This window comes from Arvicola amphibius, chromosome 5 (assembly GCF_903992535.2).
Source record: "Arvicola amphibius chromosome 5, mArvAmp1.2, whole genome shotgun sequence".
Lineage (NCBI taxonomy): Eukaryota > Metazoa > Chordata > Mammalia > Rodentia > Cricetidae > Arvicola > Arvicola amphibius.
In genome coordinates, this window is record NC_052051.1 from 14648675 (window position 1) to 14791274 (window position 142600).

The 142600-nt window shown below is 50.0% G+C and overlaps 3 protein-coding genes across 6 annotated transcripts; 1 reads left to right on the forward strand and 2 right to left on the reverse strand.

Moving 5' to 3' along the window:
- Positions 1-12819: 12819 nt before the first annotated feature.
- On the forward strand, positions 12820-69714 carry Rims4 (regulating synaptic membrane exocytosis 4). Of its 3 annotated transcripts, XM_038331535.1 has the most exons (7): positions 12820-12916; positions 45437-45442; positions 52418-52553; positions 66832-66944; positions 67176-67277; positions 67675-67814; positions 69496-69714. In XM_038331535.1, the coding sequence occupies exons 1-7, from the start codon at positions 12820-12822 to the stop codon at positions 69712-69714; spliced, it is 813 nt and encodes a 270-aa protein (XP_038187463.1). The 3 variants fall into 3 exon arrangements, with proteins under 3 accessions (XP_038187463.1, XP_038187464.1, XP_038187465.1); XM_038331536.1 differs by lacking the exon at positions 45437-45442 and having other exon boundaries at positions 52415-52553; XM_038331537.1 differs by lacking the exon at positions 45437-45442.
- Positions 69715-74680: 4966 nt separating this feature from the next.
- Kcnk15 (potassium two pore domain channel subfamily K member 15) lies at positions 74681-79493 on the reverse strand. The gene is made up of 2 exons (XM_038332137.1): positions 79154-79493; positions 74681-75369 (listed from the first exon to the last, which is right to left on the reverse strand). The coding sequence occupies exons 1-2, from the start codon at positions 79491-79493 to the stop codon at positions 74681-74683; spliced, it is 1029 nt and encodes a 342-aa protein (XP_038188065.1).
- A 9566-nt stretch (positions 79494-89059) lies between these two features.
- On the reverse strand, positions 89060-125410 carry Ccn5 (cellular communication network factor 5). 2 transcript variants are annotated; one of them, XM_038331512.1, is made up of 5 exons: positions 125280-125410; positions 99694-99786; positions 95452-95668; positions 92418-92672; positions 89060-90041 (listed from the first exon to the last, which is right to left on the reverse strand). In XM_038331512.1, the coding sequence occupies exons 2-5, from the start codon at positions 99751-99753 to the stop codon at positions 89821-89823; spliced, it is 753 nt and encodes a 250-aa protein (XP_038187440.1). In that variant the 5' UTR covers positions 99754-99786; positions 125280-125410; the 3' UTR covers positions 89060-89820. The 2 variants fall into 2 exon arrangements, with proteins under 2 accessions (XP_038187440.1, XP_038187439.1); XM_038331511.1 differs by lacking the exon at positions 125280-125410 and adding an exon at positions 100043-100293.
- Positions 125411-142600: the final 17190 nt, after the last annotated feature.

The window sequence follows — 142600 nt, forward strand, 5'->3', positions numbered from 1 at the left end:
AGGAATCACCCAGAAAGTAGTAAGCACCAGAGGAAACTTTAAATAAGGCAGAATAGCCAAACAAATGGAAAACTATCATGCCCATAGAAATGAGAAATAGCATTGCGATGTTGCTGAGGTTTGAAATGGACAACTTCACTGTGATGCCTGCGATGTGGAGAGATGAGAATCTTATGTCTTATAGAGTACTGACAAGCTGCCTTAACGTATTCAGTAAAACCAAATTAATTTTCATCCATCCCTCCTCACATTATGACACAGCCTACACCATACTGTGAGATAACTCGTGGTTTCAATTGATGTGAAGTTGTTGAACTCAACAAGATGAGACACATTGCAAGGCTATTCTTGCTATAATGTAGTAAGGGTGATTATTTCATGAAAAAAAATTTACCTGTGTATGTGTGTAGGGAACCTTACCAGATGATAATGTAAACAAATTTCTTACCGAAGGTAACAATATAAATTTTGAATAAAGTAATTAGGAAATGAGTGCTATCCTTGCCCTCCAAACAGTTCAATCTCTATATAGAAACTCTAGCAAAATTAAAGATACAGGTATATACTCAGTGAGTTTCAGGACTGTCAGGGCTGTGTCGAGAGACCCTGTCTGAAATAAAGACACAGGTATGAGGATGTTCAGTGTGCTTTTGCTTGTGATAGCAAGTGCTGGCAACACATCACACCAGTCTGAAAATAACTTTCAATAGTGAAAAAAGTTAAATAACAAAGTGAATATTTTCAACTTATATAAATTAATATAGATCTTTAAAAAATGGTATCGACTGAACAAAAAGCAACAGAATAAAATCTATAGTATAATAGCAATAGCATATGTGACATTAAAAATGTCTTTTCAGGGCATGTATGATGGGTTAGTGAATAAAGTGGTTGCTCTGCAAGTTTGAAGACCTGAGTTGCACACCCATGAAAAAAGCCCCATGTGATGGCATGTGCCTGCAAACCTAGCACTGGGTGTCAGAGACAGGTTGACTCTGGAGTTCCCTAGCCAGCCATTTCTAGCTGCAACAGCTAGCTCCAAATGCTGTGGGAGACCTTGCCTAAAAAATAAGGTGGAGAGCTGGCAAGATAGCTCAGTGGGGAAAAGCATTCAATTCAAGTTTGATTCCTGGGGTCTGCATAGTGGAAAGAAAGAAGAGATTCTCACAGCTTGTCCTCTGGTCCCCACACGTGCCATGGCATGAACATACCCACACTCTCACAAGCACATCATATACAATAAATAAACAAATGTAAATTTTTCAAAAATTAAAAAATAAGGTGGGCAGGGATGGAGGAAGACATTCAACATGGACCTCTGACCTCCACATGCACACATCAGCACTTACATGTACACATGCACGTGCGCACACACACACACACACACACACACACTCACATTTCTTTCAAAGCAATATTATACATTGTTTATGGATACACCTGTGTAAATAAAGGTTTTAGACTGGATTGTCTAAATTCACGAATTTAATAGATCAAGAGTGTGTGGGTGTCTCTTGGTGGGGAATGAAAAGTAGCTAGTCATGGGGTTACTGATGACAGACAAAAGGAAAATCACAAAGCAAAACAGCGAGACTTTGGGAGTGAGCATGAGGAACAATGTCATCTGCTTCCAGAGAGAGGGAAGGTTGGTTCACATTAGCAAAGGAAATGCGTCATCGCTTATGAAAAGCCTTCAATACAGTCATCGAGTTGGCCCCACGGTTGCTCTGCAGGGTAGTCAGCACCCTTGAAGTAAGACTATTTTTTTTAAATGTTATCGGGAGAGCAAAAGACTGGAAATAATCTAAGTATCCAATAGTAACAGGTAAGCTAAATAACAAGGAATTATTCAATAACTTAAAACAGTGACAGGGAGATGTGTTTGCTGTGGGAAAAGGTGGATGGTGGGGGAAAAAAAAACAAAACATGGGTCATGAGACCCTAGTAGGATGCTGTCATTCATTGTCTCCTTGGATGATTGATGGACAGAAGGAAAAGAAAGGGCAGGTGACAGTAGAGGAGAAAATGTGACATTTCCAGCAATGTTCTCTGGGTAATATGACAAAAACGACTTTCTTTTCCCCAACTTCACCATTCTCTCCATCACATCATGGGACAGAGAAGAAAGAAGAAAGGGTACCAGTAGCAGGGTCAAGCCGTTGTTCTTTGCTGTTCATACTCCTGCTCCTCTGGGTTGTCTCCTCCTTCACTCTGTGTGTCCCAGACAAGGCTCCTCTTCTCAGGGGGATTTCTCCTCAGTACTCAGGAGGAAATGTATCAGCCAGATCAGGCAACAGGTACTGCAAAGGGGTCATGGGAATAACGGGACACGGGCTAATTGGGAGGGTGTAGTGGTTTGAAAGAAAATGACCCCCAAAGAGAGTGGCACTTTTAGGAGGTGTGCCCTTGTTGACGTAGGTATGGCCTTGTTGGAGGAAGTGTGTCACTGTTGGGGCGAGTTTTGAGGTCTCTTTTGCTCAAGCGTCCCTCAGTGTGACTGCCAACTTCCTATTGCCTACAGGAATCCGCTATTCCTCCAGCACCATGTCTGCCTGCATGCTATCGTGCTCCACCTCTGAAATTGTAAGTGAGCCACCCTCAATTAAATGTTTTCCTTATAAGAGTTGCTGTGGTCATTGTGTCTCTTCACAACAATAGAAACCTAACTAAGATGGAGGGAGAGAAAGGCTAATACAGAAGAGGAAAGGAGCCGGGCGGTGGTGGCGCACGCCTTTAATCCCAGCACTCGGGAGGCAGAGGCAGACGGATCTCTGTGAGTTCGAGGCCAGCCTGGTCTACAAGAGCTAGTTCCAGGACGGGCTCCAAAGCCACAGAGAAACTCTGTCTCGAAAAACAAAGCAAAAAAAAAAAAAAAAAAAAAAAAAACAGAAGAGGAAAGGAGGATAAGTAAATAACATTAAGGATGTGTGAAAAAGTCACAGGGACGTGCCTTAAAAGTATATAAGTATATAATACATACATTTGTGGGCCTATACACACATACAGTGGGGTTATGCCATATGGAATAGAGTGCAACAACCAAGCACGATCTAACAGAATTCCTCAGCTATTCAGTCATTACTGACACTGACATCTTGCTGTGTGTGCACGCATGTGTGGTTATGAGCTGTCTAAAATAGGTGCTGGGAAGCAAAGCCTGCTCCTCCGGAAGAGCGGTGCCTGCTCTCCATGGCTGGGCCATCTCGCCAGCCCCACAGAAACGTACATGTATGTACTATTTTTGTGAACATGTGCAAGCATATCTGTAGAATGCAGAATAAGCTCCTGGAACTCACTGTGTTCAATGGTGAAATGCTCAGGTGAGTGGCATGTAGATTTAAGTATTTTGATAAATATTAACAAGTTGATCTTTAAAGTTTATTGCGTGACCATTTTGACTTCACTGCTCTTTGTGATACAGTCATTTCTTCTTTCTCAGAATGAAGGATTGGAAATGAGCAGAAGATCCTTCAGTGGTGAGGAAGGAGCACAAGGGAGCTCAGACAAGAGCCAGCAATCGATTAGTGCTGCTCTTGGCCTTGGTCAGAGAAGTTTCTGCTTGTTGAGGGTAGCAGTTAATGCTCATAAAATACCAAGAATAAATGACATTGAGTCCTTAGCCCTAAATGGAAGATCTCTTCCACTCCCTCCAAAGCTCAGGGAAGTCTGTGGAAGACAGGGCAAAAATACGGTAAGGACCAAGGACGGGAGGGATGCTGTAGAATGCTGTTGACTGCGTATGGCATGGCCTTGGCACTCACGAACTCACGGCAGCAGTGGCCAGGGGTACAAGGCCTGAGCAAGACTGGGCACAACGGCCATCCTTTTGGGGAGAGCTGTACCAAGTGGAGCTTTATGCCTCTGAACCACTGAGTCTGCAGTGACGCCTGGCTCCATTCCTTTCATCAAATGGGGAGTGATGACTCCAGCATTGGAGATGAGGAGGAACTGTGTCCTCGCCTGTGGCATCTCACAGATGCTGGAGAAGAGAGGTGGAGAGTGTTAGGGAGGAGGCAGTAGACTGAGTCCTGAGGTAGAATGGGCCTGGCTCTGCCCATACTCTGACTGACCGTCTAAATGACTATATAGTCCTTGCCAGTCTGAGGCTGTGAGTCTTCCTCTGTGCCATCAGCCAGCTCTCAAGTCATGACATGGAAACTTATTATTATTTATGAAAACTTAGGCTTGTTTTAAACTAGTTCTTATAACTTAACCCCTTTGTACTAATTTACTTTCTATCTCCTGGCTTTATTACTTCATCTCTGTAGAGCCCATCCTGCTCGCTCTGCATCTCACGGCATCGCTGCCTTCTTCTTCCCAGTGTCCTCTCTGCCCAGAAATCCTGCCTAGCTATTGGCCAGTCAGCTTTTTTTATTAAACCAATCAGAGTGACACATCTTCACGGTATACAAAAAGATTGTTCCACAACACGAAGGCTTTGGAGCATCCTCGATGTCTGTGTGACCGCATAGCTCTGGGTGCATTGGAAAGTGCAGGTGTGCCTGGAATCTCCTAAGAAGGTAGTTATCCAGGATCACACAGGGAGTGGTGACCTGACCAACTTCTAGCCCAGAGGTGGCATGAGTGAACTGTTGAAGATTTGCTGAAATGTCCTGACCACAACGATGTGGTAACTGTGGTCAGTACAGGGGCCGGGGAGATGGTTTAGCTGGTAAACCACAATCATGAGGACCTGAGTTCCGATCCCGAGCACTCATGTGAAAAGACGGATATAGCAGCGTGGCTGCAACCCCAGCACGGGCTGTGGGGTGGAGATAGGCTCTGATACTTGACGCTCATTTGTCAGCCATCCTCGTCAAATAGATGAGTCCAAGTTCAGAGAGAGACTTTGTCTCAAAGACTAAGGTGGAGAGTGATCCAAGAAAATGCTAGACATCAGCCTCTGGCCTACACATGTGCATACACCCACAGGAACACACACACACACACACACACACACACACACACACACACCCAAAACATAAATACAGTGATCACTTACAGGGAGCAGGCAGCACATGGTTTTATATGTATTGTCGTGTACCCAGCCCTGTCAATAACTATACCCAGCCCTGTCAATAGCTGTACCCAGACCTGTCAATAACTATACCCAGCCCTGTCAATAGCTGTACCCAGACCTGTCAATAACTATACCCAGCCCTGTCAATAGCTGTACCCAGCCCTATCAATAACTATACCCAGCCCTGTCAATAGCTGTACCCAGACCTGTCAATAACTATACCCAGCCCTGTCAATAGCTGTACCCAGACCTGTCAATAACTATACCCAGCCCTGTCAATAGCTGTACCCAGCCCTATCAATAGCTGTACCCAACCCTATCAATAGCAGTATCCAGCTGTATCAATAACTGTACCTGATTCTATCAATAGCTGTACCCAGTTCTACCAGTATCTGTACCCAGCCCTATCAATCAATAGCTGTACCCAGCCGTATCAATAGCTGTACCTAGCTGTATCAATAGCTGTACCCAGCCCTGTCAATAGCTGTACCCAGCCCTATCAATAACTATATCTGGTTCTATCAATAGCTGTACCCAGTTCTATCAATTAGTAGCTGTACACAGCCTATCAATCAATAACTTTACACAGCTCTATCAATCAATAACTGTACCCAGACCTATCAATAGCTGTACCCAGACCTATCAATAGCTCTGCTTTTCATACCCTCATTTTATGTGATTTTGTTTTGTACATATGAATGTTTTTCTCGAACTTAGGTCTGTATACTACACATGTACCTGGTGCCCCTGGAGGTCAGAAGAGGGCATTGGATCCCTTGGAAATGGAGTGAAGGGTGATTGTGAGCCACAATATAGGTTTTGGGAATTGAACTGGGTCCTCTGGAAGAGCAGCAGGGCTCTTAACTGCTAAGCCATCTCTCTAGCTGCATCAACCCCATTTATAGTTGAGAAAACTGAGGCATTGAGTTTAGTAATTTACCTGAGAGAGAACTACAAAGATAACCATCTATGAAGTGGATGGATGGATGGGTGAAAAAATAAATCATTGGGTAAGTAGCTAGAATTTGAGTTTATAAAAGTCCTTAATATCTGCATTCTAAACATCTTTAGGCTATATTTTAGACATTTTGAAGGCAAATTTTAACCAAGAAAATACAAAAGTTCCCTCTCCAGCTATCAGCCTCCATGGTCAAGGCCACACACAACAGCTTTCATACAGAGCTTAGGATGCACTTACATCAACCAGGATGCAGAGAGACAAGAACAGAAATCTTACACTGTACATAAATATAGCCAACCCAGCCAGTTACACCCACACAGACACTGATACACTTAGAGACAGGCAGACGTCGAAAAGGACACGCCATCAGGAGGCACTCAAGGAGACACGGAACCACACAGACCAGGATTCATGACATATGTGCCCTCAGATTCTCTCTCTCTCTTTCTCTCTCTCTCTCTCTCTCTCTCTCACACACACACACACAGACGCACACACAGTACATACAAATGCCAAGGTGTACACTGCATTTAAAACTGAACTAGATGTTCTTAGCACAAGAGCACATACCTTGCAAGGACATACTCAGAGACTCAGAGACAAGGTCATTGCTACACAGATGAGGACATAGGTCTGCATAAGCGGAGCTCTCTCTCTCTCTCTCTCTCTCTCTCTCTCTCTCTCTCTCTCTCTCTCTCACACACACACACACACACACACACACACACACTCATCCTTACCCCAGCAGGCAGAACAGAGACACGGCCAAAATCCATCTTTTTCTTGCTGACCTAGCTGCACACAGGCCCACCTTGGGCTTAGCTGCACTGCAGCCTCTTCTCGGTTTCTCTAAGACAAAGTCACTGGATTTTGTGAGTTGTGTAGAACGTAAGGGCTTATTGCCTCAGCTTAGGGCAAAGGGGCATGAAGAAGAGGGCCTCCACCAACATGTCCTTTTTGTCTCTGAACATTCAGAAAACTGGTCATGTCTTTGTCTCTTACCTAATTTAATACACCACCTGTTCCCATTTATACAGTCTCCTGGCCTGGGCCTTGGTTGTCTCCCGTACTAGTCTTGACCACATCCTTCCATATGGCCTTCCATGTCACATGTTAGAGGGACATTCTATCTCAGCTGTCTGCTTTTGTTGAGATGGCATTTTGTTTCAAACCAAGACTTAGCTGCTAAGAAGGGAGGAAAGTGCTCCCTCTGAATTTGCTCCAATTCACCCTCCCCTCAGAGAAGTCCCGGGATTGTTTTAAGGCAGGGAGGGCTGGAGAGATGCTAAGGGGTTAAGAGCACTGGCTGCTCTACCAGAGGACCTGGGTTCAGTTCCCAGCACCCACGTGGCAGAACATAACCATCTAAAACTCCAGTTGCAGGGTATTAAATGCCCTCTTCCAATCTCCATGGGCAGCAGGAACATACGTGGTGCACAGACAGACGTGCAAGCAAAACATCCATGCACATAAAATAACTGTAAATCAGAGGCCCCTGACTTTGTTTTATTTATTGTTACAACATTGGGGTCAAAAACAGTGCCGGGCTCCTAGTAGGTAACATCTGCAGCTTGAATAACACTTCCCCAGGACAGACTTCATGAACGCTTGGCAGACTTATAGTCTGCCACCCCCTAGCCCCTATAATACTATAAAATAGAGCCATGCTACAAATATTTCCTCACAGTTGTAATTAAATCCATCACAACCAAACTATTACATAATGTAGTAATCATTAGCATAGTATAAACCCCACAAAGGCAGGGGCCAGGCCTGTCTTAGTCACCCTGTATTTTGAGCTCTTGATACAGACTCGTATGCAATAGCCACTCAGAACTTCCATCAGTGAACTTAGCAAATGTCATGCCTACTCTATATAACCGATTTTGCTCTGGTATGTGCATGTGTGTGTGTGTGTGTGTGTGGGTATGTACATGTGTGTGTGTATGCGCACGTGTGTATATGCATGTGCGTGTACCCGTATGTGTGCAGTAGTGCATGCATATGTGGAGGCCAGACCTTAGCTGTCTTGTTCAGTCATTCTCCACCTTAGTTTTCGAGACAGGCTCTCCCATTTGGCTAGCCTGACTGCTTGGTGAGTCCCCTGAAACCTTCCTGTCCTGACCCCATCAGTCCTGAGATTATAGGCCCCTGTCTGGGGATCTAAACCCAAGTCCTCAAGCTTGTGTGATAAGCGCTTTACCAGTCCAGACTCCTTACCTTTACTTCTTAATGGAGAATTCTGAAAGGACTTATCCAAGACTACATATCCAAGATAAAGATGGGTGTTTAAGTTCACCAGGCAATGCCTCTTCGGCTCCGTTCCACCTGCTGGTTTCGTAGCATTCTGCATTTTACTGGCCCCAAAGTGGAAGCTTGTCTGCGGTTTCCCATAGGACTTTTCTTCCGGGTCCAAATCTACTAGTCCCCATCTACAATCTCAAGCCTCCCTGCACTTCAGATTTGTTCCTCAAACCTCACTTACCCTCAGGTCCAAGAGGCCACCTGATGAGGCTTCCCACAAGGGAAGGGGTCAAAGATTTAGGTTTATAAGTCCAAACCCTATTCCTGGAATATTAACCATGAGCTAACCTGGAAAGGAGAAATCACACTGAAGGCTAACTAGACTGTCTTTTCATTTTTTTTTAAATAGAGCCAGGTATAATGATGCATACCTTGAATCCCAATACTTGAGAGGCAGAGGCAGGCAGATCTCTATGAGTTCAAAGCCATCCTGGTCTACAGAGCAAGTCCCAGGACAGCCAGAGAAAAATCAATTTGTGCACATGGTGGGGGAGGGGTGTGCACATCTTGAATGCATTCTTAGAAACCAAGGACAGGGATTCTTTCCTTTTCACCCTGAGCAATCTTGTCAACCCCCAGACTAGGTTCTTGGGAGCCGCCCCTTTCTTCCTCTACACAGTCAGCTTCACCTGTGCTCCTCACTAGGAGCCCCAGACTCATGTCAGTTGACCAGGTGACCTGGATGGTGATGAATCAGCCTCTGTCTTCACACAGCTCTACCCACTTGTGCCATATGACACTATCTGGGCCTCATTTTCCCTCTCCCCAAGAGGAGCCAATTGGTGGTATTCCGGGTCCCCCTTTGCTCGGTGTGGTTGGCTCTGACAGGAGGAGCTGTGCGGACCCATAAACTCACACTCACAGAACACATGCTGTATCTGAAGTGTTTTCAGAGCACCAGGCTGAGGGACTCATTTGATGGCGATACCCACTTTGCGAGTGTTGTATCTGCTTTACAGCAGGTGACACTGAAGCCCGGAGAGGCTAATTCACTTGTCCAAAGTCACTGTTCCGCTATGGCCTAAAATATGATCTCTAGACACAGACATGCGCTCCAGAAGTGCCAAGTGGGGCAGCAAATACTCAGCATCTCTCGTTTGGTTGCCTGCAGGTGTCCGCTGTGGCCCTATCAAGCGTCACCCAGGATGGGCCCCAGGATGGCTTTCTCACATGGCCAGTGGTCCAGGCTGGCTGATAGCTGGTAGCTCCATGGGGCTTTCCTAGGATATCTCCAGCATGGAGTCTTCACACAGCTAGGCATCTTGGGCAGAGGTTGGCTTCTCCCAGGGGGTGGAGCTTGAGCAAGCCAGGAAGAAGCTGCAGGACCTCCTGACCCACCTGCAGAAGTTCTATATGCTGCAGCCCTCGTGTTCTACGGGTTACAGCATCGTCAGTCACTGAATGTCACCTGCATATACGGGGAGGGGCTTGGACAAACATTGCATGCTCGTTTTTAAAAGTGGCACGGAGGTCCCGCTGAGCAGTGGCAGGGCTGGAATTTGACCCCCCCAAGCTTAGCTCAGGGTCTGCAGGCTCTGTTTTCATGCACAGCCTGCTTTCAATATTTAGGCTTGAACATTCCTCTCGGGTCTCTGAGATTTCTTCCCTGATTCCAGGCCAAGTTTGGGGACCTCCCACAGCCCCCTTACATGTCCGTTCCTGAAATAATTTGCCCTGGTGTTGGGAGGCCAATGGAGCAGTGGAAAAGACAGGCTTCGGAGCTGCGCTGCTCCAGGCTCCACTCTCATTCCTTCCCTGTGACCTTGGGAACATCAGGTTCCTGCTATAAATCTCAGTGCTCTGTAAAAATGGAGGAGGGCCCCAGGATGGCTTTCTCACATGGCCAGTGGACACCCCCTTCATAAGCTGGTATTGAGGCTTCATTCATCCACCTTACAATTAAACAAGTATAGCTTTTTTTTTTTCCTTTTTGCCAGGTATCCTACTAGGCTCTGGCTGGGTAGATAGAAAGAATTAATAAACACGAGAAACATCCATTGTCTGCAGGCATGATGGATCAGATGGCTACCAGAGCTACACAGAAAATAAGGATGGGGAGAATTTGTCATCTCAGGGAGGTGGCCATGAGGGGAGCCGTTACTGCAGAAGTGATATTTGAGTGAATATCCATGAGAGAAAGCCCTGTGGCTTTCCCGAGAGTGCTTCTGGCAGAGGGAAGAGAAATCCCAATGGGTTTGAAGCCAAGTGAGCCACAGGGCTGTGTAGGGGGGGATGTGGACAAAGAGGAGCAGAACACAAAGTTAGGGCCTTGTAGATGCTGGACTCGGACTCTGAATGCGATGAGAACCATGAAGGTTTATGGCAGAGAAGTATGCTGGGTATATTTTGGGTACAGAGGATAGGAGTCACCGAGGGGGGCGGGTACGGTGTCTGAAAGCCTGGAAAGAGCGGGGTGGCTGTGTGCAGACCACTCTGGCATCTACGGCTCTCAAGGCCAGAGTATGATTCCTGGGAAGGGGAAGAGGCCTCAGGGGTGCCTTCTTTGTCCCAGGCAATCGGTGAGGTGACAGAACTGCAAGGATGGTTCAGGGATTCCCCACCTTGCATCATCCCCTTTGACCATGTGTGGAACTAGGGAAAGACATCGCCGCCACGATGAGGTTATGTGGCAATATAAAGGATAAAGAAAGGCTGTCCTTTGGGGGATAACCCAGTGGGCAGTTAGAGAGATCAAAGGATGGGAAGGGCTTGGCATTCCTGCAGTGGTTTCTGAGGCCAGAGAGCCCATGTGCAAGAGCACAGAGGACCATATTTGCAGGTGTTGAGCTGCCGGCAGACGTGGCCTTTAGTCCTACAGGCACCAGGAACTGAATCCCACTGGCATCCTGAATGATGGAATCAGATCTTGCTCCAGAGTCTGCAAAAACAGCCTCACCGGGCTAACACTTTGCAATAATCTAGAGAACCCAGATGAATTGCCCAGACTTCCGATCTAGACAGATTGTACACTAATAAGGATCTGTTGCTTTAAGCTATTTGGTTGACTATGAAGCAGCAGAAAAGAAATACTCACACCCATCCAGAATGGCGGGTTCCTGCTGCCATCACAAGGATGAGGAAATAGGTCAGTGAGACAGAGGCTTTGCTCTAGGCCCCTTGGAAAGAAGGGACCAAGCTGTCTTTCTGAGGCCACCTCAGATGGTTGCTTCCTGGAGAGGGATGGGAGCGGCTGGAAAGGGGAAGCCGCTTTAGGAGGGAGGGCAGCAGGGAGTTGCTAGTCAGTCTGTCTGTCTCTACCCAGGCTCTGGTAACTGAGCCTGTGGGTGTGATTCCAGGGACTGTGACCATCAGGGTATGTCACAGGAGTGTGTGCCAGTGTGAGCTGCAGCGACGGCTCAGATCTTGAGTCTGAGGGTGTCTGCATCAGAATGAATCCATCCCCGAGAGTGACTCAGTCTGTACGGCTGTGTCTGTAGGTATGAACGTTCTGAGGGCGACTGTCCCACTTTTTGACACACAGGTCACCGCAGGAGGAGGGGTGCTAAGTGTCTAAGGTGGTCTGGGACTATGTTCTGTGTGTGAGAGAGACTTCCAGGGTGTCTGCAAACTTTAAGTGTGGGTTCATGCGAAGGTGTGTGCCTGTCTAAACGTCTGTGGGGTCAGAGGGTCTCCACTGGGTGGGAGGACACATGTTCTGCCTGTTGCTCCCTGTGACTCTGCAGGTCTCTGTGTACCCTCTGAAGTTACCGGTTAGTGCATCTACACTATGTCTCTAGGAGTCTCTGTGTGCCTATAGAATGTTTGTTCAGGTGTCTACAAGGGTGTGTCTGCTCAGTTGTCCCTCCGACCCCCGAGTGTGAGGGAGCCAAGATCTCTCTTGCCCAGTGAATACATCTTGATTGTGCATCTGAGGATCTCGGTCTGTACTGAAGTCCTAGGGGGATCTGGCAGGTGTTTTTCTTTTGATTTCTTGGACTGTGTCCCTCTGGACACATCTGGGTCTCTGGGTGAGGCCTGCTTGAATGGGGTGACTGGCCACCTGCCTCTGGAGCGGGGTCTGAGGACTCACAGTCATGGGTGAGAGCGGCCACTGGGGGTTCAACCGCAGAAGCAGGGCGCAGACAGCCTTGCGGCGGGCTCATGCACCTGCCGGGTTGGCAGCGGCAGCGCAGCCCGCACCCTCGCGGCTCCCACGCCCCGCCCGCGGCGCCCCCTCCCCCGGGCCGCGGCGATTGGCTGCGGCGCTCGGCTCCGGCCCGCCCCGCGCGGTAAGCAGGCTGGGGGCGCCGCGGTCCAGAGCGCGCTGCGCCGCCACCACCGCCGCCACCACCACCGCCACCGCTGCCGCCGCCGCCGCCGCCACCACCACCGCCGCGAGCACCGCGCGTCTCCAGTTGCACGCGCCGCCAGCGTCCGGCCCTCTGTGCCCTGCCGCCAGCCCAGCCTCCCGCCCGCGGAGCCCCGGGTCGCCGCCACCACGCCGCGCGCCGTACTCCGCGTCAAGAATGGGGCGGCCAAGCTGCCCAAGCCGCCCGCCGCCGCCGCGGCCGAGGCTCCTGGCGCGGGTGCGGGCATGGAGCGCTCACAGAGCCGCCTCAGCCTGTCCGCCTCCTTCGAGGCGCTCGCCATCTACTTCCCGTGCATGAACTCCTTCGATGATGAGGACGCAGGTGAGCGCGCCTCGGTCCACCCACCCCGGGAGGCTGTCCCGGGATACAGATGCCTGGGACCCTCGGGGACCCGGGGCGCCCGGGAGAGGCGACTACTGTCTCCACTGCACTCCCGGTCCCGCCCGGATAGGTATCCAGGGGTCCTTTCCACTCCCTCGGGACCCCAGGGATCTAGGATAAGCTCTGGTCCTGCCCCTCCGCCCCAGGAACCCGTTGATCATCTGCACGCATCCTTCTAGCGCAGGTGGGCCCTTGGGTCGCCTGGACTCAACTCTTCCTATTTATGTGTACCTACAGGACTCCCCGGCGACCCGACTTGCCACCACCTAAGTCTAGTATATGGCCCCTAATCAGATCTTAGGGTTTAGGCCGCCTCACCCCTGGGCTTCCGACGTGCCTCCCTGCCGTCTGTTGGAGGTGGTACGCAGACCTTACCTCTCTGAGGTCTTTGTCTTAGCCGCATCCGGAGGCTCCCCGTTTAAGACCCCTGTTCAGAGGCCAAAGCCTTGAGTGCCCGTTTGTCTCTCATTCCCTTCCCCCACAGGCTGAGGCTCCAGACTCTCTTCAGATTGGGGCGGGCCGCACAGAACTGGCCCGGTGTCTGCTGGCCTTTCCTCTTTCCTCCCCAGGGAGGTGGAAGGCAGCGTAAGTGCTAACTACACCAGCGCACCTTCCAGTGTGTGCCCCTGACTCGGGTGCCCTTGTCCCTAGAGTACCCTTTCTGGATGGGCTGAACCCAGCTACCAACCCGCAACTCAAACCTTCTGCTCCTAGGCCTACAAAAACAAGAAAACCAAACCAAACAAACCAAAACCAACCCCCCCCCCCCCATGGCAGCCACAGCCCAGGGGTGGGGAGGAAACCAGCTCTCCGATCCTGGGACCAGGCAGAGGGTACAGAGAGCTGTGAGTTTGGTTTTGTGGTAAAGCAGGGAATCCAACAACAGGTGGGGTACCTTGAAGATTTGGGTGAGAGGTCCTCCAAAGAGTGCCAAGACTAGGAGTTGGACTCAGATTCCAATCTTTATTCCTTTATTCCATAGCTGTGACCTTGGACAAGTCATGCCATCGGGACCCTCAGTTTCCTCACTTGTGAAATGCAGGTGACGCCGCCTCGGAGATGAGGCTCCGTGTGATGGGAGGGTGGCGTGAAATGGTTCTCGAACTGATAATTTGAGTGTTTGAAGTCAATGAGGGGCGGAGAGGAGGAGTGTGTATCTGTGTTGGAACAAGTGGGTTCGATACTGATTAAAACACGGATTTTCTCTCAAAAGGAAAAAAAAAAAGCATGTATGCATTACCCCAGAATTTTGCTGCACAATTTAAGGAATTCAAGAGCTCAGCTTTCAGCTCCCTGCTGGCTGGAGCTTTCTGTCTGGGTTCTGTTTTGTGGCAGAGTGGTGGGTCATGGGTGCTCACCTGTGGGTGACCAATGGGGAAAGGAAAGCTCCCCAGAGTCTGCGGGTGGGTGAGGTAGTGCGTGAGAGAATTTTCTACTGCCCTGGAGGCAGGAGTTGGGGGTGAAGATGGTTGTGACACATTCAGCCTAGGTACTCACCGTCTAACACATCAAACAACTGAGGCCAAGGAGCTCACCTTCTCCCCTCAAATAGCCGAGGAATGTTGTATTATTATTCTAGACAGGACCAGGTGAGGTGGAATTGGGGAGGGGTCCCCAGTGTGGTGACCTCTACAGCAGCTAACTCAGAGAGGGAGGAAATCAGGCTCCCTACAGCGATGGGGTGGCAGGGGTGGTGGTGTCTTGGAACATCTGTGGAGGGAGCAGGCTTCCATCCCTGAAAAGATGTCAGGTTGCTCTCCTAAAGTTCAGCAGGCCACTTACTTGGGTCTCAAGAGGCAAGCTGGGCAGGAACCCCGGGAGTGTGGGAGCATCCGAGTCAGGCATGGTTTGGTTTTTCTCCAATCATGCTGCAGGTTGTGGGTCAGGGACCTTGACTCCTACTGCAGGACTCTCTCTAGGCTTCACTTGAGTCAAGGACAGCTTCGCTGAGAGTATTAACAGTATTTCTAAATGCCAGTCTAATTCCCCCTTCCCAAGTGAGTTTCTTTAAATCCTGTGTTTCACTCGTAAGAGACCATCTTCAGCCCTCCTAGGCCCCAAATCCACAGGGTGGGGATTGTGTATCCGTGAGAATGTGTGTGAATGACTGAAGCCCGTGTGTGTATGTGTGTGTGTATGTGTGTGTGTGTGTGTGTAAAACCCAAGGTCATCTGGTGTCTCCTGCCCAAAGTTGAGAGCAGAACCAGGTTTCCAGCTTTCCAGCTCTCCTCAGAACACCAGTGGCTTCTCTTTCTGGAGGAGGATTTTTAAAAAGCTAGATCTCACAGTGCAGAAAATGGTTCCCAGGTGAGGAGGCCTTGGGGAGCGGTTGGCAGCCCAGGGCTCTGCTTGGGCATCTCAGGCCACCTGCTCATGCCTAAGGCTGTCTCGAGCTTGGGAAGGAGGAGGAGAAAGTCTGCTTTTATATCTGGAAGAATAATGAGGGGCTGGTAAGAATGGGAAGTAAGAACCATTGTCCTGATGCTTAATTTCGCTTGATCTTCTCATTCATTCGTTTCCTCTTAACTTGGGCCTATTTCCTTTAAAACAGTACTGAGCTGAGCTAACATCTAAAGGCAGTTGGAATAGGTTCTGGGGTCCTGGACTGGGATTGGCTTAGCCAGAGGAGGCCAGCTCAGACTTGACTCCTCCTGACTTCCTCCCCTCTCCCAGTGGCCCCCTTTACTGTCAGTCTGTCCTTGGTGGCTCCATTTTGAAGTGTGTCCCTGACAGGCTTCGTGCTCATCTGGGAGCCTCCTGTTTGTTGCTGTTTGCGATTCTTCTCGAGATATCTTTTCCCATCCCTTAGATTAGGCCAGAGACATCTTCAAGGCTCTCATGCTGTCTCCAGCTAGCTCCCTGAGTCATAGGCTGAGGAGTAGACTTTTCATCTGGGCTTTAAATGGGACAGATCACATCCCTGCTTTGGACTTAGAAGTGTTGGGCAGTGGGGTAAGAAGAAGAAGCTGCCTTCTCTTCCCGTGTCTTTCCAACACCCTTGAGCCCAAGGAAAGAACCACTGCAGGGTTGCTACAATGCCTGTCAAGAGGAGTCTTCCCTCGTGTGTTCCGGGTGCATGTCTTATGTTGCTGCTGCCTTGCCTTGTTCCCAAGGACGCTGGGGCTTTAGCGAGGAGACTTGGGTACTGATGTCCATGTCTTTGTTGCTCAGCCTTACTGGCCATGGGTTTGCAACTAGGGTGGGAAGGAGCTAGACATGTGACCTTCTTCTCACCTACATGAGGAAGAAAATAGTAGTACTCCCAGTTAGATTCCATCAGGTCAATGTTTTTTAAATTATTGCCATATGCTGCATGTCTTTCTAGGCATTTATTTTGATCTTTCCTCATAACACCTCCATAAAATTAATATCCTTTTTAATGCCCCCATTTTCTGATAAGGAAACTGAGGTCTAGGCAGAGTAATTCACTCAAGGTCATTTACCCAGGAAGTGAAGGAGTTAGGGTTTAAATCTGGGAAAATGATCCAAACACACTTGTTTTTAATCATGCTGCTTGCTAATGCAATGGTGCCTGGCATGAAGTGGGCTTCAGTACATTCTAGTGTTGGTCTGTCTCACTAACAAATGAGAGTTGTCTCTGAGCATGGCCATGGAGAAGACTCCTGTGCATTTGGGCAAAGAAAATCCTGATTTTCATAACGTTAGCTGTCATCATTTTAATAGACTAATTTAGTTGCATCATAGTTTACAAAGGTAGAGCTGGGCTCACTTTCTTGGAAGTGCCGCAAGGGTGGGTATTTCAGGGGACTCACAAGCCACAGGAAGGTAGGAAGCAGTCTGGCTTCTCATTTCCCTCCTCTTTCTAATGAGTTTGTGTGTAGCACATTCCCAGGCTGGTTCCCTGGGGGTATAGTTGGGAACAGGGGTATATCCCCCTTTCTAGTCGATACCAAAAGAAGTTGTTTTATCGGGGTCTGGACCTGAGGCTAGTGTCCCTGAGCCTGACCAAGTGATTTGGCGTCTAGCTCTCCCCCGCCCGCCCAGGAGAAGGGCGGAGAAGCTGGAGGAGCCAGCTCTGATTTGCCCATAGGATGGATGCTTCGATCCAGCTCAGGGAGGAAGTTACCATGGCAACACCAGCCGGCTACCAGTCCCTCTTCTAGCAGTTAAGGCCACATCTCTGGGCTGGAATGCCTTTCCTGGCACCTCCCTCTTCCGTTCAGACCAAATCTTTTTGAGGGGAGCATGGTGGGTGGGATCCACAAACTAGTACCACAGCCCGCATCCCCACCCCCGCTTTTGAACAGAGGGGAAATGGAGGTGGTTGTTTGAGTTACTTCGAGGTTGTGAAGCCACCCATTTCCTGCCAGACAGATCTTGGCAGGAGGAATCAGGGTTCCAGTTCCTGCCAGCACCCCCAGGCACCTGGAATGACCACACTGAAATCTCACCCTCCCTCCCAAATTTACAGGATTTGGCGGAGTTTTCTTTCCCAGGCCAAGTGCTAACTTTTGTCCTTGAAATTTGACCCGAGCTTCATCTGGGAAACGAAGTGTCCTACAAAATGCTCCTTCCCCTAAAAATGGTGGGAACAGAGTGAGTCCTTCAGCTCCAGAAGGGGGGTTGGGCTGTGTGCATGATACAGGGAGGCTCCAGTCCCCCCATATTTTCATGGGGGGGGCGGGCGGGTACCTTAAAGCTTGAGTCTCGGCTCTGGAGCCTCCTCTACCTTCCTCACTTCCCTCACCCCAGGGGAGGTTACATCCTGTGCTCCTTTTCTTTTCTACCATCTATTACCCACACCCCCAGCTTACCACCTAGAACTGTAATCTCCTTGTTTGTTTTTGAAAAAGGGTCTCACTAAGTAGCTGGAGCTGGCCAGGCATTCACTGTGTAGCCCAGTCTTTCCTCAAATGTGTGATCCTTCTGCCTCAGCTTCCTGAGCACTTGGATTACAGGTCTGCACTGCCACACCCAGCTTCGTAATCATCTGTAAATCTGGGAGCTGGGCAGAATTCTTCTTGTTGGGGGAAAACTGAAGCCTTTTAGTGTATCAAGCCGAATGCCTTTGTAGTTCAAGTTGAGCAATAAGGTGAGCTTGTAGACCGAGGCACTTGAAGCAAGTTATCCTGAAGGAATCATCTTGGGAAAGCCTGGCGCAAGGACACACACACACACATGCACACGCACACACACACACGTGTACTGCTGCTAGGGTTTTCTCTGACCTCCAGGGCTCTTTTCTTCAGTCCCCTGCTTGGGCTCCAACTTTCTTGGTTTGCAGCTGTCCTCCACTCCTCCCCCTTTCCCACCAGGTGGGGAAGGAAAGATTCATCTAGTTGGTTCCCTTTGGAGCAAGAGACCCTGCCTCCCTCCTTGCCACTCTCCAATGCTCTGGCTGGAGGCTGAGTTGGGGGCACTTGGACTGTGGAGGAAAGTGGAACTGGAAGGCAGCACCCCCACCCAGCTGCTTTTCTACCCCACAGCCATCATTAGCATACCCTTCAAAAGCTATCAGGGCAGAGCCCCTTCGGTTCTCAGGGCCACACCAGTCACTGTCTTCGTGAAAAGATCCTAGAGCTTGAATTTGACTCCATGACCCGTGGCCTCAAGCAAATCCCTTCATCTTCCTGAGTTCAGGGTTTAAGGAGGGATAATGATCTTGGAGTATCTCTCAGGATGGTTTAAAAAAATATCTGAAGGGCTTCTGTTGTGGTGTCCACTGCTTTCCACGATCTCATGGATTTCTGTATCACCTGAGGTGCTGGCTGCTGCTACATTCATGCCCATTTTACAGATGCCAAATCCTAGTCAGCGGGAGCCATCCACGGATGATGATCTCAGCCCAGCCATGCTTGCCTGGAGGCCACCTTCCAGCTCTGGAGATGAATTCCCATGTGGGAAGGGGCTGTCACAAGAGCAAATGACAAAGGCCAGGGTACTGGGGCCTGTTTGGCTTATGTAAGCACTCCAGGGACTGGCAACCTGCTACAGACCACCATTCCTGGATGGTCCCCATCAGTTGGCCAGCGGCAGCTGTGGTTGCGTGACCTCCTTGAAGGATCCAGTTGTCTTCCCTGGCCCTGAGGGCCCAGCCGTCACCTGCCTCTGCAGAACGATGTAGGCCAGGACTAGATTATATTTAACGCTGTGCTATTTCTACTTGACAGCTCTGGAGCACCACTCCCCTCCTCCCTCCTTCTTCCTCCTTCCTCCCCCCTCCCCTTCTGATTCACTTGGAAACTGATGTCAGCGCCTTATTCTTAGCCCCCGTAATTGTAACTGCATTGAGCAGTGCGTACTTCATTAACAGTTTCTGAGGTGGGGGAGTGAGAGGGCTGGGTGGCTGGGCAGGGACACAGGTGGAGGTGGGGACAGGGGAGGCACTGCCGGGACCCTGGCTAGCTGCCTGCTTTGGATGGACCAAACTGGGTGGGTTCCAGGTCTGGCTTTCTAAGACAAGCTGTCCTGAAAGGACCGTTGAAAAGTAGTGGGTGGTTCGTTCGCCTCACTAGGCAAAGAAGGAAACTGAGGCTCAGGCAGGCAGAGTGGCTTGCCAAGGTCACATGTTAATGGTCTAGAGTTTTGTCTGTTGAGCTTTTTGGCCTTTATTCATTAAGTTATTCAGTGCCAAACTTCATTCTAGGTGCTAGAGATGTATTGGGGAATGAGTCAGACATGGTTTCTGCTCTAATATGGGAGCTGTGTCCTGGCCTGAGGCATATAGACAATAACTATGTAATCAATTGAAAATACATATTTTCAGATTATGTTAAGTGATGAGTGAGGAGATAACACCAAGTTGTCAGGGAAAACTGAGGTTCAGTGACAGCAGGGTTGAAGCCTAAATGACAATGGAGTCCGAGTCCAGCTCTTCCAGGTAGGTAGTCCAGGGCAGAGGCCCTGAGGTCAGGGTGACCCAGAGAACAGAAGGCAGACAGAGTGATCAGGGGTATCTGGTGGGGGAACTGAGGTCCAGTGTGGGGAAAGAAGGGCCCCCTGAGTGAAGGACAGACCCATCCTTGGGAGCAGGTGGCTATGACTTGGAGTGCACAGCCTGGCTTCCTTGGGGCTGAAGGTGGGGAGTACTGCGGAGCCAGGCAGGTCTCTTGCTGCTCATCTTGTTTGCCTTCCTCTTCTTCTTCCTCACTGGACCCAGCTCCATAGCTTCTCAGGCTGACAGAACTGAGAGGGACCCTGGGGGCTTCCAGGGTGGGGAAGAGAGAATGAGGCTGTCTGCGGACCCTTGCTTCTGTCATCCCTGCTTCTTTTAACTCACATTGACCTTGGGGACCCTGGGCCAAGCCTCTTCACCTCTCTGCACCTAATTTCTCCTCTGTAAGATGGGCCATGGTCATAGAAGACACCTCAAAGATTGCTGCAAGGGACAAATTATATAACGTACATCTCCAGAGCTGGACATGGAGGGCTGTGGCCTCTGTGATTGTGTGTCTGGTACCCAGTTTACAGCAGGTTTTAGCAGTGGTGACTGCTGTGGTTGTCCCATCAATTTGAGTAATGAGCTCCAGGATTACCTAGGTCTGTTCACAGGCGACTGCCTGTGATCCAGGTTTTGTTTTGTTTTTCGAGATGGGGTTTCTCAGTAGCTTTGGAGCTGTGGAACTCACTCTGTAGACGAGGTAGGTCTCAAACTCACAGAGATCTGCCTGCCTCTGCCTCCCTAGTGCTGGGATTAAAGCTTGCACCACCACTGCCTGGCAGATCCAGGGATTCTTATTCAGTGTGGGACAGTCCTTGAGAGCCTTGCTGCTCACCATCTCCCCACCTCTCTCTTTCTCCCTTCCCCTCTCTGTTTGTCTCTCTGTCTTGGTCTCTGTCTCTGCCTGCCTGTCTGTCCATCCCTCTCTTTCTCTAGGTTTGTGTGTGTGTGTGTGTGTGTGTGTGTGTGTGTGTGTATGTGTACATGCACATGAATGTATAGAGGCCATAGGTCAACCTTAGATGATGTTCCTCAGGCACTATCTATCTTGTTTTTGAGTCAGGGTCTCTCAGTGACTTGGAACTCAACATGGTTGGTCAGCCATTGGACCCCAGGAATCTGCCTGTCTCCACTTTCCCAGCCCAGGGATTACAAACATGTCTACCATATGTGGCTTTTTATGTAGGTCCTGGGGCTCAAACTCAGGTTCTCATGCTTTTGTGGCAAGGACTTTAACTGCCAGAGCCATCTCCCCAGCTCAAATGATGGCCTTTGAATGCATCTCCCCGCATCTTCGGCTTCAGCGCTGGCTGTTGTCTACAGGCCCTCTTGTTTCTTCCTGGTCTCTGAGGGCCAGAAGAACCTCAGCTGTGTGAGACTTACAGCGAGCTCCCTGGAGCTTCTGGGAAGCCCCGTGACCCAGCGATGAATGCAGCAGTGTGACTTAGAAGATGCAGCAAGCTGAGGGCTGGACACAGGCAACCCTGGGATCTTGGAGGGACAGATGGAGCAGGGCACTGCCCTGTGCTGCACTGAAGAAAAGTAGGCAGGGCCATGTGTGCATACACACAGTTCATTCGAGGACAGCCTCGACTCGGAAGAAGTAAGTCAAAGTGATCATAGGCCTAGAAACATACTGCTGCGAAGTGGTGCCAAGGGGCTGGCTGAGTCAGTTTGTTGAGATGCTTCTGAGACAGGACGGCCAGTGTCTAGGGAATGTTTAGCAGGAGGTGGACCTTCCATGGTAATAAATTTCTTATCTGGCCCAAATACAACTCCAAAAAGCAAGTCGAGGTACCTAGAGCTAGTCTGCTGGTGGGGTGTGACCTAAGCAGATGGAGTGCTCTCTTGGAGGGGTGGCTTGGGTAGCAGCGACCTGGGTCTACATCGCTGCCCCATGCCAACTGTGAATCCATTGTAGGTAACTGGCCTGGGCTTCAGTCTTGTGTGTTACAAAATGCTGCACAAAAATCGAGATCCTGTGACAGTCTGAGGCTGTCTGTACCACATGTGGAGAAACAGAAACTGCTGCCCTTCCTGGCTTCCTGGAATGAGGCGATGCACATGCGCGGCTGGCTGAAAGGCGGGAGGGTGGGAGCATGCCACAGACTGGGGTGGCATTGCCTGGGCCTGGCTGGATGATGGTTTACTGTGTGCCCCTGGAGCCTGAGAGGCTGCCTTAGGGGTCTGAACAGTCATGAATCTTGGTGTTTCCTCTGGCCACGTGTGGTTGTGTGTGTGTGTATTCATGTGGGTGCATGTGTGTGCCCATGAGTCCTGGAAGCCAGTGGACAACCTTGGGCGTTGTTCTTCAGGGACATCCATTTTACATTGTTTTGTTTTTAAGTCAGAGTTTCTCATTGGTCTGGAGCTTTCCAGTTAGGCCAGGCTGGCCAAACAGTGAGCCCCAGGCACACTCCTGTCTGCCCCTCCTGTACTGGGAGGTACAAGGTTGCACCACCACCTCATGGTTTTTATGGGTGTTTTGGAGGTTACACTCAAGTCTTTACATAGAGAGCAGTGTACTGAGCCCTCTCCCCAGGGGCCCCCAGGACTCGGTACCCCGTCTTCCAAACGTCTTCCCTGTTAGTCTTCGTTTCCACAAGAGCAGAACCTCCTACAAAGAAAAGATCTCACCCCCCACTTATTTCCCACCCCACGTTCTTTCATTCAGAGTTCCTTTTAAGCTGGTCTTTGGCGGATGGATCATTAAATAATTTTTTAGGAAAGCACACAGGAGGCAGAGGCAGGCAGATCTCTGAGTACGAGGCCAACCTGATCTACAGAGTAAGTTTCAGAACAGCCAGGGCTACAAAGAAAGACTTATCTCAAAAACGAACAAACAAAGAAAAAACCAATTTTTTAAAAAAATAATGGATTTTGGGGGCTGGAGAGATGGCTCAGTGGTTAAGAGCATTGCCTGCTCTTCCAAAGGTCCTGAGTTCAATTCCCAGCAACCACATGGTGGCTCACAACCATCTGTAATGAGGTCTGGCGCCCTCTTCTGGCCTGCAGGCATACACACAGACAGAATGTTGTATACATAATAAATAAATAAATACTTAAAAAATAATGGATTTTGGACATTCGTGTGTGCAGATTCTAAAATTAGATGTATGAAAGATATCCAGTGAGAAGTGTCCTGAGCCCCCCATCACTGGATCTTCCCACCCCCTCCAGACATGTGCACTGGTACCAGGGTTCACAACCAGGTCTGCTACTGTTGTGGATAAAAACATCTGTGTTGGAACGAGCTGAATGGCACCAAAGGCCATCAGAGAAACTCTCCACCCACCTCCCGCTAGTCCACTTCATAGCCACCACGTCAGTCTTTGGTTTTTGTTTTTATTTCTGAGACAGGGTTTCCCAGCGTAGTCCTGGTTGTTCTGTAACTCACTCTGTAGATCGGGCTGGCCTCAAACTCAGAGATCCACCTGCCTCTGCCTCCCTAAGGCATGCACCATCATGCCCAGCATCTTCAAGGCTTCCAGTGTCTCCTTGCTTTCCTGTTACCTGATTGAATCCAATGCCTATGATGGGCTCCGTCTCCGAGCCTGGCACTGTGAAGGCTGCACAGGAGCCAGCTGACCCTGGGTAATGGTAAGAGTCAGATTTCAGGCAGAAGGTGTGGGCTTGAGTCCTGGCCCTGCCATGTGTTACCGATCGACCACGATAGAGTTATGTAACCACTCTGAGCCACCTGTAAAATGGGTTTATCAGAACCCCTTCCCACTGCAAAGGTGCCGTGAGGATTGAATGAGTTAGTATTTGTCAAGTTCTTTATATAGAGCCTCGTGTGCACTAAAAGTGAGGTGTGCTAGTGCTTAGTATTATGGGGCTTTAACCCCTGAGATTGGCCCTGGCTATCTTGGGTAAGGACCAGCGAGGCATGCTCATTTGTCCAAAGTCTCACAGCAGGTAGCTAGGAAAGCCAGAAACAGTGCCAGTGCTCCCATACTCGTGACTCAGCCTTCCCTGACCCCAGATGTGCCATGTGCTATGATGGATGGACCGTGCTGGCACCTTAGGCTTCAAGTCTGTACCATACATTTCCAGCACGCAATGTCCCTGGAAAATGCCACTTGCAGTCACCCGGGGACCGGGTGGGAGGATGTGTCACTGATTGGGACCTGCCATGGAAATTAATTAGTGCCTCAGAGCATGTCTTGAGGAACATATTTCTTATGCCTGAGTCCAACACCATGCTGGACCAGGAGTTTCTAAGGCCTATTGAGCCTGGGCTAGGCCACCCTCAAGTGCCCTGACTCCAGGATACCCTGGATCAGTGGATACCTGGGTGGGTATCAGTGCTGGAGAGGAGGGAACCCTCAAACTGGTCAATGAACTGGGAGTATCTCGCAAGGGAGGATTTAGCACATAGATGATATTTAGGGTCCTCGGGGTTGTCTCAGGTGGAAAGCAATATCGAGACCATGCAAACTCTCCCTCCTACTTCATGACTTGGCCTGAACTTTGGGTTTGGCTGAACATAGGTATGAGGCACGACAGAGAGGCCTATGGGGTAAAGCAAGGAACACAGGAGCCACCATGGGTATCCGACTGCTTGTGCCCAGAGTGGTAGCATCTGAAACCAGCTTTCTGATCCCCTGTGTCAATAGCCTTCCAACTGGGGAGCAGACATAACTTCCAGGGCCAGGCAGTTCCCATCAGCCAAAGGTGGGGCTTTACAGTTAGGACAGCCACTTGGGGGATGAGGGTGAGGCTTGGTAAAAGCCACTGACGGGGCCCAGACATCTGCAGTCAGGGAACCTCTGTCTAGAGTAGGGGAAGCTGATGAGCCAGCTCTGTATTGACCCATACCTAGGCAATGGCACGTCACCTGTTCATAATTCTGTGAGGTAGGCCTGCTTATCTCAAGAGGCCTACTTATGAAATGAGCCTATGGCTTGACTCCTGACTTGGCCAGGGCTGTTCACCCCATGAGAGCTGGAGCCTAAGCCTGGACCCATCCCAGTGGTCTCTTCCGCCTTCTGTACTGCATTTCCAGTTCTTCCAGAACATACACGTGTATCCGATGCTTCCCAAGGCTTCTTTCCCAGTGCCTCCTCGGAGGCCATCTGCCTTGACTTCCTCTTTGCATCTTCCAGGCACAGAGTCCTCCAGGCTGAAAAGGGACTTCAGTCTTCTCAGTCTCGTGGTACCCGGGGAACCGTGGCCTGAACTGGAGAAGTGAGCAGGCTGCCTGAGGGGATGTGACAGTTTGCAGGGAAGCCGACTTGTCTTAGGGTGACCTGGATTTGAGATCTCATTTCTGCCAGTTTGCAGGTTGGATGACCCCGGGGCTTGTCAGTCTTCTCTTGAACCCTGGTTTCCTCATTGGCTGAACAGTGTGTGGCTCTAAAGCAGCAGCTAACCTGAGAGAGCTCAGGATGCTGCGTGAACCCACAACTTGGCCTTGGTTCGTCCATGGCGGAGAAGCTGAGAAAAGAAACAGCGATGGACTCTGCGCTTGTGGAAGAAGCAACATATGCACGGGGTGGGGGGGTAGTCTCAGTTTAGGGGGTCCTCTGCAGAAGGGGCACAACAGCACTTGCCCCGCTGTTTGTGTTTGGGTTTCCTCAGATGCAGACTGAGGTGAGGATTCAAACTCAAGCCGCAGAGGAACCTTGCTCGTGAAGCTGGTTTTTTTTTTTTTTTTCTGAGTTGAAAGTCAAATAGCGATTGTGTGTTATTCATAGAGTTGACAAAAGTGGTCTGTGATGAGCCGGGCGGTGGTGGCGCACGCCTTTAATCCCAGCACTCGGGAGGCAGAGGCAGGCAGATCTCTGAGTTCGAGGCCAGCCTGGTCTACAAGAGCTAGTTCCAGGACAGGCTCTAGAAACTACAGGGAAACCCTGTCTCGAAAAACAAACAAAAAAAACCAAAAAACAAAAACAAACAAACAAAAAAAAGTGGTCTGTGATGCCCAGGAGGGATGTGAGAAAGTGAGGCAGGGGAGAAGCCAGGACACAGCACGTCTCTAGGCTGGTGACCTCTGAGTGAGGGGGACTGGAGGTTAGCCTGGCTGGAGACTCTGGGGAGACTCTCTGGGGCTATTCTGTGAGAGGCCAGACAGCGGCAGATGCGTTGGTCTTTTCGGGTCCTGGATCTCTGTTGCAACTTTTCAGCCCCACAGATTGTATGCAAATGAACAAATACTGGGTCCTAATAAAGCTTTATTGACAGGTGAACTTAATCTAAGGGCTATAGCTTGAGAACCCCTAGAGTAGAAGGCACACTTGAACAAAGGAGCTGGGTTGTTTATGTTTCAGCTTCCTTAGTAATGGGAGCAGGGGTGGGTGCCAAGAGTGGATCATCGTCCTCATTTTCAGCAGAGTGAGGGGGGGGAGGATAACCCTCCAGCAAAGAAATGCAGGTGCTGGTAAGAGAGGTCAGGACGGGGAGTGAACCCAGGGATTGGCAACAGCTCACTATAGCTAGGGGTGTGGCTTGCCTGACCACTAGAAGGCAGTGTTGGAGAGAAGGCTGAGGATGAACAGAACAGCAAGAGCATGAGGGGGGGGGGGGCTTATTACCTCACAGTTCTGCCGTTAGCAAGCACATGACGGGGGGGGGCTTATTACCTCACAGGTCTGTTGTTAACAAGCATTTGATGCTTTCTGACTCAAAATGGCATCTCCATACCTGATGCTGCTTGGCTTCGTTGCTTTCCACACTCTGGATGGAACAGAGGACCGCATGTGCTAAGGAAGCGCTCTTCCTCTTCCAGGGAGCTCTTCCCCAGCCCCAGCGGATGATCTTGTTCTAGCTTTTCTCTTCTGTGCCTCTGCTGGCTGTCCGCTCCTGGGGTGCCTCTCCCTCCTCTGGGAAGCGCTGCCGGGAGTCCTCCGCTTGCCCTGTGCGTTCCCATGGCCCTCTGCTTTTCCCGTTCTCCAGGGACTTCTGTGATCCTGTGCCCCCTCCCCCCCCCCCGGGCCACTGGTTTAGGACAGGCAGTTCTGGCTCCCGAGCCTCTTCTTTCCTTCCCCGTACCTCGTTCCTCCCTTTCTTTCTCTAGTGGCTGCTGTTGCCAGGCCGTGTTCTGGGAACCCAAGTCAAGTTCCCTCTCATTGTCTTCATGGAGTGTTTTTTTGGAGGTGGGTTGATATTGGATGATCCAAAGAAACAACAGGTGAGTGTGTCACTCCTGTGGTAAGAGCCAGGTGAGACAACATACCGGAAAAGGCCATGGCAAGGGAGCTGACCCTGAGAAGGACAGAGGGGACAGCTAAGATGAGACCTGGGGGATGAGTACAGTTGACCTTGTGCAGCAGCAGAGGGTTAGAGTGGACAGGAGGCCACTGTGCCAAGCTCCGACAGACAGGTATGGGGACACAGGTGGAGTCCTGGAGTCTTGCAGTCTGTGTGGATGTTCTGCCCATCCCACTCTGTCCCTGTCCCTATGACTGTCTCCAGCACACACACACACACACACACACACACACACACTAACCCACTAACCTAAGGTCTGGCCATGATAGAACTATGACTAGATTTTGCTCTCCCATTGTGTCTTCCAGAGGTTCTCGAATAAGATGGGGCATGGTAAAAATCGAGGGTTTCAGAGTCAGGAACCTCAGCCCGACCCCCACTGGCAATCGGCGACTTTAACTATGTTATTTGCGACTCCGAGGAGATTGTCTTTCTTGCTATAGAGGGGGACAATGCTGATTAGCCCCCCCCCCAGCCCATCACCTCACTAGCTCAGCGAAGCCCCATGGCATCCTAAGGAGGATTGATGATGTCATGTTACATATGAGAAGATGGAGACCCAGGTTGGTGACAGAGGCCACCCAAGGTCACACAGCAGGGGTCAGAGGTAGGGTTCCTGGAGTCTGACCTTAGCTTCTTGGCTTTGCTGCCATCTTGTAGGTTAGGGGTGTGAGAGAGGAGCCTTCACCCAGTGAGACTTGGGTTGAGGAAACATTAGCTCTTGTCATGGTTGGCAGCTGTCAAGGGCCCTGAAGTTGGAAGAGGGCTGGGTCTTTTGAAAGCCCAGAGGAAGGACTATGTGGCTGGTGGGGTGGCACATTGGGTCGTACGTCATTGCCACCCCTTGCACCTGAACTTTGGGGCAGCTGGAGGCCTTGTTGTCTTGCTTGTTTAGCAGGTATGGGATGTAACACTCAGACATGGGGTTTGCAAATCTTCAGAGACCACTTTAGCTTCACAGGGTGGAGTGGAGACAAAGGGGAGGGTCGGTCCCTTTGTACATAGTGATTCTTCTCACACGGATGGGCCCTGGTCCAGGCCTATGATGGGCCGATGTCCAAGCTGCTGTGTGGGTCAGAGCACCAGAGGGAAGGCAGGAGTGTATCACCAGGCTGGTCTGGTGATGCTCGGAGGCAGGGAAGTGCAGCTGGAAGGCAGAAACAAATTACTCTCCCAGAGCCGAGGCCGGGCCAGTTCCTGCCGGGTTACATTATTAAATTTGTAATCTTCATTCTAATACTTTCCAGCCGTGAATAAGAGCCAAATTTAAAATGCCAGCTTTACATTTCTGGAAGGGGGTTCTTTGTCGAGAGCTTTTGAAACCCATAATTTCTCTCCAGAGGTGACTGTCTAAGTCTTTTTTAAAAAATTAAAATAATAAAAAAAGGAAAACTATTCTTTAGTTAAAGGTTGAAGCTAGAGGTGTTGACCCCAGCTGCACATCTCCAGCCCCGGGAAGGGCTCAGCATCAGGCCAGACCTGCAGAGACTCAGGTCTGTCTTAGATTTTAACCCCCAAATCTGGGCCTTGTGGGGGAAGAGAGTGAGAAAACCTTCAGGCTTACTTCGCCCCTCCTCCCCCGGCAAGGAGGTGTCAAATTTCTAGATTTGTAAGAGAGTTTGGTAAAAACTGAGTCACCTTCTCAAAAGGATCAGCCACTGTCCCCATGACCTGCAGGTGGCTGCAGGTGGTCCTTGTTTTCTCACCACCTCAGTCCCAGTTTTTCAGAGAGTTTCCAGACTCCCTGGTTGCTTCTGTCTGACCCTCTTCCAGCCAAGACCCTATCTCACGGGTATGAGGAGCTTTAGAAAGAGTAGCACCACCCAGCTGGCCTTTTCGTGCTAGGATTGGGGACCCCAGAATTCCCGACTCCTGCAGCCGTGAACCAGTGGGATCTGTTCAGATCCCTTCCCTGTGTTCATCCAACTGAGGGCAGACTCCACCACTGGTGACCTGACCAGTGACCTTGAAGCTGCCCTTTGTGTAGTAGCAAACAGGTGTGCAGTGGGGGCTGGGAGTGGTGAGCAGGGGTGGGCTATGGCTGAAATCCAGCACCCTCGGCTCTTCATTGTCAGCCGCGGGGCTCTGCGGATTCTAAATCTGAACCTGCCCCAGCCTTCAAGGTCATTATGAAGACATATTTCTCAGAATAGAAGGAGGGGACATATTTTATTTAGTAGCCCTGATTTATAACTTTTAAATATTTAGAGTAAGTATGAGAGCCTCGTTTGTATCCCTGCCAGAGCCATACATATTAGGGGCCTTTATATCATCTTTTGAGCTAAGAGTGAGACAACCTGCTTGGCTCGTCCACCCTTGTGACCCACGTCATGGGCTCAGGTGCAGGAGCCTGGCTTAGACGGTATTTCTGTGCCCATCGGAAAACGGTGTCTCTTCTCACATCCCGAGGCACTTCCTCCAGGAGGGCGAGTGGGAGAAAGACCCCTCAGTCCAGTATCTGCAGGATATGCTCCGTGAGCAATGCCTCACCTCTGCCATTGCCACCCTCCCTGAGGCACCTTTGTTCAGGGCACAGCCTGCCTGAGAGTTCCCAGCATCCTCTCAGACCAGAGCCAGGGAGGAGCCGCCGTTAGGACCCAAAGGGAAAGTGCTGACATTCTGGGATCCAGACTGTTCTCAGTGTTGAAGTCATCCTTATCCTAATGGGAATGTGTCTGCCAGATACTCCAAGCACTTCAGCCCCTATCCAGGCGTCAGACTGGGAGGAGAATACAATACCACAGCTGACATTGCAGATGGAGAAACCAAGGCACAGAAAGGGCAGGCTTGAATTTGGCTCAGGATCGTTCAGTAGTAATTTCAAATCCACATCTGCCTGCTCCTTGAATCTGTTAGTCTAGCCTCTGTCCTATACTGCCTTTCATCATTAAAAAAAAGCTTTTTTTTTAAACCTTTATCTGCTGATCTTGTGTATGGGAGCGGGCATGGCACAGTGTGTTCATGGAGGTCAGAGGACAACTTTCAGGGGTTGGTTCTCTCCTACTGTGTAAGTTCCAGGGATCACACTGAGGTTGTCACACCAGGCCACCTTTCATTGACACAGCCAATCGTCACTGGCACTTGTTTCTGTGTGCTGTATCCTTGTTGCTATGGAGCCAGGACCTTCTACTGCCCAGGGCAAAGACAACAGGTCAGGTAACTCAGGGCATGGCCAGGGGGATGTTCCATTGAGCGTAGGATGCTGAGAGCCAATGTGGTTCAGAAGAAGGTACTTACTAGCTGCAGGGTGCCCAGAGTTGGGCACAGGATGGGTTTTCTGAGAACAAAGTAATTATATTATGTATGTCTGTTGGGAGCATAGTAGGTACGGTAGAAAGTGGATACAGGGAAGAGGGGTGGCATGGGTGGGCTAGAGAAGGCCCCAGAGCTTTGCTCAGTAAGGGCCTTCACGGAGACCAGAATTACATCGTTATCTTCAGATCTTGCTGGTCGGATGCGATGGGTGGGACTTAACCTCTACCTCCCTCATCCTTCTAGAATTCAGAGAACGGGACTGGAGAGAGGAAGAGCCAGTCCTTCACACACTTCCGACAGGCTGGGTTGGACCTCAGCCCTGAGCACCTCAGGCTGTGATCTTGTCCCGGCACAGGGCACCTTTCATTCCCAAGAAAGTCAGAGCTGCTATTTATCATCTTAACTTTTGCATGTCTGTGAGTGAGTGAGTGTGTGTGTGTGTGTGTGTGTGCGCGCGTGCACATGTGCATATGTGTATGTAGGGGTGTTGCACCCTGTTTGTGAACGAAGAGTTCAGAGTTGATGTCAGATGTCTGTTCTCCAAAGTTATTTTTTGAGGCAGGGTCTCTGATTGAACGCAGCACTCACTGATTGGACTTGACAGGCTAGCCAGGAAGCTCCATGAATCACCCTGGGCCCACTTCCCCAGGGCTGAGGTTACAAGTGCTCACCACCACATCTGGCTTCTACACGCCTGCACTGGAGGCACTTGGCAGAGTTATCTCCCCAGCTCCACATTTTGTTGTTGTTTTTATTTTGTTTTCTGAGGCAGGGCTTCTCTGTGTGGCCCTGGCTTTCCTGGAACTTGTACTGTAGACCAGGCTGGCCTCAAACTCACAGAGATCCTCCTGCCTCCCAAGTGCTGGGATTAAAGGCGTGCACCACCACCATCTGGCTCCCAGCTCCACATGTTAGCCTTGATTATTAACACGTTATGAATGCATGTACCATTCCCACTGGCATTTCCTGCATACACACTGCACTATTAGGTGCTGTGCTGAGGTTTCATGGGTATTCCTTGTGTGCCCAGGGTCCGGGGCTGCACACATAGAAGATATAGACACCTGTACTGGCTTTCCCGGGTCTCACATGCTCAGGCAACGCAGGGTGTGGTCATAGTGGAAACTTGGGGAGAACACAGAAAAAGCAGATATAAAGAAAATAAAAACTCCAGAGTTGAGTTTAAGCCGAACCATGTATGGGGGGGGGGGGCAAAAAAAGAAGCCAGGTGTGATAGTACATGTGTGTCATCCTGGTACTGAGGAAACAGACTTGACGATTCCTGGGGCTCCGCGGACAGCCTGCCTAACCTGCTTAGTGAGTTCCAGGCCCCTGAGAGACCCTGTCTGAAAACACAAGGTGGGCAGCTCCTGAGGAATGACACCTGAGATTGACCTCAGGCCTCCATGGCTCTCTCTCTCTCTCTCTCTCTCTCTCTCTCTCTCTCTCCCTCCCTCCCTCCCTCCCTCCCTTCCTCCCTCCCCAAAGGGGAAATCCTAATCTTTTAGTCCAAAAGTAGAAGAAAGTATAATGTACTGGGGCTGTTTTCGGGAGAGAGAGAGAGAGAGAGAGAGAGAGAGAGAGAGAGAGAGAGAGAGAGAGAGAGAGAGAGAGAGAGAGAGGATGTATGTACAGGTACAGGAAGACGCGCTTAAACCAAAGCAGGCTTATGACGCTGTTTTGTGAGCTGGAGCCACCACCGTTCACAAATCACCTCAAAAGGCCCTTCACAGGCTGGCCTCCCTCAGATTTCTAGGATCAGATCTAGAACTGAATGCTGTTGGTCACGAGCTTGTCCAGGCTGAACAGGGACAGCACAGCTCATACAACTCAGCCTGATGGGCCATGGCGCGTATCTATCCCTGCTTTTCCAGTCCTTTTCTTGTAAAACCAATCAGCAAATAAAACGGAAAACTGAGAGCCCTCCCCGGGATTTTATTCTATGTCTGGCCCTGCATTTCAATGCAGAAGCAGAAGGCTTGTGAGCTATAAATAGCCCCAGCCTCTTCTACACAGTGGCAGGAAGCATTTGTAGGTTGTCTCCTCCCAACCTGGTGACCTGGATTACTTCCTCCCTGCAGTGGCTGCGTCCCTTACTGCCTCCTGTCTGTCCTGCATGGAGCAGAGCGGGCCCTGTTTGTGAGTGGTTCATGAGCATCTACACAGGGCCACACCCTCTGGGATGGGTACACGGGCTGTGGTAATAACCCCACCTTAGCCTTCCAAGGCAGGAGGCGGGTAGATGTAAACACAATGGTGCACGGAGGAGACCCTTCTGGTGTGGAAGGAGCTGATGGATCAGTGATCATGCTGGATACAGTTCTGTACAGACCAATTCTCTGTTACTAAACAGACTATGCATAGTGAGAGTGGGCACTATGTTTTTTGGGAGTGGTGGTTCCCAAGACTTCTGGAATCCCATAGTCTTAGGTTGGGGGGTGCCCCTCTTTTACTGGTCTTTGATTTCATGTTTTTTTCTGGATTCCCAGCTCAACCTAGACACTTGATCCAATATCTTCATGAAGCCTGGAAACTCATTGTCTTGTACGCCCCCCTCCCCCAGATGCTTGTGTTCAGCCACACTGGGGATTCAGTATGCTGTCCGGTCTCGATCCAGGAACCACGGCTCAGTTCCTGATTTCCCTGATGAACTGGAGCATAGTCTCTCTTGCGTGACTCCAGTGGTAGGAAAGGGAGTTCATAGCCTCTTGGGGCTCCTGCTCCACCAACAGGCAGCTTCTTCTTGTTTCCAAAGTCACCTTAACCATTAGTCCTAACACATGATGGCATGGCTAATCCAGCATGCATAGTGGAGACTTTTGCTATCCACAAAATAACTACTTTTGGAAGCAAAAACAAAACAAAACAAAACATGGATTTCAAACACAGTCAGACCTGAGTTCAAACATCTCCCTTCTTTATTATTGTCCTACCCTATAGGCTGCGTCCTTGTCCTCTTTGTATCTCAGTGTCTACGTGAGTAACCTAAGGGACGTATGGTTCTTAATGGTCAGGTCACTGGAAAGCTTAAGCAGGTGTGTGTGAGCAAGGCCCAGCACTGTCATTACCATTATGGAGGACATTTGGATGGTGAAATCAATATCCAAAAAGTTTTTATTGAGTGCTTAGTGTGTGACCAGCCCAACCCTGGGTGATGGGAACATTGCGAGAAAGTAGACAAATGGCTGCGGAAAGCGTCAGCATGGTTAGTCCCACTTTGTCATCGTCAGGATGGTGGGGTGGGTAGTACAGTGTTATTGATGAGAAGACACAGACCCGGTAGTGGTGCACACATGCAGCTCCAGCACTTGGGAAGTGGAGGACCAAGAGTTCAAGGCCAACCTGTGATACATGAGACCCCGTCTCAACAAAACGAAATAAACGAGTGAGCTGGGAAAAGAGAACAGTTAGAAAGTTGGGGTAAGGGGTGGGTTCTAAAATCCACTCAGCTGGCAAGCTGGGAAATTTTGGCTCACGTCTTCCATGTCTTTCCTTTTCTTTAGCCTCATCAGATTTTTCCCGACAGTCCTTATGGGAAGGGAGGAAGGAAAGGGCTGGCAGATCATTTTGCACTGGATACAGGGCCTTCTTCATCCCCCATCGCTTCAGCCCCGTCCTTCAGTTCCCTTTCTCTGCCACGATCCCAGCTTCCCTGCTCCTGGCTCACTTCCCTTGACAATCTAAGTCTTGACACCTGGAAGCCCCAGTGTTTATGAAATACTTATTTTCAGTTCATAACCTTGAACCTCACAGAGTATTATACAAGTGGTGTCATAGGTGTGTCTTTTGTCCTTTGGGGGAAATCAGGACTATTCTCTGGAGGGAAACAACTCTCAGTAGACTTTCACGGGAGTCCACAGAACACAGAAACTTATGCCCCTGGTTTATACGGAATGGGACTGGGTGTGCTAGAGGAAGACACAGTGCTTGGGTCCCGGCTGCTGGTGTCCCTACCCCAACTCTGCCGAAGGCGGGCAATGAAAGCCTTGGTGAGCCTCAGTCACGCATCTATGAAGTAAGCGTAAGACCCAGAGAATGTAGGGTTGCTTTCCCCTCACACACTGTCATCGCTGTCAAGGTCATCACCACTGTCAGTCAGGCCTCCAGACTGGAGGTTCTGCCTGCCACACTGTGCCTTCTCTCACCTTTCCTGCAGCTTTACACGTTTATTTTATTGTTTAATTATGTGTATGCATGTGTGTCTGTGTGGGGGTATGTACACATGTGTGCAGGCGCCTGTGTAGACCAGATGAGGGTGTCCCATCCCCCGGAGTTACTAGCAGTTGTGAGCTGCTTAATGTGGGTATTGGGGACCAAACTTAGAACTTCTGCAAGAACAGGAAATTCTCTTAACTGCTGAGACATCTCTCCAGCCCCTTTCCCGCATCTTGATCTCATCTAATACTGTTTACCCTAGATCACTGTGTCCTAGCTACTCTTGCTGACGTGTGTGTGTGTGTGTGTGTGTGTGTGTGCACGAGCATGCATGTGCACGCGTGCAGGAATATGCTTGCATGCTCATGCATACAGAGGTCAGAGACAATCTTAGCTGTCATTCCTCAGGTGCCATCCACTCTGTTTTTGTTTTCTGTTTAAAATAGGGCCTCTCATTGACTTGGAGCTGTCCAGTAACCCCAGGGATATCCCTGTCATCCCTTCCCCAGAGTTACAAGTGTAAGCCACCATGCTTAGCTTTTTATGTAGGTTCTGGGGATTGAACTCAGATCCTTGTGTTTGCTGGGCAAGCACTTTACCAAATGAGCCATCTCCAACTTGTTGGTTGAGCACACCATCCATAAAGCTTCTACGGACGTTTTATGTTCCTTTCCCCGGATAGGTATTTACAAGTTTATTCCCTTACTCCCTTAGGTCCTTTTGGTTTTTGGAGATGGAATTTTGGTTATGTAGTTCAAGCTACTCTTGAACTCCACTGTGTCATCCAGTTTGGCCTTGAACATGTAACAACCCTCCTGTCTCAGCCTCTTGAGTGCCTGGATTACAAGTATGTGATGCCCCACCCTGCTTCCGTCTTCAGTTCTTTTCCAGCTTTTCCCGGTGAGGCTGCCTGACCCCCTGTGAAGGAACCTCCCACCTTTCACCACCGTCAGAGATGAGTTCTCTGGCTGATAGCTGCACGTCTAATGTTTGCTGACTTTTGTTGCCCGGGTGAGTTCCAGGACCTAGAATAGCACTTGCCATGTAAAACCTGTTTAAAAATATATGAGTGGGTGGACAAATGAATGGATCTTGTCTGGTCTGAGGTGGGATCTTCAGTCTCTCACACTCCAGACATCTGCAATGTAGTATTTGACAAACTGATACTTCCCAGGAGGCTCCCCGTGCTACAGTGAGCCTCAGGTTCCCAGGATAGAATTCTGAATGTGACTACCTCTGAGGCTCCAGGGACCTCAGGTGCCATGGCAGGGCTCTCTTCTAAGCACTTCCTGCACTTGTAGCTGACCCTTCTGCCCCATTGGCTGTTTCTCTGACCTAGATGGGAAGGGCCCGAGGACAAGGATGTCACCTGCTGTGTGCCCAGTACTCTGTCTCCCACCTCAGTGCTCTGCCCCCCCCCACCTGCCATGCTCAGTGCTCTGCCCCCCACTAGTACATGAGCACATGTGTGTACATCTGGTGTTTGAAGAAGCAGGGCAAGGGTGGGACCAGCTGACAGAACTTAGATATAGCCAGGAGGGGTGACTGGCCCTTCCTGGGAAAGCCCAGGATGGAGATATGGGGAGTCTGATGGGAGGTGAGACCCCTCCTGTCCCTTGGCAGATTGCCTGATGCCTCACTTGGCTACACGTGTGGCAACTTGGCAACCATGGGAGGCAGTGGTACCCCCTTGCTTGGGAACTGGGGAGCCCTTCTATATTTCACCTTTTACCTGAACCTGTGTCCTCACAGCTAAAAATAGCCAAGGATGGGAGTACAAGGACACCTTGTCCTCTGCCACCAACAGGGATTCTGCTCCCTCTTTTCTACATGACTACAGACCAGGGAAGGCAGCACCTTTAAAAAGCCGTCCCTCCCTTAGAGGTGAACCCAAACCTCTCTCCCAACTCCCCACTCTCCCCAGTCCAGTGTGACTCAAGATGAGCTATGGTTGTCACCACTGGAAGGCTTTTCGGGTTAGGCAGACATCTGGAAAGAAGTCCCAGAGGCCCTCTAGGCTTCGGACCTTGGCAGACATCACTAGTTAATCAAGGCCCTCTTCCCCAGGACCATGGTAGGCATCACCAATCAATCATGGCACTTTTTATATTTTCTCAATCCAGACGCAGTGTAAGAATTCTTAGCATGGGCTATTTTAGGCAACAGCCACCAGGGAGAGAGAGAGAGAGAGAGAGAGAGAGAGAGAGAGAGAGAGAGAGAGAGAGAGAGAGAGAGAGAGAGAGAGAGAGAGAGAATATGTTGATCATCATCACCAATCTGCCAGATGGGTCAGAAATTTTTATGATGTCACATGGGAAGTCCACGGTACAGCTGGGACCAGATCCACATTGCCTGAGTCCTCACTAGGGCTTGCCATTCCCTGCTCCTATTGCTTCCTTTTTTTCCATCAGAACTAAGGTTTCTAGGTGCTGAAGAATAGCTTTTAACCCACGAATTACAAGCCCTAAAGATTTCTGCAGTGCATTGTCTGTCTGGAAGGTTCTTTTCTAAGGGAGGAGTGAATAGCATTCATTAGCTCCCCAAGAGGCTCCTTCAAGACCAAGAAAAGTGATGAAATCAAAAAAGAGAGTCGCCTCGCTACTCAATATGTGGGCCACGGATCAATAGCATTGGCCTCATCTAGGGGGTGTCAGAGAGGCAGCCTTTCAAGTCCCACCCCAAACCTGCAGGGACAGAATCTGCATTTGACAAGATCCCCAGAGGACCCTTTGCACGTTACCGCTGAGAGGTGCCAGGTTGAAATTCACCGGGCACAGCGTCTGCCTGGAGCACCTGCTGCTTGCCAGCTCTAAGGCAGGCGTGGTTCCTGCCCTCATTCGAGAGAATGGAAAGAAACAGGTGCCACAGCTGAGCTGGGCCGAGTAGCTCTGTGGGTCTGCTAAGGCCACTTCAAGAGATGTCTTTGTTTAAACTGAAGAGAAGAAAGGATCCCAGCCAGCATTAAACTGGGCGTTTCTTATGGGGAGGAATTAGTTGGCACAGGGAGCTGCTGTCCTGCAGAGCAGTTCAAAGAGGGACTGGTCTTGGGACCCAAGGAGTCGGATCTACAGCAGACATATCACTCCCGGCTCCCGGCGCTGAAGGCAGCTCACCCAAGGGTGGAATTGCTTTCAAGGGCGCTGCTGCTAGGTGCTCTCAGCTGGTTCCAATTGGTTGCTCTCTGGTAAGCTCTAAGGAAGTTGGTAGTGTGTTAGTTGAGGAGGGTGGAGGTGGCGAGCCTGAAGCACAGAAGACAGCTTGCCTTGGTGGGTTGGGAGGAAGGAATTTGTCCCCCTTGTCCCACCCTCTGCCCCACATCCTTTTTCTCCATTGTTAAGGGCTAGGCTGTTCTGGGACTTTCCATGAGACCCTGATGTATGGAGAAGGAACTATCAAAAATCAGGTACATGCTTGGCAAGGCCAGTAATGGCCTGGGGCCTGGGCCTTGGGGGAGCTGTGGCTTTGGATCCTGAGAAGCCAACTCTTCCCCACAAGGGGCTGTGGTTACCAGTCCCAAGGCCACCATATGGTCAGTCTACTTGAGATATCCTGTGTTCCCTTGTGCAGCATCGCTTGGTTAGCTGGCTTTCTGCCAACTTCATCCTATTGGATGACAGTTTTGCTGCTGATTTTCTTTCATGAAAACTATATATAAGATGTGGCACTTTTTTTTGGTTTTTTGAGACAGGGTTTCCCTGTAGTTTCTAGAGCCTGTCCTGGAACTAGCTCTTGTAGACCAGGCTGGCCTCGAACTCAGAGATCTGCCTGCCTCTGCCTCCCGAGTGCTGGGATTAAAGGCGTGCGCCACCACCGCCCAGCGATGTGGCATACTTCTTAATAAACATACTTGGCATAAGAAGTAGCTTGTTCAAAACCTCCTGGTCCCAAACTTTCTTGTCCTCTTTATCTTCTGATCCCCTCGTCCTTGCTCTCAGGGACCTGCCACTGAAGAACAACCTGTGGATACAGACCACCCATCAGGGTGTTTTCATCCCTGGGTCCCTGTTGGTGTTCAAGTGCATTCTGGGATGAAGGCTTACCTGGCCTTCCAGCAGGGTTCACAAGCTAGCCTCATATTCAGCTAAAGTGCTTCCTATCCCTGACAGAGGCCTTCCTTGTCCCCATGTACCATCTCCTTGACTCTGAGGGGTCTGTGTAGAATGGAATTAAAGTTAGGCCTGGGATATGAGATGATATAGATGGAGAGGTATATGTTACACACACACACACACACACACACATCTCTTACTGGACTATAATCCACAAACCATATAGGTCACCTGTATAGTTTCTATAGTTTACAGTTCTGTGGGTTTTAGTATACCCACAGATAATTAACTGTCATCTCAGTCAGTTGTACAACATTGTTGCTACCCACCAGAGATAATTTGTACTCACGAGTCAATTCCCACATCTCCTCACTCTTGCCTGTCAAACTCTAGTCATTTTATCTCAATAGATTTGCTTCTGCAATGGTGTAAATCAAGTTACTGATTGTGTGTGTGTGTGAGAGAGAGAGAGAGAGAGAGAGAGAGAGAGAGAGAGAGAGAGACTAGCTTTTTTCACTTAGCATAATGTTGTCAAGGTTCATCTATGATGTGACATACACCACTACTTCATTCCTTCTTAAAGCTGAATAACAGTTTATTGTGTGTCTATACCCCAGTTTGCATAGCTGTTCATGTCTTCATGGACCTTTGGACTCCCTGGATCTTGTAAAGGAAGCTGCTGTCAGCACTTATACTCCGTGCAGACTAATTTTGCCTCTACCACTTTCTGGGTGTGGAGCTTTTGGCAGATTGCTTCAATTCTCAGAGCTCGTCTCCCGAGTTTCTGAGAACTGGGAAGACTTTGTCCAACTCAGTGTCATTGGTAATCATGGCAATAATTTCCTCTATGCCCTCCTCTTGCTGTGACAGGAACTGCGCATGTCATGCCGTTGGATTCAGCCCCACAAGGGACAGGAAAGACTCTGTCTCCCAGTTAGCATGGCTCTCTGCTGTGACAAGCTCGCATGCTACCCTGTCACCGTGAATCATTCAGCGACTAGATGAGTTCTCTCTCCAGTATGTGTGCCCAGGCTTCCCCATCCTCTGTTCTTTTGGCCTTTTCACATTATCAGGGCTATCATATTTATTTTCCTTTTCTTGAGGTGTCTTTTAAACCTTTGAAATAAAGGAAGAGAAAAGTATAGTGACTGAAAACCATTCTCCGTGGCCCTGTCTCTCTTTCTTGCCACTGAAGTGTCATTTCTCACACAGGACTTGCTCCTTCTCTCCAGGTCCCAGAGTTAATCCTGGGACAGGACTCCTACTGACTCATAAATAATGTTGAATATTGGGCTGGAGAGATGGCTCAGCCGTTAAGAGCATTGCCTGCTCTTCCAAAGGTCCTGAGTTCAATTCCCAGCAACCACATGGTGGCTCACAACCATCTGTAGTGAGGTCTGGTGCCCTCTTCTGGCCTTCAGGCATACACACAGACAGAATATTGTATACATAATAAATAAAAATATTTTTAAAAAACAAAAAAATAATGTTGAATATGGGGAAAAAACTAAACCTTTGTTCTATAAGTTAATGAAATTTGGAGCCCTTTGTTACTGCAGCATAACCTAGTAAGAGCCGACTGATAACACCGACTCTTTACAAAAGTGTGTGGTGGATTCTACCATACGAGGGAATCGAGGCCCATACATTCAGTAACTTCGTTTAGTTTTCTCAGGAAGTGACAGATGCTAGGCTGGGGATATTTTCAGTACAGAGCACTTGCCCAGCATGGACAAGCCCTGGATTGCCCCGGCACCTCAGAAGGGAGGTCAGGAGAAGGCTGCTTCCACCCTAAACCCAGCTATACGGCTCCGGAGCCTGTGCTGCTGAGACGGAAGTGAGTGGGCTGCTGGGTGAGGGATGAGTAAGCGGGTGTAGATGGAGCACCTGGTAAGCGCGTGATGTCTGGCTTCGTAGTACAGGTCTGGGGCAAACCCCGGAAGACTTGGATGCTGTGTGTCCTGTGATGCTTCCCAGTGCCAGACGGAGACATAGACCATCCCTTTGTCCATAGTCCACTTCTTTCAGTGTGTTTGTTCAGTTGGTCCTGTGTGATGGTAGGAATGGCTTCCTGAGGAAAGGTAGCCATCGGTGGGGACATCATTTCGGTGTCTGCTGTCTCCTGGTGACTGTTGCAAATCACCTTCTCTATAAGATCCTTTCATGTTGGCTGCAGCAGAATGGCTGCCTTCCTTCCTGTGCTGAATGGAGAACCCTCTCCCCTATGGTATTAACTCTGAATCCAGAACCTTCCAGCCTACACTGACCTTTTGAGTCATTTTTTTCCACCCTCTTCCCACGTGTTCCCCACATGTTGACAGACTCTTCAGCTGTACCCGAGCGTAGCACTTTTTGCGTGGTCAGTGAGATACTATTTTGTTTGCGTGGTCAATGAGATACTATATTTTATTTGCAATTAAATATAATTCAGCATTGAAACGATTCTGCTTTCAACCCAGACTCCACCTCTGCCTCTGGGGTAAGATTAATTATCTCTCTCCCCTGGTCTCATAATGTTCTGCATATATCTCTGCCCTTGTTCTATACTACACTATAATTATAACACCTTGTGTTATAATTGCCCCTTGGCTCGTCTGCCTCTTCAGGTACACAGAGTTTCAGCAAAGTCTAGGTTTTCATTCATCTGCATTGGGAGTCTCCAGCACAGGCTGGGATGTTGAATAGGTAATTAGTAAGGAGACTTCTGGTGAACGGAAACTACCTGCGACATCTTCCCCCACCCCCACCCCGCACCACCTGATGGCCCCTCAGGATGGAGATTGTTTTCCAGACCCCCTCCCACCCCCCGTACCAAGAAAAACATAGCATAAGAAGTGAACCCAATAAATATTTAGTTTATTGAATAAGTGCAAGTAGATTTCTTTCTAGGGCAGGAGCAGGTGGGGTTGCAAAGCACAGTATAAATGTTGCAAACATCAGTCTGGAGCACCCTCTCGCAATCCCCCGTTTCCTCTCTAGTGCTTGCGGATCCTCACCACCCACCTTTGCCTCACCGCTTCATCCTTGTGTCTTCACGGTCTCTCCTTCAGACCCTGTGTGATTAGGCCAGATGCTCCTCTCCCCATGCCTGAGGGCAGGAATGATGGGGTCTGCTGTGACAAGAGCCTGCTCTGGCTTCAGCATCCTGTCCACCTTGGGCGGGCACATCAGGTCCAACTCTTCTGTGAAAGTGGTCCATACTCAGCATCAGTGGAAGGGGTGGGGTTAATCGTGAGCCCAACTTGGTGATGTGATCGCCTATGAAAGTAGGGGATTTTATTATTACTGTTAATGTTTGCACATGTGTGTGTGTGTACAAGTGCTCATACCAGTACCTCATGGATAATGTCGGGCATCCTGCTCTTTGTCACTCAGTCATGCCGGGATCTCTCACTGAACCTGGAGCCAGGCTGGTGGCCAGCAAGCTACAGCGATCCTCTTGTTTCTGCCTTCCACATCCCTGTGGTTACAGATGCATATGGCCATACCTGTAGTTTTACATGAGTGCTTGGGATCTGAACTCGGGTCTTCATGCTGGCTCCCTTCACTCTGAGTCTTTCCTCCAGCTCCTGATACGTGATTCTTTGGGGGCAGCTGGTGATGAGATGGGCATGTCTCTCAGTCTTAGAATCATCGCCCCTGGGAGAGAGACCTCCACCCCCACCCCAGCCAGGCCGGGATGAGGAGCACCATGACCTCTGCACCTGGTTATTAGCACCATGGACAGTTCCCATGGCTGTTGGCTGCTGCTGCTTGGCCTCCTAGGCACAGTAGTGTCTGAGGCCTTTAGGAACTACTCATGACTTTGTTCCACTTGCGGAATTTAGCTTCCACAGGCCGTTAGTCATCTAACACCTCGATTCTGGAGATGCCGAGGATGTGAGTCGTAAGATCGGCGAGACAATTACTATTGGGCCTGGCACTGGAGAACAGTTGACAGAGGTTAATGATAATATACAGAGTTTACTTACTGCCAGATGGTTCCAGACTAGTGTCTACTCCTCCCTCTCCCACCCTGAGTGTTGTCCACTCTCTGTACACTTAACGCACCTTCTGTCTGGAGAATGCAGCTGCAGTCTTTCCACCGTCATTTCCCTGCACTGAACGCCATTTCTTCAGGATGTTGCTTCCCACTGAAGGAGAATCTGTGTGTTAACCTACCCAGCCCTGAGCATGCTATAGGGAGCCTTCTAGATCCGCATCTATGGCCCAGCATTTCCAGCCTTAGGTTTGTGCCTTGCAGAACTGTACACAAATGGTCACCAAAAGACACGTACAAGAATAGTGTTGGCAGAGCCATTTGTAATATCTCCATATGGAGATTACCCAAGGGCTCACCAATAATAGAATGGATGAGAATTATTTTGATACATTCACACATTGTGCTACAATAGAAAGTGAATGGAGCTGTTAGAGTGACAAACCTCGGAAGTGTAATTTGAGTGAAAGAAGCCAGACAGGGAAGAAAATAGATTAGGTGGGTCTAGATATTACAGACTAGGCTGGGGAGACAGTTCCCTCCATAAAGTGCTCGTTGTGCACGGCACCTGAGGATGATCCCAACAGATGTGTAAAGAGCAGAGGAGCTCATCTGTAAGCCAGCACTGGGTAGGCAGAGGCATGCAGATCTCTGGAGCCCATTGGCCAGCCATTCTAGCCAATCAGGGAGCTCTAGGTACACTGGGTAGGCAGAGACATGCAGATCTCTGGAAACCATTGGCCAGACATTCTAACCAATCAGTGAGCTCTAGCTTTAGTGAGAGACTGTGTCTCAAAAGAGGAGATGGAGAGTGTTTGAGGAAGACACACAGCACTGACCTCTGGTCTCCACAGACCCGCACAAACTTAAACCACACACACACACACACACACACACACACACACACGGGATGGAGGGTTGACAACACTATAGTGGATAATACAGTCTGTGCTTTTAGGGTCAGAACAGTTATACTGTTCCTGTGGGGAGGTAGCTAGATGTGGGCAGAGGGAGCTTCTGGGCATTAGAAATGCTCTGTCTCCACATCTGACAGCTGACACTGTAGACCAGTAAGTAGATTCATTAGGCTCTGAGCTCTTAAAAACTGTATGCTACATACTTGTATACTTTTCTTTGTGTATATTATAATTCAATAAAACAATTGCTTTTAAAACATCTTCTCCCAGGCTGGGTGTGATGGGTCATGGCACACCTTTAGTTCCAGCTATGGAGAAGCTAAGGCAGGTGAATCTCTGTGAGTTCAAGGCAGCCTGGTGTCTGTTTCAAGTTCCAGACCAGCCAAAGCTACATAGTGAGACGTTGTCTCAAAAGCAAATCAAAACTCTATCCAAGGGAGAAGAGGAGAGGGCCTAAGACGTTTCCGTGCAGGGTGATATGAGAAGTTTGGGAGGTGGCTGACCGCATTTGGAAGTATTCCATCTACCAGAATGTTGAGCTCACTGGGGGAAAGGGAAGTGGATCAACAGCATAAAGCTGGGGTTGTAAATTAGGACCAGGTTGGAAAAGCGGTGTGTTATAGCCTTTGATGTATTCTGCAAGCGATGGGGTACCTCAAAGGTTTGTAATCAAAGAAACGGTGTGTTCTTTAGAAAGCTCATGCAGGCCATGGGGGAGAGCTGGTGGGAAGGACAGTTGTGTAGTGGACACAACATTTGGCACAGAAGGGGAAAATGACGGTAAGATATTTTAAAATCTCTGTGTGCATGTTTTGGGGTCAAACTTGGACTTTATGTGTATTTTTTAAATGCTCCCCCACTGGGCCACATCTCCAGCCCTTTACAATTTTCTTTTCTTTTTGAGGTAGAATCTCACAGCAGCCTGGGCCTCAGGTTGGCCTTGGACTGTCTCTCTTCCTACTGCAGTCCCCAGAGTGCTGGGCTCACAGCTGTGCGCCACCATGTACAGCTGAGGAGGAAGCTGAGGCTGCCTGGTGGGGCAACTTAAAGTCATATAGCTGATGGTATGGCTGGGGCCAGGGTTAAGAACCCAGGCAACCAGGCTTGTGGAGACATGGCCCATGCTTCAGGCCACTAGACACCAGCACCTCCTGGAGATGTGATGTAGGAAGTCTTTCTATATGTGTTGCTTTTATTGGTTAATGAATAAAGAATCTGCATTGGCCTGTGATAGGGCAGAGTAGAACTAGGCGGGGAAAACTAAACTGAGTGCTGGGAGAAAGAAGGCAGAGTCGGGAGAGAGACAACTATGGAGCCCCCCGACAAGAGAGACACAAGCCACCAGTCAGAACCTTGCCAGTAGGCCACGAGCCACATGGTAAATATAAAATAATAGAAATGAGTTAATTCTAATGTAAGAGCTAGATAGCAATACGCTTAAGCTATTGGCCAAATAGCATTGCAAATAATATAGTTTCTGAATGGTTATTTTGGGTCTGGGCAGCGGGAGCAAACAAGAAGCCTCTTACAACAAGAGATGCTGTAGATATCTCAGTGAGCAGCTGTGGACCAAAGAACAGAAAGCTTGAGAGCCATGCATGAGTTCTTGCATCACCAGCATGACCACTGATGCATGTCCCTTCTGTAGCCTCAGTTGTCCTGTGAACCATGAAGGTATTGGTCTGGAAGCTCCTTAAGGTCGATCCAAATGGAACTTGATTTGGCACCAAGGGAAGGCAGATTCTGATCGCTCTAGGTCAAAGTGCTGGGTGGGTGGGTGGTTCTAGGCCAACGTGGGGAGGGGGCAGTAGGCTCTTCATAGAAGTCACCAGGCTTGTGATTTCTCTGCCTGTCCTTAGAGACATTGTCAGCACTCTGAGCCCCACAGATGGTTTCAGCCTTCAATTTTCAGGTGGATTTGAAAGCTCAGTCAAGTAAGGCAGGGGAAGCTAAATCCTAGAAATATCAAGGCTGGGGAGAGGTTGGCCACAGAGGGGGGTAGCAACCATCAGAAAAAGCAGCAGTGTGTCAGGGCCTTGGTGTTTCTCTCGTCCTGGTTTTAATTAACTGAGTCACCTGGAGCTCTTGTACCTTGGGATTCACAGGCTGCTATGTGGGCTGACAGTGCACACTCACAGAGATTTAGACACTAGTTGGAGGACCAGTGGTGGTTAGAGATGGAGGGCCTAGGGACCTGGGACGAGTGTCATGTGACCTCTCTCAGCTTCAGGCTTCTCGTGTGGAAAACAAAGCCAGCGACATTCACCTGCAATGAAATGCCAAGGTGAGAAGTAGCTTGCCACCCTCCCTCCTCCTTCTCCACCCTCCACCCGAGAACTCAGTGGCTGAGGATGCAGGGTCTGTTGTCCCCGTTCTGGTCCTGGCCTCACACGTGCTCTGGCTTGCCTGATGTATGCCTTGGATGTGTTACTAAACTGCTCCAAGCCTGTTTCCTTGTTGTAAAAATTAGGCCATAACGCTTGCCTCTCAGAGGCATTGTAGATTGAATTACATGTCTAATAGTGCAAAGAACAGGGTAACAGCCAAAAATAATTGCGTCTGCTCTCATAATTTGTCATTATTATTCTCTTGCTCTTTGTAAACGCTCTTAGAAGAAGATGCGTTAAGCCTGTTCCTGTTTGGGTATGAGTAAGGAATAACATTCCCTTGCTGGAGACGTGTCGTTTTCTTGGGGTCTTGTCTTTACTCCAGTCTGGTGAAGCACAAGTTTAGTGGGGTGAGCAACTGGGGGTGTCCTCAGTGCTGCATAGAAGCAGGTGTGGACTGAGCTCACACTGGTAACGTGGGGCTGCATGACCCTGCTCCAACGCGCTCCAGTAGAGGTGGTCATTAGGCGTCAATTCAAGGATCTGGGTAAAACAGTCTCCTTGGAAGATATGGCTTTGAACTCCGTGGCAGAGGCCAGTGAATTCAGCTCAGTGGCTCATTAAGGACAGGAGAGATGGCTTCGTGGTTAAGAGCACTGGCTGCTCTTCCAGAAGACCTGGGTTTGGTTTTTAGCACCTGCATGGCGGCTTATTACTGTCTATAACTCCAGTTCCAGGGGAATCTGATGCCTATGCTGGCACCTACACTCATGTGCACATACCCACACACAATGCACACACCTACACATAATGAAAATAATAAAAATCAATCTTAACTAAAGGAGTCTGAATGAGGGTACCAGCAGGATGACTCAGTAAGTAAAGGTGCTTATGGCCAAGGCTCAGGCCCCACATGGCGGACGTAAACAACTGACTCCTGATTTCCACATGTACCATCACACACGCACACGCACGCATGCACACACACACATGCACACACACAAAACACACACGCACACACACGCATGCACACACACACAACACCTGGTGTGGGAATCAGAAAGAGTAGGTTTGGCAGCTGCAGGAGTCTGTCCGTAGGAAAGTTACTAAGCTAACCACACATTTGCAGTTCTTCTGCTCACTTGTCCCAACTTCTAGCATCACCACTGTGCACCCCCATGCCCGGTGGAAGTCTCTCCTTGGCCCCCTGTGTGAAGTGTAATGGCAGCTATCTCTTGGTTAGTGCGAGAATTAGGCAGGTCGATGGCATTGATGCAGCGGTGATGCCACACTGGTGACAGCCACCCTGTTGAGTGCCGACCTGTGTCACTAGAATTTCCAGATGGTGAAGTTCTAGTACATTATCACATAAACAATTACATTTATTTTCTTTTATTAAACTTGTTTTTTGACAGTTTCATACACAGATATAATGCTTTCTGATTGCTCCATCTTCTCTCATCTTCCACCCTTCCCCAGGACCCCCACTCCCCCCTCAAAGTCCCTCTCTTACACCCAAGTCTGTGTGTATATTCATGAGACCTACTGAGTTTAACCTGACCCATCTGTGTGACCATGAGTGTGGACCGATCCCTGGGTACACAGCTGAGAGAATGGGTGCCTCTCTCTCAGAACCCACCAGTAGCCAGTAGTTCTGCAGGAAGGATCAAGGCTCTGTCAGCCTCTTTTGGGTCTACTATGGGCTGTTGGCAATGCCAGTGTGGTCCAGACCCATTGCAGGCAGCTCCTGCGCTGTGGGACTGTGGCTGCATTGTCCGTGCCGTACCGTAACCTATGACATGCAACGCTCACAACTCCTCTAAGAGTTCTGTGCTGTCACTTTTGTCTATGACAAAAGGGATCTAGAGTGCCACCATAGAGTGGCATAGGTGTTGTCAAGGATTGACTCTGAGTGATGGTTGGAAACTTGATGGCAAAGTTGGGGGACGGGAGAGGAGAGGGAACCAAGATGGGGAAGTTCTGAGGATGGACGAGGACAGACAGAGAGCATGGAGAGCCCAGACAAGCTAGGGAAACAGGGAGGCAGGGAGCTGTGAGCAAACGGGTACAGAGGGAGCCGGTGGCGTCTCAGGCGCAGTGATTATATTTAATTTGTCGGGACGGGAAGAGCCATTCTAGGGTTTGGAGTAAGGTCATGCATGGTTAGAGCTGTGATCTATTTATGAATACATTTGTATTTTACTTTCATTTATATTGTGGACTTAATACATTTAACTATAAAAAAAATCCAAATGGCAAATAAGCACACAAAAGAGGAATAAAATCTCCTCCCCAGTGGACTAGATGAAGTCTAAATCGGTGAAGCTATTTGGCAGAGTCAGCTAAAGCGGAACAAATATCTACCTTGTGACCCAGCGCTTCCCTCTCAGGTACATTTCCAAAAGTCGCAGGTGCAGATCTCCCCCCCCCCCCAGAGCCTTCCACCAAAACAGCCACAGCCACATCACTCCTCCACAGCCTCGCACTTGATGAAAAGCCAGCAACAGCCCCCCACCCAAAACAGCGTGTAAACAAGTTGTGTCAAGTGTCGGCGAACAGCAGCGTGCACGGATCTCAAAGGTGGAAGCGCGCAGAAGAAAGCAGCTGCTTCTCCCCAGAAAAGCATTGCTCCTTATGTAATGGTGAAAACCATGCCAAGGCAATAGCTGCCATTAGAGACCCCGCGTGGTGGCTGTCCCTGGAAGCTGCTGGTGAAGGTGCCGGGCTCCTTGAGGCCTAGGAACGCTTGTTGTTGTTTGTTTTAGAATCGATGCTAATTGTACAATCTTATTTAGCCTGTAAAAAAAAAAATTCACCAGGCTCTGCACTTACAGTCTGTGCACTTATCCTTAAAAAGTTACAAAAAAAAATGATCTTGAACACATTCCCTCTGACAGCCCCACCCTACAGTTACTCACCATTGGCTTTTTAGCTCATGTCTTCCTAGATTTTTCTGTTCATTTAAATAAATATAAAAATGAGCTGCTCAATTTCTCTCTCTTTCTCCCTCTGTCTGTCTGTCTGTCTGTCTCTCTTTCTCTCTCTCTCTCTCTCTCTCTCTCTCTCTCCACACACACACACACACACACACACACACACACACACATGCACAGCTATCTATAGCATTACAGAAATGACACCACATTTTACATACAGCCTGCAACCTGCTTTTTTAACTTGCCAGTATGCCGAGGGAGCCGTTCTGTGGCGCTGTGGATGTAGATGAGTCTTTTCAGCAGTTACACGGCCTTTTATTGTGGCGATGTGTCATTTAATTAACGGGTCCTTCATCGATGGGCAGTTAACTCCAACATCTCATTGATAGGAACGGTACAGTGGGGAACCCCTGGGTGCAGAGCTTTGTGCTCTTCTGTGATTACTTGTGTAGTGTGGACTAGCCAGAGTGGAGTGCCTTGGTCCGAAGTGGTGTTTCAGTCCGTTAATGGCTTGTGGGCAGTGGGTTGGAAGCGGTTCGGAAGCCATTTAGAGTTCAAGCTTGAAGGGAGCAGGGGTGCCTGGCTGTGAAGATGGACAAGGAGGGGAATAGGCCGTATAAGGGACAAAGACTTTGTAAGCCCTGGAACACAATGAATGAGAATGAAAAGCCCGTGTAATTCTGGGAGGAGGTGTGAACCTTGGAGGGGGATGGGTTGGAATCTTATTAGAAGAAGAAAACCCATAGTAGACTGAGCTTTCTTTAGGTTGAGTCGGGGGCCCAGTTTTCTTCCATATGGTGATGGAATGCAGTTGCAATAAACACAAGGCTGCGACTTGAGTGTAGGGCTCATTTGCATAGAGTGGCTCTGAGGTTGTGGGCAAGTGATGAGCTACTGATGGCAAGGGAGGGGGGGAGAGGCTGTGAACAACAGAGTCAATGGCCAGAAGAAGGTGGAGACCGTCAAAGATGTCAAGGAAAGACGGCATCCATAACTCCAGCTCAGCTGGTCATGGAATCGGTGTCCTAAGTTAGTCCCCATCTCTACTTACCACCAGGCATGGTGGCAAACATGGCGTCATTAACCCCTTATGAGCTCCGTGAGTAACAGTCTGGTCTTCATGGCCACTGCCTGGGCCATGAAGTCAGACTCCCTGTTTCCTGAGTCCATCTGGCATGAGGCCGAGGAGCCTGAGTGTGAGGTTTCTTGAGGGCCACCAGCTGTCACAGACATAAATTGCACCCTGGCCTCCTCAGCCCTGGAGACCGAGCTGTTTGTCATGCGTGATTCCGTGTCAGTCCGTGACAGTGACATGGAAGCGGGGCACAGAGTTCAGATTGGGGATAAGTTGCCTAGGGAAGGGTCTGAAACATGTCCACAGGTGCCTGATCAGGGGTCTGAAGCCTCAAGGAGGGGTCCTTTGCCTCTGTTCATGACTGTACTTGTCTGCATGTGTTCATGTGTAGAGGGATGCAGAGAGACAGGAACTCACTTCCATCACATGTTTGTAAGACACCGGGTGACATCAGAGAAATGCACAGTGCTGCTTCTTCAGTGTGCTTTCTCCAGTGGGTGGGCAGGGACCTTTTAAAAATGCACACCTGGTGTACCCAGTTACCTCAGACACACATCGAACAGTGGCTCGAGACCCACAGAAACACAGAGACACTCAGATAACACAGACAACAGCTAGCCACAGGTAGAAACACACACATATAAACATTTGGATTCCTTGCATCTTTGCGTGTATAGTCATATGTGTTTCTCTGAGTATACAGGCATTTCTGTATCAGTACACCAAGGACACATGTAGGAGACAAGAACATGTGAGCACACACTTTGGCAAACATACATGGCTTTGCTAGCTCTCAACATGGGCATCTGAGACACTCAGAGTTGAGACGCCATGATACCTTTATAGTACTGGGAAGAAGCCAGCTCAGACTAGAGGTGGCTTGGCCTACCTGGCAGCAAGATGCAGACAGGGTTTACATGGCTGCATTCCCCAGTGGGTCAGTCAGTGAGTACCAATGAAGTCTGTGAGGTCCCCAGACTATCTCCAGATTCTGGGGTGCCATGGGAAAGTTCTCAAGAATATACCCCATCCATAGTGAGCCATAGTCCCTGTGGGACAGGTAAGGCTTTCCATGAATTACCAGGCCATGGGGCTTTGAGGGCGACCTGGAGGCATAGTCCTGCTCCTTCTTACTGGATCTCATGACCAGTCCCTGATGTGTGCCATTGTCCTCAACACTGAAGCGGGGAGAATAGGAACCTCAGCTTTATGGACTCACTGGAGCACCAGGGTTTATCTAGAAGTCACCTGTTGGAAACCCACAGTGACCACTGTTCTTGGCTCAGAGGCTCCCAGTGATGACCACACCTTTGTGGTAGCTGGCCAATAAAAAGCCAGCACGGGACCACACTGAGTGGTCAGCACCAGAAGGAGACAAGAGAACAGGCTCTTAGGCAGAGGTACTGGCTGTAGAGTGGCTGGGTTGAAGGAGTTGTGATATAGGTGTGTCCTCTATTTATCTGATGATTTCATTGGTTAATTAATAAAGAAACTGCTTGGCCTGATAGGTTAGAACATAGGTTAGAACAGAATGCTGGGAAGAGGGAAGTGAGGCAGATGCCTCAGGCAATCGTCATGCCTCTCCTCTCTGAGACAGATGCAGTGAAGCTCCGACGCAAGATGGACGTAGGCTAGAATCTTCCCGGTAAGCCACCCCTCGTGGTGCTACACACATTACTAAATATGGGTTAATCAAGATGTGAGAATTAGACAATAAGAGGCTGGAACTAATGGGCCAGGCAGTGTTTAAATGAATACAGTTTCCGTGTAATTACTTCGGGTTTAAAGCTAGCCGGGCACCCAGGAGATGAAAAGCAGACCTGCTCGTAGCCCCTCACTACAGAGTTGGCCAGAGATCTTCAGAGAGAAAGCATTGTATCACAAAATGGATGCAAAGGAGTGGCTGATAAAGAAAGGCATGATGGGAAGGAATTCCAACCACAGAGCCTTTTGTTTCACCATTACCCTGCAGCTCCCCCATTTTATAGACAAATGGAGACCCAGAGGGGAGGCTGAGTACTTCATGCACTCTGTAGCCAATGAGAAAGGCATTCAGGATTTGAGTCCTGCCATGTGGCTTCAAAGCCAGTGATCTTATTGATCCTCAGGGATGGTGAATTTCTTCTCTAGGGAATAGCTGGTAATGTCTGGATACATTTTGATTGGCACAACCGGGCTGGGGTGGAAGGCTAGAGACACTGCTAGGGATTCCAGAGTGGACAAGACAGGACCAACAACATGGTAGGATGTTCACAGTCAGTCACTCTGGCACTGAGAAGCCCTGGCCTGACCCTGCAGAGCACCCGAAAGACTATGACCTATAGTAGGTGCTTAAGATCGTATCTGTAGAGGACCAGGGGTTATTGGAGAAGACTTCAGAAATGTATGCCAATAAGCCTGTTCGTTAACAAAGCTCGAGAGGGCGTTGCGTGCTGGGTTCCTATAAAGAACACCCTGTGCCCCAGGGAGAGTGGGTACAGCTGAGCCAGCCGGACCAACGGCAACGGTGGGCTGGGTTAGGGCTGAAGAAAAGCTGCTGTCAGCTGCTGAAACGCTAACCAGAAAACTTCTTTCTCTCTCCCTCTTATTCCCTGTGTCTCTCCCCATCTCTCTTGACCCCTGTGCTCAACAGCAGACAGCCGGAGGCTGAAGGGTGCCATTCAGAGGAGCACAGAGACGGGACTGGCCGTGGAGATGCCCAGCCGGACGCTTCGCCAAGCCAGCCATGAGTCCATCGAGGACAGCATGAACAGCTATGGCTCAGAGGGCAAGTGAGTGTGGGGCCTGAGCCTTCCTGCAGCCTTCCTGCTCCCAGTCTTCGCGCTGGGTGGCTGGGGGGTTAAGCAAGCCTCCCTTAGTCTTTGGGCCAGTGGGTTTGGCTAAGCCTCTTATGCCTTCAGATGACGTCAGTAAGGTGCAGCCTCGGTTTTATGCTTGATCCAAACTCTACCACTTGAAAGCTGTGTGACCCTGACCAGGGCACATCCTTGAACCTCAGTTTCCTTATCTGTAAAATGAGGCAATAGTATCAACCACCTTGGGATTGTGATGGCTACTGTTAGCTGTCAATTTTATACGATAGAGAATCACCTGGGCCTCCAGGCACGTCTCTCTAGCCATGCCTGTGAGGGTTATGTTGGTTTAATGGAGCTGGGCAGACCCACACTCAAAGGGGACAGCACCATTCCTTGCGTATGGGTCCTGGACCGCATGGAAAAAGGGAAAAGCTAAAACTAGGCATGGTGGCACATGCATTCAAATGCAGCACTAGGGAGGCAGAGGCAGGAAGATTTCTATGAGTCTGAGGCCAGCCTGGTCTACGTTGAGTCCCAGGACAGCCAGAGCTATATATATTGAGACCCTGTCTGAAAAACAGAAAGCTAGCTGAGCACTAGCAGCTGTGGCCCTGAGCTTCCTGGCTGTGGGCCGCCCCGAGCAGCTGCCCCAGCTTTCTGCGGTGGTGGTCTGTGCCCTTGACCTCCAGCTGAAATCAGTCCTTTCTCCACTAAGCAGCTGTGTCACAGGGTTTGGTCACAGCAGCGGGAGGAAGCAGACACAGATGTTATGAGGATTAAGCATCTCTACAATCTTTGTAATTCTGAGCTGGTGTGTATAAAAAGCGCAGGACAGTGCTTGACACCAAGTATACCAGCGTGGAAAGACAACCCAGAGGAAGGAGTCGCTGGGGTTCAGTAATACGTCATTATTGTTCAGTAATACGTATTATTCTTTAGGATTTTTTTTAAATCCCAGTTGGGTTTTAAAAATACAAACTAGGGCTTGATAAAGACTCGTGTATGTCAAGTCCTGAGAAGGCTGTGCTGCCTGGCTTCTCACGGGGCTTCCTCTGGGGCTGCACACCGGAATCTGGGTACGTGTTACCAATGCAGATGACAGGGCCCTGAATCCCAGACACCTGATCAGTGTGTCTGGGAGGGCATCCAGGAAGTCAGCTTTTCAGCCTTCTGGAGGATCCAATCTAGGCTTCATGGGGCCCTTAGAAAATTAGGGGACATTTGGGGTTTGCCTCCCACTATCAACACACCTGCACACACACACACACACACACACACACACACACACACACACACACACACACACGAGTCACACAAACCTCCTCCTAGATTCCCTTCATGCCCATCCATGAATTCCTGGCTAAGAATCTTAGATTCAAAGTGACCCCATACTGGACAGACAGTCCAGGACTCAGAGGGGTTTGGGAACTTGCCCAGGGCCACACGGCCACTCATATATGGAACGCAGGAGTCCTGACTCCCAGCTGAAGGTCACTCTACACTACCACATTGCTTTATTTTTCCAGCTGTCTTTTGAGGCAAGGAAGGGACCCGGGCATCACATTCCCTGTCGTTACACACAAGGAAACTGAGGCTTGGGGAAGATATGGTCTGTACTGTCTATCTGTACAGCTGTCTGCTGCACATGGCTATGCAAATGAACTGAAATTAAATAGCCCGCCATGCTTCTCTGTCATGCTAACTGTATTCAAGTCCTCGTAGCAGCACGTGGTTCGTGGCAGCTGTATTGGATAAGGCAATAAACAGAACATTTTGTCTTCGTGGGGGTTTTGCTGGATTGCACTGGCTGAGTGGCTTGCTCCTCACAGCTGGGGACTGGGTACAGACTTCAGCCAGTATGGGGTAGGGAGGGCTCAGCCTTTGCCCTTCATCTCTGGTCTGCCTCAGCTGGGACTCCTGCTGGCTAAAAGCCTTGCCCCCACCCCATCCTCACCCCTCCCATACTGAGCATTTCCGGCCTTGTGAATGGCCTGGTCTTGGCAGAGTTGCTGTTCCACCCACCTCAAGGGAGACTTTCCTGTGGGAGGGGAGAGGGGTGGACAGCAGAAGGGAGAGGAGGAGAAATAGGAGAGGGGAAGTAGGAGGAGAGAAGGAGGGCAACAGCCAGCGTTTTGTGTGACCTGAAACTCTCGGCAGGGCAGCCAAGCTTGGAGGAAATTATCTAGGAATCCGGGGAGTTGGGCCTGCTTCCTCACCGGTCCAGTTCAGTCTTGTCCCTGCTACTGGCATGTTAGGTGTCTGTCCTTGGGTACATCTGTGCTCTCTAGACCAGAAGACATCATGTTGGCCTCGGGAGATTTAAAAAGCCAGGCCCCGGGGAAGCAGTGTGGTGCCCTGGGTGGCAGATGATGTATCAAAGCTGCAGTCCTACATTGTGGAAAAGAAAAGAAAGGCTCAGTCCCTCACAGGTCTCCCGCACGGGAAGCATAGTAGGAAGATTTCATGAGAAAGCCGAGAGGAACTGCCTGCTTGTGGATAGGAAGGGGCTCTGGCTGTTATTTGCTGAAATATGATTACAGGGACCAGAGCGTCCAACTGCATTATAGACAGGGTCAAAACAGATTCAGCAGTCAGGCAGCCCTGATCTGTGGTTCATGCTTCTTAGTAGCCAAGCAGATTTGGGGAAGTTGCCTCCTCCCTGAGCCATTTGTCCAGGGGGACTGCACAGAGAGCAGGGGGGAGGGAGAGTGGACGTATGGGAAGCACCAAGAAGAATGGTCAGCATACAGCTGGCAGTGATGGTGGTCCTTGTCATCATTGTTTATTGTGAGCTGTGTGCTTTGCTGTCTGTGGTCAGTCACCTCCTGGCAGATAGCGTGAGCTCTCCCAGATACAAATGAGTCTACAGAGCGCGAATGAGCACCAAGCAGGTATTGACTGTAGCGACCGTTAAAAGTTTGGGGAGACTGAACCAAACCGAGGAAGGACCAAAGGTCGTCTGGAAGATTCTAGTCCCAGCAGTGGGGGACAGACAACTTAATATACCGTATGCCTAGTCTGGAAGGAGAAAGGTGGAGGGATGTTGTGTTCTTGGTGGCATCACCAGCCTACGAAGCCACCCCAGAATTATCAACCGCTAGGAATCCAGAAGGGGTTGAGTCTTGTTGGAGGCCAGCCAGGTGCTGCCACTTCACGTGGCCCCCGGCGGGAGAAGGGACAGGTAGTATTCATCTGCGGTCATCCCCCTCCATTCCTTAGGAGTTTAGAAAGCTGCTCAGACCCAGCCGCCAGGCTCTGAAACAGGAAGGGGTGTGAGTGTCCTCCCCTCTCTCCACCTCTTGGACTTTTGCCAGCCCAGCAGATGCTCACAGGAAGCCAGGCTCACTTGAGGAGCCCCACAAAGCCATTGTCCCTGGCACTTCTGGATCGGGCCACAGAGCACCCAGCTACTAGGCATGTAAAAGCAACTTCCCCCATGAGTTTCCATGTCAACACATGTGATTAGGCACCTGTAGTATGCCAGACAGTCGAGTTGGCCATCATGGAAATTATGTCCTCAGGGATTTCCACTGTAGGGCACTGGCCACTCATCTAGAAACCGATACAAAGGGCAGGAATGAAGATGGCGGCCAAGCTGCGAGCCCAGGTAGAGAAATACATGCAGCTTAGCCCTCTGCCTGTGAGTATGCTGTAGGCTCTAGGTGACAAAATACCAGCGACTTATCCCTTGCTGGTCAAAGCATAGACTGTAGTCCAGCAACAGCAGCATCCCCTGGGTGCCTGTTACAGAACCTTTGTCTCCCCACGCCATTGGATCAGAAGCCACACGACACCAAGATGCCCAGCTGGTGTGTCAAGACACCCTGCTTTAATGGCCATAGTGGCTGTGTGAACGCTGCAGAGAGCATTGTGTAGACACTGTGCCAAGGGCTTTGACCTGTGTTGATTCATTTAATCCCCGGAACAGCTGGATGGTGATGTGAATGCTAATTAGCCCCACTTACAGTTGAGGAGAAGCTGGGGGTAACTCGCCCAAGGTCACAGGGCAAGGAAACAGCTGAGCTGGGATTCATGTCCGGCACCTATCCAATTACAGTCAACCCCTTCTCTCATTTAATTAGCGATTCTGGAGGCAGAGAACACAAAATCCCTCCATCTTCCTCCTCTGTAGGACTTGGCATGTAACATGTCACACAAGCTGTGTGTTATCTTTTGGAGCTTGGAAAGACCTTCCTTTTCCAGAGCCCTTTTCTTCCTCATCCCAATAGGAGTTCTATTTGTTAAGGATAGAGGGGCTAGCGTCAGAGCAGGAAAGTGTACAAGCTAAAGTTCAAGCCTGAGAAAGAACCTCGATGATACTAACTCACACCAACTATACACTACACACAGACCAACACCCACCTATATACATACACATACCTAGACACTTATACCTATATCACATACACATACATATCTGTATACACACCTATATCACACACACATCCCTACATACCAATCTTTACCTACACACACCTACATAAATACACCTATATCACACACACATCTATACACACCTATACCACATTCAACACCCCTATACACAATTCTATACCTACACATGCCTAGATAAATACACCCATATCACACACACCTATACCACATACACACACCCCACACATACCTCTACACACACCTACACATGCATACCTGTAGATACATAGACACACACATACCTAGAAGCATATACCTATATCACATACACACACAAACACATATATACCTATACATTCCTACATACACATACCTACATACATACATCTATACATATACCTGTGCACACACCTATACACATACATGCATACACCACATATACACAGTCCACACACCATACTCATGCCAGACACATTCAACTTTACACACATCACACATATATCCCACACACCACACATACACCCCATATACACGTGTCACACACACCCACACATGCCTAAACACACACACATCCCTACAAACATACCACACTTTACACATACACATACGCACATACACATATTCCACACTCCTGCCCCCAGGTCTAAGATGCTTCCAACCAGACCTCACTTGTGAATTCAGTGGGAAGAGGTTTACTTGGAAGGGGATTCTGAAAAATATTGTGAGAGACTGGGCAGGGGAGGTGTTCGATGGCGCCAGCTTCCTCTATGGGCAGCTCAGTCCTGGGGGGGGGGCAGCTAGCAAGGAGCAGGCTACTGCATGCAACCTCAGCAGGTAACTGCCACCAACTGGGCAACTCCCCTTTTGGTCTCTTGCTCTTTCTGTAGTACCATGGTCAAGGGACTAGAGAAATTCTTGAGGGTCCAGAGAAACATGAGCAAGGCACACAAGGGGTGGCCTTAGAAGTGGCAGATAGATCAGTAGGACCTATCACACTGAGTGCACAGGACCTCCAACCTCCCAGCCACCCAAACCAAAACTTCCTCTCCCTTATTTTTTACCTAACCTGTAGTAATGTGCCTATTTTAATGGTCTCTTGGATCATCCATCCTCCCATGCCTATTCGTGAGGGCCCTCTCTGAGGTGCCCATTGCTCTTGCCACAATACCTGCAAGTCTTATTTTTTGGTCCAGACTCCATAGTCTGCTATCCTGCTCATACTGCTGCTGACCTCGCCCAGCCTCTCTCAGTCCACCTCCCCGAACCTTCTGCTCACCACTGATTGCCTCATGTCTGAGCATCCATGGCTCCTCAATCCACATTCCTGTCCCTACCCTCTCTTCACCCTCTGACTCGCTCCTCCAGACCTCAGGGAGGAGCTAGCACATTGCTTCATGTGCCAGTTAAACTGTAGTGACCCCCAGCAACGCTGTGTTGAGGAGGATTGTGGAGCCAAATTCAGGCCTGGTCAGGGTGCTGAAGTTGATTAGCAATGTCTGCTCTGGGCATGGGCGGGAGGAATGGATGGCTCGCAAGTCTGACATTTCTCTGGCTGGATCAGCAGCTTGCACACCCTTGGCTTCTCCAACCATAGCACTCTCCACTGTCTGTCCCACGAGACACTAAATTCAGTGTCTCCCTCTCTGGCCCACTGTTGGTGTCCTCAAACTTTGAAGACTAGAGATGATAGAAGCAGATACACATCCCACTCCTTTCTGTCCTCTCTGTCCCCTTCATCTCCCAAAAGCCAGGGACTCAGCATTCTCCCTTTCAGCTCCCAGACCTGGCTTCCAGTACCCAGCTGCCTCTTCCTTCTGTCTGTTGTTGTCCCGAGGTGTCTGGGTCACTCTGCCCACAGCCTAGGAAAGTAGCTTGTGAGCTTATGACAGGGTCATCGCAACCCAGGCTCGGGGTTGTGTGATCACCAAAGGCCCAGGAGTTCAACGGATAGCAAGAGCCCCCCTCCCGCCTGTCCTGCTTAGCAGAGTTGACCTGACTAGTGGAGGGTGTGACCCTGGGCTAGGAGAAAGCAGTTAGTTTTTTTCTTGTTTTGTAAGAACTAGGCTTTGCTGAGCACTTGACCATGTCAGACTCTGCCCCAGGAATCCAGCTCATTTAATACTCAGAGTTACTTCTTTCTGTTTTACTAGAAAGAAAAATAAAGGCCTGGAAAGGTGAACCCCAGGCCTGCCTGACCCCCAGAGCGTGAACTGCAAATCCACAGGCTCTGCTCTGGGGACATGAAGACAGTTCCATTGGCCTTCCCTATCTGGGGACATGAAGACAGTTCCATTGGCCTTTCCTACCTGGGGACATGAAGACAGTTCCATTGGCCTTCCGTATCTGGGGCCTCCACATCTATGGATTCAGACAACTGTCAAGAAAATATCTGGATGTAATATTGCCTGTGTTAAACATATATAGCATGCATACAGTTCTTCTTGTCATTTCCTCCTAAACCAGATAGTAAGACCAGATATTTGCATAGAATTTGCGTAGTGTTAGACATTAGTAATCTAAGCATGCAGGAGACTGCTCAGAGCTAATATGCAAATCCATCGTCTTCTTTAAGGGAGTTGAGCATCCATGAGGTTTGATATCCAGGAGAAATCTGGGAATCGGTACCGTGGGCATAATAGGGGTCAACCATGTCTTCTAAGGGTTAATAAATTGGATACTGGAGCCAGACAACTGGGGTTCAAATCTCAGATGAATCTCCTTTTAGCCAAGTCTTCCTGTTTGGATTTCTGCTGTTCTATGCCTTGCTTTACCCTTCTCTAGAATAGACACTGGTGGTTAAGTTTATCAAGTTTTATAAAGGTGTTGAAGTAAATGGGTTAACATGAGTCAGTTGATAGTATCAGGCTTGGCTCGTGACAGGTTGTCAAGGAAAGAAAAGCAAATCCTTGGCCCCAAGCAGGAGCCCCCACCCACTCTCAGGGAGTGGGCAGGAAAAGTTTGACTCCTTGAGAGTTGCCGTCTAGATCATGTGACCCAGTGTCTTTTAGCCTCTGGTCAATTCTGCGACCGTGCTTGTTTTGAAAACTAGAATTTGTCACAGTGCGACTGAAGTATTGAGGAGCAATCTGAGCATCACCTGGGTTTCGCATCTGCTCAGTCAGGCAAGGGTTCGGCTATCAGCAACGGGAGGAGAATGAGGGCGGCTGGTCTCACCTAGGAATTCACGCACCTCCAAACACCGAGGCACCTCCTGATTACCAGGATGTGCTGTGGTACAATGCCCCCACCTGGCTTCAGCCAACCCTTGCTACGGCTTCACCACAGATCACAGAGGGCAGCCCTTTCCAGGCTGCCAGCCATCTTCAGCTCGGCAAGGTGCAGCCCCGAATTTATTGAAATACTTAAGCCCTTCTCAACCATTTAATGTGTATTAAACTCTATAGCGTATTTACCAGGCTCCTGCCCCCGCCCCCACCCCGCGCCACACACACACACACACACACACACACACACCCCTTTTTATGTGACACTGACCCATTTTCTTCATAACCTGTGATCTTCACTGCAGGATTTTTTTTTCTCCTCAGTCATTTCTGGGATGCACATTTTGCCTTACAGCAGAACTGCTGTAGTGTAAGTGAGCTAAGTCTACGGGGAGGGGACTGGCTGGATGGACATGTGTGGAGCAGGCAGCGGGCAGTGAATAAATGGGCAAGAGAATGGGCTTCCAGAACTTTTTAGAACCACAGCCTGTAATCACCACGAGGGCTGTTCAGCCTTTTAATTTCTGAGGCCATTAAGTCTGGTGATCCAACTGGAAAAGAGAATAGAGTCGAACCTGTAAATTACCCAATTACTTCCTTAACCACCAAGAACACAGGGTCCAAGCTAAGCTCAAAGGTTAATAATCAAAGACAAATGGATTGCGCTCCAGAAACAAAACTAATAGGATTTGAGTTGCAGGAAATCTCATTTCACCATTAAAACAAAATAAAAGGCCAGTGAACAGTGGGTGAAATTGTGTTTCAAGGCTCTGCCTCTGCCTATGTTGTGCTGGTGCGGGAGGAACTGGCTCCTGAAGGTCCTTCCGCTACCCCCATAGCCTCTGCTTGGTCCCAGGCATCCAGATGCTGCCGCGCCTTATCGGGAAGGACCAGACTGTGCCAAGCTGGGAGTAGGGACGGGCAGCCATGATGTCTTGCTGTGATTGGTTCAGGATCAGCTCTGGGTGGACCTGCGATATCCTACCCAAGCTCCCCAGCAATTCAGCTAGACAAGAACTCTTCATTCTCACTTGATATAAGAGGAAACTGTAGCCCAGAGAGGCTGGAAAGATAGCTCGGAGGTAAAGTCACTTGTTGCCAAGCCTGACAGCCTGAGTTCAACCATGCAAGTTGTTCGCTGACTTACATGCACTCTGGTGCCATATGTGAATGCACACTCGCGTGTGTATGTGTACGTGCATGCGTGCACACACACACACACACACACACACACACAAATCAATGCAATTAAAAATGTAAAAAGCTTCACCCATGTTGCCCAGCGCTGGAATATAAGGTGCATATCATGCCACAAATCTTAATCGTTATCCTTTATTCCGCTAGTTTGGGAGTTTGGCCGGGAACATTTACTGAGCTCCTGCTACATACAAGGACTATTCTGTGTCATAGCATGTGCAAAACATGTTCAGTCAGCAAGCTCTCTCAAGTCCCTTTGCTAACAGATCCGCGTAGAGCCTGGAAACATGTACAACCGACATGGCACAGGCACACTGGGCACCTAGCAGAGTGATCTTGTTAATGGATTAAGATCCCCAACCGAAGCGCAGTGACAGTGGTAACCTGCTTGGAGTCTCGCGACCAGCAGGTGGCCGGAGAGGCATACATAGAACCACGTCTGATGTATTAGACTACTTTTTCCCCCTGCACCTCCAGAGGAACATCCCAAGGTGGAGTTGATTCTCTGGCCAGCAGGGGCAAGGCGCACTGTGCCTCTCGCTCCACGGATGTTGTTTTTGCTAGCTCAGGGTAGCAGCTTGGTGCCTTGGCAGCCAGTGAGGCACCCTGGGATGGGAAATCAGGCAGCCGCCCAGATATTAGAAACAATTACCGCTAATTACCAGGCCTGCCAATTCCCCATTGTCTGCTTGCACTCCACCAGGAATCAAGGAGCAGGCGATGAGGATGTTAGAGGAAACTTTCAATTTTGGTTTGCAGAATGCCTGGTGCCACTTGGGGGCTGGGCTCCTTCCTGCCTTGAAACTCACAAGGCCCCACTACCTCTCCATCTCTCTCGGTTTTAGAGCCCACATTCTCCTTACAGAATAGATCTTGGATCCTCCAGGGTGCTGGGAAGGTAGGATGGAGGAACCCAGGACCATAGAACAAAACCCACATCTCAACTGTAAGTCTAGTGTGTCAGTTTCAGTGAACGTAACTCAGGGTGTCTGGTTTTATTAAAGTAGTAAGTACACACTTTAATCTCCAAACATTTAAGTGTTTGTTTTGTATTTTCTCTATAAAAATATACTGCTGCCAAATGAAAATAATAGCCACAGGGATTTTCCTGTGTGTCTCCAATGCCAGACAGCCTTTCTTTCTGAGGCTGACTTAGGTGGAATAGGAGGCCACCCCAGAAAGCAACACTGGGATCGAGAAGAAATCTGACAGAAAGGGAGGGGCTCAGATAGGGCAGAGGTCATACCTATGACCCCCTTCCCCAACAGGGGAAGCTGGAGGAGGCTGTGGAAGATGTGAGATCAAGTGATCCATCCATCAGCCCACCTGCAGGCCATTCGCAGTTATCATCAGTTGGATATTGTTTCTGGGGTGAGGTGGGAGGGGTTAACCCTTAAGGGCTTCCTCTCTGCCCTGCATATAAGCAGAAAGCATTGTCAGAGCAAGAAGAGAGGCCCTCAGACTGTGTGGCCCAGGTGAGAGTACAGAGGTGCACACTGGGAGAACGTGGTGAGCCAGACACTACCTGCCTGGCTTGAGTAGTTACTACTCCCTCCAGCTGGTCTATAAAATGGGTCCACAAATAATATGGACCAAGAGATTTTAAGGTAGCCAAATAAATTAATATGGGTAGCAAATGCTTTGAATACTTTGGTGGCCCACAGTAAGGATTGTTCATTTCCGGTTACAGACCTCAAAGTCAAGGCCCCATTCTTCTGGTTTGTGGAAGCTTACTCTCAGGTGGTTCAGGACTGCCCAGAGGCTATATCTGTGTCCTAGACATAGAGTTCATTTAGAGAGAATCCATGTTAATTCCGAAACAGGCCCGGGCAACAGCTGGAGTATGTCTGCCCTTGATCCATGAGTTGCTTCTATGGACTGAACCAACTCCGACTCAAAAATATTTGAAAAAAAATTCTCCAGAACGTTTCCAAAGCAAAATATGAACTTGCCACACACCTATCACTGTTATGAAGACACACCAGTGGAACGGGTACATGTGCACCCTGCCGCAGCATCTGCCATTTCTTGGGCCTCTGCCATTCCTGTGGTCCTACTGTGTGAGCATGGTCCACCTTGTTCACGTTGTCTGTTAGGTCATAGATCTGTTAGATCTGCAGCGGTCATATCGGTACTGCACATGTATGAAGTTAGATCTGCAGCGGTCATATCGGTACTGCACATGTATGACGTTTCCATGTCATTTTTCCTAAACAACACAGCATGACAACTATTTACATTATCATGTGCAGTGGCATTGTGGGAAGTGTCCTATGTAATCTGCCCATGATTTAAAGTACATGAGGGGGCTGGAGAGGTGGCTCAGCGGTTAAGAGCACTGCCTGTTCTTCCAGAGGACCTGGGTTCAATTCCAAGCTGGCCTATAGAGCAGCTCTCCACTGTCTGTAGCTGCAACACTGGGAATTCCAACACCTTCATACAGACACACAGGCAGGCAAGACCACCAATGTACGTAAAACAAAATCAGATTAAATTTTAAAAAAATCTTTAAAGTGCCGGGCGGTAGTGGCGCACGCCTTTAATCCCAGCACTCGGGAGGCAGAGGCAGGCGGATCTCTGTGAGTTCGAGACCAGCCTGGTCTACAAGAGCTAGTTCCAGGACAGGCTCCAAAGCCACAGAGAAACCCTGTCTCGAAAAACCAAAAAAAAAAAATCTTTAAAGAAATAAAGTGCATGAGGGGACATGCATAGGTCTATGCAAACACTATCAATGTATCCATCTTATAGGAAGGACCTGAGCATCTGTGGATTTGGGGGTTTCTAGGGGTCCTGGGACTGGAATCAACCTGTCATGGGTACCAAGGGACAACTGATTTAATAAGATGGAGAAAGCACAGACATTGAACACATTGTTTAGTTTGCGGCAAGCATCCCACATGCTCTAATGTTCTCTTCTTTCCGTAGCATCTGTCACCTTCTTTCCTGGTATATAATTGATACTATTTTTTAGATATGTTTATTTACTCATGTGTATTCATGTTTCGTCTGGGCAAATGTATGTGTACCGTGTATGTGTCTGGTGCCCACAGACGTCAGAAGAGGGCATCAGATACCCAAGAACTAGAGTTACAGACAGTTGTGAGTCGCAGTGTGGTTGCTGGGAATAGAACCTGAGTCCTTGCAGGAGCTACCAGCCCTCTTAACCACTGAGCTATCTCTCCAGCCCACTGATAGTATTTCTTGTCCCATGCCTCTGAGGACAGAAATCACTGTCTGCCTTGTTCCCTGGTGGGGTCTATGTTCAGAACGGTGCCAGGGATGTGCTAAGAGCATATGGTGGCTGCATGAATCATGTAGACACCGGCTGAAGTGCCTGTCTCTTTGCAGGGTTATCGGTGCTGGTAGTGTTAGTAGTGTCGGCTGTTATCACTGTGCCGCTGGGACCGCGGAGAAAGGATGTGCGGTCCTCAGGCATCATCCATCATTGCAGTGTCTTCCTGTGTGTGACCGCTGTTGCCTGCCCCCTTGTCATCATTTGGTCTCAGCCACATTCCTTCACCAGCCCACCAGCCTCCAGGGAGCTTTTTCTCCAGTATACACGCAACTTTTGTATCTGGGATGTGGAGGAACACTGGGGCCTCAGAGACTCTCTCAGGGTAACTTGAGAAGATGCCCAGGCTGCCATTTCTATAGAACATGGTGCCCTTTCTTGGCTCCACCTTCTAAGAATGGTGGTGCGAGCCTGCTGCTTTCAGATCCCCACAGGCTGTCTGCGGTTTTCTGTGGTCCTTCAGCATCACCTGGGGACCATAGGTCTCAGCTCACTCCATCCTCGCCAGACTCCCTCTGCTGTCTAGGCTGGGGCCTTTGTATGGCTTTTTGTTTGTTTTCTGGGTGGGACTATCCCATTTTTTGTTCCTGTCTTTCTATGTCTGTTTCTTAGATTTGCAATTTAAAAGTCATGAAGCTGAGCCTCGGCCTGTGCACCCTCCTGGGCTACCCCTCTCCTAAAGCACCCCTCTGACGCCCTGCTGCTGCTGGATGAGGAACCCAAAGGGCAGTAGGAAATCATGGGAATGGATGCGGAGTACCGTGTCTGCTGTGGCCCTGCCTGTTACTACACAGGAAGGGGACAGATGGGCTGAGCAGCTTACCTGGCATGGTGGAGAGTAGACCTGAGCAGCCCCTGACCAGGGAGCTAGCAGAGTCTGCAGGCTTTGTGAGGCCTAGGCTAGTCACCGGTCTAGCCCCCTGGGGCACTCCTTTTAACTACTGGAATTGTTGGGTGACCTGGCTCAGCTCGGGCATCTGACCCTGGATCCATAAGCTCTGACCAAGAATTAGGGTTACCCTTTTTTGCTGGGAAAATGTGTTTCTCATCTGAATAATGGTGGAAAAGATTAATGTGTGGTTTTTTTTTGTTTGTTTGTTTGTGAAAATGTGGGCCTCCTGTGGTCATGGTGGGGACAGGATGAGAAAATGGTGTGCAGGTCCTTGTTCCTGTAAGTAGAGATCTGTCAGAGTCCCTCACTTCTCCCTCAGTACCGCCAGAGACCCTGGAGAGGGGAGGGGAAGGAAGTGAGCTAAAACTGGCTTAACCGAAGTAATAATGGTAACTGTTACTGACTTATGTATTCAGAAGGAGGTAACGGCATCAGGCAAAGCTTGATCCAGAAGCCCACACAATGCCTCCAGTCTGATAATGGCTGCATCCCTGGGTTTCCATACCAAACACTCCAGTCCCATGTCCCAGGCCCATGTCTGATGTAATAGGGGGCTTCACACTCCCACAATTTCCAAAATCTTCCATGTCAGATTTTCACTGACTGAATTGAGCAGTATGTCTGTCCTGGAGCCAGGCCCGGCCAAGGAGAAAGGGAGCTCCCTGAGAGCTGGTCCTCCCTGCCACAATCGCATACCTTGGAGAAATGCAGTCCCTGAAGGAAACTGGAGGAAAAGAAGAAAAAGTGGGTATCAGGAAGCCAAACAGCAGCAGCGGCACCCGTCTGATCCAAGGCTGATGTGCAGGGTGGTGACCAGCTGGCCTTGAGTGAGCCTCTCATTGAGCTGCTGATTCTGGTCTAGCAGCTGCAGAGGCATCACATGTGATGTAATACTAACCAGCTCCAGATGTAGCTGATGCTGCTGATCTCTGGACCACTCTGGGAATATTAAGGCATTAAGCCTTTTGTGCCAGCACCTGTCAAAACCGTCTCCCATGATCCCTCCAGCCACCCTGGCCGGTTAAATCAGCATCTGTGGTACAGGTCAGTGGTGGGTATGGAGGAAGATCACCATGGTGGCTGGGCAGTGGTGGTGTACACCATTAATTCCAGGACTCAGGAGACAGACGCAGGCAGATCTCTGAGTTTTGAGGCTAGCCTGGTCTACAGAATGAGTTCCAGGTTTTCCAGGGCTACAAAACAAAACAAAATGATCACCATGAGATGAGGAACACTTTGGATCAATCCTAACGCACATCTTTTTTCCTCTGCCAGTCTTAACTATGGAGGTGTTTGCCTGGCTTCAGATGCCCAGTTCAGTGACTTCCTAGGAAGCATGGGGCCAGCACAGTTTGTGGGCCGCCAGACCCTGGCTACCACACCCATGGGTGAGTGTTCAAAGCCCTGTGTCCCTCCCTCCTTGCCCTTGCCTGATGGCTTCATGCCCTGAGGACTTGGTTTGGAGCCTGGGTCACATAGTCCAGCCCTCCACGGTGCCTAACTCTGAGGTGTCCACACTGTCGTTATGGGGCTTAGTCTGCTGTTTGCGTTGGGAGTGGGCGTAGACAGCAAGACCCTAATGGAACTTCTGAGCCACTTTCTAGTGTCATCTCTTTTAGGGGATGTGGAGATTGGCTTGCAAGAGCGGAATGGCCAGCTGGAGGTGGATATCATCCAGGCTCGGGGACTGACTGCCAAGCCAGGCTCCAAGACACTGCCAGGTGTGAGGACGTCTGAGAGCTATATGGTGTGGTCCACCGGACCGAACTTCTGGGAGGGAGAGACATCTTTCCTGTTTATCCTTATTCCCTCATACCTAGTATGTACTAACATACCTAGTATACTTAGCACCCAGAAGGGCTCAGGAAGCATTTATGGAGAGGTTGGTAAATGAATGTGTGAGGTTAGCATGGTGGGCAGCCGTGGACTGAGGAAAGGGGAGGCAATGAAGACTTAGAAGGGAAGCAGGGCCTCCCAGACATGACCTCACCCATTTGTCCTGTGGCCCTTCCCATACTCCTGGGGGTTCTCCTGTTCCCAGAAGTGGGTGGCGACCCCTCTATTACCCACAATTCAAGGGAGCAGCCTAGAACCCTGCCTTCTGCCCTCTGTCCCCAGCTGCCTATATTAAGGCCTATCTGCTGGAGAATGGTGTCTGCATTGCCAAGAAGAAGACCAAAGTGGCCCGCAAGTCACTGGACCCACTGTATAACCAGGTGCTGCTGTTTCCTGAGAGTCCCCAGGGCAAAGTCCTGCAGGTAAGGTGTGTGTGTGTGTGTGTGTGTGTGTGTGTGTGTGTGCGTGTGTGCGTGTGTGCGTGTGTGCGTGTATGGTATTAACTGGGGGCAGGGTCTCTCAAGGGCCTTACCCAGGGGAATTGAAACACTGAAGCTGACTTATAGACACAACTTCCTGTGTCACTATGAATTTGGTCCCTCATGAATCTTGACTGTTTCATCTCTAGAATACATGGGAGAAGGAATGAACTAGCTCCCAAAAGTTGTCCTCTGACCTTCTTATGGATGGCATTTCATGAACATCGCATACATGCATGCACACATTTGTGCACATGCACACACAAGCTAATATCAAAGATACATGTATATGATGTATATGTATATATAGGCTGGAGAGTTGTCTCCATAGTTAAGAGTGATTACTGGCCCCTGTAGGCAGAAGTACACACATACATCTGCACACATACCACACATAAAATAAAAACCAATTTTCTAAAAAGATTAAAAACAAAACCCAAGCGGACAGAAAGTGACAGTTCTGTCTGGCTAAGGACTGTCCTTTAAGCCTGTTCTCAACCTTCCTAAGGCTGCAACCCTCAATTACAGTTCCTCGTGTTGTGGTGACCCCAATGATAACATTATTTCATTGCTACTTTATAACTGTAATTTTGCTACTGTTATGAATCATAATGTAAATAGCTGATATGCAGGAAATCTGATATGTGACCCTTGTGAAAAGGTTGTTCAACTTGCAAGGGGGTCATGACCCACAGGTTGAGAACCACTGCTGTAGGCTTTGTTGAGCTGTACTGTTGAGGGGCAGGATGGCAGGTGAGGGACCTGCAGCCACAGACCCAGATCCACAGGCCAGCTCCAAGAGGGTATTGACCAAGAGACCAGGAAAGTGCTACAGAGAAAGATTGGACCAAGAAAGGAAGCTAGCAGTGTCTGCGGTGCCCACACTTTGTGAGCATGCTTTATGTGGGGTCTGAGGCTCCTTGTGGGGAAAGCAGGAGATGGAATCATGTTGCAGATGCAGGGCCATCCTTCAAGGCCTGACTTAGCTCAAAGGTAGGGCCATGTGGAGGATGGAGCAGATAGCGTGAGCAAGAGGAAGGAAGCCAAGGTATAGATGGAGTAATAGGGACACTAGAGCCAGAAAAACGTGGTCAGATGAGTGACTTTTATTATTTTTACTTCTTTGGATCTGGAGATGCACATGGCACATGCATGTGGAGGTCAAATGATAACTTGCGGAAGTCCATTCTCCCCCCCCCCCCGCTCTGTGGGCTGTATGGACTCTGGTGGCATTGGACTTAGGTCATCAAGCTTGGCTACAGCATCTCTACCTGCTGAGCTTTCTTGCTGGGCTCCCTTGCTTGATTTTTAAAGAGGTAGACTACAGGGCTTAGCTGCATTGGCCTGAGGGACCCCAGGTTCTGGCTCAGAGCCTATGAATGACTGTGACAGGCATTTTTAAAAAAATTTTTATTGTATGGGTGTTTTGCCTGCATATGTGTCTGTGTACCGCTAGTGGTCCTGGTGCCTGTGGGGTGCTGGGAATCAAACCCAGGGCCTTGTGCATGCTGGACAAGCACTCAGCCAGCTGAGGAAACTGCCAAGCTCTCAATTGCAAGAGGGAATCAGCTGCGTTTTTGGGGTTTTTTTGTTTTTTGTTTTTTGTGTTTTTTTTGTCCTACAGGTGATTGTATGGGGCAACTACGGGCGGATGGAGCGGAAGCAGTTCATGGGCGTGGCTCGAGTGCTGCTGGAGGAGCTGGACTTGACCACCCTGGCCGTGGGCTGGTACAAGCTCTTCCCCACCTCCTCCATGGTGGACCCAGCCACAGGTCCTCTGCTCCGGCAGGCATCCCAGCTGTCCCTTGAGAGCACCGTGGGGCCCTGTGGCGAGCGATCTTAATACCAGGGTTGCGGAGGGGCTCCCTGAGATGGCCTGGAGACCACCCAGCCCTGACCTGGGACCCCAGGCCCAGGGGCACATTGGACATTGGAGGATGGGGTTCTTCCCCACAGTGGGGAAGCAGAATGGGGAGACCTGCCCCCCTTGGGCCCCTCCTCGCTCCTTCACCTCCTACCCCTGAGACCTTCCCTCTCCCAGTGGGTTGGCTACACTTTTGACTTGGCCGGTTTTGACCTGGTGGATGTGGCTAGAGTCAGAGAAAGACTGAGGTGGTGGAGCAAGCGACTCTCCTGCCCTACCCCACCCCACCTGTCACCCCCTTTGCCTCCTTGGAAGCTCGCTGCCCAGAGCCAAGTCCAGATCCAAGCCGGCCATCTCCATGGTGCCAATTACCAGCAAGTGTCTTTCCTGCGGCACCGGGTTCAGGCAGCTACTCTTGCCCCAGCACTGACGGGGCAGTTTGCAAGGATCCGGAGCCAGCTCCCGGGGGCCCAGAGCTCCCCACTTGAAGGGGAGTGTGGGTCTCCCTCTGCCTGCCCGTGGAAGGAGCTTTGCCGCAGCCTGTCTGAGTCCATCCATCCACCCCCTCCTGCCTGCCCCTCTGCTGTAAACTCTAGGAATTGGGGGCCAGCAGAGATTAAAGGAAAGGAGGAGGTGCCTGAGGCCTGGCACGGATCCCCAGGGGTCCTTGCTCCGTGGGATTGCAACAAGCTGGTCTGGAGCTCTTGGTAGACTGGAAGGAACTTTGTAATCATCTGTGATATGGTGGAGGACTGTGGGGACCCGAGTTCCTGGAACCTTGCACACAGGGTTCTTTTGTGTGTAGGGGTAGTGGGAGCCGAGCTTTGAAGAAAGCTGGGATTAAGCCTAGTGGTACCAAGGTAAGGGTTTCCCAAACAGGAGAACCCCTCCTTGTTGGATGAGATCAAAGGCCATCTTGTTATCCCTCTGCCTCTGGTCTAGGGTCTTGGGGAGGCATTCATTAGAGACCCTCCCATTTTAGTCTTTTTAAATAAATCATCCTGTACGAAGGGCAGAAGCCACTGCCCCGGCCTCATCACCATGGCTCAAGGAGGTACAAGAAGAGGGATGCGGAGCTATGAGTGTAAGAATCAGAGGCTCCGATGAGGCCTGGGGTAGCTGCCTTTCCTGTAGCCCTCCCTAGGGCCAGCAGGAGCCCTTTTGCATGCGAGGGAGGACACAGTCTGGCCCTATAGAAGCACATTTCTCTCACTGTCCCCAGAGCCGCCCAGCAGCCTGCCAACTCCTCTTCACCTAGTCCCTGCTGTGTAGGGTGTAGTCCAGGTTAGCTGGGTAGTTAGTGTTCACACCTGAGCCCTGTTCTTAGCTCAGATGTTGTTTCTTCAAGCCCCAGGCTGGGGTTAAAGGGGGGCCCCAGTACATTCCAGAAGATTGCGACCTCCTTCTCTAGCCTGGGCTGGAGGGGTTGCCTGGCTCCCCAAAGGCCAGCCCTTCCACCTTCTCCTCCCCGTCTTCCTCTCTCTTCTCTTATAGGGTAGTAGCCCTGACTGTCCATTGTACTCAGCATTCTGGGGAAATACCCTCAGTATTGATCTCCTTTCAGATTCACTCCTGAGGATCGCTGAGCCTTGTAGAGGGGCCTGGACTCCATGAGAGGGTGTCATTTTCCACTGAGGATGCCAGGGCTCTGTTGACCCCCCACCCCATTGTTCCTGGTTCTTCTACCAGGGAACTCCTTCTACTTGGAAATTCTCCCCATTCCCAAGCTGGCTTAGCTCTGAGTGCCCTTTCGGGTTCTGGTCCAGTCTGTCACCTCCACGTGGAGCTGTAGACGCTGTGCAAGGAAGGGCATACACAGGCCCCTCTTCTCCAGTTGATCTTCAGAGTGTTCTTGAGTCTGTGGAGGGAGGGGCAGGCCCTCGGGACAAGGGAGCAGGGCTCTGGGGGGGCTCATACCTGAGGCCCACAGTTAGCCATCACCCCACTTTTATTTTTTTAACCAGTGTGATATCTCTGTAGTTAGGTTATTACTCACTGTCTGGAATATTTTGAGCCAGGAGAGTGGCTTCTCTACCCAGACAGAGGTCAGTGCTGTGGTTGTTCAGGGTGGGACAGAACCTGGCTGTCACAACCAGAGGAGGGGCTCAGCTCTTATTTGTCAGAGAGAGAGAAGAGAGAGGAGAGAGAGAGAGAGAGAGAGAGAGAGAGAGAGAGAGAGAGAGAGAGAGAGAGAGAGAGAGAGAGAACACGCAGGAGCACTGGCTCCAAAGCAATAACACCACCCTGGGGTGGTCAGTGAGACCCCTCAGTGATTTTCTTGTTTGTTCTGTGAAATCTCACTCACCTCCTGGAGGGGTGTAGTGGGGGCTGTAGCCCCATTTCTTTGTATCATTGTAAGCGTGTGCCCCACTTTCAAGGGGCTGTGACCACTGGGTGTGGGAACCATATCTGTCCTCACCAAGGACTTGTGGAAGGGGAGTGGTTTTCATCATTAGCTCTGGGGATTATGGAGCCCAGCTTGTCCCTACTGCTGTCTGATCCTCTGTCAACTCAAACTCTGCCATCTGGAGAGAAGAGGGCGGAGCTGGGGGCCTTTCTGGTGCGGGGTCTCTAGGGACGTGTCTTTTTTCCTCTGGGCGGAGGCTGTATTTAGGACTGCCGTGGAACGGGTCATCTCCATCCTCATTTCCCAGAATGCCTCTGCATTCGGAAAGGCGGGACCTGTGAATCTTTAGTCTATTTGCATTTTGCAGGGAGAAAAAAAAAAGGATACCAAAGCCCTGCTGGAGGAGAGCCATCCTGGGGTCATTAGTATTCCCAGTGACACTTCTACCTAGATCTCCTCTTCACGTCTCGTGCAGAGCTGGAGCCAGGGCAGGATGAAGTGGGGTCTCATCCTTACTATCCCTTTTCTTTGGAGCCTCCTAGTGGCTCCAGATTATGGCGCGACTAGCTGTAGCCAATCTGAGAGGTCAGGAAGCCCAGGCCCCAGCAGGAAGTCATTTGGTTAAGGCCCCTCAGCATTATGCTTGGGGGGACAGAGCTGGGAGCCACAGCCAGGAGACCAGCACTGGGGGGCAGGTCTGCCGCCATCCTCATTGCCAGCTTCTAAGCACAGGTGGCACTGCCCTGCTTGATTCTCTCTTCTGGGCTAGTGCCTTTTCTAGGCTTGACTTGGGAGAAGAGGAGGTGCCAGGGTGGCCTTTTGTTCTCGGTCATCACCTCTCCAGGTCCAGCTGAGAGGTGGAAAACACAAGCTCCCTCCTGGGTTTGTAGAGTGGGGGCTCCAGGAAGTCCCCTCTCACCTCCAGAAGGGATAACACCACCTTCCATAGCGCTTCCCAGTGTGTCCCCCAGCGATTTCATTCTGACCCTCAGAAGTGAAAGGTGGCTCGTGTTGTCAGGAGGGAGAGGTGGAGGTCCTGAGAAGCGTTTGCCACCGAAGTGCCGGCTTTGACAGTGGTTGAGCGCCAGCTCTTTCTCCGGCGGCTCACAGCACAGGCGTGCAAGCACACAGCTGAAGTAGTTTAACTTTTTACAAGCAATTCACCAGTGGGCTCCTTAAGGCAGGAGATGCTGGAGCACTTTGAGGTTCAGAAGCAGCACAGCGCCCCCCACGCTCTCCCAAAGCAGAGCTGTTGCACCAGGCTAGGTCACCTGCATTTATTTATTGAGCAACAGCGCTACACCAGACCCAGAGCCTTGGACCCCCTTTCTGTCCTTTGCAATGGCTCTCTTGCCCCCCCCCCAAGAGGGCCTGTGTCTGTGGAACAGGACCTTGGTGGAGGAAGAGTTCCCACAAGCTTACCTGGCAAGCCCAAGGGTTTTTCATCTCAGTAAGAGAGCCTGTGTGGGCTGGGTGGAGGCTGGAAGCAGACATAGATGTTACCTCTGAGCCCTTTGTATCCTCCTGCAAGGTGGCAGGAAGGTGGGACCCCAGAGTTCTTGGACTGGGAGCCTCCATCCGTCTACCCACCTTCCCCTATGTCCTCTTGGGGAGCTGGAATAGCCTGGTCCTTCAGGGAGGAAGGGTTTGGGGGGAGTCTCTGAGTTGGAGTGGGTCACATTGCATTGTGTTCACGACCACATAGCTCATGCTGGAAAATGAAAGTTTTTGGCTTTTCTACACTGGTTTTGCTCTTTTTTTTTTCGCATCAAGACGATTCTGTCTGGGAAGGTAAGGGACACGTATTGGAAGGGGTGAGCACTCTAGGGTGTCAAGGTGTCTCGCCATGGGCTGATTAGCATCCTCTGTGAGCAGAAACTCAAGTCGGGAAGCTCTCCCCCAGGTGCCCTGTGAAACAGGGTCTGCAATTGGGCTCTGTTTTACTGATGGAGAAGCTGGGGTCCAGGAAAGTGATGTGAATACAAATGACATGTTGCTGGTGATTGGTGGGACCCAGAGTGAAATGCATCCCACACCACTGAGCTGTTTATAAGTAGTGGGGGGTGGGGGAGACCATCCCCTTCATCCAGAAGGGGCTACGCAGGGACAAGGCTTCTGCTTGACAGTGGGGCAACCATTTACAGTTGGGATAACTCCACCCTTCATGCAGAACAAAGGGAATGCCATCTATATGGTGCAGAAATTGCCCACTGTGAGTCACAAACTGCCTTCAATCTGTCTCTGCCTCATACTTCTAGCATGAGCATCCAGTCCCACTAGTCAAATTCTAGTGCTTAAAATTGTGCCTTTCCTCTTCAGGGCAGAAGCTAGCCACTTGTCATCCTTTGAAGGGGTGACCTGGTGTCACCCCTCCTAGAGACTGAAGGCCACATTTTCCTACAAGTTTAGACCAAACGCTTTACACCTCCAGGGTGACTGTAGAGTCGGCTTCTGCTTTTAGTTCAACATTCATGTATTTCTAGAAGGGATGATTCGCAGATGGTAACGGGAGCCTCAACTCCCTCCAAGCAGGAGGAAGGGTAGGTTTGCTAACAGGCGCGGCTAGACATTGATTGGTCAGCCCTCTCCCGGGTACTGTCAGATGGACTTTCTCCGTGCTCGGCGTCTGTCTGTACTATTGCGGCAGTGGTACAGGGCTTCTGGACTCAAGGGAGGCGAGAAGGCCGGGTTGTCGCAGGCCCAAGTATCCAGCTGGTGGGTGCCCTGAGAGATACAGGTGGAGGCTGCAATGCGGACGCGTCTCTTGAGCGCCCCCCTGCGGAATGCGCTGGCGCAGCGGGCTGAGCGCTCAGGAGTGTCAGTGCTGGCAAGGAAGCGCAGGACCACCAGGTTGAGGAAGGCACCGATGACCGTGAGCCCCAGAAGGATGTAGAGGAAGCTGAAGGCCACATAGGGCGGCTTCCTCTGTAGCGCCTCATCTCTCTGTAGCGCCACGAAGTCGCCAAAGCCGATGGTGGTGAGCGTGATGAAGCAGTAGTAGTAGGCGTGGAAGAAGGTCCAGCCCTCGAAGTGCGCAAAGGCAGCCGCGCCGAGGGCCAGGGTGGCAGCACACAGCAGCAGCCCGGCCACCACCATGTTCTCTGCGGAAACGTGCGGCCGCTGCAGACCCAGGCAGCGCTTGGCCGCCAGCAGCAGGAACCTCACCAGCGCGTTTAGACGCTCGCCCAGGCTCTGGAAGGTGACCAGCGTCAGGGGGATGCCCAGGAGTGCATAGAACATGCAGAAGACCTTACCGGAGTCCGTGCCTGGCGCAGCATGGCCATACCCTGTGTGGGAAGATGGATGGGGTACTGAGAGCACAGCCTGCCCCAAGGCACCCCCACCCCAGGCCAGCCTGCCCCCAGCAGCTCCAAGCCCCACTTGCTTACCCCCTTTGCTCACCTCCCCACTCCCCAGCTTCACCCCTCCTCTCCGCTCCCCAGCCTCACCCCTCCTCTCCACTCCCCAACCTCACCCCTCTTCCCCACTCCCCAGCCTCTCCCTTCCTCCCTTCCTCCCCACTCCCCAGCCTCACCCCTCCTCCCCACTCTCCAACCTCACCCCTCCTTTCAAATCCCCAGTCTCTCTGCTCATCCCCTCGACACCAACACTCTCCAGGCACACACTGCTGTTTCCCTACAAGAATGTTGCTTCTCCACTTCTTTCAGATTTCCCCCCGCCCCCCGGACTGTCTTCTCTCCCCTTCCCAGCACCCTGATCCCTTCAAATCCTTCCTCATCTTCTGCCATCCTGTCGGCCTTCACTAAACACCAACTGGTTCTGGGAGTCTTTTGTTTAAGTATTGTTGACTGGTTCCCTCATGGATCTAAACATGTGTGGGCTCCGTGAGCAGTGGGTCATTGTGCCATTGTTGTGGAGTGTGTGGATATGTCTCTTTCTGGGGAGAACAACAATAACGTACATGGGCCCATAGCCAGGGAGAAGCAAGGCGGTACATCCCTCAAAGACAAGATCCCTCCTCCTCCAGCAGACTGACCCCTAGACATGTGCAGCTCCACATGGTTAGGACCTCCAGTGCACACAGATGTGCAAAATGGTACGCACACATGGGCTGCCATTGTGGTCAGAGCAAAAGTCAGAACCAAGCGCCCCATCCATCAGTAGAGGCCTGGCTAGGTCTGTCTCATCATTATCCAAACGGTAGAACAGTACACCAGACCACAATGGCCGCATCACCATGCAGACATCTGGCAGCACCTAAGGAAGCTCTTGGTATTCTCTACTAGGGGACGAGAGTGGAGTTAGCTGTGTGTTGTTGGCATCCAGAGGCAGAGTCGAGGATGCTACCAACATCTTACAGGGCCCAGGGCAGGCCCCCAAAACAGAATTAACCTGGGCAAGATGTCAGTACTTCTAAGGCTGAGAAGACCTGCTATTCAGCCTGGAAAAAAAATGTCGTGGCTCTTTAGGGTTGATATAAAAAAGCATTAAGATGTCCTAAATTAGGGTCTGAGATATGGCTCAGTTGATAGACTACTTGACTAGCATGTCTGACGTCCCATGTTCAATTCCCACTACCTCATACAAGACAAGCATGGTGGCATACACCTGTAAATCTCCAACACTTGGGAGGCAGAGGCACAAAGACCAAAAGTTCTATCATTCACAGCTACATAGTGATTTTGAAGCCAGTCTGGGCACAATGAGGCCCTGTCTCAAAAAAAAAGGGGAGGTATACAAAATGAAAAGAGTGAGAATAGGCAGAATAATATATATAATATATTAGCCAGACAGTGTGTGGTATTTGAAGGAAAATATACTCAGAGCATATACAGAGCTATACAGAGCATGTAGCTGGACATGTGTGAGAGACAGGTCAGATGTATGGGAACCAGGGAGATGGATACACAGGTTAAAAGATAGGATAGAGGCTCAGAAAATAGCATGTTTTCTCTTTCACATGGAATCTAGAGCTGAGAGAGAGAGAGAGAGAGAGGAAAGCTAGAAGAGAGACCACTTAGAAAGAGGACCAGGAGGGCAAGAGAAAGTAGCGGGGTAGATATGATCAGCATGCCTGATACACGTGTATGAAAACGTCACGGTGAAACCCATTGTTCTGCACAATTAATATACACTAAGAAAAAAGACCAAACGGCTTCCAGGAAAAGGGGCGGGGCAGGAACAAGTTTCCTTTTCATCCTGTGCCCCTTGGTACCCTGTGAAATGTGCAGTGTGAGCATGTATAGTATTCTTTAAAGCCCCTATGATTGATCGCCCTTCCACTGCGTGGTCCCGTGGTACCAGGGGAGGCATACACTCTGCCCATCGCTACTGTGAATCCTCGAGGGCAGGGACCATGGTAGCCATGTCTGTGCACCCTCAGTCACCCGTGCTCTGTACAGACACGCAGACAATAGGTTCAAAGAAACTTAACTGACTCCAAGCAAATGGGAGGAGAGGGAAGCCAGAGGGGGACAGGGCCCTCCCAGGTCCAGCAGGCCAGGAAGCGCTGCTCTCATCTGCTTGAGCTCTGCCAGGTTTAAGCATCATCGGAAAATGAGTGATAACAACATACACCAGGTACTCTGTTCTCTCATCAGGCCAGGTTAACCCTGTTTTATGATAAAGGAAGCACGCTTGTGGGGGAGGGAGCTGTGCAAAAGTTCCAACACCTGAGCTGTTCGCCCCAGGTCTTCCATGCCTCTGCTAAAGCAGAACCAGAGTTTCTGGATTCCAAGAGCCTGGCTTCCTGCAAGCCCCCCCCTCCCCTTTAAAAAAAAAAAAAGCAAGTAGTGGTGCCCCCAAGTGGTCAGAAAGCCAAAACATTTCCCATTTCTACACCACTGTTTTGGTGGTGGGGGTGGTAGTGGTGGTGATTCCCTACCCCCACCCCACCCTCATCCCTGGTTTGTTTCCCAACCTTGGTTTCAGATTAGCATTAGCACAGGAAGAGGCCAAATTTGGCTGGTGAAACGGGAAGGAGCAGAGGCTTCAGAAGAGGCACAACCTCTGTTGGCACGGTCTTGAGAATGGGGCTTGTAGACAAGAGATGGCAGAAGCATTGCTGGGAGCTGGGTTTACAGCTGGCAACTGATAAATTATTCCTAACGAATAGTGCCCGTATAGCCTATGGCACCGTGCTGGGCGGCTCACACATCTGACCTCACTTTAAACCTGGTATTCACCCAGCGAGGTAGAACATTTGCTTTTTGCCTTTGACAAAAACAGGTGTCGAGGGGGCACGGTAGCTTGCCTGAGAAGGCAGGAGGCTAGAGGTGCCCAGAACTCAGCTTTTAGGGTTGCAGGTGTGCTTTGAAACCCATGGCTCCTGTGCAAGCACATTCTCCCAGATGCTGGTTTCCGGTACAGTTGAAGCCTGGTACCTAGTGGCTAGCTAACACGGGTCTGAAGCCCTGGAGAGCCTGCTTCTCTCCTTGCAGGCTCCCCAGGCTTAGCTCCCAGGTCCTGAACACCTGCAGTTATGGCCACAGCTGGAATTCAAATGTATACATAGGGGCTCCTCTGGATGCCCCAGTGTGAGGCAAAGCTTTGGTAATCAAGTTATGGGACTCCTATTAGGCTCTGGGTAGACCACTAGCCACACAGCGGTCCAAAGATGAATGACAGCTCTGTTATACGGGGCTAACAGAATAATCGTTGTTATGATTTAAAAAAAAAAGGGGGCAATCTTATTTCCACGGTGTTTTCTGTGGATCGGGCTCTATGCTAAAACGATCTGCACGCACACATAATAACTCCGCTACATTTGGCGTTCCTCTCTTCCCCTTGCAAAACATATTAGGACTCCTAGTTTTCTAAGGAGAACACAGTGGCTCAGAGAAGTCAAGAAAGTTATCTAAGGTTACACAGCTGACAGAGTGGGACAAGGAAGCTCCACTTCTGTTCCCCAAGACCATGGGGTTTGTTCTAAGCACCCCTGTGACAGCCTCGTGGCAAACCATTACTGACTACCCCCATTTCGCGCAGCGAGGCAAATGAGCCTCGGAGAGCTAACTAACATGCTCCTTCCAAAGGCAGGGACAGGGGTGGGACCGCACCCGAGGAGAGATCGGGACTGAGCGGGACAGAGGGAAGGCTCCGAGGGCTCACCGATAGTGGTGATGACCGTGATGGCGAAGTAGAAGGAGCCTGCGAAACGCCACTGGCGGCCGGCTCGGTGCGGCTCTGCCTGCAGCGCCAAGCGCTCCAGCTCGCGGTAGTCGTCGGCGGAGAAGCCGTACTTTCTGCGGAACTCGCTGCGCTTCCGGGCCAGCAGCCGCTGCCGGTTGCGCTCGGCCTCGGACTCCAGCGCATCGAAGACCGCGGCGCCCACCAGCAAGTAGGACAGGATGCACAGGACGAACGCGGCCGTGCGCGCACTCTGCTTCCTCATTGCGTCTCGCCGCCTCTGAGTCCCGGTTTCTGTGCGCCCCGACGGTGCCAGCTCCATCCCTCCGCGCCTGGTGTACAGCAGAGGGCCGGCTCTGAGCTCTCCCGCTGCTTCCCCGCCCTAGCTCACACAGGTCCCCACAGGGACTTCTGGTGCAGAGGCCCGGCTCAGGTGAGCAGAGGGCCCGCCTCCTTCCCGAGCTCGCCCTAGGACTTGGGGCTAGTCACCCTTTCCTTCCTTCCGTCTATCATCTAGGAAATGTTTACCAAGCGCCCTCTGGTGCCCACCATTCTCGGTGGGAGTAGACCGGGTATGTCATCAAGCAGGGAGGGATGATAAATGAACAAAAAGATAAGGTAAGACAGGTGTGATAAAGGAGAAAAATAGCGCTTGGAGAGGCTCATGCCAAGCCATCCAGGAGTGACCAGGGAGACAAAATCCAGACCACAATCAAAAGGGAGGTGATTTGGTGACAGGGAGCAGCAGTGAAGCTGGAGTCTAGAGAACTGGGATGCAGGCTGAAGAGACAGGAAGAACAGAAAGAAGTGGCTTCTATACATCCATTTTTAATTTAATTTTTATTTTATATTTGCCTACACATATATACGGCTACATACCATTTGCACAGAGCCCATGGAGGCCAGAAGAGGGCGTAGGTTCTCCTGGAACTGGAGTTACAGTCTCCAGTCGTGAGCCACCATGTGGGTGCTGGGAATTGAACCCCCCTCAGCAGCTATCCACCTGGTTACTTTCTTGGAACAAGGTCACTCCTTAGGATTTGGGGCTCTCCAATTCCGGCAACTGGCTAGCCAGCCTGCCCCAGAGATCCTCTGATCCTCTTGACTTGACCTCCTCAGCTGGCATTACAAGCTCATGCCACCACACCTGACTTAAAAATGGGTGCTGGGGATTGAACTCAGGTTCTCATGGTTGTGAAGCAAGCACTTTACTGTCTGAACTCTCTCTCCTCAGCCCCAGAAGGAAATTTAGATGTGGGGGTAAGACTCCATGTTTGTGATGATTGACAGCTGTCATAGGCTGAATGGAGAAGACTGGGGAGCAGCACCTGCTTGCCAACAGGATTTGCCTAGGGGCTATCACACTGAGTAGACCCTGGCCTGAAAGACCTCAGTTCTGGGGTGGAATTGGGGCTCAGTGCCTATAGAAAAAGATTTGCACGCCCTCAACCCCCAGAGAGTCAGGATGGCAGCCAAGTGGCCCAGAAGCGGGTTGCTGACGCGGGAGAGCTAACACAGTTGCCGCGACTTTATTTTTAGTAAGGGCATCAGCAAGTTTGTTTTTCTGATTCTTCTCTGCATTAGAGAAGCAGAAACCTGGGCAGAATCCTCGGGGTGGGGGCAGGGCACGAGGCCCTTCCACTCAAGAAGAGTTGGAGAAGAGCAGGCTTGGGGAGCAGCTTTGTCATGGGGTTGGGGAGAATTTGTGAGGATGCTCCTGAGCACAGCTGGGGTCCACGAAGAACGTGAGTTCAGATTCCCACTGCTCCACTTTCTATTCGCACGTCCACAGGTAGGGCATCTCTGCCTCTCTGTACTTCAGTCTCCCCGTGTGAGGACGGAGATACCAAGGCTCCCCACAAAGGACCATGACAGACGCTGTGGTGTGCCACTTCCCAGGTGCCCCTGGGCTGGTGGTCTTGTTTCCTCCCCCTTTAAAACTGCCTGTCCACAGATGCCAGGAATTCAGTTTTCAGAAACAGAGGAGAGGCTCTGGAGTCCTGTGTGTGCTCAGCATTGCCACACTGTCACCTCTACGGGTCAAGAAAGAGAAGGTGCCAGGTGCCAACCTGCCGAGTCCCTGGGGTCATGGCTGAGACAGGACTTGAACATGCAGCTGCCCGAGTCCCAAGGGCACCACTCTTGTTCGGCAAGGCCCTGCCAGCCACGTCACTGGGGACCTTCCTTCCCTCACCTGTGCGGTGACTGCAAGAGCTTTGGTAGATGAAGCTGCCCCACCACTGTGAGGCTCCGGTGTCACAGAGCTGAGGGTGCCTTGTCAGAGGTGCCCACTAGGGTGGGTATAATTGGGGCCATGGAGGCACTGTCTGGCCCTGCCAGGCAGGTGACTCTGCCCTGTGCTTGGCATTTTTGGTTCAGCAGCTCTATTTTAAGCCGGAGGAGGTTAGGGTTCGTGTGTGTGTGTTTCTCAGGTTGAAAAGTCGTCAGCTGAGCAGACACCAAAAACAGAACTCCCCAAGGCGTTCCTTCCAGCTCCCCTCCTTCTGTCTACCCTTCTGCTCCCCCTGCTTGGGGACCTGAGGGGACCTAGTGATTTTCCTATACCCACGGACCTTCAGTGAGGCCTGGGAGCTCCTTAAAATTGTCAGCCTTTCCACTCCTGTGTTGGAAGAGAGGAAGCTGAGGCCCAGAATAGGAAAAGGGGACTCGTCTAAGGTCACACACGGACCAGGATGGAGTAGATAGTTATCTGAGACCTTGGGTCCCATCGTAGGCGTGTGATTTCATCTCTCTGAGTCTCAGTTTACCCATCTCTGCCTCAGCAGGTGGGTAGCGTATCTGCCTGATAGGATTCCTGTGTGAATCAAATAAAATGTGCTCAATACAGGGTCTCACCAGCAAATGATGGCACCCCTCCATCCAACCAGTTTCTTCCCAGCCCTTCCCTGTTGCTCACTCTGAAGGGCTTTGGGGATCAGAGGAGGAAATTGATTTTTTTCAGTTAGATAAGCTCTTTGATTTTCCAGAAGGCCAACAGGCTCAGGCATTCCCCTTGATAAGATCCCCATGTGTCTCTCTTAACAGAATTGACTGTTCTCACCCCAGGGGACATCGTTGGGAGCTCCTTAGAGAGCAGCTGTGGCCTGTCAGCAGCCTGACTGTCATTTAGGGATCTGGGCTGCTTGACATAAAAAAGCTGCAGCTCACTAACCACAGAATACTGGTGTCGTCCCAGATTAAGGATGCTATCTGGGGAACAAATGGCAACTGTGTGCACGTGACCCCTCTCTGGCTTGTAGTCTCAGCCAGGGCTGCAGTGGTGACACTTGTCCCGACCATTTACTTAGAGTCACCGAGGCTTTTTTTCAGCTGCTTGAGGATGGATACTGTAAGGTTAATGGAGATATTAAAACTTCTACTGTTCAGCCGGGCAGTGGTAGCACATGCCTTTAGTCCCAGCACTCGGGAGGCAGAGGCAGGCGGATCTCTGTGAGTTTGAGGCCAGCCTCTTTTACAAAGAGAGTCCCTAGACAGCCAAGGCTACACAGAGAAACCCTGTCTCAAAAAACAAAAACGAAAACAAACATGTAGCAGTCTTTCTTGGACCACCAGCCCCCAAATCATGACACACAGACTTATTATTATTTATGAATGCTCTGTCTTAGCTTAGGCTTGTTTCTAGCTACCTTTTCTTTTAATATTTATTTATTTAATATTTATTTATTTATTGTATACAGACAGTATACAATATTCTGTCTGTGCGTATGCGTGCAGGCCAGAAGAGGGCACCAGACCCCATTACAGATGGTTGTGAGCCACCATGTGGTTGCTGGGTATTGAACTCCGGACCTTTGGAAGAGCAGGCAATGATCTTAACCTCTGAGCCATCTCTCCAACCCTAGCTTTTTTTTTTTTTAGCTTAAATTAACCCATTTCTATTAATCTATGTGCTGCCCCAAGGCTTATTTACCTCATCTAATTACTGTCCAATCTGCTTTCCTGCTTCCTCCAAATCTGGCTGGCTAGCCCCCAGCTGGCTGACTGCTGGCTGGCTGACTCCCTTTTTCTCTCTGCATGCCAGCCCCTTGTACTCTTCCTTTGTCTAGCTATTGGCTGTTTAACTTCTTATTAGACCAATCTGGTGCCTTAGGCAGGCAAGCTGAAACAGCTTTACATGGTTAAACAAATGCAGCATAAACAAAGCAACACACCTTTATGTAATTAAACAAATGCAGCACATCTTTGCCTAGTTAAATATTACACACACACGCACACACACACACACACACACACACACCCCTTTCTATGTGGTAGAGACTGACCTCAAACTCACAACTCCTCTCACCTAAGCTTCTTGAGTGCTAAGAATACAGGCATGTATCATCACGCCTGGATTTTAGCATTCTTATGACCCACCGCCAGACGTTCATTTCATTAATCCTCAAAGCAAGGCCATGGGCTAGGCACTTTGATTCCACCGTAGAGAAGAGAGACTGGGTTAACCAAAACTAAAGACTTCCTGAAAACCAGTATGGAAACCTACTGCTTCATAAACTAATTACAAATTATTAAAATATAGAATGGGTCTGAACACAGATACCCTGCATCTGTGGACGATACTCCCACTGGAACACTTAGGTTATTAAATAAGAATATCAGGCATAGGTTATTGATCAGGAAGGCCTCAGAAATCCCCCCCCAAACAACACAGACTGTTGCTATTGCTCCTAACTGCCAAGCAGAACCAGATGTTAAGACCCTGCTTCAGAAGACACAGCATGTTTTGGTTGCAGGACACAGAGACGTGAAGCTGGGACTGACATGAAAACTCCCTGCCTGCTGTGTCTATTTAGGACAGAGGGGCTATGCAGGCTTTCTAGGGGAGAAAAGCCATCAGTGGGCTTGCTCTGCCGGCAACCCTGTATCCTACAACACTGAGTTGCCAGGAAAGATGTGCCTGCCACTGTAACAACAGTGGCATGAAAGTCATGGCAGCAACCAACTGCTTTTGGATTGCATTTGAGGCCTGATCCACGGGAAGAAATTCATGCTTGGTACTGTAAACCTGGTCAAAAGCATGGCTCAAGAGCTTCTAGGGGAAACACACTACTTTTGTTTTGGTACCCAACATGTTGCCAAGCTGCCTTCTAAATAGTTATGCTTATTCCTATAGATTAGTGCTATTCTCAGCCTTGGTCAGAGAAGCTTCTCTCTGCAGTAGCCATAGTTAAGCCGGAGAATCAATCATAAGTGATGAAAGTGCAGAGAATGACAGTTGGGTGCTCAGCACAGAATGGGACACACACACACACACACACACGGCCCCGAGAACATCACAGAGGAGGGGGCTTAGACTAGTTCATAAGCTTCACACATTGCCCCCCGTATGTGAAGGATGACCAGGGACTGGCAGGCGACTGATGATGGAACAGCTGGAAAGCAGAATCCTCTACACTCGTGTGGTTCTTTCTTTTAAAGTTATTTCTATTATTTTAATTGTGTGTGTGTGTGTGTGTGTGTGTGTGTGTGTGTGTGTGTGCCTGCGTGTGCACACATGAGAGTGCAGGTGCCTGCAGAGACATTGGACCCCCTGGAGCTGGAGTCACAGGCAGTTGTGAGCCACTTGGCGTGGTGCTAGGAATCAAACCCGGGACCTCTTAAGAACAGCGTATACTTTCATCCACTGAGCTGTCACTCCAGTTGCCTCCTGGATATTTCTTTCCAGAGCTTTCGGAGTTGTTTCTTCCAAGCCCGACTTAAAGTAGCTCTTAAACCACAGGTCTTTATCGAGCTTTCCTAAAACGCAAACCGCTTCCCCTTGTGCTCATGTTTCACCAGCTCATGGGACGGCTAATTCAATTGCCTCTTTACAAAACCCAGTGTGGCTGGTGCAGACCAGTTTGGAAACAAACCCGACGAACTCTTGGCAAGCATGCAATTTGATGGCAGCAAGCCAGAGGGGACAAGGGTGCCAGAGAATGGCCTGCTGGCCACTCAGCAGGCGTGTGGCTGGAGTGTCCCATTCAAACTGCCTGGAGAGCGCTGATTAGCCAGGTGAGCTGTTTAAACAGACTACCAATGAGAATTTTGTTGCCACCCTAATGCTAACAAAGACTCCATAGTGTGGTGCTGACTCTGGGAGACACCTGCCCAGCAAGACAGTTCATCTGCCAGCCTGTCTTACAGCCACAAGTGATTATGGGATGCGCATCACTGACAGAGTGCAGGTTAGAATGTGGGTTCCAGCATGACCTCTAGGGAAAAGGGGAACTTCTCCATCTCTGGGAAATGGTGGGTCACCATGTAAGCGGCCAGGAGCATCACATGAAGGGAAGCTGCCATCCCGTCAGAATGTTTGCTGGGTTTATTAAGGCAGTGGGCATCACCCTGTGAACACACCAGGTAAGTTGTGCGACAGTCAAATTAGATGATACATACACAACAGACTTCTGAGTGGGACTTCCTAATAGCTCAGGTTCCCAGATGAAGTCTGACTTACAGCTGAGGTCAAAGACAAGGTACCAAGAACCTTATGTTCCTGAAAGCGCCAAGACTCACCTGCAGGCCCTTCTTAGAAACATTCTACTGGGTTCCTCCTCCTGATCTATTCCCCTCAGCCTACACAGTGAAGTCAAGGGCAAGTTTCTAGAGCGAGAGAACGGGTTTCGGTCCTGGGTCTGCGATATACCAACTGCGAGACCCCTGGTAAAATCATGCCAGCTCTCCGGATGGCATTAAGTGATAATATCTGTCTCTTCGTTGCCTTATAATTCCCCCAGAAACACAGAGACTATGGCCAGCTCGAGTCATGGCTGCGTGTTCTATTCCACCCTCCCTCTGCTCCTACCGTCTTTCTCTCCCTGACTTCTGAACCTGCCAATCACTAGTTACAAGGGTCTGTTCTTTATCTAGTTGGAAGCCAGAGGAGTTTTGCCTCAGAGAAAAGTGAGACTGGGAGTCACAAGGACTATCCAGAGCCATCCAGATCAGGGCAGGCAACCTGGGAAAGGCCTAGGGGGGAGAATCTGGACAAGAGAGGACACCATACCCATGGGGGGTTCTTGGCACAGAGGATGTGGAAGACACAAAAGGCCTGGGAGTCTTAGGAATCTGGTCCGATCAGGTGCAGGTTTATCTCAGGGTCCCAGAGGGCTTTAAGCAGAGTGACTTAGCCATGGTTGCGCTTACAGAGGTATTCCTGGCTGTTCAGTGTGACCAATGGGAGAAGGCGCTCACAGTGGGGTCAGACAAGGAACCCTGCCTCAGGGCCTGGTGATTAAATAACACATTCGGCACAAATAGAAAAACAACAAAATACCTCCCCCAGAAGGGGAGGGGGAAACTAACTACCTCTATCACCACCTCACACTGAAGCTTGGGGCAGTCTCCAAATAGGCCGCACTTTTACAACTGGGCGATAGGGGGCGGCATCAGCTGGCAGCCTCTCCACTCTTCACGCTTACAAATATCACTAGAGGGCAGCACCATGTTACTGCTTCCTCTACCAAAGTCTGTTTGAAACCACTAATAATACACAGATTTTTAGCAAAGTGGGGGCCAGACTCAGGGCAGGCTGGGGACAGGAGACTAAGGAAATGCACGATCCTGCTTGGACCAGATGCAGATGGAGGGGCAGGCTGTTCTTTGAACAGTCGACAAATGACTACATGAGCTCTGTATAGTTGATAATAGTTCAGTTAAAGTTAAGAAAGAAAGAGAGGGAGGCAGGGAGGGAGGAAAGGAGGGAAGGAGGGAAGGAGGGAGGGAGGGAAGGAGGGAAGGAGGGAGGGGGGAGGGAGGGGGAAGGAAAAAGACAAATTGGGAAGAAGGGAGAGGGGAGAGAAGAGGTAGATTAAAAACAAAGAGAAGAGAAAAGATAGAGGGGAAGGATAAGAGAAAAGGAGAGGAGAGAGATGGGGTACAGAGTGCACAGGCTGCGGGTCCAGCTGGTTCCGAGCCTCCCAGCCCTGACTGCAGCTGAATTTTACTTCTCCAGCTTTCTCCAGCTTCAGTGTCCCCTCTGCAGAGCAGGAGCTCCTTCAAGCATCTCCCATGCCGTAAGGTCACGGACAGGTGCACTGGGACACAGCACATGCTCTCTAGACAATGACACCACCCTGGTGCCAACCCCAGGGCAAGGTCTGGAGGGCCAGATTCTCTAGAGTTATTGCCAGTTAGGACAGGGAGGGGGCTGGGCACTGTGTCAGGCCAGGGAGCTCTCTCTGCCTTCCGCTAAGGGAGCCCCACCTTCATTATCTCTCTCAATATGCAGGAAGATGGGGTGTCCCAGTCCACAGAGTGTGTCTCCGTGCTGGGAGCTTCAGCCATAGGGACAGAGAAGGAGTCTCCAGAGAGCAATGGGTCAGTGACATGCAGTTCCCCTGCTTCTCCAACCCAGCACTAAACAAGGGAGTACAGACACTCTCCTGGGGTTCAGCCAGCCAGGCCCAGGAAGCTCAGCTAGGAAAGCCTGGCAGAAGAAGGTCAGAAGATCTTCATTCATCTCTGAGCCCAGTGCCATCTCTTCACACAGGGAGGGCACCTGCCCTCCATCATTCTGACCACACAGAATCACAAAGCCTGCCCTTCCCTTCCCTGTTTGGTGACTCTGGAACTGGGGGCCTTCTCCTCTTGCCTTTGGGCCAGCTTCCTGCCAGTGGGAGGCTGCTTTCACTTCCAGGTGTGGTGCCGAACCTGATTCTCTACCCAGCTTCTCAGACAGACTCGGGACCTATACTGAATGTTTCTTCTTTTTTTATTCTGTTGAGTGGGACACGTCAGTCGCTGAAGAGCGTGTGGCTTCGAATGTGAGAAGCTCAGGAACAGGCAAAGCTCATTCCTGTGGAGCTGGAGATCAGGTAGGACAGGGCTCATCAGATCACGAGAAGGGGGCAGCAGGAAGAGCAGGGCTGTTCTGAGGTAATGGGAACATTTTATACCTGGATGGAGGTGTTGGTTGCAGGGTGCACAGTTGTGAAGGCTCAACAGGTTTGTGGCTTGTGCATTTAACTGCGTGAATTACATACATCTCAACAAAATTTCATAGGGAAAAAAATCACTGTTTAAGAAACAAAGACTATTATTGTTTAGCTTTTGGTTTTTGAACAGGATCTCACTGTGTAGCTCTGGCTGGCCTGGAACCCAGTATGTAGACTAGGCCGGCCTCAAACCCACAGAGATCCATCTACCTGCCTCTTCCTTGGAGTTCTGGGATTAGAGGCATGTGCCACCACATTGACCAGAGACTTCTCTGACTGTCTGGCTAGACCTTGATGATAACACCAGTTTAAAAAGTAATTGTTTCTGGGTGTGGTGGCGCACGCCTCTAGTCCCAGTACTCAGGCGGCAGAGGCAGGTGGATCTCTAAGTTTGAGACCAGCCTGGTCTACAAGGCAAGTTCCAGAACAGCCAAGGCTGTTACACAGAGAAACCCTCCTGTCTCGAAAAAAAAAAAGTATTTGTTGTTTGTGGTATTCATGCATGTGTATATATGTGGTGTATGTGTGTGCATGTGCACTTATGTATCCATGAACGTGTGCGTGTGTAGTACCTCAGGCATTGTTCCTTGGGGGCTGTCCACTGTTTTTTGAGACAGGGTCTCTCATTGGCCTGGAACTTACTAAGTAAGCGATGCTGACTGGCTTTGGAGCCCCAGGGATCCTCCTGCCTCCGACTCCCCAGTACAGGTATCATGAGTGAGCCCCACCACACCTGGCTTTTGTATGTAAGTTCCAGGGATTCATCCTGGGTTATTACGCTTTCCCGGCAAACACTTTGCCAACGAGTTCATCTCTCCAGCCCCGCACTTTTATTTTTAAAATAAACACAAAGTGGACCATGGGAGAGGATGTAAAGTTTATATTTAGGTGGGGTTTGTTTCTGTTTTTGTTTTTGTTTTAACAGGAAAACACAGGACACCAAACAAAATTCCGCACGTGGCTTAGCTTTTTATTTCTGGCTGGTCCCATCCTCCAGAAGAGGGCACTCCACTGTCCCTCATCTTCGTCACGCTGAAGAGGCCTGGCCTGCTGGAGTGTGGAGCTGTGAACTTCATGCTTTTCGAGTGCTTAAGAAATCTGCATTCTTACAAATACAGAGTGAAGTTCATGGATCTTGCTGATGCTCCTCAGGACAGTATGACTTCATCTCTTCACGTTCACAGAGAATTCTGCCACTGAACTCCCAGACAGGTAAGGTGTTCTCAGATCAGGGAAGCCAGACTCACTAGTCCACTCATAATCTTGACTTTGGGAACAAGTGCATAGAAGTCCAAGAAGGGAATTGGGAGTTTCAGGCAATCTGCTTCCTGGTGTCCCCTGACCCCTATTGTCCCCAGCACCGTGGCGAGGCTTGCCCAGCACAGCTTAGCTTTCAAGATCCTTTCTGTGGTCTTTTTTTTTTTTTTGTATGGTGAAGTTTGAAGAGAAAGCTGTCCCGTGTGCACATTTGATAAGGAACAAGCCAGGAGAGCCCAGAAGCCTGGGTCAGAATCCCAGGCTGCGTTAGAGTAATGGAGTCGGTCATTTGTTCCACCTACCTCAGACAGAACAGGCAACCCTCAGTGGCCGTGGACGAGAAACCTAACCAGGACAGTTAACTACAGCCAAGAGCATGGAAAGGAGCATCTACCATCAGTCCAGGGCCAGGTCCTAGGGACACCTGCTGAGAATCTCCATCTCCAGCTGGCTCTAGAAGGCACTGTTCCATGAGCTGCGATTCCCGGCAGCCAGGCAGGGTCTGGACAGACACAGACGGCGCTGGATCTCTAGCTGGCAGAACTGGTTCTCGTTGGATACTCGGGTGGCTATCCCCAGCCCACAGGTGGTTGAGCAGGGGCCCCAGGCTGTGCTCCATTTTGGACAGGGGACATCAGCAGATGCAGGAGTGACGAGGCCAGAAAGTTGGTGTCCTGGGGGTTAGAAAGAAGAGGGTGAATATGGAAAGGTCAGGACTCCATAGACAAGTCCTCTCCCCTGCTAGCCCTCACAGGGACCCTGGTGAGACTTCAGGACTCCACAGACAAGTCCGCTCCCCTGCTAGCCCTCACAGGGACCCTGGTGAGACTTCAGGACTCTACAGACAAGTCCGCTCCCCTGCTAGTGATCACAGCTAGCGGTGAGACTTAGCCTTAGTTTCTTCCTAAACTTCCCGACATTGGGGATTGAATTAAACAATGGCTGGGGAATCTAAGCACAGTGCACCCCGCTGACATCCATCAGGAGACAACCAAAAAACGCCATCTTCCTTTTTTCTCACCTTCCTACGCTCTAATACAGGGCATCATACAGGCATGCTTGTGTGGCCCTTTAGCCTGGTGGCAAGAATGGCCCAGATAACAGGCTGGCCATGGTCTATCTCTACCTTCCCCATTCACCTTCGATGTTTGATGTTCTTCCTTCTAGCCCTAAGAAGCAAGAGCACACTTGGCAAACTCTAGAGAGAGTTCTCAGTTGTCATGGTCAGTGTATACAAGGGTTTTTTGTTTGTTTGTTTGGTTGGTTGGTTTTTTTTTTGTGGGGGACGGTACTGCTGATATCTAGAGTGTGGAGGCCGGGTTATCTTTCTGCATCCCACAATATCCCCAACAGCCTCAAACCACGAGAGACTCATCCCAGATGTCATCGGTGCTGATGATGAAAACCCAGCTTTGAACGCACAGGTGTCATGTTTATGCGTCAGAGCAGAGGGTGTTGGATCAAGGACTCCTGAAGAGTGCTAAGATGTGAGGGTGCCGGCACCCCTGTACAAATGGTGAAGTGTTTGCACAGAACCCACACACCCGCCTAGGAACACAGGTCACCTCCAGGTCACCAAGGCTAGCTAAAATGGGGCAACGTTACTGAAGAGTTGTGAAACCACCTTTGCTAAGGAAGAGCCTCACGCATAAAATAGTCTGCACGTGCTCAGTACGATCCCAATGACAAAGCTATCCTTGATGAGCAGCTGGCTGAATCCACGGATACAGGGGACCAACTGCAAGTATGTTCATGGCCCTATGCTTGTACACACAGTGGAGGTCAGATGGCAGGTAGAGCTTTTATCTTAATTTTTAATATGTAAGTGAAGGGCTGGCAGCATGGCCTAGTGGTAGAGCATTTGCCTGGTGTGTACAAGGCTCTGGGTTGAATTCCAAGTACTATGGGGGTGTGGAATACATACTGTGAGCTGAATGACTTTCTCTCATGTGCCTAACTTGATGTGTCTTATCCCTGACAGGGATGATGGTGGCCAGAGCACTTATGCAGGCTTAGTGTCGGGCATCTTTACAACCTGTTGACTTGTCCTAGTTCAGTTTGTCCTCACCACAGTCCTGAAAGATGGGGGTTCTTATTAGTTTCACTTTCCAGTTGGAGAAACTGAGGCAGGAAATGTCAACAACTTTCTCAGAGTCACACAGCAAGCAAGGCCAGAGCTCGGTATAGAAATGCAGCGTCCACGTATTTAACCCATCCCGTCTCCTGCCTTCCGCATGTGGTGGCATCCACAGAACCAGTCCTTACTTCCTGGTCACCTTCCCCAGGCAAATTCATATGATAACAGTAATGCTTTTAAAGAAACAGGGCAACAAAATCCCAAAGTTGAGGAGTTGGTCAAAGAATGTAGCTGTCTTGTCTGTACCTCTGTCCAGTCCTGGGCTGTGTCCCAAACTCCAGTCCTGCCTGGTTCAGTTTTTACCGAATCGTTTACTAAATCCAAATTATCATGTATTCATAGTATTATAAATTGTCCACATGTATTAAGTTTCATAAATATATGTTCTATATGTATATCTATATTTTATCGTATTATATTAATCTATACTATATTTATTATCTTGCTACTTTATTTATTCCACTGCTGTGAGATGCACAAATTTGGCTCAAATGCTAACACTGCTCTTTCCTCTCCACTCTGTCACCTGAACGAGAACTCTTTTTTTTAAGATTTATTTTTATTCTACCCGTGTACGGTTTTCCTCATACACATATGTGCACCTTGTGCATGCCTGGTGTCCCCAGTGGTCAGAAGAGGGCATCAGATCCCCTGGAACTAGAGTTATGGAAGGTTGTGAGCCGCCATATTGATGCTAGGGACTGAATCTGCAAGAACAAGTGCTCTTCAATACCAAGTCATAGCTCAAGTCCCTCAGACTTTATTTTAAATTACTTATTAGTTGAAATCATATCTCTAAGTGGTTGCCTCTTCTTCTGTCAGTTTCCAGGAGGCTGTTGCAGCATCCCAACACTCGTCCCCAACCCCAGCAGCTGAGGCCTTGGTGGCCCGGACCTGCCATACACTCACTCACCTTGGGCCCTGTAAGACTGGATCCTCGGCCTCGCTCCCTGGTCGCACACCCACTCAGGACAGCACCTGCCAGGCACCTCTACTCTCCTGGGGCGTGGGCAGTCCCAGCTGGGCAGTCTCACATTCTCGCTGCACAGTGGCAGGCAGGTGAAGCCACCGTCGTCACAGCGACAGAGGACCCTGCAATTGGGCTGAAAGGTCTCCCCATCCAGGTACCTGCGGCCATTCACCTCACAGCTTCCGTCATCCTCTTCCACTGAGGAGGGAGGAGAAAGCAGAGCAGCTCTGGGGCCTGGGACCAGAGAGCAAGACAGGCACCCAGCCGGGGCGTCACTCCTCACCCACCCCTCCCCCATGGGCCTGCCAGAGAGGCCTCAAGGAGCCTGGCTTTGACCCCATGAACCAAGTAATTTCACTTCTTGCACCAGTTTACGTGAAAAAGAGTATACGTTGGCTCTTGTTTCAGAGTATGTCATAGACTAAATGAAATCATGACTGTAATGAATCTGACAAAATTAATCCTGGGTGAAGGGGTGTGGCTCCGTTGGTGGGTGCAGTGCTTGCCTGGCCTGCTCATGGCTCTGAACTCAATCTCCAGCAATGTATGAACTCAGTGTGGTGGCAGGCTTGGTGGCACTCCTGTAATCCTAGCACTCGGGAGGTGGTGGCAAGGGATTCAGAAGTTCAAGGCCAGCCTGGGCTGGAGACCCTGCGAAATTAGTAATATCTAGTATTTAGCTGTGAAGCACACTGGGCCTGGGGCTTCAGGTAGCATCCCGCCTGTCCTCTTCCTGTGTGGGGTCATCACTGTCTGCCAAGGCTTAACTCGCTGGCCGTGGGGCTCAGTAGTTGCTACTTAAATCCTCTGAGTGGCCGGCCCCATCACCACCTGCGTGGAGAGCTGGAGCCCAGAATGCTCCTCTTCGCATACCCGTTATTTCTTCTGAGAGGACGATTGTATCAGCTCCCTGTCCCCACTGCCTCCAGATCACTGCCTTGGATACAAAGACTGGACCTTCTGGCCTGGGCCATGATGCCAATGGTTTCCTAGAAACCACTCAGGTAGCTGTGTCTTGCTCCCTACCTGGTCTTGCTACTTCTAGGCTCGCTCTACCACACTATCAGTCTCTCTCTCTCTCTCTCTCTCTCTCTCTCTCTCTCTCTCTCACACACACACACACACACACACACACATCCATCACACATGCACACAACGCATGCGTGCACATACATGCACACTCACACACGCATGCATGTATACACATACACACACCACCTGACCTCTGCTGCTTAGGCTTTGGGCCCTGAGTTGCCAGGACAACCTGGTAAACAGAAGTGCATTTAGGAATGTCAACTGGAGGACGATAATTTTAGCAAGCATTCCTGGCACCTCGGAGGTCATCAGCTGAGAGCTGGCTGGGTGTGGTGCAAGTGGGGCTGGGCAGCCAACCCCTCAGCAGGGTAGATGCGCTGTGTGAGGCGCCTTGAGATTGCAAACCCCGTGAACCATCTCAGGATTCCCCTACCCACCCGTGACAGCAGCCTTCACTTGGGGTCCCCAGGCTCCCCTGAGCACAAGCCACAGGCCTGCCGTCTGGGGGCTCTCAAGGTCCCTTCTCCCCTCCGGAAGTCATCACGGAGTTACTGTTTTTTCCTTCCGCCACTTGCAAGCTGTGTGACCTGTATAAGTGGCGTGAGCCTCTCTGAGCTGAGCTCCCTTGCCTGTAAAACGGGCACATTGGGCTCTTTCCTCAGTGTTAAGGATAAAGTAAAACCAGCTTATAAAGCATTTTCCCACAGGACTGACTCAAGGAAAGGGCTCCTGTTACTGCCCGCCCCACTGGAACCTCTGCCGTCAGCCACGTGATGCCACAAATATTTACTGAGCACCTACAGTGGCCTGGGCCATGTGCCAAGCAGTTGTAATTCAGGCTATGTAGGCAAATGGGCAAACATCCTCCCCTCTGGAGCACTCCAATGAAAACAAACACAGCCAATGAGCTTGGGCCGGCTGGTGATCAGGCCGGGAGAAAGTTAGGGACTAGAGAGGAATTGCAATATCTTATCTAGGTGGTGACTGGGCCTCACAGATGATGTAGCGTGTGAGTAGGGTGTGAAGGCAGAGAGGGAGCTTTCCATGTGTGTATCAGGGAGCTTTCCATGTGTGTATCAGGGAAAGAATGAGGATTGAGGAACAGCCAGGGCGAAGGCCCTCAGGTGGAGAGCACAACTTGGGTGTTCAAGGCCAGTGTGGCTGGAGCCGAGAAGAGGAGCAGGAAAGGGAGCAGGTGAGGTCATTTTTGTCAAAGTGTGAAATGCACTTAGATGAAATAGATGAGTCGTAAAAATCTAACCCTTCTCTGTTTCTCTAAAGTTCTTCAGCCGGTGCAATTTTGCTGATTCTGCCACCTCATAGGTCCAGAGTGTGCTGCTAACTGTCAGACCACAGAGAGCCTCCCCTCAACAGTGGCCCTGCCCCAAAGTGTCAGAGGACACCCAGGCCTGAGACGGGTGAGGAATGTCACACATCCAATATCACTAGCAAACAGCACTGGGGTTCACACGGCTCCCAGTGGGGAATGGAGGGAGTGCTTGGAGATGGGACAGGCTGGAGGGCATAGAGCAGGCTAGCTGACCTCTCTGAGCCTCAGTTTCCCTGTGTGTAGAACTGGTGCAACAGGACTATGGGGCACGAACAGTGAGTGACCAGCACTGTTGGGGGCACACACCATTCCCCATTGGAGCCTCTGCTCTTGCTCCAATGTGTGTTGGCCTTGGGGCAGAAGTTGGACCAGCTTTGGAACTGGCTGTGATTTGGATGGGTGTGGATTGAAATCAGCAGGGAAGTCCCAGCAGAGGGCAAGAGGGAAGAAACAGGGAGTGGGCCCAGGAACCCTTGGGTCACCGGCTGAGCCGAATGAACACGCGCCTAAAGCGAGGTCAGAGAGACACAGAGAGCAGAGCTCCACTTGGCTCTGGACCCCTTGGCCTTGACAACCTCCCGCCCCCACCATTAGTCTGGCAAACCTGCTTACAGAGGCACACGGCCTCCCGGCCACTGGGGCCTGCCCCAGGCTGACAAACCAGGCCCTGGCTGGAGTCGCAGACGTGCAGATGGTCACAGGACTCCCCCAGCAGCCGTGCACACACCCGACAGCAGCCACAGCCATCCAGCACCAGGGGGACCCCTGGTGGGCACTGGGGTGGTGTCCAGGGACAAGTACAGGACACTGGGCACAGCTGGGCACACACCTGAGGAGACAGAGACCCTCACTTAGCTTTGACTATCACGGCAGGTATGGAGACTTTCACAACTGGTCACTTTGTGGCCAAATAAGACAGTGTGGGATCCGTAGCTTGGCCTTGGGGTCACACAGAACCAGCCTTGAACCAGGGCCATCTGAGGTGCTCCTAAGAGGCAGCATGACACAGTGCTCTGGAGCAAGAACCCCAGGCCAGAGTTTCAGTTCTAGGCGCTGCCATGTTGGTGGAGTTGCCTGAGAGTTTCTTGAGTTCTCCAAGCCTGGCTTTCCTCATGTGTAAAAGAAAGCAGGGATGATGTCACTAACCCCTGAGCATAGGTCAGCAATATGGGGTTTTTTTTGGGGGGGATGCACATGTATGTATGGTGTGCACATGTATGTGTGTATATGTGAAGAGACCACCCCACGCTGCCTCTGTCATTATCATTATCATTAGCCAGTTCTTTTTTTTTTTTTTTTTTTTGAGACAGGGTCTCTCACTGTGCCCGATGATCACCAATTGGTTAGGTTGCCAAGTGAACCCTGAGGACCCGTCCATCTCTGCACCCTCAGCACTGGGGGCCCAGGTGTGCCCCACTGTGCCTGGCTGTTACGTGCGGGTGCTGGGGATCGATCTCAGGTCCTCAGGCTTGCACGGCAAGCCCTTAACCCCCTGAGTGTGGTTGATCTGGTGGTCATCTTTGCTCATCACAATGGAGGCTAACCTAGGAACTCACCGGAAGGCAAGAACGAGAGCCTGAGGAGTGAGAAGAGAAGCCAACACTTCCTGGGTGAGTGCTTACCCTCAGGGTGAAGGAATCACACAGAACATGGAATTTCCTGGTCTCGGCATAGCCCAACACATTTCTCAGCCCTGAGTGCATGTCAGATTAGCCAGGAAAGGGAAATACGGATTCCCAGGCCCCCGGGACTCAACTAGAAGTCACAGAGGCAGGACCTGCACTCTACTTAATAAGCCATCTAGAAGTTTATAGCTCCAGCTAGGTTCACAGACTCCCTTGACCCAGCCCAGCCCAACTCCCCACCACCATACTCTCTATCCCATTACCGCTCCCCCACCTCTCTGCACAGATGGGGAAACTGACTCCAAAGGGGGAAAAGTGATTGCCCATAGCCAGATCTGGGAGCTGTGCCAAGACCACCTCCCTGATGTGGACTCGTGGCCCCAGAGTGAAGCACGATTAATAAAAACCCAGAAACAGAAATTGGGGTTCAACCTGAAGGTCAGAAAAGCAAAGCAGCCAGCCACTGGCTCTTACCTCGACCTCAGTCCGAAAATAGCGACCCTGCCTCCAGGAATCTCAGAATGAGACTGTGAGTGAGTGCTGTCTCCTCCTGTTTTATAATCCTCTCTAGTGCTGGGACTAAAGGCATGCACCACTACCGCCCCATTTCTATGGCAAACTAGTGTGGCTACTGGGATTAAAGGTGTGTGTCACCAATGCCTGGTCTTTATGGCTGATCAGTGTGGCTGTTTTACTCTCTGAACTTCAGGCAAGCTTTATTTACTAAAATACAAATGAAATATCACTATGCCAGAGAAGTAGACTTCTCCTGGAACAGTCAAAATCTGAGCCAGGGGCTCAGTACCCATTCATTGCAGGGTCAAGACTTCCCCCAAGGACACAACTGTGCCTCCCACCCAGGACAAAAATACCTAGATGAAGTGCCAGAAGCCATAGGCTTCCTAGAGGGTGGGGACCACGAGGGAGGTACCACTCAAGATGCTCCTGACTGCCTGTCCCAACGGTGGAGGATCAATCACTCTTTAGCAGAAGTAGACGGCCTTATGTGGAGGATTTGCGATTTAGGAAGAGAAAACCAAAGACCCCAAACCTCCCGATTGGCCCAAAGAGGCAATGATCCCTTTACCTAAGGGGGGGAGGGGGCATCCTGTCCTCCGCCCCTGGACCCAGAGTCCCAAAACCCTGCTTTTCAGGGCCCGCAGTTCTCACTGTGACCAGCAGGGGCCGCCACAGAGTAGCTGCCTGACCTTGACCAGAGCCTCCCACCTAAGGCAGGGTTCTCTGCAGAATTTCAGATTCCAAAGGGTTCTAGGACCAGCAGTCTCTGGGAGCTTATAAAGAACACAAACTGTCACCTCTCCAAGCCTTCTGTGTAACCTCAATACGGGACATAATACATGCTGGAGTACCTCACTTGGAGCAGGCCTGTGAGGAAAGAGGAGGGACGTTCAGAACAGGGTTTTAACTCCCTTGGCTGACCAGGACTGGCTGAGCAGGAAATAAGCCTTACACTGAGCCCCAGGCCAGCTGCAGGCCCTCCGTAGCGCCCAGCTTCTCCAGGTCCTGACCCCCAGCACAACCCACTAATGATACCGGTTTCTCTGGGTGCTGTGTGGACAAGCTGTCTGCGAAGCACTCTCCTGTGAGCTATGGGCAGCTTGTCTGGTTTAAACACTTGGGAGACCGAAGCAGGAGAATTGCCTCAAGTTGGAACTCAGCCTGAGCTATACAGAGAGTACCAGGCCAGCCTGGGCTACAGAGGCTATTGGTTTAAAAACGAAGTCCAAAACAATAATAGCAAAACAGGTCAAAATCAAGAAGTAATTACCTGGTGGATAGGAGCAGAATGGAGGTTTCTGGGAAACCAGAGCCCAGACTTAACTCTTGTGCCTGCCTGTTACCCTCTAGGGACTCTTCTATTAACAGCTGAGCCTCTGCCTCGGTTTACTCATTTGTTAAAGGGTAGTGACAAGGCAGGGCACGTGTTCTTGCCTGGCCTACGGAAGAGGTACCCCCCATCCTCAGGTCCCCTCCTCCCCCATGCCCTTGCTATGCCCTTGCTAACCAACATGTCCCTAACAACATGCCCCCATGTTCAAGCCGTCTCAGCAGAGTTTTGCTGTTTTCAGGTTCCCTGTCCAGACCCCAGTCCAGAGCCAGGAGCCCACAGCCTGCCCGGAAGACCTGGAACTCACTCCTGCCCCCGTGAAGGATGTGGCTTCACACGCTCCCCATGGCTGCATCCCTGGGCTTCTGTGCCAGGGGCCAATCACCTTGCCGGGACCAGGAGAGATGGCCTCACAGATGCCACTCCAGTGGCAAATGCAGGTCACTCTTCCTCGGCCTCTCAGAACCCCTCTCCCTCCCTGGAGCCCAGGAGACTAAGTCACCCACTCCAGCATCTTGTTCTGCCCATCCTTTCCAAGACTGGAAGCCGGCTGTTTCTGACCTTGTCAGGGAGACCTCTTGGGGCCAGAGAGGGAGAAGCTTCTGCCCACACTCCATTGGCCTCAGGCTCCAGCTCAACGTTACTGGGAAGTCAGCATTTAGGGTGAAGCATTGCCCAGGTTGGGGGGCGGGAGGGAGGGAGGTCTCCTCAGAACATGTCTGTCCCAGGCTCCCTCATGCTACTCATCTATTGTTCTTTGCTGTGTGACTTTGGGGCAATTGCTCACCCTCTCTGAGTCTCATTTGACTAAAAGAGGAAAACACCTTATAAGAGTGGGCGGCAAAGTGAAACTATACACAAGTCCGTTAAAAGTGTCCCACATCACAATGAGGGACATTACCCGCAGAGATGTCTCCTGTTCTCTCTGACCAGGGTCAGAGGGTCACCGACCACCCAAGGGCCAGCACTCTTGTGCTTTGCAGTCGGACCCCAGCATCCATCCCTGCCCTGGTTACCCAACTCTTACATCTGATTTGCTCTCTGCGGAGGAGACTGGGGGTCCCTGCCTGATCACTGTCCTCTTCTGGACACTCGTCTTGGCTCAGGGACTGCGCTACTCTTTACAGAGTAATTCTCCTCACTGATCTCCCCAGAGGATCCGTGTACCCATTCCGCTGAGGCCGAGGCTCAGAAAGGGAAGGACACGTGCCTGAGGTCACACAGCAGAACTTGCAAGGAACGGCTGTCTGAGCCCAGGGAGGGAAGCAAGCCTGGGCACAGAGACCAGACCGTACTCAGTGTAGGGTCCCACCAAGGGTCCTCTTGTAACCACATATCCGTCCACCCAGAACTCTACTTTAAAAGACCAGGATCCCTTACCATTGAGGGTAGGCAGAGGAAGGAGACGGCCAGAAGATGGGTCAGTGGGGTGCTCCTCATGTCACCGTGTCCCTCGGGAAGCCAGCTTCAAACCTGGGAGGCAAGACCTGAGTCTTTATGTTCTAGAAGCTATAAGGTTCTACTAGGTACAGAGACAGAGCCAGAGACAGAAAGAGAGAGAAAGAGAGAGAGAGGGAGAGAGAGGAGATACATAGATAGATGGATGGACAGTCACACACACACTCACACACACTCACACACTCACACACACACTCACACACACACACTCACACACACCACCTATAGTGCCCACTCTCCTCCCCACAGTCCCAGGAATGAGCCCAGTTACCTGAATGTGAGGCCACTGAGGCCACCAAGAAGGCGTCTGACTGTGTGAAGCCCAAGCCACCGCCAGTGCCAAGAGCTGAGGACAAGCCGGCAGGAGCCTCTCGGCTCCTCAACTCCCAGCAAGAAAGTCCTCCAGCCCAAGCCACTGCCACAGCAACCCCAGCCTTGCCAGGGCCCCTGTCCCACCCCCAGGGGCCTGTAGAGACCAGAAGCGTCCGGCAAACGCCCCTTTGCAGATCTGACCCACGGCGTCTTGAGCCCTGTGGCCCGAACTCTGGGCAGCCCAGACCCAGCCTGTGGTTTCTGGCAGGGAGACTGGCAGTCACCCAGAGGTGGGTGTGACCCAGAGCAGAGCTTCCCTGGCAGCCTGGCTTCTCTTGACGACCAGGAGCCTCCCTATCCTGCCTCCTGGGCTTCAAAGGTGGCTTAGTGTGGCCAAGTCTGAGCAGGCTGGGCCTACTATGTGCTGCTGGCACTAGCTGGGCCCTGCTGATCTGATTAAGCTAAATCATCTTTGTTAAATCCCACCAGCACTGAGGGGCTCTGTAGGGCTGGAGACACAAGCACAGACCTGGGGACCAGACCCTGGGGGGGTGGGGGGCAGCAATGGAAACACTGATGAGGCCCCTTTATTCAGACTAAGGCCAGGGTATAACCTTCTGAGGGAGATGCCATTTCTGAGAGCCAAGAAAGAAGCTCCAGAGGGGGCAGCACGTTCAAATGCCCAGAGGAGGGAGCCAGCACAGCAGCCCTGCCTATTCAAGGCAGAAGATGGCTGGTGGGCCTGAGGCTTCCTGGGTACTGAACTGTACGGGAATACATGGAGGATAAAACACAGGATTCACACCACCAACTGTGGGACATCTCCAGTGTCATAGCTATTGGGTATAGGGAACATTCCCTAAGGTCTCATCAATGGGTGTGGGTGTATAAAGACATGGGATCTGAAGGCCAGGACTACAGCTCAGTTGGTAGAGCATGTTCCAGTTCCAGTGGAACATGCCTGCGAGCCCAGAACACAGAGAGCTAGCCTGGACTAGAAAGCAAAACCCTATCTCTTAAGAAAACAAAGAAGCGGGGGGGTCTATATGCTCCCTCCAGGTCACACACAGGCTACTCCTACCACTGTGAGTGTTAAAAGCTGTCTCTAAAAAAGAGACCTGCCTCAGGCAGGGCCTACAGAAGAAGTGGTGTGGCCAGTGTGGGCACTTGCTGTTTGTAGCTCTCCGGTGGCCCTTCTTGTGCTTACTGGGTCTAAGCTATGTCACATGAAGGCGGGACACTAGGGGACTGGGAAGGTAGATAACATCATTTGGTTAGGTAGTGGGGGCAGAGGAATGGGGCTCAGGCCCGGAATGAGGTAGATGGGACTGAGCAGCAGCTGGACGTGGTGGCTGGGCACCCTGAGGTGAGCATAGACAGCTGTTGGAGTGCAATCAACCCTGAGCCAAGCTTGACACCCTGCCGTGGTGGTCCATTTGCTCTGTGGCTGCATGGAAATGCCATACCCTCTCTGGGCCTCAGACGGACCTGCATGATGCCCACGCCAATAACCATCTTTATTTTCTGTCACCGTCACCACGACCTGAGTTTGTTTGAGACGGAGATGTGCCCAGCTTGGCAGCTAGGCAAGGCTGTGTGGCTAGCTTCCTGCTGTGAGATCGGTGTACAGCACTGGGTGCAAGTTCTGGGACCAGTCCCTGAAAGGAAGGACGTTCTCTGACTCATCAACATTCCTTTCTTCCTCTTGCTTCTGGTCAAAGATGCAGCGGTGGAGCTCGGCAGCCACCTTGGCCATGACGGTACCTTGAAGGTGGATCTCATGTATGGGGGAGATGAAATAAAACTTTAAAAAAGGAGACTGGAGCCAGGCACAGAGAAGCTCACATGTCACCCTAGCACTTACAAGGCTGAGGCAGGGGGACAGCAAGTTTAAGGTTAGCTTGGGTTATATAGAAAGACCCTGATCCTAGAGTTACATATGTGTCCTGGATGCACCTTATAGATTTAATTTACACAGTTAAGGGGGTAATGATATGTGTGTGTGTATCACTTATATAATATATATGATTATATGTCACCACTGTTTTTAGTATTTATATAGTCCCCATAGACTCTCCTATTTGAGCTGACATGAGTTTGAGTTAGTCACTGCTGATGTAAAAAGTAGCAATTTTGTTGTTGTTATTATCACTGCTGGTGACCACGAACCTGGAAGCTTTGCTAAGTCCCATTTACTATTCTGTCTGTCGGTTTGTCTAGCCTTGTCTCCCTCCAGGAATGGCATCTCTTCTGTTCTCTCCCTACATGCCTGGCTGCCTGCCACAGGCCTCAGACCCCAGCAGCAGTATCTGCTACTCCTGCCTTTCCCTGGCCCTTCAGGACATAGATGCAGCTTTGGAGGATGAAAAACTCCATGAGATGAAGGTAGTTCTTTTCCATGAAGACTGTGGACCCTGTCCAAGAGCTGTGTCTGCTCCAGGCTTCATGAACACTGGGCTATTTTTCCCCCCTTGATCCTCTGAGGCAGATACGCTGGCCAGCCTTCTATTGTTGCTGTTTTCTCTGGGATAAACTTCCTGATAGTGGGGGAATGTGGTGATTTTTCTGGATTCAGTCAGAGTTTTATTTAGTGTCTCCATCTGTGCTCATAAATGAAATGGGCCTGTAACATTCCTTGATGGGTTGGTCTCGCTTTTGTAATGCCGGTCACTTATCAAATAGCTCTTTTGGCAGCTTCCCTGCTCCTTCCCGTCTCCCCTTGCAACCTGAGCAACATAAGAATTGTTTCCTGCGGGTCAGGACAGCCTTGCCACTAGACCCCCTGAGGCTGATGACTGAGGTTGGCTGGGAGGGTCTTGACTCCAGACCTGGACATAAGACTCCTCAACTTTAATTTTTCCACTTGTTCTTGGGCCAGTCTTTTGACATCTCAGTGTTTCTGTGTCCATGTGCTTGAGGGTGGATGTGTGCCCCACTGGACACGGAGGGCAATGTTGTGTTTCCTCCTCTGTGACACTGAAGCCCATTTTTTTGAGGCAGGGTCTCTCTGAACCTGCAGTCATTGATTTGATGAGGCTGGCTGCCCACTGAGCCCCTGGGATCCTCCTGCCTCTGCCTTCCCGTGCTGGCGTTAGGTGCGTACTGCCGGACTCCGCAGTTCTGTATGAATTTGGGGGAGTCAAGCTAGGTCTTCAGGGTTTCATACACTGCCTACTGAGTCACCCCTCCAGCCCCCTTCTTAAGAAGTACTCAATTCCCCAGCCTTTAGCTTTTCAGATGTGTATCATTGGCTCACAGTGGCCTTTAAATTACTTAACCTTTAGGTCCAGGTGACTGCCACCATTTTGCTGTGTGTTTTGTTTTACTTGGTGGGTGCATGTGGGGGATGAAATCCAGGACTTTGTGAAATCCGGGTAAATGCTCTGCCCCTGAGACACATCCCAGCCCCTTCTCTAGATTCTGGTCAGCAGGCTCAGCGTGTGTCTGCTCTTAATTTTGTCTTGTTTTGTTGAATTCTTTTGATCTCTAGCTTGTTGATTTGTTCACGGACTCTCCTGTTGCACACAGCCACTCTACTTGGCCCTTTGATGCTGACCCATTCTGCATCTTTAGCAACGTCATGTGCATCATAGAAGAGACATGGGCTCCCACCCCCAAACTGGAAGCTGCATCTTCACAATGGATGCCCCCCCCCACACACACACATCACCCTGCCTCCACTGTGACAGGAGGGACAGCTTAGGGGAATGACCACCTGCTTGGCTGACCACAAACATCCAGCCCCCAGGGTCCCTCTGTGACTTCTCCTTCCACGTGTTTTGTTGGCTGGACAAGAATTCAGATGTCTGCTCCTGGCCCTGAGGTCCCAGGTGCCGTGTGACAGGTCCCCAGGGACAGCTGCGGACTTGGACAGTTTACTACTTGGCTGAAGTCTGAGCTGGCAAGGAACGTGTGGGAAATGACATGCTCTCACAGAGGGCTGGAATGTGTTGATCTTAGCGCACACATATGACTGTCATAGCGTGTGGCTGTAAGCCAGTGTGAGCTGGGGGTTTCAGAGCGAGGGGATGGCATGAAGATAGTGCCAAGTGTGCAGCTGCTGGCGAGCTGAGGGTTACGATGGCACATGGCAGGGCTTTGGGAATTGGTATGAGGGCTTATTCTCAGGACAGCACACCAGGGAAAGCCACAGATCCCAGCATGTGTAGGCGTCTGGATGAATCAGGGACCTGAAGAAGCCAGGCTTCAAGCCAAGCTCCAATCCTGGCCCTATGGCTGTGCACTTTTGGGCAAATTCTCTGTCTTTCATTGGCTTCAGTTTCCTTATCCGTAAAATGAGTGAGAAGTAATTATTTTCCAGGCCTCCCTGGTCCCAGAGGTCTATGTTTTATATCCCAGGAAATCACTTATTTCCAGAGGCAGTCCTGACCAGGAGATAGATTTGGAGGGAAGGCCTCAGCAATGCAGAGACCCACAGTGTAACTCAGAATTCGAGGTACTCCACTGAGTTAGGACTAGTTGATTGGTTACCAAGTCAGGGAGCAATAAGAAGCTAGATTATCCCTACCCCATCTGAGAGCCTCTGTCTTGGTTAGAAGACCCCCACTCCAAGGACCCACTTCTCCCGAGGGGTCCCTATAGGCGACACTCTCTGTCTTAGACACCTGTCCATCTTTCCATCAATCATCTGTCCATCCTTCCACTCATGTCTGTCTACCTGACCCACCTGTCCATCTGTTTGTACGCTCATCCATCCACCAACCCATCTATCCGTCTATCCATCCATCATCCACGTATTCATTCTACAAACCCAGGCTATAATGCCATGCCTCGGTGTCAAAAGCACATCCCTGTCCAGAGTAAGCTCAGGGGGTCTGGGGACAGAGGCCAGTAGAGACGATCTCCACATGGTAAGTAGAGGATACAGGGGGGAAAGGGAGAGAGAGGGGGAGGCCTAAGCCAGGGTATGACACTGAATTTGGAAGCAACTGTGGGTGCCATCTGGGTGATTTGAGCAGGGGCAGGAGGGTGTAGAGGCCTGGAGGTGGTGGAATTGAGTCTGGATGAGGCTCTGATGGGGGGCAGGGGGGCAGGGGGGCAGGGGAGCTGCAGCTGGGCAGGCCAGTGTCAACTGGGGAGCATGTTGGTAGCTGAGGTAGGGATGATACCCAAGCCTTGGGCACACTGCAGGGCTACTTGGAGAGGCAGGAATCAGAACCCCACTCCCATACCTGATAGAGTGACATCGGGCAACTCTACGAGGCCTAGTCCCCAATGATGACATCACAAGTTGTCCTTTTAGCCTCCCGGGACCCATCTAGCTCCTGAGTCACAATGTGGTCAGCAAACTGAGGATATGTGAGCATGTGGCCTGGCCTGGAGCTAATTGTTCCCGTCCCTGCTATGCTGGGGCAGCTTAGCTAGGGAGTGGGAGATTTTGATTAGGAGCCACCACTGAGGACTCTAGTCATGGGGTGGCAGACATGCCAAGAAAGAGCTGGGCCACTGTTCCAGTCGTCAGCTTGGGCCTCAGGGTCTCCTGGTGGGAGATGGGAGCCTGATTTTCTCTGCTTACAGCTGCCTCCAGGGTAGCTCACCAGACAGCAGACTCAGAACACAGCCCCTTGAAAACTACTATGTTTAAAACATGCCCAAGAAAAATGGCTTGAAATGTAGCAGGGGGAGGGGTCCTTAATTGGAGCAGCCCCTAAGACCCTGTGGAGGAGTGTCTTGTTTCTTTCTGAGACAGTCCATGAAGCCTAGGCTGGTCTCAAGCATGCTAGTCTGCTAGTCACTGAGGATGACCTTGAACTTCTGATCCTCCCGCCTCCATCTTTCAGGTGCTGGAATTTCAGGTGTGAGCTATCTCACCCAGAGCTATCTCATTATGGGAACTGAACCCAGAACTTTGTGGTAAGCTAGACAAGCAGCTACCAACTAAGCTACATTCCAGCCTGGAGAAGCCCTTCTACATCCAAGAGCCCCGCACCCTCCACACTCAGGAGGGCAGAGAGGTCCAGAGATGGAAGCTACGCAACTAGCGTTCACTCCGGCTGATCTCTTCTGACTCTGGTGCTGCCCAGTCCAGCTCTGGAGACCTCCAGGATAGCTGGGTCCAGCCCTCTGGGTCCTTAGAGGCTGGGGGATTAGGAGATCGAGTCTCCCAGGACATATGCAGGGAGCTCAGGGAGAGAAGATCAGATCTCAGTTGGACTGTCACCTGATCCCTGAGAGTGACTTTAGGGGGCTGTGTGCTAGGATGTGCATTGCAAGAAAGTTAAATGTGGCCAGTGGACCTTCTCCTGATTGCCGTATGCAAGTGTCTCAGGGTGGAGAGACACCATGACCGTGATGTCTTTACTTATACAGTAAAGCATCCCATTGAGGTGGCAGCTCGCAGTTTCAGAGGTTTAGTCCATTATCATCATAGCGGAAGCATGGAGGTGTGCTGCAGGTCGACATGGTGCTGGCTACATCTTGATCAGAAGACAACAGGAAATGGTCTGAATGTCACACTGAGTGAAGCTTGAGCAAAAGAGACCTCAAAGCCCGCCCCACAGTGACACACTTCCTCCAACAAGGCCACACCCACCCCAACAAAGTCACACCTCCCAATAGCGCTGCTCCTTATGAGCTTGTGGAGACCTATAACATGAAGGCCTGCTCGTCGGGGTTTCTGTCCTGCCCAGTCCCTGAACCGTTTAGTCCCAGAGAAAAATCACACAGAGAGTCTGCATTAGGTTATACATTGCTTGGCCCATTAGCTCAGGCTTCGTATTAGCTCTTATAACTTATATTAGCCCATTATTCTTATCTATGTTAGCCACATAGCTCAGTACCTTTTTCAGCAGGGCAGGTCACATCCCGCATCTTCCGTGGTCTGGGCAGGACTCATGAGGAATGGTCTTCCTCCTTCCCAGCATTCTCCTGTTCTCATCGCCCTGCCTCTACTTCCTATCTGGTTGACCTGCCTATACTTCCTGCCTGGCCAATCAGCATTTATTTAAAACATGATTGACAGAATACAGACAATTGTCCCGCACCAGAGGCCAATTTCATTCAAATTACCACAGTGAACAGCTGACCCCTCCTCTGGGTTAGAGGTTGAGGGAAGCCCCTGACTAGAAGGCTTCGGGACTATAGCATGCTCAAGGCTCAGAAGCACCATGTGTCTATCTGCTCATCCCACAGCCAGATGAAAAACATGAATCTGGGCTGATCTAGACAGGGTCCCCAAAAGAGCGATGGGTAGACCCAAGGAGGGGCCAGTCCTTCCCTGTTCCAACAGAGACTGATGAGGCAAATGGTACCCCAGTCTACTGCAGTTGTGATTGGGAGCGGATAATGCCCACCAAAGTATATCCCTCAGTCCCCAGACAGGACCTAAGTCTGACTGACTCATAACTTCAGCTCCTCCATAATTTCAGGTCTGAATCTGAATACAGATATCCTATCTTTACAGCAAAAATACAGGGCACTTAGTATGAGCCACAGGTGGTTCTGAACAACCCACTCCAGAGGTGGGGAAACTGAGGCACCAAGAAGTTGCATTAGCCTTGCAGGATTAGGCAGTATAGGCACAACCAGAATCAGAGTGACCTCTGTGTGTGTGTCCCCTGAAGGAATGTCACTTTCCCAGGGTACTTGAGAGGGCCTGGGCCCTGCTCGACCACTGCAGCAGGGTGCCCAGGAGTGGTCTAGAGGGTTGCTATCCCTCTGCCTACTCTCTTGACCCTCACTCTCCTCTCCCAGGCTGGCCATGGAGGTAAACAGGGCTCAGCTGTGGCTTTTGATGGTTCCTGCCAAGCTGGCACTCGGGGCCCCGAGGGTACCCAGGGCATCCCAGCCCAGCAGCAGGGCGACCTCAGGGCCAGCATTTCCGTAAACATCCCATTGAGCCAGCCACATGGGGTTTGGCCGGCCTCATGTGGTTTTCTATGACATGGCCACTTCCACCCCCTCTGCCTATCTGGGTTTCCAGTAATGATGTGTTTTCTCTGGAGCTGGTGGTACTGGTGGCATGGAGCCCTGGGGACTTCCTGTCCACACTCCTTTCCCTCCATGGGGCCTTCATTCCCTCAAGAAGGCTAATGTGCTACCCAGGAGCTCAGACACCTTATACTACCCAAGACGCCCAAGAAGGGATAGGCTAGACCTAGGGGTACCCTAGGCATCACCCCAATCCCAAGTCTAGGTTTTCACCCCCTGCAGTGGGAATTGTGGGGATCAGGCAGAAACAACTGCCTCCGTGAGCCTGGGAAAACGGCTCAAGTGCGTGCTCCTCCAACCAGGATGGCTTGAGTTTGATCCCCAGCACCTACGCAGAAGCTGGACATGGTGACATACGTCATAATTGTAGCACTGGTGATCCAGAGATTGGAGAACCCCTGGGACTTGCTGCTCAGCCAGTCTAGCCAGATCAGTGAGCTCCAGGTTCAGCGAGAGACTGTCTTGGGAAGTAAGGCAAAGAGTGATCAAAGAGGACATTTGATACCAACTCTGGCCTCCACATACATATACACACGTATGTGCACATACAACACACACAGAGCGGGTGGGGAAACCACCACATCCTCAGAGAGTTCTGTATGAAAGTCGCCCTGCACCATCCCAGACGTGATAGGTCACTGAAGTGCCCATTTTACTGAAGAGGGAACTGAAGTATCAAAGAATGAAGTGGCTTTTTCAACAGGGTCACTAAGGTAGGAGGCCAAACTGGGATTTGACCCCCACGAGGTGGACCCTGGGTCTCTGCACCCACTCCACTCTCTAGACTCACTGCCTCTTTAAAGATGGTTGGAACGTGTGGTGGTGGAGTGGGGGGGGCATGGCTCAGTAGTGGGACACTTGTCTGGCAATATAAGGACCTGGGGTCCACCCCTAACACTGAGGGGGAAAGACAGCCTGCAAGCACCTAACTGCCTGGCATCTAGACAGGAAGATGGCCTGCTGGTTTGAATGAAAATGGCCCTCATAGCCTCATAGGGAGTAGCACTATTAGGAGGTGTGGCCTTATTGCAGTAGCTGTCTGGAGGAAGTGTATCACGGGGGGGGGGGGGGGGGGAGGTTAAGGTTTCAAATGTTCAAGCCAGGCCCAGTGTCACTTTCTCTTCCTGCTGCCTGCAGACCTGGACGTAGAACTCATCTTTCTCCAGCATCATGTCTGTCTGCATGTTGTCATGCTTTCTGCCATGATGACAATGGACTAAACTTGTGAACTGTAACCCAGCCCCAATTAAGTGTTTCCTTATAAGAGTTGCTGTGGTCATGGTGTCTCTTCACAACAAAAGCCCTAAGTAAGACAGATGGAGCTGGTTCAGAGGAGGAAGACAGGCCTGGCTATGTCCTGGGTCTGTCATTTACTTGGTCTGTGTTAGGTTACCTTGATCGAGTTACTTCACATCTCTGAGCCCAGGTTTCCAAGAGGATTTCTTATAAAAATTAAAGATCTGGGGACAGGACTTCCAGAAAATAATACACTCATTGAGAAGACTCTTAAGGCAAGGGCACATTAAAGATGTTGGGGTCCCTCACTTGTGGGAAGACAAAGGGGTAAGTCTGCTCACCTCTGGCCCCTTTGTGAAGTGATGAACACCGGTGTGCAGAGCTGAGGAATGCAGAAGTTCCTGAATACAAACTACACGTGACAGGACACAGGGACACTCACATGACCTGGATAGAAAGTTTACAAACGGGGCACAAGAAGAAAAAGTAAGTTCGTGCAAATAAAGAGGCTTAGCATAGCTCCTAGTGATAGTCCACCCCGCTAAGTCAAAATTACTCACTTCGTGTCCCACTTCATCAAAATCGGTGTGCACCATGTGATGATGGAGCTTGCTGGAACCAGAAGTGAACCTCCCTTCCACTGAGTCCCAGCGCCTACCTACAATGGCCGGGTGCAGCAGTAGGAAGAGGCCCAGAAGGAGGTAGGAACCAGGATCAGGCTCTCACAAGCCTCTTCTATCCCCAGCGCACTGGGAAACTGACCATGAATCGGGATCTTGGACAGACCAGTGCTGTAATGAGACCCTGGCCTGGTACCCAGGGGTCTGGTCAGAGTCCCTGAGAGCTGCGTCCTCTGCATACATATATGTTGATGAGGAAGGGGCTATTGTGAGGATCATGCAGACCCTGAACAGGCTGGTCACGGCAGCACAGTGCTCCAGGATCTTGTGCAGAGAGATTGTCCTGTAAATAGAAGTCAGGATCATCCCCAGTGTCGTGACTATCAAAACCTAAAGACAAACACCTCGACCCGGAAGTAACTGGTTCTGCCTGGAGATGCTCAGACAGCTTCTGCCCCAGACCTGACTTAACTGAGGAAGGTCAGTTTTCTTGAACTGGGCACTGGACCCCCCTGCCTGGAGTCCCCTATGTGTTCTCTGGTAAAGAGAGCCCTGTTAGAGGTGGAAGAAGAAGGGTATTCTGGGCTCCCCACTCCTGGGTTTGGAGGTTGGTATTGTCTTGAATCTACCCTTAATGTCAGCCTGTCTTCAGAGCACATCTTTGGGTGAGTTATGTAACCGTTACATGCCTCAGTTTCCTCAAAGTGTGCACGCCTACCGTTTAGACCTCAAAGGACCAGGATAAAGATTAGAAGAGGCCAGCACGGTGCCTGGCACATGCCAAACACTAGTTTGTATGCGGGGCTCGGGGGGTATGATGAGTGTATACAGCAGTCAGAGGTCAATTTCTGGTGGTGTTTCTCAGCGCCATCTGCTTGGTTTTCTGAGATGGGTTCTCTCGCTGGCCCGGAACTGGCCAAGTACACTAGGCTGACTTACCAGAGAGCCCCACAGATCTGCCTGGCTCTGCTTCCCCAGTAGTTGGATTTCAATTACCCAACACCACACCCAGCTTCTGGTGGAGATTATTGAGATCCTCCTGCTCTCCTGACACTTTACTCAGGCGGCAATTCACTGCCACTAGTCACATGGCATTAGCACAGAGGCGAAGAGCCAGTCCTTGGAAGGTACAGGAGAGTGTAGCCATTACACACGCTGACAGGGGACAGGTAACAAAAAGTGTGATTGTACGGGTGGAAGAAGAGGCGGAGATGGAGGGATGCTAAGGGGAGCCAAGAGGGACCATGGCTAGAAAATGGGTCCTGCCTACTGCAGAAAAGCAGCCAATAGAAAATGTAGGAGCTAGAGTAGGGGGGGTGCTCTAGAAGAGAGAGCTTTTCTACTCCCATGGTGCCCTGGTCCCCATCTGCAGCACTACAAAAAAAAATAAAGGTTATTCTAGGTGCCTGGTTAGCCTTCCCTTGCCAGACCTGGTGCAAAACCACTCTGATAATCATCTCATTTTTTGATGATGTGAAAAGAGTTGCTTGCCCAGGCTGGTGCCTGTCCAGTCCCATAGCTGGGAAGGCAAAGAGGGATCTTAGCTGTCTTTGGTGTCAGAGCCCACTTTATTCCAAACTTCTGCCTCCCAGTTGAGGATGGCTGGTGCCAGGCCTCCTCCCCAGCAGCTGGGTGTCTATGAGAGCTGCTTAGAACCAGGGCCATTTGAGAGAGCCAGTTCCTGATCTCTAGGGTAGAGGCTGGAAATGCCTGTCCACATTCCTGGGTGTTAAGTCTGGGGACGCAGGCTCCCGCCATCAGCCATCACATTCCCCAGAAAGAATCTCTATTCATAACAAACCCCAAAGGTCACCCGTCTGGGAAGGCGCATTCTGCCTCCACCCTAGGGCTGGGAAGAAGGGCGCAGGCTTCTTTAAGAGCATTAGAGTTCCCAGAGGTGTGACCTGCCCCTGTCAGCTGAGTCCCCCATCTTCCCTCAGGTGCCCCCAGCAGCTGATGTCTAGACAGTACAAGTGAACACGAGAGTGCAGGAATTGCCCCTAAAGAGAGCCCCAGGGCACTCTGCCTCATCACCTCCAAGCTGGGTTCCTTTCCCATGCTTCAGTTTGTTCTCCCGGCCTCACCTCTCTCCAGATGGCACCTACTGCATACGCTTGGCACGGGGATCCCTGAGATCTTTCCATTCGGTGACTACTTATGGAAAGCCCACCAGCTGCCAGGGAGTAAACCAGACTCGACTCCCCACCTTCAAACTTTCTAAAAGGAAATTCTGGAATGATTGTGATTTACTTTAGAAAATGTTGGCACTAAAGAGACAGAACAAAACCAGAATGTCAACAGCTGTGGAATTGAAATGATGGATAAACAGCAAATGTCTTCTGTATGCTTGAACTTTTTTAAAAAGAAAAAGAAAGGAGAGAGAGAGAGACAGAGAGAGAGAGAGAGAGAGAGAGAGAGAGGACAGAGAAAACAGAAAACAGGGTGGCAATAATGGCAGTTACAATCTCTCCCAGGCAGGACTGCTGCCCCCAACAGGACACCGTATAAATACCTAACATGATGCTTGGCACATAGTAGGGCTCAGCTAGAACTGGACCCAAACCCTGGCTCTGCCTTTCCTATTTGCATGACCTTGGGCCATCTTTCCTTGAGCCTCAGACCACCTACCCCTGAGGTAAGGCTAATGAAACACACGCTGACCAACAATGTGGCTATTAGTCCTTTACCTCAACAGCCACCAACAGAGAGGACATTTATTGAGAAATGGGGTGGAGAGGAAACGAAACAGCAGAAATAAATGTGGCGTACCGTGCCAAAGGCCAGGGAGGGGGTGGTGAAGGAATCCACCAGGCTACACAAAGATAAAAGAGATGTGTTGAAATTCACTGCTAGAAAGTGACAGGTGTGCTCTCAGAGAGAGGACCACACTGCTGCAAGGTGGGTGTGCTTTTACAGCAGCGGAGGGAGGAGAGCTTAGCCTTATCATTGAAGGACTCCCAGGTAAATTGATATTGGAGCCACAGGTGAGTGGTTAAGTTGTTAAATAGTAATCTTTACGAGTTTTTTTTTTTTTTTTTTGAGTCTGGCCACTGGGGTAAGGCACTGTGGGCCACTGGGGTTAGGCTCCAGGTGTCTGTGTAAGACATGACAGATCCACCTCCAAGTGGTTACAGCCTGATTGTTAAAGTGTGGGAATTTTTTATTTTATTTTTGACCCTTTGTGTTGTAGGAGGCTGCCTGTATGTTTCCCGGCTGCTCGGACTCCCAAAATAACCACACAGAAACTGTATTAATTAAATCATTGCTTGGCCCATTAGCTCTAGCTTCTTATTAGCTAACTCTTACATCTTAATTTAACCCATTTCTATTAATCTGTGTATCACTAGGAGGTTGTGGTTTACCGGTGTCTGTCTCTGGCGGGGCTACATCTGTCTGAGTGGCTGGGAAATGAACAAGCGGCCTCCTACAACACTTTTGTCTCTATATTTCCCCCTTGACAGATCAGCAAGATCAAATCATCGTCAAGTGGCAAAGATCATCTTTCTTCTGGGGCTGCCTCAGAGCTGAGTAGGGGTGATGGGATCCTAATTAGCATTGCTAATCTACCATTGGATCATAGAACAGTGTGTGATGGTTAATACTGACTGACAACTTCTCGGGTTAGAATCACTAATGAGAGATGCTTCTGGGCATGTCTGTAAGGGACTGTGCAGATCAGGTTCACTGAAGGGGGAAGACACACCTCACTGTAGGCAGCACCATTCTATGGGTTGGGGTGCTGGACTACATGAAAAGCAGAAGGCTAAGTGAACACCAGCTCTCATTTCTCTCTGCTTCCTGACAACACATGCAATGTGTCCAGACATCTCAAGCTTCTGTTCCCATGACTTCCAGGTACACCCTGATTGGACAGTACCCTCACACTAAGCCAACCAACCTCTCCTTCCTTAGTTGATTTTGTTATGTATTTCGTCACCGTAACTAGAAAAATAACAAAGAGGAAGTTAGTACCAGGAGTGCGGTACTAATTTGATGAAACCTTGTGGTTCACAGGACTGTGAAACAAGTTTTTAGGAGAAATGTAGAAGAATTTGTAGCTTTGGGGTAGAAAAAGCTCTTGAATGCTACAAGCAGAGATTAATGAGCCATTCTGGTGGGAGTCTGGAAGAAGAGAATGCTGGGAAAACGCAAGCAGTAGAGACCTGACTCAAAACGCTTCCAGGGTGTTGCAGTTTCCTTTCTATTGAGGCGATGAAACCCTTGACCAAAATCAACGTGAGGAAGAAAAGAGTTGATTTCAGTTTCTATTTCCAGGTCAGAGTTCATCATTGAGGGAAGTCAGGGCAGGAACTCAAGCAAGGCAGGAACTTGAAGCAGAAACCATGGAGAACTGCTATTTTCTCTGGCTAGATCTCTGGCTCACACACAGATTCATGTTTATCTAGCCTCCTTATTGAGCCCAGGACCACCCACCCAGGAAACTGTGCTGCTCACAGTGGGGTGGGCTCTTCTACTTCAGTTAAGACAATCCTTCATAGGCATGTCCATAGACAAACCTGATAAAGACAACTACTCAGCGGAGACCTCCTTTCGCAGGGGATGTAGGTTTGTGTCAGTGCTCTAGCTAGAATTTCTACTGCTGTGAAGAGACACCATGACCATAACAACTCTTATAAAGGAAAATATTTAATTGGGGCTAACTTATAGTGTCAGAGGTTTAGTCCATTATCATCATGGTGAGACATGGTGGCGTGCACACAGACATGGTGCTGGAGAAGGAGAAGTTTTACACCTTGATCCCTAGGCAACAGGAAGTGGTCTGAGATACTGGGCATAGCTTGAGCATATATGAGACCTCAAAGCCCTCACCCCCACAGTGATACACTTCCTACTTCAACAAGGCCACACTTCCTAATAGTTCCACTCCCTATGGGCAAAGCATTCAAACACATGAATCCATGGGAGGAATACCTATTTCAAACCACTACAGTCAACTTGACAATCAATGCTAACTGGACAGAAGGGTACTAGGACTCCATAAGGAACTGGGTCATTCTTGTTACATTCTAGCAGAGAATCTGGCTGGATTCTGCCCCATCTTAAAACTTGAGTGAGGTTGTGTACAGGAGTCGTGGGTTTAACTGTTTGGTGGAGGAAATTTCCAGACAGACGAGAACTCAGGCTACACACGAATACTGATTGATGCTCTCAGTCAGGCCAGAGAAAAGTCAGAGGGAGAAAAGGACGGAACAAAGGGTGGATGGCATAGCTCAGAGCAGGAAGGCCTCCAATCTGACAACCAGAATTCAATCCCCAGGACCTACATAGTGGAAGGACAGGCCTGAATCTTACAGATTGTCCTCTGCCTTCCTAAATAAATGTAACTGGAGGAAGGTGTGATGGCCCAGTGGTGAAGAGCCCTTCCTGCTTTCCAGAGGACCAGGGTTCAATTCTCAGTACCCACAACAGGCAGCTCATAACCACCTGTACTCCGGGGGATCAGATTGGTGTCTCACCTGGCTCCTGTAGGTACTTACAGACACGCATGAAATGGAGCACAAAGACATGAAACGTTGGGAGCAAGCTTAATGTACAGGCAGGGCAGGTTTGAAAGCCACAGTCATTATTAAAGAGCTAAGAACCATTGAAGAGAAACCTGGTCCTCCTTACTGTGTGTTTGAAGTACAAGGCTTTTTATTTTTATCTTTTAACTCTACAGAGGCTTGAAGACTCTGAATTTACACTTTTGGACAGTCCGTGCTGGAACTCTGAAAGACTATGGGAGTCCAGACATCGGGCAGTATGGATTTTGCCTCGTGAGACAGTCATGAGCCTGTGGGAAAGGTGTCCTGAGGGATGGATGGTTGCAGCTTTAGGAATGACACGCTAGGGTTGTGATGATTGATATTGATTTTCAACATCTTATCTAGAATCACCAAGCTTCTGGCCTTATACATGAGGGGTTATCTGGATTTGGTTAATTAAAGAGAGAAGACCCGCCCTACGTGTGGTGGCTCCATTTCATGTGCTGAGGTCCTGGACTGCATTAGAAATACAAAGGCAACCGAGCGCTAGAATCCATCTGCCTCTGCTTCCTGACTGCGGGTGCGAGGTGACCAGTCAACTCAAGCCCCTGCCCCTGTGAATTCCCTGCCCCAACAGACTGCACTTCCAAACTGTGAGCCAAAAGAAACGGTTCCTTCCTTAAGGTGTTTTTGCCAGGTATTTTCACACAGCAACTAGAAAATTAACTAACACAGGTAGGTTCTGAATTCTCCAGAAGTGTGCCAGAGAAGGGGGGAATAGCTACTGCAAGAAGCGGAAGGCCAGGTTGTGCGACCACCATTTAGCGATAGAGAGACCTTCAGTTTGGTAACGACTGACGACTCTGAAACTCAGGATTCTCTAGAGGAACATGACTAATAGAATGAGTCTATCTATATAGAAGGGGGAGCATTAGAGTGGCTCACAGGCTGTGGTCCAGCTAGCCCAACCCTCCTATTTCCCGATGGAAGGTTTAAGAACCCAGTGGTTGTTCAGTACACGAGGCTGATGTCTCAATTGGGATTTAGTATACCCTGGAACTCTGAAGAAGTGGGTTCCAATCCCAGTGAAGCAAGACCAAGAGCAATCAGGCCAACAGCAAGAGCTTCCTTCTTCCACGTCCTTTACATAGGCCGGCAGCAGGAGGTGTGGCCCAGATTTAAGATGGACATTCCACTGTGTGGTGGCACACACCTTTAGCCCCAACACTTGGGAGGCAGATGAAGGAGGATCTCTTAGTTTGAGGCCAGCCTGGCTATAAAGCTAGCTCCAGGAAAACCAGAGCTGTTACATAGAGAAACCCTGTCTTGAAAAGCAAAAACAAACAAACAACAAAAAGAGATGGATAGTCCTACCTCAAAAGATTTGGATTTAAGGTGCATTTTCCCACCTCAAATGATTTAATTAAGGAAAAAATCCTTTGCAGGCATATCCAGCTACTTGGGTTTCAGTTAATTCCAGATGTAGTCAAGTTCACAACCAAGAATAGCCATGACCAACGGTAATGGTTGTTATCTCTGATGGCAATGGCCTGAGACAGTATAATCTGGACTTTAATATCATGTTGGGGGGCTGGAGAGATGGCTCAGAGGTTAAGAGCATTGCCTGCTCTTCCATAGGTCCTGAGTTCAACTCCCAGCAACCACATGGTGTCTCACAACCATCTGTAATAGGGTCTGGTGCCCTCTTCTGGCCTGCAGGCATACACACAGACAGAATATTGTATACATAATGAATAAATTAAATAAATAAATATTAAAAAAAAATATCATGTTGGCTAGAAGATAACAATTTGCATTGGCTAGTTTTTATGTCAACTTGAAAGAAGCTAGGGTCATCTGATAAGAAGAAACCTTAATCAGGAAAATGGCTCCATGGGACTGGCCTCTGGAAAGTCTGTAGGGAATCTCTTAATTGATGACTGACATGGGAGGGCCCAGCCTCTGACATGGGAGAGTCTCCTCTGAGCTGGTGGTCTTGGGTGCGGAAGAAAGCGGGCTGAGTAAGCCACATGGAGCAAGTCAGTAAGCAGCCCCCCTCCAGGGCTTCTGCTTCAGTTCCTGCCTCCGGGTTCCCTCTCTGAGTTCCTACCACGGCCTCCCTTGGTGATGGACTTACAAAAGCTATAAGATGAAATAAACCTTTTCCTCCCCAAGTCTTTAGGTCATGGTGCTTTATCCCAGCAATAGATCCCTAGGACACTGACGACAGAAGGTTAAGTAAGCAGGGGCTGAAAATATAAAACAGGATGAATAACAGCAAGAAAGGGGCCATGGGAACCAGGGAGGCCAACTCCATCTGGAGAAGTTGCTCAGGAACTGTCCCAGCCAGGAATTCTGGAAGAAACAACTTGACTCGCCCTGGAGAAAGCAGAGACTAAAAATACAGAGTAGAATACAAAACCCTGCTAGGAAGACAATGGAGGCCAACCATGGCCTTGCCAGTTTTCCAGAAAAATGACTGGGCATACAAGCTGTGAGAGGAAGAACAGAGCAGTGGACCAGACATGAAGGAGAAACCCTGTCTCTCAGGAAAGAGAGCAGGCAGACACGGGGAGCTGGGGGAGCTTCATTTTTCCTGAAAGCCCCCCACAAAGCAGGAGAGAATCAAGATAGGAGACAGGCTTAGATTCGGTCAGTTACTGTGTGCCGAGGGACACCTAAGGGGCGCTCTGGGGTTTGAGACTCTTAAGCTGAGTGAAGGGTGTGTTTGGAGGACTGAGATGACATACAGACGTGTAGGTGAACCTGGGGATGGGTGTGATTGATCCTGCTGTGATGGAGATTTTTCTCTAGCAATAACAGAGGAGACGTGAAGCAGAGGGTTGGGTTTCTCTCTACTCAGAGTCAGACAAATGAGTTTTGATGGGAGAACAGGACATCTTGAAAAGATTTTTACGGCAGTTGAGAAAGGACCTGCCTGGTGGGACGTGGGTAAGAGCGAGCCTGGGTAGCATAGGACGTCTTCCACCTGGATAATTCCAAATGAGAAGCTATGCATGGGTTTCCATAGGTTACTTATGTGGTTAGTCCTTGAGTCTCTGTAAAAGGGGCGGAAGTTGGTCACCTGGATGGTTAGAGGCCTCAAGGATCACCAGGTCCCCAGCTCAGATGAGAACCGCAGTCAGGAGCTGGGAAAACTTCATTTCCTAACACTGCTTTGTTTGGAGTTGATTTCCCGCTGAGTGCCTTGGGCCTTACGGGTGGCCAAGAGTTAATTTTTCTCATTAAACTGTGAAGCTCAGTAGAGATACTTCAAGGGTTATACTCTTTTGTCATTTGATTTTGTTTGGGTTTTTTTGTTTTTGTTTTTGTTTTGTTGTTGTTGTTGTTGTTGTTGTTGTTGTTGTTCTTGGTTTGGTTTTGATTTTTGTTTTCTTCAAGACCTGGAGCTCCCTCTGTAGACCAGGTTGGTCTTGAACTCAGAGAAGGTCCTGCCTCTGCCTCCCGAGTGCTGGGATTAAAGGCATGTGCCACCATGCCCAACTCAAAGGTTTCTCTTAAGGGCCCTAATTTTTCCCCTCTCTGTGTGCTAGGATGGATCAGGGTCTTGAGGACCACGTAACTGGGGGGCATTTCCTCCTCTGACTGGTTCTCCACTTTGAAGAATGTGGAGCTTGTTAGTGTCACCTCTGGGCTCTCTATGGTCTTTCTGACCATACCAACAGATTTTATTTGATCAAACCAATCTTTTTCAGAGTCGTAGGGTCCTTTGAGAAGGACCTCATTGTCCCCTTCACCCTGGCTGACCTTATAGGATAAGAAATACAATATTGGTTATCTTTTTTGCCCTCGTTGGTTTAGGCATTCAAGCTTAGGAAGCCAAATACCGAGAGGACAACTTCACCCATCTTGAAAATGAAATAACAGATTTTAGTTTTAATATTTTGTGTGACATTTAGACAAAACTTAGGGGGAACATGTTTTTAAAATGACTGGTTTCGTTACGATTTCAGTTTCTAAGTTGGACAGACTTAGCAAAAAAAAAAAAAAGTAAGTAATAAGACAAAATCTTTGTTCTTGAATTCAGGTATTATAAATGTTATCCGGAACAGATCTTAAGAGAACCTCACTGTTTGGAACAGAAGATACAGTCCAGCTTTACGTCAGTGTACTGACCTTGGGAGTTTTAAACGCTCTCGTCATCATGGCTATACCACGATGAACTTCGGCAGACATCTCTGGTTTGGGCTGCTATTTCATTTTGAAAAAGAAGTCCTGTTTTACCTAACTTATACCCCCGTCAAAATTTTTACTTTTTACAATCTTTGTGCTTATATGCTTTTTATAGTGTGATATCGTTCCCAGAGAGCTACATAGGGGCGTTCATCTCCGGATTGTTTCTTTGCTCTTGGCACCCACAGCCCTCAGGAACTTCTCTTAAAGTCCCAAGAAGGAGCCCAGATCCATTGTCCAGTTGTTCGTCTTCTTTTTGTGGTCTCATTTTAATTCAGAGTGGTAGGAAGAAGTTACAAGGGGCGCTTAGTTTTGAGGGGTCACCGCTGACAGTCCTTGTAAGAGGAAGGGAGTGAGTGAGACACTGAGATGTCACTTCCTTTCCTGGGAAAGTGTCCCTCTAGTTTGTCAGAATCAGGAAGCAGTGTAGAAAGAAGCTGGCAGTCCTTATTAAAGTCCCAGTGCTGTCCCCAAAGATGCAGAACGAGGCAGCGGTGAGAGCAAAAGTTAAGTCTGACACTGTATACACTGACAGCAGACATTCGATGTGGTTATAGGAGGCATCAGGGAAAGGAAACAGAGAGGAGGGATCCCACAGCACAGAACAGCTCCCACATCCTTGGGGGGACTTAGAGGGAAGAGCAGGTGTGAAACCCAATGTGGGTCCCACCGAGGGGCAACTTCAGCTCAGAAACAGAAGGTGACAGCCCTTCTGTTTGTCTGCAGGGGACGTAAGTGCCACTCTAAGCTAGAGCATCCCACTAAGAAGGGAGGGCCTCCAGCCTGTAAAAGTGAAATTCAGGTTGATGCTGGAGCTTCCTGGGTCACAGGGCCAGAGGGTCCAGTTGGTCAGGCTGTATCGACATCAAAAAGAGACTCACAGACCGAAACCAGCTGTGGACTGGTCATGAGAGGCAGGAAGACCAACACCCCGGAGATATGAAAGCTTGGTCACCTGCGCATGTCCAGGAGAGAAATGCCAGGCTTGCAAATGGTGGCCATGTAGACACTGCTCCCTTCTGCAGAGGGGTGAGCAGAGGGATGAAGGAGCCCTCCCAATGGTGTGCAGACCCTCCCTGCAGCAGCTACCACAGTGTATGAGGGGACTCCCAAAAGGAAGGAGAGCCACCCTTGCTCTCATAGACTGATCCACGGGGGCCTAAGGGAGCCCTCTGGCTTGTGGCCTGACAATTGGCAGCAGCTTCAAAGCCATGGTAGGGTGGTACCCTAGCTGGAGTTCCTGAGCTGTCTCTGAAGACTCACCTCATCACCACAATAAGTGACTGAGAGAGGCAGCCCGGGGGATTTCTGTCCCTACAGGCCACCAACACGCTGTGGAAAATGGTGCAGGGAAGGTCAGTGGTGTGGAAGGTAAAAGACTTAACCAGGACACCAAAGACAAGAGAGGATTTATTGAAATCTGCAGAAGAGGGTAGACCAGGCCCTAGTGACAGCCTCACCTCACCGAGATGGGGGTGGAGCTGGAGGGAGAGGTGGCTGAGTCTTACTGTGTGAAGTCCAGACCTGAGGGTCCAGGTGTGTCTCTCGCTCCCTTGTTGAATAGTAAATTTTACAGTGGGAGTGGTTTTCTTGAGACTGTCCATTTGAGTAAGGAGCCATGGGTCAGAAGAAATCAGGCCCAGGGACTGGGACATAGCTCAGTCAGTGAGGTATTTGCTGCTTGTGCATGAGGATGTTAGTTTACTCCCCTGTATCTGAGTTTTGAAAGGCTGGTTGTACAGCCTCATAATCTCAGTGCTGGGATCCAGGGAGGGAGGGAGGGGGGTGGAGACTGGAGGATTCCTGGGACCCACTAGCCGCGTATAACTGATCAGCAAGTCCCAGGTCTCATTGAGACCAGAGTGAATAGTTCCAGAGCAGTGACACTTGGGGTTGGCCTCTGGTCAACACACACACACACAAACATGTGCACGACCAACTGTGTGTGCATCTGTTCACACAGGAACACATACACACATGCACACATACGCTAAAAATAAAACTTTAAGATTTATTTGTGTGTGACTTGAGAGCATATGCACACATGTATGTAGGTGCCCACAGAGGCCAGAAGCAGACCTTGGGTCCCCTGGAACTAAAGTACAGATGGTTGTTAGCCACCTGACATGAGTCCTAAGAACTGAACTCAGGTCTTCAGCAAGAACAGCAAGTGCTCCTAACTGCTGAGCCATCTCTCCAGCTCCAAATTAGTTTACTTTCCAAGCAATTGGAAGTGCCCACCACCAAGCTTAACGGACTCCTGAAACCCACACGTTTAAAAAAGAAAACCAGCTTCTAGGGCTGGAGAGATGGCTCAGTGGGTGGGAGCACTGACTGCTCTTCCAGAGGACCTGGATTCAATTCCCAGCACCCACATGGCAGCTACAGATGTCTGTAACTCCAGTTCCAGGGGACCTGACAGCCTCATACAGACAAACACACAGGCAAAACACCAATAAACATAAAATAAAAATAAATGTAAAAAAAAAAGAAAACCAGCTTCTAACCTCCACAAGTGTGCCATGGTGCCGCGCACCCCCCCCCCAATCTGCGCTCTATGTGCTAGAACCCAGTTCGCGAGCTTCGGGCAAGGGCTGGAGGTTGAGGAAACACACGCAGAGACAGACCGACACACGGACCTTCAATCACTGGTACCAAAAGGCCTTTTTTAATAGCACCATGGAGGCTTAAATACCCAGCAGTCAATGGCCAACAGGTGAAAATCCCATCCTCTGATCCTCTAGGCAAAGCACAGCTTTTAGTAACTTCAATTAGAAGGCTCTAGCAGGGAAGAGCAGCTGAAGGCCAGGACTCAGTCCCAACACCATGGTATGAGGCCCCATCACCACACAAAATAAATGAATTTAAATGTAATAAAAAATTAAAAAGAAACCCAGGCTCCGGGTTTTATGTAAGACATCCCAGGTCAGGCTCCGAATGGCTGTGGCCTGATTATTAAGTGTGGCAGTTCCAAGTGCAGTTTGAGCATTTTGTCTTTATGTTGAGCTCTTCAGTGTCACGTCACTGGGTGCTTCGGTTGTCGTTGGGCAGTAGGTGGCACTCAGATCCCATCACCCCACCCTCCTGGTCCGCATCTCCAAGATTTGGTCTAGCCTGGGCTGCACACTCTGGACACAGAGTTCTCTTCCTTGTATCATGTGCAATGACCAAAAGCCCAGTCGTGACAAGGTGGGTCCTCACCCTCACTGCCTGCTCTGGCCGGCATGTCAGGAAGCTGTGATAAGCCTCAGTTGTCTCATCTGGACAGTGGGCACAGGGGGCTCCTTGCTGAGCTCTGCAGAGATGCCACAGCTCCAAAGGGGCACAGGGCATGCATTTTGTGAATGCATTTCACGGGCCTCCTGCTCAGGCTCCCATCAAAGCTCTTGCCTGTCCTCAAACTAATGATTCGGGGCTTCTGAGTGGTGGAGCACTAGCTCCAGGGTCACAAAAGGGCAAACATGTAAATCTGTGTGTGACAGCTCAGCCCCGTACCACGGATGTGGGAAGGAAGGGCTTAATCACTTTCCTATGGTTTTGAGCCGTCTCCATGTTAACCAAGAAGTGGGAAGGTAAACAGATGGTTGTGAGTCGACCAGTCCTCAGATCAGTGTCCCTGAAACACAAAGGAATGCCCAACCTGCTTCTGGGGGCCTTCGAGCCACTCATTCTTCTTACTCACTGATGACTGGTACCAAGGGGGAGGCAGAGAGGCACTGTGTGTCTGAGATTCCGTATCCAGCTCAGTTCTTCTGATTGTGCAGCTCTGGGCGAGTATCTCCCCCTCTCTGTACGTCCTTAACAGTTATGTGTGGCGTGGGGCTAGAGACTCTCTTCCTAAGAGCCCTAATGCTCCTGACACCCACAGGCTTCTCCACAGCAGCGGTGGCCCAGGACAGAGGGTGTGGCTTCCCCCAAGGGCTCAGGGTCAAGGCCTTTGCTCTGTGTGGAATCTGGATTCTGTTGCCCAGAACGGCCTCTCCTGGTGCCTGGAATTCCACCAGGAGTGACTCACGCCTCTGGGAAGCCACTGGCCTCTGTCCACTGAGCAATAACAATAATAGTCTCCTGTGGTGGCTTCTCTGCTCAGAGCTTTCACACTGCGGTCCCAGCTGGCCCTCGGCACACAGCTGAGAGCAGGCAGGTAGGTGAGGCTGGCTGGCCTCAGAGCAGGAAGCCGTTTACTCAAAGCTGCCTAGTAAGCTAGAACCCAAACCTGGAAGCCTGGGCTCTTTCTGGCTTCGTGGCAAGCATTTCCACACACACAATGCTTAAAAATATCTAAAAAGCTATATACAATAGCTAAACCATGGAAGCTACCTAAATGTCCAATGGCCAATGAATGGACAACCAAAATGTGGTGTGTCCATATAGTGGAATATTATTCTGTCTTGAAAAATAAGAAAATTCTGACTCATGAACTAAGTGAAATAAATCAGTTACAAAAAACAAACAAACAAACACTGAAGGATTCCAGTTAAAAGAATTATTTAAAATAGTCCAGTTCGCAAAGATTGAAAGCGAAATTGCCAGGCCCTGGGTGAGGGCAGGGACACTCTTGTTACCTGATGGATACAAAGTTTCAGTTTTGGAGAAGGAGGAACTCTGTGGGTTGACGGTGGTGAGGGCTGCACACTGTGTACTTAGTGCCACTGAGCTGAACTTTTGAAAGGTAAGGTGGGCTGGGCATGCATTCTCCCTGTGGGTGAGGCCCTGGGTTCAATTCCTAATACTGAAAAACCTAAAAAGATAAGACAGTAATCTTACACATGTGCACACACACACACACACACACACACACACACACAGAGGAACGTGTAGAAGCCAGAGGTTGACATTCTCTATTACTCTCCTCTTGCCACTTCTTGACCAGGGTCTCTCACTGGGAGTCGCCTGCCTCTGCTGCCCTGGTGCTACTGCTTCAGCTCAATGCCGCCATGCCTGGCATTTCTCAGGGGGTCTGGGGATCTGAACTCAGGTCCTCATGCTTGGGCAGCAATCACTGAAGCCACTGAGCCATTACCCAAGCCCCAAGATGTAAGCCTTAGCATTCCAAAGAATACGCACCATATGGCTGGGGAGATGCCTTGGCGGGTAAGGGCTCTGACTGTGCAAGCGTGAAGACCATTCTCAGTCCTTGTAAAAGTCCCCAGTATGATGACACACACCTGCAACCCTAGCATTAGAAGCCAGGGACAGACAGATCCCAAGGCTCACTGTCCAGCTAGCCTAGCCAAAATGCTGGGCTTCAGGTTCAATGAGAAACCCTGACTCCCAAATGAAGATGGAGTGTGATAGAGAAAGACACCTGATTTGACCGTTGACCCCCTACTTGGGCACATGTACCTATACACTACACAATACAGCGCAATACACACACAGAGAGAGAAACAGAAACAGAGAGACAGACAGACAGTGAGAATACCTTAGTTTATCATGAGTTGTATCTGTTAGGATAAGCTAGGTCATGCTGCTGTAACAAACAACCCCCGCATCTGAGTTAGCATCAGACAAATGTCCCTGTACCATATTGCCCTCACATCATAGTGTACCCACTTCTTCCTTTCCATCCTAAGCCTCCCTATCTACACCCCAGGTCCAGGATAAATCCACCAGCCCAAAGCTCACCCATTCAGTTAGACTGGTTGGCCAGCAAAGCCCCAGGATCCCCTGTGAACTATCTGGTTAACCTCTCGCTTCAGTGGCTCACCTGGGTGAGAAGTCAAGGCCAATGGGAGCAGTTAGCCTGGCCGAGGGCCTGTAGTCTGGACTGTCCATGTTTGAAGTTCAGCGCGAACTCTGGCACCCAGGCAGGGATGGCAGAAGCTTCATCTCCTGCCAGCAGGGCCCTCAGCTTGCTTGATGAAGCCAGGAAGAAAGCCTTGCTCTGGCCAGCCTTGCGTCAGGGCTGGGGAATGGGTGGGATGGGGCCAGAGGCTGCAGGCAGTTATCTCACGCCAGCCTGAAATACTTCCTCCCCAGGAGGTCTGTTTTCAATCAGCTGGTCTTTTCCCCCTCTTTCAGTTCGACCCTGCCAAGGAACAAGCATGCAAACCAGTTTCAGCTCCCGCCTGGCTAACATGAATCCCTTAGCATTTCTGCGTTTTATCATGGGATGTGGGACCCTGTCACCCACCTCGGTGCTCTTACTCTCCACACCTGTGTGCCCGTGTGTCTGTTTCCCACCATGTTAACCTCTGTCCCCTTTGTCTAGGCCCATTCAACCCATGCCCAGGACTAGGCCTTGGACTCTCTCCTGCCGCGGTCTCTCCCGTTTTCCCTCTGCTAACACAGTCCCTCAGTCTCATCTCGTGGGGGCCAGGGCTCCATTCTTACCTTCTCTGGTTATCCTTTGAGGATAGGGACAAAGCCACCCAACTCTTTGAATGATCTCAGCCGGTCATGCATTGAAAAAACACTTCCATGGTCACTGTACCAATGAGAGAAGTTAGCAGATTATCTCCAGTTGACAGATGAGGAACCAGAGGCAATGCGTGTCGGGTGTGGGGATAGGGGTCACAACCCGTCTCTCTCCCTGGTTCCCACTCCCTCTGGCCACCCTGCTGAGCTGAGCACACAGGGGCTGTTCCTTCAGGAGAGAAAGGGAAGATAGGCAGAGACTGACAACTCTCTGAACTTGTTTTCTCTTCTGGACACGCAGTAGGTCTGGTAGAAGAGACTTTGTACAATTCTGAGAGAGTCCAGGCCTCAACCTTTTGTGTTCTCTTCCCAGTCTCTCTGTCTCTCTCCCTATCTCTGTCTCTGCCACCCCTTCTCCCCAAGGTGACTATGTAGAATGGGAGCACAGAACCTATATAATGTCACCTTAGCTTGCAAATACAATCTCAACCTAAAACTGAGAATGTACAAGGCCAGGGGTATAACTCAGTTAGGATAGTGCTGGCCTAGCATGCGTGGGGCCCTGGATTCAGTCCCCAGCACCGCTTGAAGAGGGACGTGGTGGCTTACATGTGTAATCCCAGCCCACAGGAAGGTGGCAGTAACCTCAGAAATTCAAGGCTACCCTTGCGTACGTAGCAGATTCAATGCCAGCCTGGCTACATGAGACCCTGTATGAGGGGGCGGTAAGGGAAAGGAGAGAAGAGGAGGGGAGAGGGGAGGAATGAGAATGTCCAGTCAGGATTTGACTGAAATTCCCAGTTTGGACTTATTATACCCAGCTGGTGTTCTTCCCGAGCCCTCCCCTCATGCCTGAAGTGGGGCTTGAGGCCCTGGTAGAAATGATGAAGAAGGGTCCGTCCAGGTTCCCCAGCCCGAACTGCTGCTGGTCCAGTTCTCTGGACCCATTGCCCGCTGGAGTGGGTCTCACAGAGATGGCCACATTCACAAGCCTCTCTCAACCTTAGCCTTGAGAGATCACACCTCTGTTTCTGGGGTTCCCTTGGAAACCTTCTCCTCAGCCCTTGGGAGTCTATAGCCCATGCCAGCTGTTGTCTCCTGTCGTCCCTCCAGCAGGTTCTAGTGGACAAGACAGCCCTTCTCTCCATATATGCACACACAGCCTATATTTGATCTTGAAGCTCTGCCCCCTCCCCCTTCCCCTCCCCACCTCACTCCCACCTAGAGCTGTGCCCACTGGACCGCCTGTCCTGGCTCCACTCCATGGCCCCTGATCTTTTTTTCTGCTTCTCATGGTCATTGATGGGGAGTGAGAAATTGAAGGTAGGCTGCTGGCCTTCCCCTATCAGCCCTTGTACTTGTGATCTGGAGGGAAAGGCCAGCCATTCAGGGTCACCTCTGGTGTCACGTGACATCTTGGAGTCACATAGCCCCTCCCCCACCCAGCACCTTGCCTTCCTCTCCTCCCTTTGGCTCCTGGTTTCTAACGGATTTCCGAATTTCCGAATTTCCGAGGTGCCAGAGAATCAATCCCATAATGCAGTAAGGCTCAGACAGGGCCAAGTGCACTCCCAGGGAGCTACCCAGCAGCCCAGTCTCTCCTTGGTTTCTATTTCCCATCTATTCCTGGAAATGTTCTCACCTTACAGACCCTTCATGTCGCTGGTTTATCACACGCTAACATACCCTTCATGTCGCTGGTTTATTACACGCTAACATACCCTTCATGTCGCTGGTTTATCACACGCTAACATACCCGGCAGCAAGCTCACTCTCTTCACATCTAACTATAGTGGCCGGCAGACAACCGGAGCCTCCAGTCGGTAGACAACCGGGACCACCATTCCCTCACAGAACTCTATCAGATCGAAAGCTAACAGGGCTTGGAGCGTAGTTCTGTGGTAGAATACTTGCCTGCCATGCACAAGGCGAGGGGTTCAACCCCCAGTGCCGCAAAACCCAACGACCTCACCACTCCCTAGTGTGAGTGAGTATGTGCATGTGTGTGCGTGTTACATGCACACACCTTGGGTTTTGTAATGACGTTTTCACAGTAACAGCACATCTAAATTAGGACCAGCCACAATTCCTGGGCTCGTGGCCAGCGGTTGTTATGTGCGTGTCTGTTACCACATGAACATGCTTGATACTGATAGACATTGTCAGGTTGTCATTTGTAGGTGGTAAAGCCAGTGCAAGTCCACAGACCGTGCCCAAGCTTATCTCCCTTGGCCCATCCCACCCTGGGTAGCTTTGTCTACTTGTTAAACAGTACCAGCTGGAGCAGAGCAGTGCTCACACGCAGTTCTCTTGCTGGGCGTGAGAGGCGTCTCTTTCGGTGTTAGAAGGCATGACATTGCTCTGGCTGTGGACTGTCAGCTTGCCAGGGCGACCAGTGCCTTTCGCTTCCCTGCGCCTCTCTGCTTGCTCCCCCAGCCCTCTTGGAGCCTGGGTTGGAGGTGGCAGTGAAGTTCTGGTACTTCACACATCAGTGAATTCTGCTAGCGAGAATGTTGGTGCCCTGCCTGGTGTTATCTCTGAGGGCAGACCACCCCCTGCTGGTCAAAATGAGTTTCACATCCCTGAGCTGGAACTTGGGGCATCTGGGCTCACCACTTTCCCCTGTCAAGTGGAAAGAACCATGACTCCTGCTCACAGGTTTGCGGGACCAGTGTTTAGGTGGTGGGACCCGAACCCACTCAGGGGGTGTGATGGACAACCAGTGCTAGCTGCAGGATGTCGGGGTTGCTGACATTCTGAGGGGAGCCCAGAGCAGGTATGGGAGACAACTGACGATCGGCTGCACCTCCATAGCCCAGCACCATCCAGCCAGTGTCTGTCCTCCAGTTTCCTCTTCTGTGAAATGGCCTCCTCACTGTCCAGCAAAGGGTTCAGAAGCTGGATGCAGAAACCCTCACACCTGTGTAACCCTGTCCCCAGGCCCAAGTCAGCAGGAGCCCCGGTCTCTCCCCCACATCAGGCTAAGCGCACCACATCCATTCAGGGGCCCCCGAGGCACTGGACTCAGCCTCTCCAGGAGCAGGGGACACCTGGCAGTGCCTCTCACAAACACACTTCACAAGGGCGTCCAGGGAACCCACTGCCTTGGTTTCTGGCGGTGCTGGGTGAGGGGAGTGTATTGACATATTCTGATCCCCACCATCTGGTCTGATTCTTTTTGATGTTCAGCTCTTGCCTAAGTGACAATTACATTCAAATCACAGACAATTGCAATCAAATGTATTTCTTTTGCAGATGTTATAGACCATGTGAATATACTGTTGGGGTCCTCCAAAGGTTGGGGAAGCAAACTGTAAGGGGGTGGAGGGTTAAAGGGTCCAGAAACCTCATGAGTCACGTCCAAGTCCAGCCCCTAGCACCTCTCCTGGATCAGGAGTGTCCCTGGCTGATGGTGTCTTCCTTGGCTCTTGACAACTAAAAAACCTTGAATTTGTTTTCTGGAGATAGGGTGGGGATTGATGGAGTCATCTTCCCGTCCTAAATTATTTCTGTAATATGGTGATAATGCCCCCAGGGAATTTGTGCAGATATTATATTCATGCAAAGTACCTGCATTTGAAAATACTCATTGAGTGGGGTCATTATTATTAGAATTTTTATCTGAGTCTGGCCTCCCCAGCTCGGATGAAGCTAGAGCGCTGCTCTCTTTGCCCACTAGAGGGCACCAGATATCACTCACTTGACTCACCCAGCTCTGCACCTGCTAGAATGCCCTCAGTCGCAGGATCCACGCAGTGCAGCTTCCTTCCAGGCACAGAAGTGGCTCCCTGGGCCAGCCAAGGGTACAGTAGTTGTCCTGTGTCTCTTAAATCGGCCACCAGTGGTGAGGGTAGGTTGCACTAGCCCACACAAAAAAAAAATCTCTAAACTCCAGTGCTTAGAAAGCTGCTGGTTCATCAAATCCAAAGCTCAAGCATCCTTCCCTGGCTGCAGTAGGGACAAAGAGCTGGCTTCTAAAGCTAGCTCTTCACACTTTTCTGTGTGGGTGCCTAGATCTCTCTGAGCCTGTTTTTCCTTTGGTATGCAATATAAATATCAGCACCTGCATTGGGCTATACTCAAGATGGAAGAACCTCCATATTCCCCCATCCTACTGTGTTCTAGGTCTTCAACACTTGCTGAAGAAACCATTCAGAAATCTTTATATCCCTACCCCGATGGGGAAGCTTGCAAGGCCCTGGCCACCAGACTTAACCTGAAGAAGCAAGCTGAGACTTGAGTCCTGCGATGCAGGTACAAGCAGGAACACAGCCCAGCTCCTGTCTGCCATTGCAAGCCATTTCATCACCATTGTCCGGAGCAAGGATGCAGAAGCAGGCATCTCTACAATGTCAGGAGACCTTCTTTCTGTCATCTGCTTTTAATGGGGCCAGCTCAGGGCGAGGAGGGAGCGCTCCCTGAACACTGACATCCCTAGGATCCCAGCAGCTCTGGGAACCTGGAGGAGGCACTCGATCTCTGTCTGGAAATCTGAGTGCCATGGTGGAGATGGCATGTCACATGGTGAACCAATCTCCACGGATTCCTGAGTCTATAGAGAGGGCTTTTTTCAGGCAATGGAGGACCACGCTTGACTCCCTAATCTGCAGATGCCGGCTTGCAGCTTCCTTTTCCTTTGTCTGAGAGGGCTCATGTACCCTAGGCTAGCCCCAGACTAAGAAGATATTAAATAACTATATTTTCACCCTACTTTTGTCCCCATATCATGGGTATTTTCCATGTAACTACCCAATCTTTTGTAATTATTAGAGATAAGAGGCACTGGGGCTTCTTGGTGTCTCGAAGCAGGTTTTCTGTAGCCGTGTCTGTCATTTTTATCCATAGAAATTTTCTCTCTTTGGGACAAGTAGTTCCAAATTAGGAAAGGGAACCCAGCATTTATCCCCTGGACATGCAGAAGATGGAAGTTGGCCATCAAGGAAATGTCAATCAAAACCACAGTGAGCTACTTACCATGGAGATGACTGCAGTCAAGACAGATAATAACAGGGGTCGGGGAAGGTATGGGGAAAGCTGAGTTTTCCTGCACTAACATGGGGTGGCAGACGGGGCAGCTCCTTGGAAACCAGCTGGCAGCCCCTTAATGTATCAGAGTTCTACTCTGACCCAGAGTTCCCCAATGCTGAGCAGAGAAATGAAACAGTTAGAACCTGCTTGTGACCTCCACAGGGGGACAAAAGGCTGTTACGTTCAAAACATAGTATGTGTTTTCTTCTGTCTCCGTCCTTGTGCTTGAGCTACCGATTATCCCACAAGGTCAGAATGTCCACAGGTCAGGAGGCCCTAATGATGGGACTGAGCTACACAAGGTGGTTACTCATGATAATCAGAAATAAAGAACCATTGTCGCCTAGCAAAACCTAGATAAGCCCTCTATCCTCACACACTGTCGTGAGCCCTCTGTCCCCACACACTGTCATGAGCCCTCTGTCCCCACACACTGTCGTGAGCCCTCTGTCCCCACACACTGTCGTGAGCCCTCTGTCCCCACACACTGTCATGAGCCCTCTGTCCCCACACACTGTCGTGAGCCCTCTGTCCCTACACACTGTCGTGAGCCCTCACCACCACTGACTGTGGAGGTCACAGCCCGAGCACACAGTATTGGACTCTCACCACCTGCGCTGCAGGTGACACCTCTGAGCAGCCACTTATGGATCCCCTGGTTGCTTTGCAGATTATACCTCTGAGTGCATGGGTGTGATCGCAGTTACCTAGATTATTTTGTAGAAAGTCACTTTTGCTAAAAAAAATACTGACTTATGTCTGTGCCTACAGGTGCTGAGGAGTGACGAGCACGAGCTTAGCATCTGTCTTCAAACCATGCCTGTCCCCTTTGCCGCTCTACTCAGCTCTACGTACACACACGTCGATCGCTTGGGAAATGCTTTTTTCTAAAACTATAATGCAGACTGACCTCCGGCATTCCCTACTGGAGCAGAGACGTGTGTCTTTTGCAATGCCCTTGTACCTTCCTGGCAGCTCAAACATGGAAGTCCTTCAGCCTTATCATAATTCAAGGACATTCACGTAAGAAGACAATGCCAGAGCTGATTTGACTGGACTATTAGCAAGTACAAGGCCAAGGTCCCACGAAATGAAGATCTCTTTTAGAACCATACCCATGGGCTAGGGAGATAGTTCGGTCAGTAAAGTACCCAATATGCAAGCTCGAGGACACAAGTTCAAGCCCCAGAACCCAAGATGTGGCGGTGTGTACTTGTCATGCCAGCACTGGGAGGCAGAGACAGGAGCATTCCTGGAGGCGGCCAGGTAGCCCAATCACTGAGCTTCAGGTTCAGTACGAGACTCTGTGCAAAAATGAGGTGGAGAGCAACTGAGGAAAACATCTCACATTAGCACGCATATGCACACACACTCCTGTGTACACACACATTCCTACATACACACACGAACACACGCTCCTGTGTACACACATGCACACATGCTCCTGTGTACACACACATGCATACACGCTCCTTCCTGTGTACACACATGCACACACTCCTGTGTACACACATGCACACATGCTCCTTCCTGTGTACACACACATGCACACACACACTCCTACATACACACATGCACACACGCTCCTGTGTACACACACAAATACAAGCATACAAAATTGTGCCCAAGACTACTAGAAAGTGACCAATTCTCTTCTGTAGCCTCTGTACAGCGAACAACCTGGTCCCCTCTGCTCAGTGCTGTCCTACTGGCTGCGGCTAAAGTCTCAATAAATGGATGCCTGTCTTCATGGTAGGTGGCACAACCCCTTCTGTTGTGCCTGTGCCATCAGATCCCATTGTCCAGAACCCAGTGTCTACATGCAAATGTTCTCCATGACATCATTTATAAGAGCCAATCAGCTGAGAAGAGGACACATTAAACATGGTTGGTTCACACAACAGAGGGGTTGGAATAGCAATCTGTACTACAGTGTGAACAGACCAGGAGAAGAGCATGCTCAGTGAGAGAGGCTGTCGCAGAAGACCGAGCAATGCTTGATTGCGCTGATATGGAATGTCCAGCCCAGGCAAATCCACAGACACAGGAAGTCAGTTCATAGTCACGGGGTGGGAGGGGCTCTGCTGGGGGCAGGGATGCCTCCTGATAGGGACAAGATCATTTAGGGGATGACAAAATTCAATGTACACTGACCCGAACATTTCAAGCACGTGAATAGTATGGTGTGCTATAATTATTATATATATTTGCATGTGTGTGTGCATGATCATATGAGTGGAAGTGTGCATATCTGTGTCCACACATGTGGAGGACAGAAGTTGGCATCAGCTTTCTTCCTCATTGCTCTCCACGTTGATTACTGAGGCAGGGTCTCTTGCTGAACGCAGAGCTCACTGACCCCCTCTAGTGTAGCTACCCTGCTAGCCCTGAGTAACCCTTGTCTCCAAGTGCTAGGATTACAGCTGGGCCACCACATCCTCTTGACTGTTTTATATGGGTGCTGGAGATCTCATGCTTATGCAGAAAGCATTTTATCCATTGAGCCATCCCCCAGCCCTAATAACATTCTTTTAAAGAGAATGGAGACCCTAGGTGACAATGAAAATATACAGCATGACTTCTGGAGCATGGATGATTAGCAGTCAGGAACTTGCTCATCCTCTTTTGCCTTTCAGGATGCTTCTATCTATTTCCCCTTATTGTGAAAAAAAAAAACAACCACTTAAGTCCAAAAGCCACTGAGGAACTGACCCAAGATCACTTCAGCGGCGGAGCTGTAATTTGAACTCAGGTCCACGCTCAATTCGAAGCACTGTTATCGTCTCCTGGAAAGACACTGGCAGCTGGTAACATGTCAGCTGACAGCTGGGTGTGCAGCAAAAAAGGGAACGTGAGTTCCCTGACCTGGGTGGGACTCCTTTCTCCCATATCCGTTATCTGGCACAGGAAACCAGAAAATGTGGTCAAGGCTCGTTATCTGATGCTCACGCCTTCTCCCAGAATGTCCCTGTTTGGGGCCCTTGGAGGAGAAACCCATCAAGAACTGCCCTGGTGGTCCCTGGGCTGGTTGCAAACAGAGCCAATTCAGTCCCTCCAAGGCAGTGCTCAGCCCTGTCTACCACCAAGACCCCAGGACTCCGCACTGTTATCATACAGAAATAATACAGTCGTGTGAAGGTATGTGGGCAAAGATGTTCGTCCCCTGCTTATAACAGAGAAAAACCAGAAAGGGTCTCAGTATCCAAGCCTCGGAGGTGGGCTATACACCACAGAAGGCACAGGAAGTCTGCCAGAAAGCCAGGCACAGTGACTTGGTCCTGCAGCCCCAGCATGGAGACTAGGGCAATAGGGTGGTTCGAGGACAGGCTGATCTACAGAGCAAGGCTCTATTCCAAAAAACAAAAACAGCAAACAAAAAAGAAATCTGGGGCTGACCAGAAAGCTCAGCAGGTAAAAGTGCTTAAAAAAGACCTTAAACTAAAAGACCTTGAACTCCTGACCCTCCTGTCTCTACCTCCCAAGTGCTGGGACTGTAGTGTGTACCACCAGGCCCAATTTAAAAGTCAGACTCTTGTTCATGGTCTGCAAGGCCTCATACGATTTTGCTGGCGCCACATCTCTAACTTACCCCTTTGTTTTTTTCCCACCCCTCTGCTAAAGTTGCGTGGGCCTTCCAGATGGCTCTCCAACATGAAAAAAAAAAAAAAAAAAAAAGCAGATGCATCAACGGATCCTCCCTAGGTCCTATTCTTCTCACTTCCAAAACAGCCAACTACCCCATCCCCGATGCCCACTCCCCCTCTCTTCCTCCCTCCCACCCTTGGAGCCCATTGTGAGGGTTCTGTGAAGCCTGGGTGGAGCTTGCTTGGTGAACCGTGCAGGGTACAGTAGGGATGAATGGCTGTTACTATAACAGCATCAAGAGCTGGGGACCCAGCTTCCTGGTGGGCTGGGGAGGAAGGAATGGGTGGGATGAAGACAAAGACTAGCTACTCCCCCTTGGCCCCAGGCTGGGCCAGCTAGATCTGCAGGATCCCGCTCTGAGATCCCTGTTAACAGGCTCGGCCTGACCCTTTCACAGGGGTCTGCAGGGGGCTCGGATGGAGCAGGGCCTCTGTGGGGTCAGAGCCAGGTGGCTGCTTGTTTATCTCACCATCCCAGGCCAAGCTTGGGGGCCCAGCCCAGGCAACAGGGAGCTGACAACAGGCCTTTATACTTTGCAAGTGGCCTGCTAAGGGTTTGACTCTGAGGGAAATAAGATGCTCAAGGCTCCATTCTTAGGAACACTCAGCTGGCAGGTGCCTTCTGCTCTTCTGGTCCCCTTGTAGCCCCCTTGGTGCTGCAGGATGTTCGTGTAACTAACCATTACCCAGTCCCAAAGAGGAATGCCATTCTGACACATGTCATAGCATGGAGGAATCTTGAAGACCCTGTGTCAATCAAAACACATCACAAAGAACAGACTATTGTGTAAAGTGTATAGAGCTGTCAAGTTCATAGAGACAGAAGGTTGACTGCTGCTTGCCAGAGGCTTAGGGAAGGGTTGTGGGAGCTGTTGCTCAGTGGGTCCACATGAAATTTCTGGAGATTGGTTTCCTGACAACGCATTGACTCAGCAAGGCTGAGCTGTTGCCCAAAGGTTAGGGTGCAGTTTTGCTCATAGGAATTTTACACAACTAAACATTTACATATGTACAGTTCTAAACCTATCACTGTGAATTCTGTTTCTCTAATCCCACCTGGTCTTGCTTCGTGTGTTTTAAAGTTTCCTTGTTGGTCGCGTGTGTTAACTGTAACTGTTTAGGCTTCTGACAAATGGATCTCTCTACTCATGATTAGATCAGCAGCGTTAGTCCCACCCCCACAGCCTGCAACTAGCTAATTCCAGCCATGGGGTGACTAAAGACACCGACTCTGAAATCAGAAAGCCTAGTGACACCAACTCTGTACTCTGTAAGCTAGGCAGGGTCCTTAACCTCTCAGAACGTCTGTCTCTCCTCTCTATATGACTTTGTCTACTCCTAGGATTGCCATAAAGCTGAAGTCCACATGGTCCCTAGCATGTGAGTTGGGACCAGTCTCCCAGTGTCATTAACTCTTTCTTGGATGGTGGATATAAATATATGGGATGAGAAAGTGTAGATATATGTGTGTATATATAATTTATATACTCTCTCTATATATATATATATGTATATATATACATATATATATATATATATATATAAAATCTCAGGGATGAGAAAGAGTCTAGACCATGGAAAACACGACACTGGGGAAGAATTCTTTGGCTGTGGCATTCTTCTGTCCAGCTGATTGCTGTCTGTGGTTCCCCTCTGGCTCCTGAGCATCCACAGGGCTTCAGACATTGCTACTTCTCCTCCCACCTCATGATAACTCTGAGGCACAGGGCTCCGGTGTTTTGCTCTTAACTAGGACACCCTAGAACACACAAGTCAAGAACAAAACAGCCAGCGCTTTCACCCATGACAATAACAACACAGGCCTGGAGGAGCGCCCCAACCCCCCCTCCAAGTCTGTGACGCTGAGCCTCGTGGGAGAGGATTCCTGCTCTGCTGGAAGGTTGAAGGAAATACCATTCACCTCCTTTTTTGGCCCTGATCTCACTAGATAGATCCCCAAATCCTTTCCATGTTTGGTAACACAGCCAGCTAGAGTTTACACCATTCTAATAATAAAATATAGGAGCATGCTAAAGTTGCATAGTAACAATAAACATTAAGTTTATATGAGATCGACTTTGCATTTATGTAGGCAATTATGTAAATTAAAACATGCATCCACGTTAGCATTAATGTAAAGCTTCTCTATAATAATTTATCACTGCATCTTAGTTGCCTACTTTTAGAATAAGTTCCTATTGTATATCAATTTTGTGATGTCATCTTTCCATCAGAAAGTGAGATAATTTTATCTTTTCTCTAGCAATTGATCAAAACTTTTTTATTGTTGGCCCTTGGGAATAAGTCAGCGTCTCCACTCATTACTGAAAAACTAGATTCCTTTTCATAGCAAAGCTTTAAGGCCACCTGGACATGGTTGTGAACCCACTAATCCCAGGTACTCAGGGAGCTGAAGCAGGAGGATCATCGTGTGAGCCCTGAAGACCTTGCCAACACAGCAGGTCTCTTCTTCAAATGAAAACAACCCGAAGACAATGGTTGTCAGACTGGATTCTGCAGCAGCCAAGAAAACAAAAACCAAAAGCTATCAGCTTTCAAACCAGTTTCCTTGATCTTTAATCTTGAGGATTCTTTGGATTGACACCACCCACTGACCAGCTCAGTGTCAGCATCCTCCACGGGTGACATAATTCCACTTTAGTCATTGTCGTAGTCAGCACTGCCCCACAGCAACTTCTCCTTAAATGCCACCCATGCACCACAATGCCCAAGGAGAGAGGAAACGGCCAAGGGAAGTTGAAGGGGACAGAGGTGGCATTCGCAATCAGCTTCTGTTAAAATGTATGATTTTGGCAGTTCAACCAAAGCATGTGATTATGCATATGTTGGGCCCATCCCCCAGGTTGTTGGAGGAGCTCAGAGCTGCTCTGAGGTGTAAGTCTCTGACTTCACAGTAAATCTACCTCTGCCTCTCCTCAGAATGAAAGGCCTGCTCTTCCCTCTTGAACACCAACAGCTGCTCCTCAGGCATCACTTCTTCCAGAGGGGTAGGCGGGCTACCCAGCCCACCACCTACTCTATGGCACCGGTAGCCCCTGTGTTTAGTTGCTCTGCACCCAAAAAACAATGGCTGGTCAGATGGTCAGGTGATCAAGTGTTTGCAACACAGGCATGAGGACCTGAGTCCCCAGAATCTGTGCAAAAATGTCAGCTGTGGACCAGGTGGTAGAGGCGCACACCTCGAATCCCAGCACTCAGGAGGCAGAGACAGACAGATCTCTGTGAGTTCGAGGCTAGCTGGTCTACAGAGTGAGTTCCAGGACAGGCTCCAAAGGTACGCAGAGAAAAATCTGTCTTGAAAAACCAAAAAATAAATAGTCTGTAATCTAAGACCTGGGGAAGCTGGGTCAACTGATGAGTTTCAGTAGGAGGAGACCCTGTCTCAAAGAAAGTGGATAGCAAAGACCCCAAGAGAAGGTCTTCTGGGTTCATCATAAGTCTCCCTGAAATCCCCATACCAAGAGGCAAGGAAGGGTGTGGCACAGTGGTGTGGCACAGTGGTGTGGCACAGTGGTGTGGCACAAGTGTGAGCATCACACCTTCCTTTAACAGCATTAGGGGTCAAACCCAGGACTGAGGCGTATTAGGCCAGGGCTCTACCATGGAGGCACACTCAGTCTTTTGAATTGAAACCTTTTATAAAAATCTCTTTAGTTAGCATTACAAAGTAAGGGGTTTCGCTATGACACTGTCATATGCAGGTGGATTGGAATTTGAGTGACCATGATCTCTGGGCAAGTAGGCCTCACTAGACAAAATACAGCTACATGGATTATGTTGGTTAAACCTTTTGATGACTGATCGGCTGCTTTCATTCTTGCATGTGCTGAAGACAGTGAAACTTTTAAAACACATTGAACCGTTTTTCATTTGATGGTTAAACGCATAGCATGAGATGGGATTTGGAAATAGGAAATAGATGGAACCTAAGCCACTTGGTTGATTTAGGAAACCTGCGTCTGCATATTACCAATGCTATTCAAAGGTGACCCTGATTTCAGTTATTTCCAAGTTAGAAAATGATAGAGAAATAGATTGAATGTGTAACGGAAATTAAAATGCGATATGAAATTAAATGAGCATAAATACAAGTGTGTTAATAAAGATTTTAACCTGAGTCCACAGTTAGGCATTTTAGGACTCACACTTATCCTGGCATAACTAGACTTGACAGGTTCAATCCAACAGGGAGGGATACCTTTAAACAAAGCAGAAGCCTACAGAATAGGAAAAGATTTTACCAACTACATGTACAATAGAGGAATAATATCCAAAATATATAAAGAACTCAAAAAACTAGATATCAAGAAAACAGATAACCTAATTTTAAAATGGGATAAAGATCTGAACAGAAAATTCTTAAAAGAGGAACTCAAATGACTGAGAAACACTTAAAGAAATGTTCAACATTCTTAGCCCTCAGGGAAATGCAAATCAAAACTCCTGCGAATCAAAACATCTTACACCTGTCAGAATGGCTAAGATCAAAATCACAAGCGACCATGCTGGCAAGAATGTGGAGCAAGGGGAACACTCCTTCATCACTGGTGGAAGTGCAAACTTGTACAACCAGGAAGGAAAATCAGTGAGGAAGTTCCTCAGGAAGTTAGGAATTGATCTAGCTCGAGATCCAGCTATACCACTGTAGGAGGGCAATATACCCAAAGACGCTTCATCCTACCACATAGACACTTGCTCAACCATGTCCATTGCTGCTCTTTTCAAAATAGTCAGAAACTAGAAACCAGTTAGAAGACCCTCAACAGATGAATGGATAAAGAAAATGTGGTACATTTACATAATGGAGTATTACTTAGCCATTAAAAAAATGAAATTCAATGTCCTCACCCATAATATGGGATGAATGACAGTCTCTCCCTACATAGAACATGTGAGACCAGAGGACATGCTCAGGCCCTGGAGACGGAAGCATGACGGAGTTTCATCTTTAGGAACAAGATCCCAAGCAGGACCTTCCCTCCTCTACAGGCTCAGCTGTCTCAGACCTTCACACAGTCCCTCTGGGTCAGAAACCTTAGGATTTCTGCTGCTGATTCTCTGTGGACGTCTGTGTCATTGTAAAGCATTCGCTCCTCCCTCCTGAAGTGAGAAGCGTGGGCGCACGTCCATGTGAGCAGAGGTCAGAAGGTGTCTGTCCCTGCACTTGGATTCTTAGTAAGGAACTACATCCCATTGCCTGTCCTCAGCATTGGGCCTGGCCCAAGTAACATTCAGCAATGCAGGCAGAGGACTTGGGAAGCAGTCACAGCATCTCTTGTCCCCAAATCATTGCAACTGCCTCATCACAGTCAGGAGCTGAGCCATACACCTCCCATGTGCCATACTTCTTTAAGTCTCTCTGTAAGGTAGCTGTCATTGTCCCCATCTCTCAGAGATAGAAACCAAAGCTTAGTCTGGAATAGCACCCATTCGGAGAATCCCTTCTCAGCTAAGCAATTTCTCTTTTAAGACTAAAACTTTGGCAAGTAACTCTAGAAAACAGAAGCCCGTCTTTCTTCCTTTCTTCCTCTTTTCTTCCCTTTCTCCCGTCATCCCTCCATCTCTCCCTCCCTCCTTTCCTCCACCCTCCCTCCCCTTTTTCCTTCCTTCCTTCCTCCCTCTTTCTTTCCTCCTTCCCTTTTTTCCTTCCTTTCCCTTCTTTCCAGTTCTGGGAAAACATCACATGCTAGGCAGGCACTCTTACTACTGAGCTGTAGTCCCAGCCTTTACCATTTATATTTTAAAATCTAAGCCGGGTGGTGGTGGCGCACGCCTTTAATCCCAGCACTCGGGAGGCAGAGGCAGGTGGATCTCTGTGAGTTCGAGACCAGCCTGGTCTACAAGAGCTAGCTCCAGGACAGGCTCTAAAGCTGCAGAGAAACCCTGTCTTGAAAAACCAAAAAAAAAAAAAAATCTAACATTATTAACATTATTTTTCACCCAGGAGCAAAAATAACCATGTGCTCTCTAGTGGGGAGGGAGAAGAACTCATCTCCAGCGCTCACTGCCTATCAGCTGATATGGATGAGAAACCGAACACATGTTTGCTGAGTAACGATGAATGTACCGCCGGTGAAAAGGTGGTCACTTCACCTGTCACCTGCCTGAAGAATGACAGCTCATTTTCATAAGATGAGACCCACGAGTCCAAGGGTCAAAAACTGGGAGTCTGTCAGCCAGATGGATCTTGGACGGTTGTTCAATCCATGTGGTATCTTTTAAAATTTGGATTTCCAGGGGCTGGGAACATAGCTCACTCAGTTTGTACTTACCAGAAAGCACAAAGCTCTGGGTTTAATCTCCAGCTTGTGATAAAACTAGGTACGGTGGCAAATGTCTGCAATTCCGACACTGGGGAAGTTGAGGAAGAAGAATTAGAAGTTCAAAGTCATCAAGTCAACCTCAGCTACTTAGTGAGTTCAAGGTCAGCCTGGACTACATGAGGCCATGTCTCGAAAAATAATAATAAAATGAAATGTCTTGGTTTTATTTAAAAATCAGAAGATTGTGCATAAATTTCCAGTTTGTAGCAACACTGGCACCTGTGCCCCTAACACAGAATTAGACAATATTTCCCAGACTCCCTTGCAGCTAGACCCATAGGACTACATTCCAGCCAAAGAAATATGAACAGAAGTATGATGTTGCGTGGTAATAAAACCTCCCTCGCTATAATCTTCCCCTGCTGCTAGCCAGCCAGAGAAGACCCCAGGAGAAGGAAGAACCCTGAGACAAGAGGACTGAGAGCTCCCCAGATGACCTGCCCTGGACCATAGGGAATAAGAAGCAAACCTTGGGAAAGCCAAACTCACTTTCTCACTCTTGGGAAAGATTCAAGGCCTTCACTGTAGAAGCAAGACCAGATAAGAAAACTTCAAAACCAATAAATTTGTAAATAAATTCCAAGTGGACATAGCAAGGTCATTTCTGTTTTGAGTGGAGTTGGAGAACCTAGAGAATGTGCTCTCTGTGGGCCCCTCACAGCGGCCATGCTCGAGGAAGGTTCAGCCCATCTCAATATCACAACAATCCCCTCAAGCCTGTTGAGACAAGCATTTCCTGGAGTGTTCAAAGAAAACGTGACATTTTCTGTGTGGGTTTTACCATTAGACGGTGGACATGCAGCAGGTGCTGGGGACTCCCCAGGACTCTGCTGGCTCCCTCAAAGGAGTTGACTGCTTATGACCAAGAGCAACTTCACCAGAATCACAGCTCCTCCTCCCACCCTGGGGACCAGGTAGCTCTCCCCTCTACTGAGAAGGGTCTTAGAGATTTGGCCTTCCCCTCCCACCAGCCACAAACACTACACTCAAGGGACCAAGAAGACATCACTACATTTCAGGCTTGGATAGAGACAGCAGACAGAGTCCCTTGATCCTCAAACTTAATTTAGAAAGGCTATGCTGGAAAATTCCAAGAACCCAAGGGGGTTGTGGATACAAAAGTTCTGACTTGTCCTCAAGGACTGGCTGACCACATGACAGTCACACAATGTCCATAACAGCATTGTAGAAACAAATGCTGCAACCGTCGTCACAGCCTTGAGACACACACATGTCTAAACACAGGAAGTTGACCAATCAGACTCGGAAGAAAAACTCTGACCTGGGGCCTGGAGATGTGACTCAGGTGACAGAGTGCTCACCTGGCATGCTTGAGGCCCCAGGTTTGATCTCTGGCATTGCATGAACTGGGTGTGATTGCACCTGTAATCCCAGCACTTGGGATGTAGGGGCAGGAGGATGAGATGTTCAAGGTGATCCTCGGCCAGCCTGGAACATGCAAGACCCTGTTTCAAAAGAACAGCAAAATCCTAACTTGAAAAGACGTATGACAAACAAGAAGATGTTTGGCTATAAAAATCTTATTCTCCGCCGGGCGGTGGTGGCGCACGCCTTTAATCCCAGCACTCGGGAGGCAGAGGCAGGCGGATCTCTGAGTTCGAGGCCAGCCTGGTCTACAAGAGCTAGTTCCAGGA

Excerpts from the sequence above, each read along its gene's own strand:
- Ccn5 (XM_038331512.1), bottom strand. The coding sequence starts at position 99,753 with ATGAGGAGCACCCCACTGACCCATCTTCTGGCCGTCTCCTTCCTCTGC. Across the intron at positions 92,673-95,451 it reads CCGGGAGGCCGTGTGCCTCT|TGGAAGAGGATGACGGAAGC; the intron begins GTAAGCAGGTTT and ends CTCCCTCCTCAG. Across the intron at positions 90,042-92,417 it reads CCAGTCTTACAGGGCCCAAG|GACACCAACTTTCTGGCCTC; the intron begins GTGAGTGAGTGT and ends TCTAACCCCCAG.
- Kcnk15 (XM_038332137.1), bottom strand. The coding sequence starts at position 79,493 with ATGGAGCTGGCACCGTCGGGGCGCACAGAAACCGGGACTCAGAGGCGG. Across the intron at positions 75,370-79,153 it reads CACGGTCATCACCACTATCG|GGTATGGCCATGCTGCGCCA; the intron begins GTGAGCCCTCGG and ends CTTCCCACACAG.
- Rims4 (XM_038331535.1), top strand. The coding sequence starts at position 12,820 with ATGGAGCGCTCACAGAGCCGCCTCAGCCTGTCCGCCTCCTTCGAGGCG. Across the intron at positions 67,278-67,674 it reads AGGCTCCAAGACACTGCCAG|CTGCCTATATTAAGGCCTAT; the intron begins GTGTGAGGACGT and ends CTCTGTCCCCAG. Across the intron at positions 67,815-69,495 it reads CCCAGGGCAAAGTCCTGCAG|GTGATTGTATGGGGCAACTA; the intron begins GTAAGGTGTGTG and ends TTTGTCCTACAG.